This window comes from Gigantopelta aegis, chromosome 6 (assembly GCF_016097555.1).
Source record: "Gigantopelta aegis isolate Gae_Host chromosome 6, Gae_host_genome, whole genome shotgun sequence".
Classification (NCBI taxonomy): domain Eukaryota; kingdom Metazoa; phylum Mollusca; class Gastropoda; order Neomphalida; family Peltospiridae; genus Gigantopelta; species Gigantopelta aegis.
Window position 1 is genome coordinate 81,190,870 of NC_054704.1, and position 113,181 is coordinate 81,304,050.

Sequence of the window (113,181 nt, forward strand, 5' to 3'; positions counted from 1 at the left end):
GAACCTGTAGGCCTATCTCGAGTGACAGACGAAAGCATTTTATTTTAAGACTGCAGTCTGTGACATTCGTTTATTGTTTTGAAACAGGTGGTAACCGATCAACTTCCAATATTTCCCGTTTTCAAGCAGTTCACACAGCATAAAGAAAATGCTTATTTTTTACTAATTTAGTAAATAACTATTTATATCTCAGGCGCTTTGTCGTTCGTTCGCTAAGAACATGGTGAATAACTGGTGTTACGACACACCGGCCTCGGTGGTGTCGTGGTGAAGCCATCGGATATAAAGCTGGTAGGTACAGGGTTCGCAGCCCAGAACCGGCTGCCACTCAGAGCGAGTTTTAACGACTCAATGGGTAGGTGTAAGACCACTACACCCTCTTCTCTCTATATCACTAACCACTAACCATTAACAACTAACGTACTGTCCTGGACAGAAAGCCCAGATACAGCGTGCTTGAACCTTAATTGAATATAATGCAGGATTGGCATGTATATACACAAAACCAGTTTATTGTGTTACGTATTGATCGCATTGCGCGCTGTTTTAAAAGTAAACCATGTATCAAAATGCACAAAGTAATAAACTACTTTTGTGCAAAATATTAATTTTCTGCTATTCAACTTTAAAAATTGGAAGTTTTTTTGTTTGTTTTTTTTCAAATCACCCAATATATACTGAATTCCATTGAAAACGCACCAACCAAGTTGCAGTTGTTATCTACTGATGACACAGTCGACCATTGTTGGTAGTAAGTTCTCATTGGTGAAGCTTTTTTTTAACATTACGTACTGCATTGCGCGCCGTTTTAAAAATAAGCCATGTATCAAAATGCAAGAAGTGAGGTTGTTATAAAACGCACAATTACTCTAAACCTTGTATACAATTTTTGGGTTATTTATTGCCTACCACAATACATCCGGTTATACAAAGCTCAGTGATAAAGCGTTCACTTGATGCGCGGTCGGTCTGGGATCGATCCCTGTCGGTCTGGGATCGACCTCTGTCGGTGAGCCCATTGGGCTATTTCTCGCTCCAGCCAGTGCACCCGGACTGGTATATCCAAGGATGTGGTATGTGTTTTAATGGAGTCCAGTATATATTGCAATGTGCCTTTCAATAACGTTGATTGTATCCGAAGTTTAAACCTGTTGCCACTTCTAATTCATCATTTATTACAAAGGGACGGGCGGCTAAATGGTCAATAGTAGATCAATAATATTCACACGATATATGTAGCGCCATTTCTAGTTCGGTCAATAATAAGTATAATGAACGTTAAAACTGGAGACTCTCAAAATTGCCTAATGCATACTCCTGCCAAAATTATTGTATTAACTATTGCTTTGAAATGTAAACATTATTCTTTCAAATAATATATACCCGAAAAAAAACTAAAAAGTAATAATAAAAAATAATTTACTAGTAGAATTTTTTTTTTTTTTTAAGTATCTTTTTATTGGACAATCTTTAGAGGAACTTGGCGTTCAGTAGAGACAAACACACAGTAACGATACGCCAGGCAGATGTTGGTGACACGTTTGCTTTCTTTGTGCTACTGGTCTGTAACCGACAGCCCTATCTAGCTGCCAACAGAGTTTGTAGATACGCCGATTTTATAAGATTTTTAAAGAAGTGAATCAAATAAACGTAAAATTAGTTTGTGTGAAGTTATTCATAAAGAAAATTTACACACACACACACACACACACACACACACACACACACACACACATATATACATATATATATATAATAAAATTTCATGAAACGTCACCCCATAGGTCCAGCCGTAGCAACGCGAGTTTGTTCATTTCTCGATGAATGTAAACATTATGTCGTCAGGGAACGTCATACCTGATGACGTCATTTTATATTGGTAAGTTGTCTCAATGAGCGTTATTGTTTTAACCAAAAACTAATTTAAAATAAAATATGAGCTTTTAATGAATGAATGAATGAATGAATGCATAAAGACACCCCAGCACAAATGTACACATCGGTTATTGGGTGTCTCAAATGGTAAATATATGAAAATATTATACTATTATCAGTAAGTAAATTTCAAATTTAATTATAAGTATTGTCTTTTATTCCTTTTACATTCATCTGAGTATAATTCCAATCTCTAAAAAATCACTTTATTATAAACCCTTGGATTGGTCAAATTCGTATCATGTGATGATAAAAACTGGCATTCATAGCACCATGAATCTCAGTTTAGCACTATTTTTGGCTATATAGCCGGAACTACTTTATGAATTATGTCAACAAAGGAATCCCCGAGGAATTTCCTTGAGATTCTATTTTTAGACATCAAACAGTAATCGTCTGCTGTCAAACTTGTAAACATCTAAAAATCTTCACATATAAATTATACCATACAAAATAGGTCGCTTCAGACATTTTTATTAAAGGTTAAAAGTTATTGAAATTACTTACGTTACATGTTTATAGTGAATTCAAAATCCCTCAGCTAAAAATCTATTTTGTCGATCCAAAAAAAGTGTATAATTCCAATGGAATTTGGTCTTTTACAAAAGCGATTTCAAAAACAAAATTCAGTCAGTTCATGCCAACCATTAGCAGTAACGCGCATTCAACGGCATTGTAGTATGACGTACACAACACATAGCCACTGCGATCCAATCTTTAAACGAATCGGGGTTTTGAAACTAGGTATATCATGTACATGTCGGGACACAGGAACGAAGCTTCAATTCGAAGCTACAACAGAGAATGTTCCACTTTCCAAAAACGAAACATCAGCATGGCACTGTCAAATGTCACGAATACTTGTGTCGCACCACTTGAAGTCACACATGCCAAAACCATCCTGTGTTGCCACTTCCACAATTACAAGGCCAGTAAACACAGAAACTCGCGACACACCTGTTTCATCCATTTCCGGAAACATTGAAACCACTTTCTCCATGTCAAATCTATCAACACATGGAATTTTCACGCACTCAAACATTTTATAATTGTAATTTCAACGTCGTAATTGGTAAATCTGGACTAATCAAAAAATGGCGCCCATCCATAGTTCTTAGTTAAATATTCATACACCAACCGCTTCACATAAATTATACCATACAAAATAGATCGCTTCAGACATTTTTATTACAGGTTAAAAGTTATTAAAATTACTTACGTTATATGTTTCTAGTGAATTCAAAATGTTTCTAGTTGGTATTGATATTTAATGCAAAAAATTAATATGAATTGTATTAATGATTGTAACATTGCCATTCTCTCATTCGGCTATTGACGGAAAAAGCCGAAACCACCATAGGGATTCCGCTAATATTGAGTATGAATTTCGTGTTAATAAAATTGTAAATAGTTGGAAAATAGAGTTCACTTTTTATTTTAAAGAGGTTTACATTAATGACATGGTTATGTGTTTGGAATTATAAGAATTGAACGTGAATATTTTTGAGTTTCATGCTAGTATGAAACGCAAAACCGCTTTACACACTTTAGTATGAATGGCTTCGCGCTAACGCGCTACGCCATTCATACAGTGTGTAAAGCGGTTTTGCGTTTCATACTAGCATGAAACTAAAAAAATTTCACGTTCAATTCTTAAATGACAAAAAATCATCCGCAAACTTATGTGAGAAAGGCTTCGCCGATTCACACAGTGTGTGTGTGTGTGTGTGTGTGTGTGTGTGTGTGTGTGAGCGGGTGAGTGTATTTGTGTGTGTGTGTGTGTGTGTGTGTGTGCGTGCGTGTGTGAGTGTGTGAGTGAGTGTGTGAGTGAGTGTGTGTAGTTGTGTCTGTGTATATGTGTGTGTGTGTGTGTGTGTGTGTGTGTGTGTGTGTGTGTGTGTGTGTATCAGGACTATTATTATTTTTAATTTTTATTAATAATATTGTAGATAACCTAAACTGTGTAACGAGGCTATTTGCTGACGATACCAACATAACATCTTCATCTTAGATATGGTCTCATTGCTCTTTTAAAAAACTAAATATTTACTCTTTTTACCTACATATTAATTTTTAAAATTCCACTCAGACACAAAAATGTCTTAGTGTTTACCACTCTTTTCTCTATTTAATTTGGTATGTTATGCTGATATGCGTCAAGACTGGTTGTAATGTGATACCTCTCTGTGACAGTAGTTTTCTCAAAAAGCCTGGGCTTAAAATAGCCAGTACAAAGAACGTCTTCGTCACGTATTCATTGAAATAGCAGCCAGTTATTTGTCAACGTTAACATGCAAAAAAAGAGTAAAGTTTGTTTTGTTTAACGACACCACTAGAGCACATTGATTTTATTGATCATTGGCTATTGGATGTCAAACATTTGGTAATGTTTTTGACTCGTAGTCTTAGAGGAACACATTGGCAACAAGGGCTCTTTTATATGCACGTTCTCACAGACAGGACAGCACCTACCACGGCACTTGATATACCAGTCGTGGTGCACTGGTTTGGAAGTGAAAAAACACAATCAGAATATTGGTCATCTGAAGTGGTTCGATCCTACAATGCAAACACCTCGGGCGAGCGCTCTACCGACTGGGCTAAATCTCGACCCCATATTAATTATATATGAGTAAAAATAAATAAATAATAAACAAATAATAATATTAAAAAAATAAAAAATAAAAAAATCTTTTTCTCGTGAAGTGCAAAGATTATCCCTTGAATTACACGCCACATAAAAATTACACCCAAATAATTTCGTTTTCTATCAGTCAACCGTAATGGCTTTTGCAGTCATATTAGTTTTATAAGTAGTAGAAAATGGATTTTTTTTTTGTAGGCGTGAAAAATCAAGGAATAATCTTTGCATTTCACAATTTAAAAAAAAATGGACTATGCATTACGATATGAAATTCTGAGACTACCCCTTTAAATCATACGAACTATCAAGATTTAAAATAATTCAACTACTGATAACAGATGTGGGTTCAATAAACCATGACCATTTCTGACTAACGCTATCATTATATACACATTATACCGATCACGTGTGATAATGAAGTGTGTATAATATTCACATATACGCATGCTACAGAACAGATCACATGTGATAATGGTGTGTGTATAATATGCATATTATACTGACCTCCATTAAAAATGCAACAATCTATTTTCAGTTATTGCTATCACGTGTTTGAGGTTGTTGTATAACACAGAATACCCGTAACCCATGTATACAATTTATGTTTTGGTTTATGTATTACGTACCAGAATACATCCAGACATACGAAATCACTTAAATGTTTTTATTATTTCTTCTCATATTCTGTTTATAACCATAAATGTGACTGGTGCATTTTCGTTGGGGTTCTCTCCTTCCAAGTGACATACCAAGCCTAAATTAACAGGGAGGGGACTGAAAAAAGAATCAGGGTACTGTAATAATGGATCTTTTGGTAATATATATATAAAATTGAAATGTGACTTTTTCATATTTTTTAGACCAGCTACTGCCCTCGTTGCTCAAACCCACACCCACCCCACCCCCAATCCCATCTCTCTTTCTACCAAGTGTCAAAATATCCATATACTAGTAATTAAACTAGAAATCAAACACCCGTAGTTTAACTACCTACAACGGTCAAAACTATTTCAACATGCTTATATGCAATTAAGGTGAAAGCACACCCACCCTGGACACAACTTTTTAACATCGCCAGTGACCGAGTCCAAGTCACCTTAGGTTTAGAAAAAAAAATAAAAAATGCGCCGAGATATCATTAAATAAATATTTTTTCCTTTCTTTCTTTTGTTTCTTTGTTTGTTTGTTTGTTTGTTCGTCCTGGACATATAAATCCATAGAAGCGTGTTCTTGTTGAATTGACCGGCCTGGTTGCTAGGACTGCCGACACAATAAAGCCAATGGCCACTCCGACAGGTGAGTGGGACAGGTAAGCTGGAAAAACCAGTCAGGTGACTTTCCCCGGATTTCAATATCGGTGAGATACCAACCAGCAGCTGACCTAACGGGACAGGCCTGGCTGTCGATATAAGTATAGCTGTAATTGGGGACAGCACCGTCATCGACACAGCTGTTGTTTTACCTCGGTTTCAAAAGAAAAGAAAAAAACCCAACACAAAACCGTAACAGAACCTAGTGTTATCGCACACTCGCACAGGTGTGTGTGTGCCCGTGCTACCTATAGATCTGCGACAGACGTCGACACCGGCGGTGATACTGAGGATGGTGTCGAACAAGACCCTTTTTCTCGCCGTGTTGTTTGCGGCCTCGTTTCTCGTGTTTGCTCTCTTTACCTGGTCGGACAGCGTGCAAAGACAGCGGATAATATACACGGTTCAGGTGAGTGGGTCGTCTGCTACATCCATGTTTTATCTTTATTAGATGGCTTTAATAGATTTCCCGAGAGAATAAACTGGTTAATAATTTGGATGACATTTTCCAGTTTATTTAATGTTATTTATTTATTTATTTATTTATTTATTTATTGTTTTGTTTTGTCTTGTCTTGTCAGTTTGTTTGTTTATTTATTTTCTTTTATTTATTTATTTATATTTATATTTATATTTATATTTATATTTATTTATTTATTATTATTTTTAAAGATTATATTTTTTTTTATCTATTTAAAAGAACAAAGTAAACTGTGTAGTTCTTTAGTGGACAAGGACAGACTCCGTCCCTCACCCGTCCCGTCCCCGTCCCTCATCCGTCCCCGTCCCAGCCCCAGACACAGTCCACATATCATCTGTTCCTATAATCCGGTCCTATGGGTGTGCTACCGTCGTAATAAAATTATTGTCAAGAAATAAAAACAACCACACCGCAGTAGAACCATGTTATACGGACATCGTTAACAAAACACGAAGCCTGTTTATTGTGGAATGGGGTTGCCTCACGGAATATCGAACATGATTATAATTACGTTATCTACAAGTGGGAGTCGGTAGAACGAACTTTACTACAAATATTATATACTCAACGATATTAATTAAGGGCCGCTTGATATTTTTGACATTTGTCTTTAAATATGGTTTTAAAAAGATTCAGGTTCTTCTGTGCAACTTTTCGACGTTATTGCACGTTCTAAAACTTAATTATGATTTAAACAAAAATTTAGAGCGAAGAAAACGACAAATTCCGTTACGAACCAACATTTAATGAATCCACAAAGGCACGAAAACCCCACCGTTTAGAATACGTGTACGTGTATCACGTGTCAGATTTTACTGAAACTATTCCGAAGTCATCTGTGCTTAAAACTTGCTACAGATAATATGACAATAGAAAAGAATTATTCAACGTCTATTGGACCTGAATTAATTTTGTTGAGTACAATATGATAAGATATGATATATCATATGATATATGATATTATATGGCATGGTGAGTTGATATATATGATATATGATATGATACGATACGATACAATATGATATTATATGACATAATATCATATGATAAAATATTATATTCGGTACGATATGATACAATATATATGATACAATATATGATAATTATGGTATGGTATGATTTAATATGATAAAATAATATGTGTTTGGTGTGATATGAAAAGATAACAATCATGATATACCGGTATGCTTTATAATATGGCAAATAATATATTTTCATATAATATCTGATCACACAACACACACACAAGATCACACATACAACCCATCACACAACATACATAATGCAATGTAATGTACATTTGTAATATAATATAATTATAATATAATTATAATATAATATAATATAATATTTCATGGCTATGTATATAATATGTCTATATAATAATATACTTATTATTATATACATATATTATATACATAACCATGAAATATAATAGATCTACAGAAACCATAAAACTACGACTTAACTACCTTTACCTTGCATTTCCTAACCCACCTGGTGATTTCCCTCATCCTTTTCAAGCTTTTGTGGAGTAATAAAACTAACAGAATATAGAGAGCTGTAGCTTGTCGACCTGTGAAAGAAGAATGTTTTGGTATAGTGAATATTTTTTTCACACATAAAGACTAAAATCACGTGGATTAAATCAAATTTATGAATATTTCAAAAGAAAGCAAGTGGAAGTGTGCCATTTTGTTTTCATTGTACACAAACGTTTATCATCTTATGTGTTTTGGCTTTCTCTTTTTCTCTTGTGTTATCCAAAAATATAGTAAATGTTTTTTGGAAAGACTGTTTATTAGCTTTTAATCAGTCTACTCTTATAATTAAACCTCCGTCTTTTAATACATTTCTGACTGATCCCATTTTAAAAATATAATCCTCTAATTCTTGTTTGAAACAATTATATCTTTTAGCCCAGGTAGTTTCACAAGGGGGTGGGGTTGTCTCACAAGTTACAGATTTTGTTAATGCAGATAGAAACTTCTTAACTATATCAGAATTTTAGGAAAACTTTGATCTGAAAATATCTGTTCTACCCTATTATGGATTAATACAAATGTCATTTAAACAGTGTTTTAAAATTTAAATCTTAAGAAAGATTACCAGGCTCCATTTGACATGTTGGTAGAATACTTGGGTCGATCAGAAAGGGTTCCAACATTTATTGCAACATCCTTTCAGCAAAAAATACCACCATTAAGGCAGAATCTAAATGGGAAGAATTGTTCCATTCGTCCATTAATTGGAGAAATATTTGTGCCAAGCCTTTCACAACTACTCAAGACACAACACTTAGAGGGCTCCGACGCAGAATACTCCAGAAAGTTCTTACAAATTTGTTTTTATTAAAAAAAAAAAGGACTGAAAATAATTTCTATTCATTTTGCATTTAAAAAACATGACTAAAACCAATCTGTTCATTTTGCATTTAAAAAAACATGACTAAAACCAATCTATTCATTTTGCATTTAAAAAACCCAAAACATGACTGAAAATAATCTCTTTCAAGTTTGAATTTAAAAAATAGGACTAAAAATCTCTGTTCATTTTGCATTTATAAAACAGGACTGAAACTAATCTCTGTTAGTTTAAAAAAAAAAAAAAATCTCTGTTCATTTTGTAAACATGAGGCTGAAACAAATTTTATATTTCTTTTGTGAATATGTTTTGGTGAAGAAATTTTGAGGATGGTTTTCTTAAACTATTGATTGACAAATGTTCTCAGATTTATAATTTGTCCCTGGATCCAGATTTGATTCTTCTTACAGAACCCCCCCCCCCCCCCTCCCAAAACAAACAACAACAAAAAAACAACAAACGCAAACCTGATGGTGTTTTTCATCTCCTTTTATTACTTATAAAATTCTTTATATACAGATGTAAGTTATTAAATTAAAAACCGTCTTTTACACATTTCAAACTTATGCTGCATTCCAGATATTTTGTAAAAAGGAAGATGTTTTGAAGTAAACACTTAGTGAATTTGCCCAAAGTTAATCGGCTAGTAATCGAAATATATTTGCTTCTCAGCCAAATCCAAAATATACTTACTGTAATTTAGACATCCAGATAAAGTTTCATATCCTCTAGACTGTTGGATACATACTCTTATGTGTTTTGGTTTGTTTTATGGTGTTTGTTTCGTTAAAAAACAAAGCCACAGATCCTCCCTCTTTTATGTAATTGACCTTTGTACAAAATAGTGTGATAGTTTTGTTAAAAAAAAAAAGTATTTAATTTTAGCTTAATATCCATAATCTGTTCCACTCTTCATTGGGAGCATGTTCAGATATGTCTGTAAACAGGGTATCTGTGGGGGACAAAAGTAAAAAACAGAGAGCTATTTTCACTGTAAATGTAATATTTTTACAGTAACAGTAATATTTTCACTGAAATTAAACACAGTGAAAATATAGAAACGATATTTACATTTTTATTTACGAAAGTTCACGCTTCAATTACCTTGCCTTGTACATAGTTACACTCTAACTATTGAGATATTATCGGTTTTTTGTTTTTGTTCGATAATTACCGGTGCATCTGATCGTATTTAAAAAAAAAGTAATTTAAACAGTTTTACTTATTACAAATAGATATGAAGTACAATAACGGTCAAATGTGGACAACCGACTGCGTGTGAAGCTAAACATGCCATGTCGTTGGCTTAAAATCGATTTATGTTTTTGACAATCGAATCATCAGGTTAGTTTTCACATCAGTATTATTAAATAATTCAATCTAATTAAAATTAGCTCCACTATTACATGTGGATCTAACAGCAGCCAGTTGGAGCTCATGTCCACCAATCAAAACCTTACTTGCAGAATCATGCCATCGATTTAAAAGACATTCGTAATTCACATGAAAACATATCGTATACCCTCAGAATAATTCGGAATATTTTCAAATTATTTTCAAATCACTGGCATGATTCTGCAAGTAAGGTTTTGATTGGTGGACATGAGCTCCAACTGGCTGCTGTTAGATCCACATGTAATAGTGGAGCTAATTTTAATTAGATTGTAAATAATTATTAATGCAACTGTTATAAAATAAAGGTTAATTTTGATTCATATTTCTTTTATAAATTCCACTGTCAAGTAAATGTTTTGCAAAAAGTTCCTTCGTTCCACCAAAACATTGCATAAATATATATATTATGGCGTCAAGTGTTTTTATTCTTGAGTTGTTTGTTGTTACTGTAAAAACTTAGAAAATATGTATAATAAACAGACATTTTCATGGTGGATTGTTTCGAATACAATTTTTATGTCAAGTCTATGCAAATATGTTTTCATTGACATACAAATCGTATTAATAAACGCCATGAAATAGACAGTACAGGACAGTAATGCAATGTAAACTGCATTATATGGACTTTAGGAACTAAGGTATCTGTAGAGATAGCAAGGAAGTAAATCATAATACATTGTCCACTATATTAACATAAAATCAAGACAGTGGAGAACAAACAATTTCCTAGATAAATCACGCACACATAGTGATAATAACCAGTCTACATTTTGTGCTTCAAAGGTTTTTGAACCAGGTGTTATCAACCTAAATATGGAAAAAAGGTTTCACTTTTGAAGGCACTCCTAATTTGCCTTTGTCACTACACCCCAGGCTTGCATTCATACTCGGTACACACAAATAAGTGATGGAAAATAGTATATGATTTAAACAAATCCACGTGAACAACACACATAGGTGTCATCCTGCCAAATATCAAATTTCTTACTTATTTGCCAACCACTGAAATATGTTTTTGAAACATTGGCGGTATTTACCATGTAAATCGTGTGTAACGCACCGCTGAGTGGTCAGTTTACTTCCCTGTCACCCAGATGACACCTTTTGTTTTTCATTAGGTTCTTTTGAATGAGTTGTTATATAAATATCATAATTATGTTTGACGTATTAATAGCCACCGATTACGTACTTTTAATCTGGCTTCCGTTGACTAATGCTATATATGGTTCGGCCTGTTTAGTCATACGTGCAGCTTTCAGACATAATTTTGCAACCTAGCAACTGGCCATGGGATACACGTTTTAATCACAGAGTTAATTGGAGATATCAGGACACGATTGACAGCTTATCCACCGGAGCGGTCAACGGTGACCACGTCCGAGGTATTAATGTTGTTAGTACGAAAATAGTAATTTTGTCGATAAAGCTGAATGATTAAATACGAAAATAGTAAGGTAATTATGTGGCCGAAATGGCCTTAGATTAAAAATCTCTCCATTCAAGTTACGTTGCTCTTTTTGACATACCCTAATTCCCCTAATTTCTAATTTTAATGACCCCCCCCCCCCCCCCCCAAAAAAAGAAGAAGAGAGAAGTTTTGTTTTGTTTAACGACAGTACTGGGGCACATTGATTTATTAATCATCGGCTATTGGATATCAAACATTTGGTAATTTTGACACAGTCTTAGAGAGGAAACCCGCTACATTTTTCCATAACTAGCAAGGGATATTTTATATGAACCATCGCACAGACAGGATAATACATACCGCGGCCTTTGATATATCAGACGTGGTGCACTGGCTGGAAAGAGAAATAGCCCAATGGGCCCACCGACGGGGATCGATCCCAGACCGACCGCGTATCAAGCGAGCGCTTTAGTACTGGGCTACACGCCGCCCCGAATGGCAACCAATACACGTTTCAATCATAATAGTTACTTACTAAGTACCTGGCACGCTAGTTATTAGTCCCCTACCGGTGCAGGGTGTTTGTCCGTCTGTCTGTCTGTCCGTCCGTCTGTCCCACAGAAGGCTTTGAGATACTGAGCTGAAATTTTATGTGTAGCCTCATCATGTACTCTTACAGGCTTAACTTTCATAGCGATTTACCTATTTGTGAGGGAGTTATGACCCTTGAACTTAGGAGATATGAAAATGTGTTTTCTGGACTTTCGTTTTACAACGCCTGAAGATATACTTAATCCCTTTAGTGCTAAGAAGCACATAACCAGAGATCGTCACTGTTGTCTGTCTTTTGTCAGCTTCGCCAGCAGCCCTCAGCTCAGACTGCCCTGTCGAATTTCCTTCTCTACTGTCCTCCTCCATGTATTTTTTCGGTCTTCCTCGTTTCCTTTTTTCAGGAGGGGTCCATCGGAGTGCCACTCTTGGTAGGGCTGTTTGAGGCATTCCGATGGCATGACCAATCCAGCGCCATGTTCGGCGCTTGATCTCCGATACCAATGAAGATACTGAGATGAAATTTTGTATATATCTTTATCATGTACTGTTACAGATCACGTTTAACTCCTATGGTGATTTACCCTTTTTTCACAGAATTATGACCCTTGAAGTTTGGATATACTCAAAAGTGTTGGGTCCAGTAGGTGACATGTATTGCTTTAGCATGAAACAACAATTTTTGACACACGGTGAGCCATGCTACATAGCTCACACATAACAGGTATTACATTCATATTTAATGCACTGTTTATATATTAATGTCTAGGAAATTGGACCTTTGACCCGGTGAGAGCTACTTACTACAGTGTCGGCTGTATCCAGACACATACCAATCTTTACATTTCACAAGAAAACTGAGTAAATGTTGTAGGTCATTGTTGTGACTGTGAGACCGCCCCTTTAAGACTTGGCCTGTGTCGGAACGCGTTAAATTTATCATGAACACGATCATCTTGATAAAAGCTATGTTATTGTGTATAACAGTCAATAACACAGCTGCAGTGTCCGTTGTAATGGTTTAAGGGCTTAATGACTATACATTTCAAGACGAAAAGGAGAGATGTAATTGTTTAATAGGGTACCACGTATATACTAATCCGCCAGAGGTCGCCATTAAATAAACAGGTCCAATAGCCTGATCGTGCTTACACACAACTATAAATCTTTTAGACACGGTAAGCAAATTGGACTTGTTACGTCATGTCACAGACTCAGTGTGTGCTATATATAGAATAATACATGACTGGCCTTTAGATACCATATATATATATATATATATATATATATATATATATATATATATATATAGATAGGTGTAACAGGTTCGGACAGACTGGGGAAAAGCTCTTCACAAAGAAAATATAATGTTTCTTTTGTCATTCGAAAATGTTTAACCTATTTATCATTATCAAAAGTTTCCTATGCAATGTATTTTCACCAGTCATGAGATCGTTCCTTCATAAAAAAAAGAGAAAAAAAAAGAGCTAATTCAAGAACAAGACCTGCGCTAAAGTAATATTGAAAATCTTCCCTCTTCTATCACTAGGTAGAGTACTTATGTCGGATGTTGTTAACCAAAGTAAATATACTTTTGCTCATGGGAGTATTTATAATCCATACGCCGTGGTATGTGCTATCCTGTCTGTGGGATGGTGCATATAAAAGATCCCTTGCTACTAATGAAAAAATTTAGCAGATTTCCTCTCTATGGCTGTGTCAAAAGGACCATATATTTGACATCCAATAGCCGATGATTAATAAATCAATGTGCTCTAGTGGCGTCGTTAAACAAAACAATATAACCCATACGCAAATATACTTACATGAGTAAATTTCTGCATGAGAACAGGGCAATTATGGAAATGTAAAGTTTGTTTGTCCTCTGTATAGAAAAATAATAAATCTTGCTTGTTTCCCCCCTGAATAGAGACTGTCCCCTCCACTAGAGATTTTGCCCCCCCCCCCATTTCAGATATCGTTTCTACGATGTTGATATCAATATAAATATACTTTTCCTTGATTTTTATTTTAAAGCATGTCCGTATATTGCATTTAAGCCCTCTTTATATGCCAGAAATTAGCCATAGGCATTACTGCATACATCATAATATATATATATATATATATATATATATATATATATATATGTGTATATATATGTATATGTATATGTATATGTATATGTATATGTATATGTATATGTATATGTATATGTATATGTATATGTATATGTATATGTATGTGTATATATATATATATATATATATATATATATATACACCATATATATATATATATAAAATATATAAATAAAAATATATTGCTAAGGGTTCACACGGGGGGAAAAGTCTTTTGCAGCAAGACAAAAACAAAAACAATAAGAAAAAAAAAGATTTTTTTTTCAAAAGAACTTTTTCGTATATTTTTTCTGAACCCTCACCCCGACTAGGCCCTGGATTCGTTATTAGTACAACAGTACATACAGCGCTATCAATATCCAAGTTCAAGTTCTTTTGTTGCATTAACTTATCAGCATTATAACAATGAAAAAAATCAATATATACAATAGTGCGGAACAGTGGTGGAGGCAAATACATACAAAGAACTAATATAAGAATCATTATGTATGTACAAGTAATTGTTCTCTAAATCGGTTCGCCTATCATGAGAATTAGCCAAGATTGTTTATCTTCTTATTGTTTTCAGTTGTCAAGAGTTGTATCAGTTTGGGGTGGTTGAAATTGTAATTTTTAATAAAACAAATTCGTAATATTTCATATCGTGGACACATTCTCAATCTCATTAATGTTAGCTACATAATGTACATATCATTTGTGTTCTCTCGATATTTTTGCCCAGTGTCTTCGACGGAGCTGGCAGTAGTCAGAACCTGCGCCTATGACAGGCGTGTACTATATATAGATTGGAGTCCCTATACCAAATAAAATCCCATGGTTAACAGTGTTAAGATATACTAAACCACTTCGAACTTTGACCCAGCCGAGATGCTATTTGGTATAGAGTACTACCGTAACAGACTGCGCAGAACGTGCACGTTAAAACACTGGACTCGATTTGACATCAGGTTGTCATGACTACAGATAGGAATGTTTGTTTTAACCAAACCCCAAGTATAATTGTTAAATAATTCCATGGTTACTGTGTACCTTTTGCGTACAGATAAATCGGAGTTACGCAGTCATTTAGAAAATGTTGACTTAAAGACAGGTGGTTCGTTAATACAGGTCAAACTCTGATGGTTTAGATCTGTGATATGTCCTCACAATACTGCTAAACAAAAGGTAACATGGCCGCTTGAATAAGTTTTTGTTTGACACCCAATATTCAATGCATTCTTTGTGCTGAGGTGTCGTTAAACATTAAACATTAATTAATTAATTAATTCATTCATTCATTTATTCGTTCATTCATAAATTATTTAATTCTTTCCTTTCTTTAATTAAATAATTAATTAATTCATTCATTCATTCTAGGTTTATCTATATATGGATTTTTATGGACATACCTTTCGCCGACAAAGCGTTAATCCTGGGTTCTATAATAAAACATACACCGAATGCTACTCAAAAGAATTTAAGGGTCAAAAATTTATAACCAAATAAGTTTCAGAGTGTATTAGATTGATGATGTAAACTACACCAAAAATTTAATTTATTGTTCCATATTTACAAAAAAACACAAATAAACGTCACTGTATACAAGAAAGTCACATGACATGCTGTCAAAGTTGAAGGTTGTCAAACATGGATTTTACACATTAGAACATTCGTTTAATAGTGTGTGAATCCACCCCTGGCGCGAATACACTCGACACATCGTTGCCTCATGCTGTTGATCAGACGTCTGAAGAACTCTTGGGGAATGGCCTGCCACTCTGCCATAAGAAGTTGACCCAGATCATGAAGGTGGCCGGAGGGGCATGGTTATCCCGAACTCTCCTGCCTAATTCGTCCCAGGCGTTCTCTATTGGGGCCAAGTCAGGCGAATATGCTGGCCAATCCATCCTGGCGATACCTGTTTGTCTGAGAAAGTCCGTTACCACCCTGGCACGGTGGGGTCTGGCATTGTCATCCTGCAGAACTGCCCCGCCGCCAATCTGCTGAAGGCCTGGGAGAACCAACGGCGGATAATCTCATTCAGATAGCGGATTCCATTCAGATTGCCATCCACCACATAGAGGGGGGTCCTGTGGTGGATAGAGATGCCGCCCCACACCATGACGCTGCCACCACCGAACCGGTGACGTTGTCTAACGTTAACGTCAGCGAAGCGCTCCCCAGGACGTCTGTAGACACGAACCCGACCGTCGTTGAACTGGAGACTAAACCTGGACTCATCAGTGAACATCACTCGACCCCACTGAACACGTTGCCACCGCAGATGAAGTGTGCACCAGTGACGTCTGGCCGTTCTGTGACGTGGTAGGAGTGGTGGTCGAACAGCCTGGCGACGGCAGCGTAGATTATTGGCTCTCAGACGATTGCGTATGGTTTGATCAGACACTCGAGTTCCAGTCGCAGTCCGCAGATTGTCACGTAATCGGCGAGCAGTGGTTGTGCGTTGACGTAGAGCCATATTGGTGATGTAGCGGTCCTCTCTATTTGTAATGCTTCGGGGTCTTCCCGAACGTGGACGATTTCAAACAGAATTCGTTGCTTGGTACCGTTGCCACAGTCGGCCAACGACACTCTGACTGACACCAAGTCTCAGAGCAACATTTCTTTGCGTATTGCCATCCTGAAGCCAAGCAATAGCCCTTCCTCGATCTTCGATAGTCAGTTGACGTCGTACCATTGTCGAATTTGGAGTGTGCACCGTACACGAACGCAAGCTCCAATTATACGGAAATTCAGCATTGGGAACATGGAATACACATGCAAAGCGTGAAAATGAAGCGCTTTGTGAAAAAGCAAGTTATGGGCACTTAGCAGACCTTTCGCTTTCGCCCTAATTTAAGTGCAAATGTAAGCATGTTTTCGCCATTAGAACTAGTCGACAGTGTCAATGACAGTGGATTTTAATTCATTTATGGGTTGCTTAGACCCACTTTCGTCAAAATGGAACAATACCATGCGTGACATTATGGTCTAGCTAATATAATTGACATTCAGAAAATAATGTCGAAAATATCGTCTGACCCTTAAATTCTTTTGAGTAGTATATATATTACTGGACATTAAACAACTTCCCAGACACAGTAGTAAAGTCCCCTTATTCCGAGGTGACCGTGTTAGACAGGTGGGTGCTTAATGCAGGTATCAATTTATATTAAGCAGATTTCACTGTCCCGGGAACGTGATACTAGTAATTAATACCAGACAATGTTTCACACCTGTTGCCTTTTGTTTGCAGTGCTTGCGTGTGTTCTGTTCACAAACACTGAACTCTCGGTTAGTAGCCTGATCTAGGCTTTGTATTCAGATATCGTTTCAACAGGTGTGGGAAAGTACATATAAAAGATCCCTTGCTGCTAGTCTCTCTAGGAGTAACCCACATGGAGACTGCGGCTTTTCTCTCACATTCTCTAGAATGTCAAATGTCGCGTTTAATGACGATTTTGACGGAATCAATGAATTATCATATGAAAACGCCTGATGACAATTTGTGTGTGTTTGTAAGACGAAACTGGAATGACAATCTGGTTTTTCGATAAAACAAGGTTGGAATGAAATATATTTAATGGCAGAATTAATTCCATGCTGTTGGAATCACATTTTGTTAACGCTACCATATGGATTTATATTGTATATGTTATGAATTTATATTGTATATGTTATGAAGTTATATTGTATATGTTATGAATTTATATTGTATACATTGCTTTTTACCCTTAAATTGGTAAAACGCCCTGTCTTAGTAAGTGAATCGTCATGAAAACAGCCATGTCGTGCAGTAAAGTGCGTTCTTAAATACACACACTAATTAAAATATTAACTTCTTAAAATAATAAATTATTAAAAAATCGTAAAGAATATCATGTCATCAATACTATGTACGTGTATTTTATTATAAAGTAAACTAATATAAATATATATCGAACCAATTACTTACAATTAAATTAAACACGCCCATTTGTATGACGTCAGTCATAGAATTACTAAGTCAGCTGACACTATTGACAAACATAAATAGAACGAGCGAGCGAGATATAGAGGGGAGACAGACAAGCAGACATACATACACACACACAGAGAGAGAGAGAGAGAGAGAGAGAGAGAGAGAGAGAGAGAGAGAGAGAGAGAGAGGAGAGGAATGGGGTCGAGAAGGGAAGGGAGACGAGAGAGATGAGAGAGAGAGAGAGAGTGAGTGAGTGAGTGAGAGAGAGAGAGAGAGAGAGAGGAGAGAGAGAGAGAGGAGAGAGAGAGAGAGAGACAGAGAGAGAGAGAGAGAGAGAGAGAGAGAGAGAGAGAGAGAGAGAGAGAGAGAGTGAGAGAGAGAGGAGATATAGAGGGGAGACAGACAAGCAGGCATACATACACACACACACACAGAGAGAGAGAGAGAGAGAGAGAGAGAGAGAGAGAGAGAGAGAGAGAGAGAGAGAGAGAGAGAGAGAGAGAGAGAGGAGAGAGAGAGAGAGAGGAGAGAGGAGAGAGAGAGAGAGAGAGAGAGAGAGAGAGAGAGAGAGAGAGAGACAGAGAGAGAGAGAGAGAGAGAGAGAGAGAGAGAGAGAGAGAGAGAGAGAGAGAGAGAGAGAGAGAGACAGAGAGAGAGTGAGTGAGTGAGAGAGAGAGAGACAGAGAGAGAGAGAGAGAGAGAGAGAGAGAGAGAGAGAGAGAGAGAGAGTGAGTGAGAGAGAGAGAGGCGATCTAGCTCAGTCGGTAAAGCACTTGCCTGATGCGCTTTGGTCGTAGGATCGAATCCCTTGTGTGGACCCATTCTGTGATTGTTTTTTTCCCCGTCACAGCCAGTACCCCACAACGGGTATATCAAATATCATGGTATGTGCTATCCTACCTGTGTGAAAATACATATAAAAACAACCCTTACTGTTAATGTGGAAAATGTGGCGGGGTTCCTCTAAGAATATGTCATATTTACTAAATGTCTCACATACAGTTACCGATAATTAATAAATCGATGTGCTCTAGCAGTATAGTACTAAGTATATATAGATATTAAAAAAGAAAGTTTAACAAATGTTCAATGTGTTGCTGAGGGCCCGGTGGAAGATTAGTTTGTGCTAAACCTGTCACCCTCATTAAATAAAGTTGTTAATATTAAAATTTATATTAATATTACTTTTCATTTCCAGAACAGTGGGTTAGTTGTTAGATGTTAGTGAGAGAAAAGAGGGTGTAGTTTTCTTACACGTACCCATTGCGTCATTAAAACTCGCTCTGGGTGGGAGCCGGTACCGGGCTGCGAACCCTGTACCTACCAACCTTATATCCGATGGCTTTTAACCACGACACCACCGAGGCCGGTGTCAACGTTTTACTGCAATGTTAACGTGACCCATCCAGAATCACCGCAGCGTGACAAACTCGTGCGTTTACCAGCACATGTTGCAGTGTCCTCGTCAAGGCATGTTCACATTAATATTGTAGGTGTGTAACCTGCCTCGAGGCAGTTTCAGGTTACACTACTGCGGTGACATTTTCAGACAGATTTCGTAGGTATGCGAAGTAGCGGACATGCAGTCAAGCAATGCGTTTATGTCAGTTGCGTTCAGTGTAGTGGATTTTTGCCGCGAACATCAACGGTACTAACGGTTTGATTGGTCACCTTCATGTCATTACTCATTTATCTTTAAGCGGAAAACGAGTCGAGCATGCGTGTCTTTATTATTATTATTATTATTATTATTATTATTATATTATTTTTTATTATTATTATTTTTGTGCTGGGATGTTGTCAAACATTCGTTCATTCATTCATTCATTCGTTCATTCGTTCGTTCGTTCGTTCGTTCGTTTGTTCGTTCGTTCAAAACAGATATGTTGTAGATCAATTTTCGATTATAATCGATCATTGATTCATCATTAGTTTTTTCTCGTCCCAACCAGGGGCCAATTTGACTAAACATCGTAAGTTTACGTTTGCGACTAGCAGTTATACCAGACATACGTTTACACATGTGGTCTCAGACCACAGTTAATTTTGCTATATGTTTCTATATAGCCTTAGTGGCTATAACATTTTTATTAATATCAGCAGGCCCGTGAAGTTTTGTATGTTTCTTTGCCTACATGGGGGACACATGCCCTGAAAAGGACAACCCCTGTTGTCCAGCTCTTTCTCCCAGCATATTGGTTTAAATAGACACACCCTCTAAACCAGGCCGGAGTACACCCATTTTACACAAAAAGCACTACTTTTGCATGGGCCGGAATTACCACAAACAAGTCTTCAATGTCAACAAGTTACACATGTTTACAAACTACATGCTATCCCCTGTCTCTTCAGTCAAACAGTTGCCACTTCATAGCTGTCTGCCATGAAATAATCACAGTCAAACAGCAGACTACTTGCGCGGTCAAATGTCCGGATTTTGGACAACAAAATGGGAAGATAACTGTAATCTGAGGCCATGTTTGACATCTATTTCACACAGAAAATTACATCATTACGGGAGAAAATGAAATATGTGTATTTCTAACTCTATTTGTTGTACTATAATAGTAATAAGAATCGTGGTCGAATCGTAAACTAGGCTTACGATCTTTTGTGAAATTGGACCCAGTTCCCCATGACTGGTATATCAATGTATGTGCTGTCCTGTCATTTGGAAAGTGCATATAAAAGACGCCTTACTGTGGTGAGCACTTTCCTCCTGCCTTGAACGCAGGAGGTGCGGGACGTAACCCAGTGGTAAAACGCTCGCCTGATCCGCGGTCGATCTAGGATCGATCCCCGTCGGTGGGCCCATTGGACTATTTCTCGTTCCAGCCAGTGCACCACGACTGGTATATCAAAGGCCGTGGTATGTGCTATACTGTATGTGGGATGGTGCATATAAAAAGTCCCTAGCTTTTAATGGAAAAATATAGTGGGTTTACTCTCTAAGACTATATGTCAAAATTACCAAATGTTTGACATTCAATAGCCGATGATTAATAAATCAATGTGCTCTAGTGGTGTCGTTAAACAAAACAAACAAACAAAATGGACGCAGGGACGTGCTATAACAGCTTGCTCTGAATGTGTACCTTAAAATATTTCCTAGCCCTTATTATTATTAGTGTGTGTCAGAATTACCAAACGCATGCAATAGCCGGTGGTTAATAAATTAATGTGTTCTAGTGGTGTCGTTAAACAAAACAACGTTTAATCCAGGGCCCGATAACACAAAGCACTCGTAACACTTACGTGAGACGTACACCATACATTATGTATGGTACACCATACATTATGTATGGTGTACGTCTCACGTAAGTGTTACGATTACTCTATGATACCGGGCCCTGGGCCCCGTTCCAAGAAAAGATAATATCACCTTAAGTGTATAACTAACCTGTGCACTTAAGGTGATCTTAGCGGTAAGATTGCTTCGTGAAACGGGAACCAGGAATGCGAGCGATTACAAACGTTCGCGAGCGCTCGACCTCCTGAACACGTCTCGGGTCCAGCTGAAACTCGACCAGTGTTATTCTTCGCTATTATCGTGCAATCTAATTTAGAACGAATTTGGTTTAAACACTATTTATTACCTTCAAATACAATCTAAGTGCTTTGAACATCGGGGAAATACCTAGATATTAAAGTCTGTATTGAACAAATAAGGTGACAGAATTGTAATAACTTATAAAACAAAAGACGGATGAAAGGAAAGGAAATGGTTTATTTAACGACGCGCTCAACACATTTTATTTACGGTTATATGGCGTCGGACATATTACTAAGGACCACACAGATACTGAGGTAGGAAACCCGTTGTCGCCACTTCATGGTCTACTCTTTTCGATTAGCAGCAAGGGATCTTTTATATGCACCATCCCATAGACAGAATAGCACATACCACGGCCTCTGATGTACCAGTCGTGGTGCACCGCCTGGAGCGAGAAATAGCCCAATGGGCCCACTGACGGGGATCGATCCCAAACCGACTGCGCCTCAAGCGAGCGCTTTACCAGTGGGCTACATCTTACTCCAAAGACGGATGAGTTAACTAGTTTGTTTGATGGAAAAGGTGGCTATAGAAGACGCTCAGAAAGAAAGCTGTTTTTCTATAGGATCGAGTGTAAGATTTTGTTAAAAAAAACGTTACTGAATATACATTATAACCTAGAGACTGTGATATCTTGTTTTTGCAAAATAACCAAAGGAATGCTCTTCTAAGATCAGGTTAAGTATAATCTATTGCTTACTAATATGTGAAAATAGCCATTGCGATCACAACCCAAGTCCTAGACCCAAGCTACACTCGATGACTATATTAGCATGGTATACGGTGTAACAATGAACTGCTAATTCAATCTATTTCATGTAAACAAAACGTCACGGTGTTCGTGGTATTTTTTTTTTTTACGATTAAATACAGTGTTCAGTGAATGAGAATCATGTCGTATCGTGTTAATCCAAAACGTAACCTTTCATCTAGTGATTCGAACTTCGCAATAAGTTCAAGTCAAAGACAGCATGTTCATAAACCCGAAACAAAAAAAGCACGACAAAATCAAGTCAAACAAAACGAAGAAGCAAGAGATATAACAAAAATAACTGAAAATACTGAACCCGAACAATCAATAGAACTAGATTCAAAACAAATCTTGACTCAGCTTGCTCTTATTCAAACAAAGGATGATTTGAAAACTGAATTAAAAACTGAATTGGAAATACTTACAAAATTACATTTTGTTGAAAATTAACGAAAGCTTGAAGAAACTAGAATTTAGGGTGTTTACCCTTGAAGTAGAGAAAGATCGGTTACAAAAGGAAAATAGAGAATTGAAAAAGCTTGAATGTGATGTTAACTCCTAAATTTTCCAATAGTTATAATTTTATTATATATTAATTTTCATTTTTTACGATCCCCCTCCAAACCTCCCCCAAAGTTGCCTTGGCATTCCACCTCATGTCACTGTTCCCCAAATGGATTTTCTGGATCCGCCACTGATCGCGCATCGTGTTGGCAAGTTTGAAGAAGGAAAACGTAGACCTATCATCGCCAAGTTTGTTTCCAGGCTACATAAACACCGATCTCTACAACACAGAAGGAAATTAAAAAGGTACCGGAATTGGCATATCGAGGATTTAACAGCAAAGGCATTTCCTATTTGAAGAAACTGAAGGAACATGAAAATGTGATGGCAGCCTGGACTAAAGATACAAAGTTCTAAGTAAAATGAACGTGTCACACATGTAGATGCGTTCCTGAACGAGCACCATTGCGACTCGGACGCAGACACGGACGAAAAATAATCTTAAATAAATAGTTTCAAGCATCGATACGCTGATGCAATAGCCTCATGAACATGCAATGTTTGTAGTGATAATGAATGAATGAATGAATGAATATTTAACGACACCTCAGCACGAAAAACACATAGGCTATTGGGTGTCAAACTATGGTAATGCAAACAAAGTGATGATCAACATTAATATATGAATTCAGGATTTAAATAAAAACAGTGTAAAGAACTGTACAAAAATACAAATATCACAGATAGATACTGACTTTTACTCAAAATTTAAAATTTGTGCTGTATTGGCCATTCTCAAAGAGAATGTTACACCCCTGCACCACGGTGAGGTTACAGCACGGGCAGAGGTGTAGTTATAAAGTACATGACCTGTGTGTGTGTATGTGTGTGCATGCGTGTGCGTACTAGCCCATATATTATATATATATATATATATATATATATATATATATATATATATATATATATATTATATATATATAATACATATATACATATACATATACATATACGTACATACACATACATACATACATATATATATATATATATATATATATATATATATATATATATATATATACATATATATAACACATACACACATATACATATACACATACACATATACACATACACACACACACCACACACACACACACACACACACACACACATACACAAGGACCTGTATGAAAATAATATTTTTATCGATAGCAGTGATACTTTTATTAATTAATTAATTTATTTATTTACTTGATTTCTTTCTTTTATTTTTTTGTCTCTATATATTATTTATTTATTTGTTCGTCTGTTTGTTTAATAATTAATTAATTAATTTATGTATGTATACATTACTATTTTATTTATTTATTTATTTATTTAATAATATTGCCATGTATCAGTCTATATATTTGTTTATCTGTTTTACCCAATCAAATACCTAGCTATTTACCTATATATATTATATTTATATTAATATATTTATTTATCTACCGTCTTATGTACTTACTTTTTGAACTACCAATATATTTGTTTGCTATAAATATTTTATATATTTTATATTTATATGTATTATTCATTCTCCATTTATTTATCTACTGAGTACACAAATATACAATATAATTATTAGTAGTAATGGTATTGGTATTGGTGAATAGATAAATTGCAGCCACCAAGCTTCAGTTGTGATATTGATGCACGTCCAAGAATATATATAGATCTCTAAGAATTCTTACGACGTGATAACACAATAATCTCTCTCTCCCTCCCCCTCTCTCTCTCTCTCTCTCTCTCTCTCTCTCTCTCTCTCTCTCTCTCTCTCTCTCTCTCTCTGTCCCTCCCCCCTCTCTCTCTCTCTCTTTTTCTCTCACTCACTCTATCCCTTTCTCTTTGTCTCTGTCTGTCTGTCTCTTTCTCTGTTTGTCTCTCTGTTTGTGTGTGTGTGTGTGTCTCTGTCTCTCTCTCTCTGTCTCTCTCTCTCTCTCTCTGTCTCTGTCTCTCTCTCTCTCTCTCTCTCTCTCTCTCTCTCTCTCTCTCTCTCTCTCTCTTTGTGTCTGTCTGTCTCTTTCTCCCTCCAAAACTCTCACTCTCCCTCACTCCACTTCCCTTCACTCCTCTCTCTTTATCCTTCAATCCCTCCCCTCTTTCTCCCTCCTTCCTCTCCCCCTTTTCCTCCCTCTATCCCTTCATCTCTTTCATAGAAACAAACAAACACACACACACACACACACACACATACACACACACACACACGCACACACACACACACACACACACGCACGCACGCACACAACATACCACAAACAAATGGCTATTAATATTTTGTTCTGCACAGTCGGCCGAAACACTGGAGATTTGACAATAGCACGCATAGAAATAAAAAAACACACCGAACCCAGAATACCAGGGCAACAATCAATTATGAACAAGCAAAATCTGGTATTGCGTGATCAGATTTCCTTGTACTTCTATAAGTCTGGCTTATCATACTATTGATAGTTTCAAACTGGAAAAAATAGGCCGAACGACAAGGACAATCACTTACGTTCGTGGCCATGGTTACATGTCGATTTGTAAAACATACTAAATACTATAATCCGAATTAACACAGCGACGTATTTGTGGAATTCATTTTGGTACTCAGTATTTAGCATGATGTGTGTACGTTAGTCGACTGTATCTGCGTGCAAAATGATCCTTGCGAAGTGCGGTACAAATAAGGAAGTCGGCAGTGCAGATCAAAAGGGAAACTGGTTAAAAATGCCTTGAGTATTATAATATATTACTGATAATTTTCAGCCAAAAACAACATACATAAAATAGGTAAAATGTCAAATCCAACCAGTCAACATTTGAAGTGATTTGTTTAAGCCATGAACTAGCAATACAAGAATGCCAATTATTCATTCTGAAAATAAAATTGACAAAAAGCTATTTTTGTTTGGTAGTTCAATTTACTTTACAAATTTATATGAAGTATTCTGCTGTATATATAGATCTCAGAATGCAAGCGTAAACAAGTACGGAATAATTATGTCTCAAATTTTATTTGTACCTCGTGGTACACGTGTGAATGTTTCTACTTCATCGCAGCTGCGACTCAATAGTTTCAAGTTCAAGCAATACTATGGATTAGTTTGACCTTATTAAGGGCTAACATCCATAATTGGTTATGTCCACAGTCGTGGTGAGTTTTAAGTTCAAGCAATACTTTCGATTAGTTTGACCCCATCAAGGGCTAACTCCCACAACTGGTTATGTTCAAAGTCGTGGTTTTCAGAAGAAAAAAATACCCAAGTTTAATCTTAAAGCAATTATAAATGGAAGCAGTTTTATTTATTTATTTATTTATTTATTTATTTATTTATTTATTATCTATAGTCCTTTTCACAGGGAACGCCACTTTATTACTATGGTATTTACTAAAAGTTATTTATTTCTGAGCCAATTGTTTTCTAAATTTCACACACAAATACAGTAGTGCGGGACTTTTACTTTTCTCCTTACGTCAAATCAAACTGAAATTATTTTGAAAAAAAACCTCCACCCCAACACAATGTTCATGGAGGTTGGAAAGAACTATATTTACTTTAGATCAACAAAGCTTTGCGATCAATAAAGTGTTGTAGAAATCGCGAACGAATAATGATCGCAATACTTTATTCACGCAATGATATGGTGAATTTGCTACACTGTAGTACCTGTGGTAAAACAGCAACCCAGAAAATATATACGTATGTTACTTTATTGCATTATTACCTTGTTATTCAGTAACATTCCCGGAAATGGATTCATCGTGAGATATCGCATTGAGATACATGTAACTATTATCCTGTTCAATTATTTAGACCCAAAGTTTTTTGCAAATGTTACGTTTATTTCGTATTCGATATTTGTTTTCTTTGCATTTACATGAAAACAAACCCAAACCCCGACAGGTTTTATATAAAAATCATCATATAAAATGCACGAAGTTGACTTAATTCCACTGTTTAAAAATCTCTGTGTCTTTTGAATGCACGTTATTTCTCCGTTATATATATATAATTCATTATATGTTTTTATGTTAAAATGAATTTGGAAAATAGACTGTCAAAATCGGCTTAAAATAACATTAAAAACATTGAATACTAAAATAAATTAATTTGATTTAAGAAAAACAAAAAACATTCGCGTTTCTTTCTTCTATTGCTCAATATTATCACATTATCATATTATCATTATGTTATTATTGACAGTGTCTTATTATCTCCTGAAGCCCGTCTGTCCACTGTAAAATATTGTTACTGTATGTTCCTCATATGCCTTTGTGTAACGACCTGAGCGTAATACAATTCTGTTCTGTTCTGTTCTATCACGATTCGCTACGCTTGTTTCAGAGATCGCTACTCAATTTTTAAATGTTAAAAAATACTTGCTAATCAATTTGCAATTGACTAGAAATATCGCTAATGAAAATTTGAAAACAAAATGTTCCCTGGTTAACTGGTTAAATGAAAATGACATTGACCTTTATTCTCATAAACCGTAAGCTTAGTGTAGAGAAGAATGAAATATATATACATGTACAAATGAAACACGCATTAAAAAGAAAAAAAAAGAACAAAGAACAAGAAGAAGAAGAACAAACATGTTCACGTTTCTTTTGTTTAACGACACCACTAGAACACATTGGTTTATTAATCACCGGCTATTGTATGTCAAACATGTGATAATTTGAACTCGTAGTTTTTAGAGGAAACCCGTTACATTTTCCGTTAGCAGCGAGGGATCTTTTATATGTTCTTTCTCACAGACAACACGATGACATACCACAGCTTTTATATGGTCTTTCTCACAGAGAACACGATCACATACCACGGCTTTTGGTACACCAGTCGTAAGACACTGGTTGGAACAAGAACAAGAAAGAAAGAAAAGAAAAAACGAAGTAGTGGACTACTTTTATTTGTGCAAAGATTGGCCTTTGTAAAGCTTTGTAAAGAGGTAAAACGCTCGCTTGATGCGTGGTCTGTTTAGGATCGATCCCCGTCGGTGGACCCATTGGGCTATTTCCAGTCCTAGCTAGTGCACTACGACTAGTAATCAAAAGCCGTGGTATATGCTATCCTGTCTGTGGGATTGTGCTTATAAAAGATCCCTTGCTACTAATGGAAAAATGTAGTGGGTTTCCTCTCTAAGATTATGTGTCAAATTGCTAAATGTTAGACATCCAGTAGCCGATGACTAATAAATCAATGTGGTCTAGTGGTGTCGTTAAACAAAACAAACTTATTAAATGTATTCAAGGTATGTTTTTCATTCCTCAATATGTTGTAGTCGGTCTCGGCGGCGGATCCAGATGGGTGCGATTGATCATGTTGTGCGCCTCTTTATTTTTGTAGAATATTTGAGAAGGGATGTGTGTATGGGATATTTTAAAGGCGCCACAAACCTTTCCTAAACCCGTCAACCAGTCAGTCTGCACGGAAGTTTTGTGCTTGCTAATATGTATCTAACCCGAGAGCTTACCTTGTGCTACATCAACCAACCAACCAAGCTACCTACCTACCTACCATCCAACCAACCAACCAACCAACCAACCAATGATGATAATATCCATTGAAGGTTGAAGCCTCTGAAACCCCCCGACACACACACACATACAGACAAAAACGAATAAATAAACAATAACAATAAATTAAAACATTAAGTGGGTTTTTTAAATAGTTTTTTTATTATGTCAAGATTGAGGAGCCATGAATCATTGTCTTGGTAATACATATTTTAAGAGTGTATCATGATACAAGTTGATACAAGATTTTCTTTAATATAAAACATACTCTGCTGTAGAGGAAGTGAAGTGCATCGCATGTGTTTGAACGTTTTCATTTTTCTAAGGTTATTATGGTGGTGAAATGTTTCATTGTGTTTCTTCTTCTATCCTAAAAGAGAATACCTGTTCTAAATCCATTGATTTTTATGCACTTTGCTTTACTCTGGTGAACACTAGTTCATGCATGCTGTTGCTCGCACATTTTCCACCACTGATAAAGACAATTGAAGGTTTAGTTACCCGTTTTATTACTTTTCTATAACCTTTTCTATAACTCTTTATCAATAATAAATATAATGACCATCAAGGCCACGGTTCAAGGTTGACAGGGCGAGATCTCACCGTTTAAAGGGAGATTATCACTCTCGCTCCCCTTCTCTTCCCTGAGACCAGTTCAAGGAGAGTAATCTTTAGCTCCCTTAGAAAGTGAATTTATATTCAATAGCTTCTCATAATCTAAGCTAGGGGAGCCATTAATCACTACCCTCATTTTTGTTTTCCACGGGGTAGTCTGCAGGGCCGTCACTGTTGTTTCTTTCGTGGAAGAGGGTATTCGCTCCCACCACATGTGTTACTACTTTAGGAAGACTTTGGTATACTGATCAGCAGTCGAGCAATGGGTAAACTGAACGGGATCGATCGTACGACCTCACGTGCCTGAGGCCAATACTCTGTGGAGCGCTGTGACATGTTGGGCGGATAATGTATTCAACAATCTGCCTGTCATTTCCATCGTTCCATCCATTCATCTAAAACGACCCATCCAAGCATCCATCAATCCAGTCCACCCGACGATCGATCGATCAATCGATCCATCCACTATCCGACCATATGTCTGTCTATCCGTCCTTCCTTCCGTATGTAGGCTCGTCCGTTCATCCATCCAGACATTCATCCATCCATCCATCCATTCATCAATTCAATCCACCCGACGATCGATCGATCAATCCATCCATCCACCCACCATCCGTCCGTCTGTCTGTCTGTTTGTCGTTCCTTCCGTATGTAGGCTCGTCCGTTCATCCATCCAAACATTCATCCATCCATCCATCCATCAATTCAATCCACCCGACGAGTGATCGATCAATCCATCCATCCACCATCCGTCCGTCCGTCCGTCTGTCTGTCCGTCCTTCCTTCTGTATGTAGGCTCGTCCCTTCATCCATCCAGACATTCATCCATCCATCCATCCATCAATTCAATCCACCCGACGATCGATTGATCAATCCATCCATCCACCATCCGTCCGTCCGTCTGTCTGTTTGTCGTTCCTTCCGTATGTAGGCTCGTCCGTCGTTCATCAATCCAGACATTTATCCATCCATCCATCCACTCATCTATCAATCCAATTCATCTGTCGACTGATCGATCAATCCATCCATCCACCATCCGTCCGTCCGTCTGTTCGTCTTCCGCCTGTAGGTTCGTCCGTTCATCCAGCCGTCCATTTATGCACCTACCTACCCATCCATCCCCCACCCATCCAATTATTCATCCATCCATCCATCCATGTATCAATCCATCCATCAATTTATCTAACAAACCATCTACACATCCTTCCATCCATCTATCCATTGACATACCCACGCATGCTTCAAATGTAATTAATTTCTATTGCAGAAATGCGACTGTGATAAGAAACGGGTGCCATCACGTGATGTAGCAGACAATCGAAATGCAACTACAACAAAGCGTGTAACCACGCAAAAAGTGACAACGCAAAGAGTGACAACGCAAAAAGTGACAACGCAAAGAGTGACAACGCAAAAAGTAACAATGAATCCCAGACTAGTCACGGAGCAGACATGGGCAAAGATTGCGATGGAATACCACACGTGAGTAACAGACTGTGCAATATGATTAAAATTAGCTCTACTGGTATATACCAGTAGATCTAACTGCATTGCGTGGACTCCCATGTCCAGGTGACATTTCATCTATAAATAACAATTTAAATATCGACCAATTACACTTCGCCTTTTATAGCGTTATTCGGGAGTATACAAATTCAAAAAATATCGGGCGAGACTATTTATGCAATAGGCGAACTTGTTGGTCTATTTCAACACTGAAAAAAACAGGTGGAAAAGTGCAGTAATAAACTCTGGATTGTATACTAGTATAAACAGATTTTATGGCTATACCATCATGGGGTTTTATTCGTCTTGAAACGAATTTTATATAAAATTTTATATTGAAATTAGTTTCCGGCATACTTCGTAATTCACCCGAATCATTTCGTATACCCTCGGCATAATCCCGAATGTTTTTAAATTCTTTTCAAATCACCGACCGGCCTCGGTGGCGCAGTGGTTAAGCCATCGGACTACAGGCTGGTATGTACAGGGTTCGCAGCCCGGTACAGGCTCCAACCCAGAGCGAGTACTTAAGGGCTTAATGGATAGGTGTAAGGCCACTATACCCTCTTCTCTCTCACTAACAACTAACCAACTAACAACTAATCCACTGTCCTGGACATACAGCCCAGATAGCTGAGATGTGTACCCAGGACAGCGTGCTTGAACCTTAATTGGATATAAGCACGAAAGTAAGTTGAAATCAATCAAATCACTGGCATGATTTTGCAAGTAAGGTTTTGATTGGTCGAATGAAAGGTCAACTGGACATGAACTCCAACGGGCTGCTGTTAGATCCACATGTAATAGTGGAGATAATTTTAATTAGATTGCAGACTGTGTAACATGGGTTGAAACTGAAGGGAATCGACCGTAGGACGTCTCGAATATCAAGCAGTCGCTCAGCCAGCGATCTTCATGTCGTCTGTAAGCATCTACACTCAAAACTTAAAATCCATCATCGCTTTTAAAACTGTGTACACACACACACACACACACACCACACACCACACACACACACACACAACAAGACACGAGGAGGTATTCGTTTTATCATTCTCTGCATTTGCAATGTCAGTAATGTGGGTTAAATATTACTATATTTGGCAGCGGTAAACTCTTTAACAAGCAGAACAACAGTGGCGTGACGTCACTAATGATAGTTTAGTGCGCATAACAGTGACGTAACAAAAGAAGCGATATCTCCTAGGAGAATATCGCAGCCTTTAATAGATGATAATTCTTCTTATCCCCCCCCCCCCTCTCTCTCTCTCTCTCTCTCTCTCTCTTTCTTCCTTCCTTTCCCTCTTTCCCTCCCTCTCTCCCCATCTCTTTCAGACACACGCACGCACACACACATATGACAGACAATTAGCTATTAATATATTTTGTCTGTCTGTATCTCTGTCTCTGTCTGTCTGTCTGTCTGTCTGTCTCTCTCTCTCTCTCTCTCTCTCTCTCTCTCTCTCTCTCTCTCTCTCTCTCTCTCTCTCTCTCTCTCTCTCTCTCTCTCTCTCTCTCTCTCTATTCTCTTCATATTGTATTATTGTTTTGTTTGGGGTTTTTCCATTTTGACTCATTTCTTTTCTTCTTATTATTGTTCAGCTTTTCCCTCTTATTCGTAATGTTATTCTTCTTTTCATCCTCCCCATTATTTTTCTTTTGTTGTTGTTATCGTTGCCAATGTTCGTATTCTCTTTGCCTTTTTTTAATCTTCTTCGTTATTTTGTTGTTGTTGTTATTGATGATGAGTACCTTCTCAATATTGTTTTTTTCTTGTTCCTCTTGTTCTTATCTAGTTTTCCTTTTCTGTTTTTTCTTTTTCTCTTTTCCGTCATTTGTTTTCATCTCCCCGCTCCTTCTCCTACATCTCTCCTCTACACTCCTCCTCCTTCACTCCTCTTCCTACACTCGTTCCCATCACTACTTCCCATCACTCCTCCTTCACTCCTCTTCCTACACTCCTCCCCATCACTCTTCCACATCACTCCTCCGTCACTCCTTCTACATTCCTCCTACACTCCTCCTACACTCTTCCTCCTTCACTCCTCTTCATACACTCCTCCCCATCACTCCTCTTACACTCTTCCTCCTTTACTCCTCTTCTTACACTCCTCCCCATCACTCCTCTCCATAACTCCTCCGTCACTCCTTCTACACTTCTACACTCCTCCCCATCACTCCCCTCCATTACTCCTACACCCCTCCTCCTACACACTTGTCCTATATTCCTCCTACACTCCTTATCTACATTCCTCCCCTACACTCCTTCCCTACACTCCTACACTCTTTCCCTACACTCATATACCCCCAACACTCCTACCCTACACTCCTCCTTCACTCCTGCCCTACACTCCTGCCCTACACTCCTCCTTCTCTCCTCCCCATCACTCCTTTTTTGCCACCGTCATCATGATGTTGTTAATTTGCAGCTACGTGAACACCATTCAAACAAAGTGCGACACAATCGTTAGAATGGGCAGCCACGGCGACGGCGGCTGGGATGTCTGCGACGACGAACAATACAGACCAAAACAGCCATGTTTGATATATTCTTTCGGGTGAGTGCAACCGTTTCGTACATTATTAAAAATAAGCTATTGGATACCGTAGATGAAAGTATCACTTGAAAAATCTTTCTACATAAAAAAGTAAATAAAATAATGCAAAGATGAATGGATGGTTTGCTTGAAGGATAGGCAAACGAATGGGTACATGTACCTACCCACCTACCTACCAACATGCATGCATGTACGCATGCATACATACATGCATACATACATACATACATTCATGCATACATGCGTACATGCGTACACGCGTACATACATACATACATACAAACATACAAACATACTAGCCAGTGCCAGATTCATGCACGTAAGCGGGATCGACCGCATAGATTGTAGACCCCATGCATGTGGTTGAGTTAAAGAGCATCCTTTTTATGGATGCCTCAATAGCTCAGAGCGCATCGTGTTTAGTCTTGCAATTTGCGGGCGATTCGGTGCCACAGGTTCGAGTCCCAGCAACGGCATGGGCAATTTGTGAGGCCAGAAAGGATTTAATTATCCCCTGCGCCAGTGCGTTAATATATATGTATGTAACAGTCAACCTCGACATACATACAATATATAGATATTGATACATCAATACATACTTACATACATACATGCATGCATGCATACATACATACATACAGTACATGGATGCCTCAATAGCTCAGAAGGTATCGTGGCAAGTCTGCAATTTGCGAGCGATTCGGTGTCATAGGTTCGAGTACCAGCAACGGTATGGGACAATTTGTGAAGCCAGAAAGAATATTATTACTTACATTGCTTAAATGTTTTTACTGTTGTCCACGTACATAAATTATTTGCTTACACAATCTGGCATTTTAGCTAGTCGTGGCCTTGGGCTTACATTTAATGATGTTTCTTTTCAGTATTAATAATGATTGGACGTTTGACGACGATGTATCAAAGAAATATGGATGTCAGGTGCATGCTTTTGATCCCAGGTGGGTAGTTGAAAGAGAGGTTTCGTGGTCTACGTCTGACAACTGGCGTCCTGGTTTAAAACAGTGTTAGCGTCTAGAGCCGGTTGTTCAAATGTTAGGCCCAAAACACACTGAATCTGGGACTGGACCTGGCGAGTATGGTACCAGTCGGACATAATTAAACGCACTGAATCGAATGTGACGAAACACACCGCGCCTGAGTTTGTGCGAACTTCAGATCTGGCAACAGACGATATAGAGCATGCGCTATATTTTCACACTGCCAGACTGACAACTACAGCCTGGATTTTTATATATATATATATATATATATATATATATATATATATATATATATATATATATATATATATATAGGGTGTTTATAGAAGAAAATATATCTAAAGATATAAACGCAGTTAATATGACCTCATTTCACCTTAGTCTGCGCGGCACAAAAGTCTGCGCAAAATAATGACGTTACATTACGTCTTGAAACAAGTGTCGGGGTATGTTTGTAAACAAACAAACAACGTTAATTTAACTCACAAAACCGTTGTTAAAACAACACATCTTGATTGTGAATATATGTATAAAACTGGTCGATAACACTTTTATTGAAAAAAAACCCTCTGAATTAATGCACTAAAAGTATACTTTTGCCAGCCTCGATCAACGTGTTTTTCTATCACCTGTCAACACGTGTCTGTCAACGTTGTAATGATCAACCTTGCATATCAACTGACGTAAATTTACATAGAAGCTTCAATACATACCTTATTGTAATTTATGAATCGATAAATGAAATGAATATCTTATTTTATCTGTTGACGTAAACATCCAAGCATACTTTGAATTTCCCTCCGAGTGACACAATGCAAAATGGCTGCACACAGACTTTGAAGATTGCACTTACAGCATGGTCTATTTTAGCTATAGTTTGTTTCAAAATTATCATTGATTGTCCTATATGTCTAACGGACACTGTTTGTGCTCATTTACATAGTTAATAACAGACAACTTTTGTTGAATAATTATCAAATATTTTTACATTGACTTTTTTTTAATAGTTATTTTGTGTTGTCCAAACTAAGGAGCATGGGACACCATTTATATTTATCTCATTTGCACAATCTAAATGTTTCTGAAACAGGCTATAACAGGAAGTGTTTGTTATTTAAAACTTACAAAAAGTCGGATCCATTGTTTGTTGCCGTTTTATGTAAACATTAGCGACAGAAGTGTTGTTTTAATGTTTGCTGCGCAGACTTATGTGCCGTCATGCAGGCCAGTAAATGCAGGAGGGTCCCACTAAAAATGTGCTCATTACTTGAGTTTAAAAAACATTAAAATTAAAATAACTTTAGTTGTAACACGTTTATTGTTCCATTGTACTGTGGCGGTGAAACAAATATTTTTAAAGAAATATTTTAACTTTTAAATATAACACAAATGCTTAGGTGCGCAGACGTAGGTACCACCAGTGTATATTGAAAACACGTAACAGGTACAGACCCAGACGTCAAACTACACTAGACATGGTAATTTAGTCAGCTTAACCAGCTGTTGAAAGAAGTTTTCAAAACCAAGGACTGAATCAATATATATATACTAACTTTTTTTATGTTGACATTTGATTTATAACAACCAAAGGTATCCACACATAATCAAATCTAAAGGTTATTTTGTATTTGTGCAAAAAGAAAGAGGAAAAGATCAGACTAACCCAGGGTTAATTTAACTGGGGCCAGTTAGTCAAATGTTAGTTAGCTTAACCAGTGGTTAAGAGAAATTATCAAAGCAAGATATTAAATGACAACAAAGCGCAACAATTATTTCGAAAAGGTCTTTTGAAAAGATGTCATGTAGCTCATGAAGTGGCGACAGCAGGTGTCCTCTGTCAATATATGTGTGGTCCTTAACCATATGTCAGACGCCATGTAACCGTAAATAAAATGTGTTGAGTGCGTCGTTAAATAAAACATTTTCTTCCTTCTGATTGTACATTTTCCCATAGACAGGACAACACATACCAATCGTTATATATATATATACACTAGTCGTGGGGCACTAGTTGGAGCGGGAGAAAACCACAATTTAACAATGGGTCCACCGAGGGGACTCGATCCTATGAGTAAAGCGTCTCAGACGAGTGCTCAAACTACTAAGCTAGATCAAAATGTGTGGTACAACTATCATTGGTCGTGGTTAGAGAGACAAGGACTGGGATGTGGAGGTGGGCCTGAACCCCTGTTTAACTGATATCTTATATCTTGTAACCTATCTGATTAAAATTAGCTCCACTGGTTAATAACTATTACCAGTAGAGCTAATTTTAATCAGATTGATCTTGTAACCTAGAACAGTTCCATATTGTCAAGTCCACTGGGTTTGTTTTTTCAGTATGAAGGTGAACGATCACGACAGATCAGCACTGGTCCACTTCCACAGACTGGGAATAGCTGACAGACAATATACAAACTCCCAGGGTTGGCGTTTAAATACACTGGCTGGAATTAGACAAGAACTCGGACACTCTCAGGTAAAACCATTAGATCAGTTCACGGTTACTGACGCAACTTTCAAAGTTCGCTTTTTTCTTCTTTTTTTTGTTGTTGTCAATTTGTGTTTGTTTGTGTCTATTTGTTTGTTACGGTTTTTGTTTTGTTTTGTTTGTTGCTGTTTTGGGGTGTTTTTTTTTTAATTCAGATAAATATAGCGTCAGCCATTGTCAATCAAATAGTCATCTAAAACTACTTAATGATTATACTCTATTTTTTATTTAGTAGTTTTTGGTAATCTGAAATGAACCTAACAGCAAAAATTCCGATATTTTATATTAAAAACTGGCTTTCAATCTCATTAGAGGTTTCAGTCTTTTTTTTTTTCTTTTTTTTTATCAAGGTCAAGTTCTTTATTTGTCTTGAGTTTTTACTTACTCATCAGCTGAATACATAACACAAATGATACCACATAGTTATCACAAAATTCACACATGCAAAACAATGCTGGGTGATGTAAGTTACATTTAACACATTTACTTGTATTAATTGATCTCTAATTTTATGCGCCTTCACTAAATATTTTTCTAGGTTATCCAGTCCTTTGTCTAGTCTCCAAAGCTTTATTCGTTCCAGCCGGTGCTCCACAACTGGTGTACTATCCTGTCTGTGGGATGGTACATATAAAATATCTTTTGCTGCTAATCGAAAAGAGTAGCCCATGAAGTGGCGACAGCGCGTTTCCTCTTTCAATATCTGCGTGGTCCTTAACCATATGTCTGACGTCATATAACCGTAATTAAAATGTGCTGATTGCGTTGTACAACATTTCCTTCCTTCCAAAGCTTTATAGAACAATCTAATCTAGGGTATAAACCTATTGACCTGCAGTTAGCAGCGAGCTTTATCACCAAGACCGCCACACGTTCTCACTAATGGCTGATAATCATATACTGAACGAAAAACAAAACGAAAATCAGTCATGGCTACATTGTAATTGGTATTAGAATAAAACAGAAATGTTTTATTTAACGACGCACTCAACACATTTTATTTACGGTTATATGGCGTCAGACATACGGTTAAGGACCACACAGATATTGAGAGAGGAAACCCGCTCTCGCCACTTCATGGGCTACTCTTTTCGACTAGCAGCAAGGGATTTTTTATATGCACCATCCCACAGACAGGGTAGTACATACCACGGTCTTTGATATACCAGTCGTGGTGCACTGGCTGGAACGAGAAATAGCCCAATGGGCCCACCAACGGGGATCGATCCCAGACAGACCGCGCATCGAGCGAGCGCCTTACCACTGGGCTACGTCCCGCCCGGTTTTAGAATAAGTTTATTTGATTACAAACGATCAGTTCTGTGGAATGATAAACAGGATATCAACCTGTAATTCTCCTCAATAGCAATATGTTTTACTTCCTCCCTAAAAAGCTAAATTTAATTTCATGTCAACTTATTTTCGTGCTTATAATCCAATTAAGATTCAAGCACGCTGTTCTGGGCACACACCTCAGCTATCTGGGCTGTCTGTCCAGGTCAGTGGGTTAGTTGTTAGTTGGTTAGTGGTTAGTGAGAGAGAAGAAGGTGTAGTGGCCTTACACCTACCTATGGAGTCGTTAAAACTCGCTGTGGGTGGGAGCCGGCAGCAGGCTGCGAACCATGTACCAACCAGCATTATGTCCGATGGCTTAACCACGACGCCACTGAGGCCGGTCAAATTTAATGTTACAGTTGAGAATTATATTCGCGTATCTTTTGATGTTCAGGATAGATATAACCATGTGCTTTTTAGTGTCTCTATATTTCTTTTCTTTTCTTCTTTTTTGTTTTGTTTTGCCAAGGTCGTTTGTTGACCTTTATTTTGTATAAAGATCTCGTTACTTCAATGCAATTCTTTTGTATACAATTTTAAGTTAATACTAAATAATATAACACAACTTGTCTTCTTTTTTCGTTACGGGTGTTACATTGGTCGGGCTACATATTTATGGTCAAATTAAAAACCCCGTAAATTACTGACATTAATAAAATGTTCTCATGATAAAGTATCAACAATAACCATTCTTTAATGGTATAAAATAAAAATGTCAGGCTTCATTAGAATCTCATGGATAAGGTAAGAAGTTTGGCTCTTTTTCACGTGTTTAGAAGTGTTGTATACCAAACATGTAAATGAAACTCAGCAATATTTTATTAGGTTTACATCCCCCAGAAATACTTCCTTCCAATGCCAGAAAAAGTTTGATTATATACGACCATTTTAAAAATGGTCCTATGGGAATAGTTACATGGATTTGACCATATACATGTACATATATATTGGTTATGCTCTTGTTTTTTCAGACTAAACTTCATATCTTAAAAATGGATACCGAAAAAGCCGAATTATCGTCTATACCAGACATGATAAAAAGTGGGGCATTGAATGACGTCACGCAGTTTGTTTTCGAAATTCACTTACGGATGAACGCACGTGACGAACCGGAACCAGACATAGCAAAATACGAGATGGGACTAAAGCTACTTCGACAAATATATGACGCTGGTTTTAGAATATTTAAAACTCACCAAAATGAATTTTCAAAATACAATTCTAAATTTGGCCCGCGTCGGGCTGGGTGCCATGAGCTGAACTTGGTACGGGTGCGTGTTTAGTATATAATGAAAGACATAAGAAAATCACATACTTTTGAAATCATATTATTTACGTGCCCATATTAAGATAAAGCACGTTCATGGGGGAGCAAGAGATCACCGATCTCATAACTCTAAAAATAATGCATCCCCACAGTTGAAAATTAAATTAATAATATATAAGAAACCCCCCCCCCCCCCCCCCCCCGTTAATGTTGTCCAGGATATGCAACTCAGCTGCTCTAACAGGATTTTAGGTGAGAGGTGACCGATTGCAGAATATTACAAAGCCAAACACATTTAGTGGGGAGAGTGGGGCAGTAAAAAAGAATCATGATTGAGCAATATAATCTTCATTAGCTAGACAAACAAAGGAGTTTTAAACTAAAAGAAACACTTTCAATATTTCTCTTGAGTGGGAAGGAGTTGGGTGGGGGGAGGGAAGGGGGACTTCCCCTATCTCCTGTCCAACTAGGTACAGTCGTAGATTAGTAAAGAAAAGCGTCCTTGGCAGGATACCACATACCGTTGCTTTTAACATACTCCAGCATTGGAGGGTCCATCATTCATCATTGACAACACTAGTGGCTGTCACCCATCCAAGTATTAAACCAGGCCAAGGTTCCGTAACTCCAGTATTAAAGAGACACAATCTTTAAGCGTTGTATTAGCTCTGAAACTAGTACACCTAGGTTCTAAGACTTATGCCACTGAAGTTGTGTAACAGGAAGTTGTAACAAAGGAAGTGGTTGAACCATCGGACATAAGGCTGGTAGGGTAGGTGTAAGACCACTACACCCTCTTCTCTCTCATTAACCACTAACAACTAACTCACTGTCCTGGGCAGACAACCCAGATAGCTGAGGTGTGTGCCCAGGTCAGCGTGCTTGAACCTTAATTGGATATAAGCACGAAAATAAGTTAAAGAAAAAGGAGAAAGAAAATGGTGCCATAGGAAGTAATGTCATAGGAAGTGACGTCACAGGAAGTGGTATTACAGGATCTTGTCACAAGCTATTTGCGATATATTCAGTTCAGTATTTTGCTTTGTTGAATATTTGATGTTCACCTCATAATTGTTTAGTAATAGAGATATTTTACATCCCGACGTATTCGAATACGATTATTGATTTTGTGTACTACGTCACAAGTTTGTGTACATGAACGCTGACGACGCTCAATCATTCGTCTTTTACGAATAAACAGGCTGCGATAACCGTAATTAAAATGACCATATAAAGATTGTAAACTATACATATAAAAAATCAAGAATCAGAAAAAAAGAAACCATAAATGTGTTTTGTAACAAATATGGCTGCAGTGAGGCTTTTAAGAGGATCTCGAGGGTGTAGTGATTACAGCAGCTAAAGTTTGTTCTGTTTAACGACACCACTAGAGTATACTGATTTATTAATCATCGGCTATTGGATGTCATACATTTGGTAATTAGAGAGGAAACCCGCTACATTTTTCCATTACTAGCAAGGGATCTTTTATATGCACTATCCCACAGACATGATAGCACATACCACGGCCTTTGATATACCAGTCGTGGTGCACTGGCTGGAATAAGAAATAGCCCAATGGGCCCACCGACTGGGATTGATCCTAGACCGACCGCGCATCAAGCGAATTCTTTACCACTCGATTATGTCCCGCCCGTTTAGTGATTAAGCCGTCAGACTTGAGGCCGGTAGGTACTGGGTTCGTAACCAATGACCAGGTCTTAGACCACTAAACCGATTTGTCTCTAAAAAACTAGCAACTAACAACTAACCATTAACCTACTGTCCTGTACAGACAACCCAGGCCACTGAAGTGTGTGCCCAGGACAGCGTGCTTGAACTTAATTGAATATAAGCAGGAATAGTCGATCCACTGATTAACTGCCTGCAGTAAACAGTTAACGTTTGTTTGTATATATGCAGTATGAAATGATATTCATTCATAAATGGTTTTGTTTTTGCGAGATATGGTTCCTATGGTAACTAAACTAGTAAATGGTAAGCAAACATACAAAACAGTGTTCCTCTCACATAATATTTGTATTTATTTATTTTAACACTGAACATACAAACTAATTATGCAATATATTTTCTATATTCAGTTGTTTGGTTCATTATTTTCATTCATTTGATGTGTGCGTGCGTGCGTGCGTGCGTGTGTGTGTGTGTGTGTGTCTAGATATCAAAATTCCCGGGGGAGGGGGGATACCCCCGGATCTCCTAATGCTCGTCCGTTCCAAGAATTCATCTCCCCCTCCTAGTTACGGCCCTGGTGTGTGTGTGTGTGTGTGTGTGTGTGTGTGTGTGTGTGTGTGTGTGTGTGTGTGTGCGTGCGTGCGTGTGTGTGTGTGTGTGTGTGTGTGTAACTCCAATACAATTCGTAGCACGGTCAATGTCATGTTTGGTTAAGGTTTAATAGCACATTGTAAATTAATACTTCATTTTCACACTTCATTGGTTGTTACTATACATAATATGTATGTATGTATGTATGTATGTATGTATGTATGTATGTATATTATGTATATATAGACATAATGCATAATACGTTTATCAATTATGTGTTCTCTAAGTCATGTATTCATGGGATTCTTTTCCTAAACCCAATAACGATGAATTATTTTGTGTACGTATTGTGGACCGTTTTAGAGTATATGACCAAGTTTATATGCGTTTATATGCGTTTCGTCCAAGTTTTAAAAACCACAATTTACAATTGTATATATATTTTATGGTACTAACTTCTATAGACGCGTAAGTCGGATAACTTGTGCTCAATCCTTTTGTATATATACATTATATGCAATAAAATGTTTTCAGTGCCCGCGGTAGACATTAGAGCAGAGATCAGCCAAACTGACAATGGAAAAAGCTCGTAGCACATTAAACCTAATGACCATATAGAAAACTATAGTCCGTCCCATCCTCCTACAATTTTGACGTAAGAAGAAAAAGTAAAATGTTTTGGTAATAACAAAAAACCCATTATTTTTGTGTGCAAGTTAAAAAACAATCGGCTCAGAAATAAATAACGTGTAGTAAATTCTGTAGTATGAAAAAGGCGTTCTCTGTGGAAAAGAGTATAGTCAAGTCGTTTGCGACGTCAACGTAGTTAGCTGTCGCTGAACGGAGTCCATGTCCTATCTTCAAATCTGGAAAGATCGCCACAAGCGTATTGGAAGCATGGTATTAGGTGGGGTCGGGTGAGGTGGGGGTGGGTGGGTGGGTGGGTGGTGGTGGTGGGAAGAAGCAAACTGTATCTCTTCCTTATCAGTTTCTTCTGATTACGATTATTATATTGACTAAATGGTTGAGTTATTTACCAGACTGCCGTTCGACGAAGCGATCTTAGCGCAAAGATCACCTTAAGAGCATAGCTACCGTATACACTTATGCGATCTTAGCGCTATGATAACCGTAAGTGCATATCTACCTTATACACGTGTGTGATCGTCGCGCTAAGATCATCGTAATTGCATATCTACCTTAAAGTTTGTTTTTGTTTTTGTTTAACGACACCACTGGAGCACATCGGCTATTGGATGTCAAACATTTGGTAATTTTGACTCATAGTCATCAGATGAAACTCGCTACATTTTTCCTAATGCAGCAAGGGATCTTTCATATGCACCCTCCCACAGACAGGATAGCACATACCACGGCCTTTGATATACCAGTCGTGGCGCACTGGCTGGAACGAGAAATAGCCCAATGGGCCCACCGACGGGGATGGATCCCAAACGGACCGCGCATCAAGCGAGCGCTTTACCAATGAGCGCATATCTCCCGTAGGCAGTTATGTGATCTTAGCGCTATAATGATCTTAAGGACATAGCTGACCTCAGGCAGTTATGTGATCTTTGCGCTAAGATTGCTTCGTGGAACGGAGCCCTGTGCAGACCTAGAGGTACATAAAGAAGAAATGTTATGTCTTGTGGGTACACTGGAATACCCAGATAAAGAACATATTTTTTGTTTTGTCTTTATTTGTTTGTTTGTTTGTTTGTCCATTCGTTGTTTGTTGTTGCTAGCGTTTTGGGTTTTTTCAAGTGACAGACCCTAGTTTTTAAATTCTACGACATTGTGTTTTTCTTCACAATCTAGGCCATTTTTGATAATTGAAATCAGACGTAAGGTTATCTTATTTAGAACCTCTAGTCCCATGGACACCAGCTGTGCTTCTCGCCCATGTGTATGAATAAGAATTTCCGACTAAAAGTTTTACCCTTACTTTCCGCTGTGTTCATGAATATCAATAATAGCCGGATTATCGACTACCTTCCATTGATTTACCCATAAGAGAAAGAAGAAATAAAATAAACATCTGGAGGTTTTAAATCAGTTTCATACCTCCATTTATGCACAACGATTCAAAACGACACTGGTCCCAAAACTGAGGGTGGGGGTGGGGGTGGGGGTGGGGGCAGAACGTAGCCTGATGCGCGATCGATCTAGAATCGATTCCCGTCGGTAGGCCCATTGAGCTATATCTCGTTCCAGCCAGTGCTCCACAACTGGTGTACCAAAGGCCGTGGCATGTACTATCTCGTCTGTGGGATGGTGCATATAAAATATCCCTTGCTGCTAATTGAAAAGAGTAGCCCATGAAGTGGCGATAGCGGATTTCCTCTCTCAATATCTGTGTGGTCCTTAACCATACGAGGTGTGGCAAAAAAGAAATGAGACTAATCGCTTAGCTTTGGCACTACCCACTATATGATCAAACTGTTTTTATGTTGTTTTATTACGGTCTTTCATGGTTCCAAGAAGTGCTCAAGTGCTTGTTTCGGGTAAATATTAATTGTGTTACGTTCATTTTGATAAGACGTGTGTCATCGCCCTTGTCAGAAAATGAGCGAAAGAAATTTGGAACAGCGCATTAACAACATTAAATTTTTATCTAAATCTAACAAAACTGCGACTGAAACATACAGTATGTTAAAAAAAGTTTATGGTGATCAAACAATGTCTCATGCTCGGGTATTTCAGTGGCATAAAAGATTTTTGGATAGTCGAGAAGATGTGCACGATGACCAAAAATCAGGTCGACCAAAAACCACCAAAATTGATGAAAACATTAGAAAAGTTCAAAAGCTAGTTCGTAGTGATCGCCGTTTAACAATTAGAATGATGGCTGAAATGCTTAGCAGTAACAAGGAATTGATTCGGAAGATTTTAATTGAAGATTTGTCCATGAGAAAGGTATGTGCAAAGATGGTGCCAAAACGTCTGACGGATGAACAAAAACAGAAAAGAGTGGACATTTGCACTGATCTTGAGCGAATTGGACAAGAGGCAAACCTTCTAGACAGTGTTATCACAGGGGATTAGTCATGGGTGTCCCAGTATGACCCGAGAACTAAAAGACAAAGCCTCCAGTGGACAACGATAACATCTCCTCGACAACGGCAAGAATGTCCCGATCCAAAGTGAAGACGATGTTAATTGTGTTTTTTGACATTAAAGGTATTGTGCACCATGAATATCTTCCACCAGGGAAAACGGTCAACCAGCACTTTTACAGAGATGTTCTAGGGCGTTTAAGGAAAAAGGTTCGCCGAAAAAGACCAAATCTGTGGTCCAACACGTGGATTCTTCATCACGACAATGCTCCTTCTCATTCGGCGCTATCGGTGAAACAGTTTTTGGCACAGAAGCAAATCACAACAATGGAGCACCCACCCTATTCGCCAGATCTTGCCCCATGTGACTTTTTTCTGTTCCCAAAACTCAACGTTTCATGAAAGGAACCCATTTTGACAATGTGGAAGCCATAAAGAGACGTACGACAGAACAGCTAAAGGGCATACCAGAAGAGGATTTCCAAAAATGTTTTGCTGCATGGAAGTAAAGAATGGAAAAGTGCGTAACAGCCAATGGAGATTATTTTGAAGGAGATAATCTTTGATTTCTTCAGTTTTTAAATAATAAATGATTTATTGACATAGTCTCGTTTCTTTTTTGCCATACCTCGTATGTCCGACGCTATATAACCTTAAATAAAATGTGTTGAGTGCGTCGTTAAATAAAATATTTCCTTCCTTCCTTCCTTCCTTCCTTCCTTCCAAACTAAGGTGTATGTCAAAAGGGATTACTTAAACTTTCCAAAATTCTATTTTTCATTGATGTCGATCAATATACCTTTTGTTCAATCTTTTGGTGTTTGCATATCACAACATCTAAGATACCTTAGGTCAAGCTCATTGTATACAGATTTCAAACGCCATATAACCTGGAACAGATGTTGTTCTACATGTGACTCCTGAGGGCATTCAACACGTGTTATGACATACACATTGGAGGCTTTATCTACTGCACGCGATGAATCACTGACCACAATGGTAGTTGATTTTATTCCATGGCCCAATTTCATAAAACATCGTAAACCTAGTTTTGCACTTAAGCTTAAATTTACAACTACACCACACTTCTTATTGCTATTATAGTTCAAGAAATATAGTTTGAAGAACACATATTTCATCTTCTTTTGTCTTTAATATACTCCAGCTTCCGTAATGGTGTAACTTTCTGCGTGAAACTGATGCCAAACACATGTAAACGCACAATCGGTATAACTGCTAGTAGCAGACGTAAACTTACGATTTTGAGCCATATTTTGAACTTGTATGGACCTTTTCGTCTCTTTGGCTCATATTTCATGAACACCTAATATCATCACTGTTTTGACAGTGATTCACGGGTGCATATCATCACATCAGTACTTGTTCCAATGAGCTCTGTCCTATGCTAGTTTTGAGTTAATAAATTGGTCTTGGAGTGGCTGTTTTCTTGCGGTAAAACTGATGTATTGTCCAGTAAAGGATCTCTTCGGGAGTGGCTGTCCTCCTGTAGACGAGGCACTAGATAGGGATTCGTGGAATCAATCACACCTTTGCCCATTCGACTCTGCGTTGTGCAGAGATACAGTTTTGATAGCGGTTTTTTAGTTTTTCAGAAGGAATATCATACCCCCTCCCTTCTCCTTCTCTCCCTGTCTCTCTCTCGCTGTCTAGACAAACGTTTTAATTTTGTAATGGCCATAGTCTCTTGGTGGACCTATTGCTTTGTAGGGGCGCGATTTAGCTCAGTCAGTTGAGTGCTCGCTTGAGGTGCTTACGTCGCAGGATCTAACCACATCAGTGGATCCATTCAACACTGATCAAAGGTCGTGGTATGTGTTTTTACTGTCTGTGGAAAAAGTACACATAAAAGATCTCTTGCTGCATTAGGAAAACTCTAGCGGGTTTTCTCTGATGACTACGTGTCAGAATTACCAAATATTTGACATCCAATAGCCGATGATTAATTAATCAATGTGCTCTAGTGGTGTAGTTAAATAAAACAATCAATCTTGTAAATATGGATTTGAATGACCCCCCCCCCCCCCCCTGACAGTTCACAAGAATTTAGCTGAGACGTGTGTGTATATGTATTTTTTTTATTTTATTATTTTACTGCACCCCCCTCCCCCCTCATCCTCCTCCATACACACACACACCACTCCGAGCCCAGTTGCCGGCATCTTCCGGCGCCATTGATTAAGGGTCGTTTTTCATGTGCAATTATCACAATGTAGACCTTTTTAAGGTGTCAAATTGCCACATACTAAATATTCATTATTTCCTTTAGACGTGTAGTGATACAACCTCCAATAATAATTTTTGAGCACGTCAGAATAATCGTATACATTTGCACTTTGTATGGCATTGTCATAACATTAAAGTTTTAAGACATTGAGTCTGAACATTAATAGATTAATAAGCACCGGGCCTGAACCATCTTTTCTGCACTTCTCGATAAGATGACATTAGTTAACTCCCCTCTAGTTTGTTATCAAGGAAGGAAATGTTTTATTTAACGACGCACTCAACACATTTTTATCTACGGTTATATGGCGTCGGACATATGGTTAAGGACCACACAGATATTGAGAGAGGAAACCCGCTGTCGCCACTTTATGGGCTACTCTTTTCGATTAGTAGCAAGGGATCTTTTATATGTACCATCTCACAGACAAGATAGCACATACCACGGCCTTTAATATACCAGTCGTGGTGAGTTTGTTAACAAATTTACAAAGAAAGAAAATACTTGGTTTCTTTAACGACACCCCTGCGCATGCTATAACCTCGCCGTGGTGCAGGGGTGTAACATTCTCTTTGAGAATGGCCAATTCAGCACACAATTGACGTTTTGAGTCAGTATCTATCTGTGATATTTGTAGTTTTGCACAATCCTTTACACTGTGTTTTTGTTTAGATCTTGAATTTTTATATTGATGTTGATCATCACTTTATTTGTTTGCATTACCATAGTTTGACACCCAATAGCCGATGTATTTTTCGTGCTGGGGTGTCGTTAAACATTTATTCATTCATTCTTTGAGGCGGGACGTAACCCAGTGGTAAAGCGCTCGCTTTATACGCGGTCGGTCTGGGATCGATTTCCGTCAGTGGGCCCAATGGGCTATTTCTCATTCCAGCCAGTGCACCATGACTGGTATATCAAAGGCCGTGGTATGTGCTATCCTGTCTTTGGGATGTTGCATAAAAAAAGATCCCTTGCCACGAATGGAAAACTGCATGTCGAAATTACCAAATATTTGACATAGCCTATGGTTAAACAAATGTATGTGCTCTAGTGGTGTAGTTAAATAAAGACAAACTTTAACGACGCACTTGACACCTTTTAACGACGCTTATATGTAGTGGGACACATGGTTAAGGATTTCATAGATAATTAGAGAGGAAACCCGCTGCCGCCACTCCATGGGCTGTTCTTTCTGATTAGCAGCAAGGCATCCTTTATATGCATCATCCCATAGATCGGATAATACATACCACGACCTTATTATATCAACTGTTGAACATTGGTCACAACAAGAAATAGCCTAATGGGTCCACCGACGGGGATTGATCCTAGACCGACCGCGCGTCAGCTAAACGCTTTACCACTGAGCTACGTCCCACTCCAAATTTGAAAAAGAATAGGGCTTAATAAGAAGGAAGGAAGGAATGAAATGTTTTATTTAACGACGCACTCAACACATTTTATTTACGGTTATGTGGCGTCGGACATATGGTTAAGGACCATACAGATATTGAGAGGAAACCTGCTGTCGCCACTTCATGGGCTACTCTTTTCTATTAGTAGCAAGGGATCTTTTATATGCATCATCCGACAGAAAGGACAGCACATACCACGGCCTTTGTTATACCAGTCGCTGTGCACTGGCTGGAACGAGAAATAGCCCAATGGGCCCACCGACGGGGATCGATCCCAGACCGACCGCGCATCAAACGAGCGCTGTACGACTGAGCTACGTCCCGCCCCAGGGCTTAATAAGGACACTCGGGCCAGTTCTTTCTTAGAATTTAATTTAGTACACATCCAATGTGGGTTTTGTTTCGTCCTATTGTTTAGGAATTAATGATTGATTGTTTGACGAAACCCCAGCAGATGGAATCCAACGGCTATTGGATGTCAGACAGAGGTAAGTATACGAACAAAATAATGATAAAATCAATATAAATAATCAAAAGTTATGTTAAAATACGTGTTCAATTATAAATATCGCAGATAAGTAAATTAAAACTTGAAGTAGTATTCAGTATTTCAAATATTTCAAACCCTAACCCTCACCCCCAGTGCTGGAGCATATTTTTGCATTCGGGCAAAAACGATGGATAGACGTTCGGCAAAATGATCCTGCCTAAAATCTGTTCACTATGTATAACCATCATTCTACACATACGGTGCTGTACATCTATTACATGATGTTTTAGTCCTATGCATATAGCTTTGTGCTCCACTAATTCCATTATTCTCACAGCTGTCTGAGCTGTTTATTACCTTTTGATACAGACCATGGGTCATATAGATTTGAACCGAGTGTAACATTAATCGGCAGATTAAAATCAATAACTCAGCCATTGCACCACGACAGATGGTGTATATAAAAGATTCCTCGTTATTAATGGAAACATGTAGCAGGTTTCCTCTCTATGACAATACGTCAACATTACCAAGTGTTTGACATCCAATAGCTGATCATTAATAAATCAGTGTGTTCTAGTGTTGTTAAACAAAACAAACTTTAATTGAAATCAATAAAATCTGCATCCCATTGCAATTAAACCTGTGGATTATATATCTGTTACGGGGCTGGAAATGTTATGGAAATATATTATTTATTATATAACATTAGTGAAATAACTTAAAATATCAGTGAAATACAAGTGTTGTTAGTCACTCAGTGATGATAACATATTATAGAGTGAAAATGTCACTATTTCACTCTAAAATGTGTTATCATCACTGTAGAAAGTGTTATCTTCACTGTAAGAAAGTCGGAACTATTTTGCTGCTGCCATTTTAAAAATAAAGGTAAATTGCCAAAAGTTATATAATAAATAGAAAATTACATAGTTTGCAGTCATATCACACTCGTCGTGCAAGCGCGACTCGTGAGATATGATTGCAAACTTCACTCAATGAGATATAAATCATATTTGACAAAACACTTGAAATATCCTCTATGTATTTAACGACTCCTCAGCATATTTGAACCTATGTAGCTATGTTTGGTGTCTAGCTTACGGATATTTCGACATTTAGAGAGGAAGAGAGGAAACTCGTTTCCGCCACAAATGCTACACCCACCAATAAAGCATCAAGAAGTTTTTTTAATATGCACAAGGCAGTACGTACCACGAATTGGGGTGTACTAGGATAGGGCAAAAGACCGTCATCCACAGAAGTAGATCGGTCCTGCGTTGCATCCCATCTCATGCGAGCACTCTACCACTGAGCTACATACCCCCCCCCCCCCCCCCCCCCCCCATGTCACAGGGCCGGTGTAACGTAGAATTGTGACTGTCATAGGATATTAATCGAATATCAGGGTGGGTTGTTTGTTTCCGCAATATTGATCGTTTATTTCCGCAATATTGATCGTTTGTTTCCGCAATATTGATCTGTATTCCATAGAACAAAAGGCCTTTTATTGAAGAACTTTGACCGCCTCAGTGGAGTTACTGTATTACACTTTAGGGGGCGGGATTTAGCTCAGTCGGTTGAGTGCTCGCGTAAGGTGCTTGCGTCACAGGATCGAACCATCTCGGTGGATTCATTCAGCTGATTGGTTTTTTCCCCGTTCAAACCAGTGCACCACAACTGGACAAAGGACGTGGTATGTGCTTTCCTGTCTATGGAAAAGTGCATAGAAAAGATCCCTTGCTGCATTAGGAAAAATGTAGCGGCATTCCTCTGATGACTACGAGTCATAATTACCAAATGTAATCCAATAGCCGATGATTAATTAATCAATGTGCTCTAGTGGTGTCATTAAACAAAACAAACTTTTGCATTACACATTAGCGGCACAATACCCCTATAAAACAGAAATATATCTAGCCTATAAAAGCTAGAAGGGAAAGGATAGTAAAATGGATCAAAAAGAAAAGAAGAGAGAAGCAATATAGGGTATTATGCGGCTGTGAGGGTCGGGCCGTTGATAGCCCAGTGGTAAAGCGTTCGCTTGATGCGCTGTCGGTTTGAGGTCGATCCCAGTCGGTGGGCCCATTGGGCTATTTCTCGTTCCAACCTGTGCACCACTGGTACATCAAAAGCCGTGGTATGTGCTATCTTGTCTGTGGGATAGTGCATATAAAAGATCCTTTGCTACTTGAAAAATGTAGCGGGATTATTCTACGATTGTGTCAAAATTACGAAATGTTTGACATCCAATAACCGATGATCATTAAATCAATGCGCTCCAGTGGTGTCGTGAAACAAAACACACTTTTTCAGTGGGGTTATCATAACACCATAAATTGTAAAAACAATTTTGTTGTAATTTTTGCTTAGATTTACGGGACTAATATGAAATACCCTACGATAACTGGAGTTAAAGTAGCTTTGTACTTAAACTACAATGTATGATAATTCTGGCTAAAACTTCTTAAAATATTGATTTCTTCACGGACAGACAGAAAGATAGTTTATTAAAGACTCACCTCATTACAATATAATACAATGTTGGTATGGCAGTAAGGATTACCGTTAAAGGGAAATTCCTGAGTTTCCTGCATTGTAAGATGTTTCCAACTAATAAAACATTTCTACGATTAAACTTACATATTAAATATATTTTCGTGTTTAAAATATCAGTATCTGTATATTCAATATGTTTCTGATCGTCTTAATATTTGTAAGAAACTCAAACTGGATTTTGTCTTCAAATAATTTTGTACGTACAAAAAAATAACACTTTAGGAAATAGAATTAAATTTAACCTACTACAAATATTCAAACGATCAGAAACACATTTAATATGCAGCCACTATGCAGAAAAATATATTTGATATGCAATTACAATCGTTAAAAAGTCTCTGTTAGTCGATAACATCTTTAAAATTGCAGCAAACTCAGGAATGTCTCTTAAACCCCAATCACCTTTTGAACGTATGTAATATGTTGCATCTTTAGTTTGTGTCTCTATGTATCTATGTACAGCACTCGCCCGTGGGTCCATTGGGCTATTTTTCGTTCCAGCCAGCTCCACAACTGGTGTAACAGAGGCCGTGGTATGTACTATCCTGTCTGTGGGATGATGCATATAAAAGATCCCTTACTGCTAAAAGAGTAGTTCATGAAGTGGCGACAGAAGGTTGCCTATCAATATCTTTGTGGTCCTTAACCATATGTCCGACGCCATATAACCGTAAATAAAGTGTGTTGAGTACGTCGTTAAATAAACCATTTCCTTCCTTCCACAACTTTTTCACAATGGCTATAATAAGATAATTGTCTATTTGATCTCTCAAAGTATATTCAGTTGGTCGACATTCTTCTTTTGGCAGTATTGTTCCTGTATTTGGTTACAATAGTTGTTGCCACCACACATCAAGTAAGCTGCGTGCACTCTTTTGATCAGTTTGTGCCTGGGAGGGTGGGACTATTTGATTGATACAAGGCAGCTTTGAGACTATACCTATGATACTCCAAACACTGCAACAAGGATTGGAATGCACACGACAGCACCTCTCTATCCCTTTATTGATTGGCCTGCTAATCCTGTGTCATGTGCACTGGTGTAGAGCAGGATTTTATGGGGGTGGGGTATATTACCGCAACAAAACAACACATAAAAATATAACAACATAAATAAAAACATGATCAGCCCCTGTTTCTAGGTAGGGTCGGGATCCTGTAAACACATTTGTTTTTATCCCTAAGTAATACATTGAAACCCCTGCTTGTCTTTGGGAAAAAAATATTTAGTGGAAGCTGGTTCAGTTAGTACATATACAATTTGGACCTAGCTCAGTAAAGCACTTGACTGTGGTGCTTGCGTCATAGGATCGAATCGCGTCAGTGGACCCAACCAAATCACTAACTGGGTTGTGGTATGTGCTGCTCTGTCTGTGGGAAAGTGGGAGCACTGGCTGGAACGAGAAATCGCACAATGAGCCCACCGCCTTGGATCGAACCTAGACTGACCACGCATCATTTGAGCACTTTACGACAGCCTCGCATGCCTCAGTAAATGCAGTATGGTCCGGACAAAGTATTTGTTTAATGAAAAATAGGTTGCAGTGACCTGTAGTCCTTCCCACAGGGAACGCGTTTATTTCGAAGCCGATTGTTTTCTAAATTGCACATAAAAATAGTATTTGTAATTTTACTTTTCTTCTTACATCAAACCAAACTGAAATTATTTACAAAAAAAAAAAAAATTGTAGGAGGATGGGACGGACGCACCGCCATCCCAAGATATATTTAATAATCCTGTGAATTGACAAGCAACATATGCGCCAGTCAAATTTTGTTTAACTGACTGATCGACAATACCATACCATAATACGGGCATATAAAACACACATTATTGTATTTTTGTCCACCCTCTCCCCCCCCCCCCCCCACCCCCCACCCCCCATCCCCACCACGGACTAGGTATGGCCTTGACAGCTGCAGATGTCACATGTTCCCTTTATTAGCATCGATATTGCGACATACCACGTCTCAATTTTTGTTTTTTAGACAATATTTATTAATTTAAAATAAATGAAATGGATCGGCAAACAGGCTGTAGACCTATGTAAATGCCTCTCCACTCAATTACAAGCTTTACCACTGAGATACGCCCCACTGACTCCGTTGTACACAGTGTTAAATTACTTACCCGAACGAGTATACAAGACAAGGCTTTGTCAACTCATAGAGAGGGTCCATACAAACGTCCCATCCATCATTACGTCCCTGGCGAACAATGTTATTACATAGTGAGTGGCTTGAGTCCAAATCTGGACGATATTGTGACACGTTGGCCCAAAGCACCAAATTTGGCACAGTTGTACTTTAGGACTATACAACTGTTTTGAGAGAGGGGATACTAGATTTTAGAGGTCAAGGTAAGAGAGCAATTTTGTGTTAGTAACAACAGTGTTTCGCTGTATCCTGGTATAGGGGAGAACGCAATATAATATGCCAATCTAATTAAAATTAGCTCCACTATTACATGTGAACCTAACAGCAGCCAGTTGGAGCTCATGTCCACCAATCAAAACCTTACTTGCAAAATCATGCCAGTGATTTGAAAATAATTGTTTCATGTGAATTACGAATGCCTTATTTAGACCAGTAGAACTAATTTTAATCAGATTGCTAACAACACTGCGTAGACTCCAATGTCCAGTCCAGTCAAATAGTTCGCGAACGTTAGCAAAACGTTCGCTGGCTGAACGTAGCCCTGGGCTATGTCCCGCTCCAAACAAAAGAAAGATGGCTAGACCGGAACGACCACATCGGGTTACCAGTGAAATCGTTACCAACGCAACCAGTTACGTGCTGTTGAAGTCCTACACCACCACAAATTACTCCATGTAGTTGAAAAAAGAGAGAAAGAAATGTTTTATTTAACGACGCACTCAACACATTTTATTTACTGTTATATGGCGTCAGACATATGATTAAGAACCACACCGATTTTGAGAGGAAACCCGCTGTCGCCACTACATGGGCTACTCTTTCCGATTAGCAGCAAGGGATCTTTTATTTGCGCTTCCCACAAGCAGGATAGCACAAACCATGGCCTTTGTTGAACCTGTTATGGATCACTGGTCGGTGCAAGTGGTTTACACCTACCCATTGAGCCTTGCGGAGCACTCACTCAGGGTTTGGAGTCGGTATCTGGATTAAAAATCCTATGCCTCGACTGGGATCCGAACCCATTACCTACCAGCCTGTAGACCGATGGCCTAACAACGACGCCACCGAGGCCGGTCCATGTAGTTGAATACAATTTCTTTGTCAGAATAATTTTGTGAAAAATACAACACTACTGAGAGGGTCTAGTCACTGTTAATTTTAGGAAGTGCTTTCAGCTGTCAAAGTACTGACTGCGAATAATGTTTACATGCTCGTATACCACTAGAGTTTCGAGCATGTCCGTCCCGGGGCCTGTCTCTGGATAGCCAGTGACTTGCTCCGGGACAGAAAAAATTTACATCCAAAAATTAAATAGTGGGCCTTTAAAATTTTGATGCGCATCTCTAATTAATATAATTAATTAAAAAAATTATACTCATTAAATTTGGTCGCTAGATTAGATCGGGCGGTCAAAAAGAAATTAGATAGATAGATGTCAAAGTACTGTGTAAAAAATCAACATAGGTCGACCACGAAATGTTTCAGTCAGCCACCGCGTGTTACTGTTACTGTTATACAAATGGCACTATGCCACTTGCATAGTTATTATCAGTTAGCAGGGCCGTACCCTCCGGGGGGGTAATCTCACTTTTTTCTTCTTTTTTTAATCCAAAAAATAGCTTACACATCTCAGGGTTTAATTTGTATAGTGTTTCGTTTGTTTATAAAAAGTAGTGCCCCCCCCCCCCCCCCCCCCCGGATTTTGATCATGGTACGGCCCTGGTTCAGTCTAATTAAAATTAGCTCCACTATTACATGTAGATCTAACAGCAGCCAGTTGGAGCTTACTTGCAGAATCATGCCAGTGATTTAAAAATAATTTGAACACATTCCGAATTATCCTGAGGGTATACATGTTTCGCGTGAGTTATGAATACCTTAAAACATGTTTATTTTATAAAATAAATAATTTGTAATGTAAAACTGAAGACTGATTTATTTTTTTAGTTTTTTTTTAATAAATAAATAATTTGTAATGTAAAACTGAAGACTGATAACCCATCTCGTACGTATTGGTATGGTTCGCTGTACTGCGGCTACTAAAATAGACTCGCCCGATAATTTTAGAATTTGTATGCTCCCAAATAACGTTATAAAAGGCGAAGTGTGATTGGTCAATATTTAAATTATTATTTACAGACGAAATGTTACCTGGATATTGGAGTCTACGCAGTGTTGTTAGCAATCTGATTAAAATTAGTTCTACTGGTCTAAATAAGGCATTCGTAATTCACATGTATACCCTCAGGATAATTTGGAATGTTTTCAAATTATCTTCAAATCAATGGCATGATTCTGCAAGTAAGGTTTTGATTGGTGGACATGAGCTCCAACTGGCTGCTGTTAGATCCACATGTAATAGTGTAGCTAATTTTAACCAATGGTTATTTAAATACTAGTACTACAGAGGTCAACCTACTTATAATCACAAAAGAAAGATTTCAAAAGGCATATCAGAATTTTGTAGTATTTGTTTAAATAAGGAACTATTTCCTAAACCGGACTATATATTAAGCTGCTACAACAAGTAACAAGACGACAAGAGGCGATAAATTCAGGTTTGGTCGTGTAGGACACAAGTTGCTATGTGCGCTGACTGCGCTCTCTGGTTTCGGCTGCCCTGGCCTGTTACCTGTGCCGCGGGCCTGTAGGAACCACTTAATGACAGATAAGTCTATCTTGACTCCACCATAAGAAAAAAAAGAAGAGAAACTGTGTTTTGTTTAACGACACCACTAGAACACATTGATTTATTAATCATCGGCTATTGGATGTCAAACATATGGTCATTTTGACACAGTCATAGTAGAGGAAACCCGCTACATTGTTCCATTAATAGCAAGGGATCTTTTATGAATGAATGAATGTTTAACGACACCTCAGCACGAAAAAAGGATCTTTTATATGCACCATCCCACAGACAGGATAGCACATACCACGGCCTTTGATATACCAGTGACTCGTGGTGCACTGGCTGGAACGAGAAATAGCTCAATGGGCCCACCGACGGGGATCGATCCTAGACCGACCGCGCATCAGGCGTGCACTTTATCACTGGGCTACGTCCCTCCCCCACCATATGAAGACGGTGAGAGTTAGTGTCTCCATCCATATTTTCCTTTTAAATACATGTAGTTGATCTTCGCTCTAGTACAAGGTGCACATTAAGTGAACATTCCACACAATTTCCACGTCCGATTCGGAATGATGTTTGCTCGTTCTGGGTGAATTTTGAAGCAGAAATGTCTAAATTTCGATTTTTGGGTTGGTGTTTGTTTTCATGTGTACACAAAGAGAAATATATATCAAATAGTGATTAAAGGTAAAATTGGCTATTAGTTGGGTACAGATCCCGAGGAACATGATAACAGGTGCATGGTTCTTATACTTCAATTACTTTTTATGTTCATATAGTTCTAACCGATGGTTTAATCGAAAGTTGATCGGTTGGTGTCAACCGATTATAACCGATGATCGATGATGAAATTCCAACCGATTTGCAACACTACGTTTTGACTATTGGAGCCGTTTGTTGATAATTGACATGTAGGACTGCTGTATTATTATATTGCACATACTGTAACTATGTGCTCATGTATCACTTGTTATGTGATCTGAGTGTAAAGATGGGTTCCGTGTTCTGTTCTGTGACATTACTTAGAAAGAAAGAAAGAAAGAAATGTTTTATTTAACGACACACTCAACACATTTTATTTACGGTTATATGGCGTCAGACATATGGTTAAGGACCACACAGATATTGAGAGAGGAAACCCGCTGTCGCCACTACATGGCCTACTCTTTCCGATTAGCAGCAAGGTATCTTTTATTTGCGCTTCCCACAAGCAGGATAGCACAAACCATGGCCTTTGTTAAACCAGTTATGGATCACTGGTCGGTGCAAGTGGTTTACCTACCCATTGAGCCTTGCGGAGCACTCACTCACTCTTTTTTTCGATTAGCAGCAAGGGATCTTTTATATGCACCATTCTACAAACAGGGTGGTACATACCACGGCCTTTGATACCGTGGTACATACCACGGCGAGCGCTGTATCACTGAGCTACGTCCCTCCACCCCCACCCCACCCCACCCCACCCTGTGCAGACGGAGTTTATATAATTGAAGAAAAAACCCCACGTGTATAGTGGTGGACATGTTTGGACCAATATTGTGAAATTATAACCTGGTGATATATGAACTGTATACACATTTGGACTAATATTGTGTAATCATAGTCTGGTGTCAGTGGTAAACTATACACTGGTTACACTTTTTGTTTTAATTCCGTTACAATGTAATTTTAGTATGGCATGAACTGCAGTGTGACATGAAAGGCAGCAGTTTATACAGTATACGCTCCACAAATCTAATCCACGATATTTTAACATCGGCGTTGGGTAGATACGTAAAAAGTAAATGCTTTTTCTTTAATTCATTTGAGATATTTTCGAAGTAAGGTGCATTTTTGGGGAACAATATCGTGCCTGTTTGGTTCAGAATATGTGTCGACACCAGCTTTGGAAACGATTTCCGTCTCTACCAATCAATTTGTCATTTTTACACAGTCTAAGACGGGATTCGAACCCCAACAGCTCAACTGTCAGTGGCGACTCCTTCTGCGTCGCCGCCCCTTGCCCGACCTAAATAGGTGAAGAGTACCGAGTCATCCAAGCCTGCCAGGACCAAGTCCCCAGCAGTGGATCTTAACTTCGCGATTTTGGAAACGCTTGCTACTCCAGCTCCAGCTTCGACCCAAACGACTCCGGCGGTTCCACCTTCCCCACGAGAGGTGACCCCGATTGAGTCTGGGAATATTTAGGATATGGATTATCTAAACAATAAAATGTAAGTAATTTATGATTTCAATGATCAAAATCGGCTAGGACAGTGAACATATACCGTAGTGTTTAAAAACTAGAGTCTGCCACTTTAAAACATTTGATTTTAAAAACTGAAAAACTATGCATAAAGGTGCTATGTCATAGTTACAAGAGCGATATTTGGCTATTTTTTCATTTATTTGATATAAATACTTACATAATAATCGTCCTCACATATTATCTTTACATAGATAACTCGTAAGTATCGCAGTTGTAATGTGGTTGCACGCCATATGGACAGTCGAGTTTAGTACAAATGGGAGAGAGATTTAGCTCAGTCGGTTGAGTGCTCGCTTGAGGTCCTTGCGTCGCAGGATCGAACCACCTCGGTGGATCCATTTAGCTGATTGTTTTTTCTCTCTCGTTCCAACCAATGTACTACAACTGGTCAAATGCTGTGGTAGGTGTTTTCCTGTCTGTGGAAAACTGCATATAAGAGATCCCTTGCTGCATTAGAAAACATTTAGCGGATTTTCTCTGATGACTATGAGTCAGAATTACCAAATGTTTGACATCCAATAGCCGATGATTAATTAATCAATGTGCTCCAGTGGTGTATTTAAACAAAACAAACTTTATAACATTTTTTTGTACGAATAGGTTCCTGTCTTTTAACGTCGTAACACATTTTATGAAGAATCCACAAAATCCGGCATGTCGACTGTTAGGAATTACATAGGGCCGTCAGAGAGAGATGAGTTGCACAAAGATAGCGAACTTGCCGCCAACGCAGCCATTTGACTGGTCTCTCACGTGATCATCGGTGGGCCAATTAGGAACCCACACTATCTGTGACGGTACATGCTCTTAATCTCTTTTCGCCTGTGGCGATATTAATTGTTTTAGAAGGCCGTGTGCAGTTCCAAATGCACTTAGGCAGGTGGGCAACTTGTTACGTGATACCTTTGCGCGACGGTCGTCTAATACACACCCATCCAGGTGCGGAGGCCATGTGGCCAGTAGTTACGTAATACCTCCGCGCGACCATGGAATCTCTAGCGAACTGGCGACATTAAGTCTGACGATCTGAGAAAAAAAATACTGCCTGGTCGCGGTGGAAATAGCACTTGTAGGGATTCGGTGCCGCGATGTACCCCCAGGCGATATTCGCTGTCTCTGAGAGTTTTGAATAAATAGTTAGGATTTAGAGATATCGAGGAGAACCAAAAAGGAAGGCTTCCCGGGAACGTTAGTCCGTTTGGACTTTGGTAAATATATTATTTCTGCTCTGTTGTATAACCTTGATGTGATTGATGTGACTTTAAATATTTTAATACTGTATTATACCAATATTCTTTAGACAGTGTCTTCGGTCATCTGACGAAGTAAATCGTAGACTTATTGTTCTAACATTATACGAGTATTTGGTAATATAAAGCTTAGCCAGTCATCCTAGAGGACCTAGGTAAACTGTAGGTTATTGTCTTTATTGTGATAGGTACCAGTATTAATTCTGTGTTTACAAGGTTACTGAATGAGTAGTTTAGGTTAATTAAAAATTAATCAGTTAGGAATAGTGTTGTAATTCCTTTATTAATTAAGTTCCCCTGGAAGCGTTTCTCCATTATCGCACGTGTGTGTGTTAGCGTTTCTCAATTATCACACGTGTGGGTGTTGTGTCACGGTGAAGTGATTAGCATATTGTGTAAACTAGACACCTAGAGATTAACTAATTAAGTGATCAGTTCTGGGTTGTTATTATTGTTGTTATTAATTAACTACTGCGGCAGTACATTTGTCAGCGTAGGTTAATACAGATTCCAAAGTGTATTGTGTTTTTGTTGTGTTTTCTAGTGAACTAAACGTGCTATAATCATATATACTTTATATAAGATCGTATCTCTGATCATACCTAGAGACGAGCCACAGCGGGTATAACTGCCTGTTACAGAGAGATCTAATAGATATACAGTTAGGAGAGATATTTGGACAATCGTGTTTCATTCAGTTACGGGTATTATAGAATCCCCGTGACACTATCTTATAATATTAGGGGTTATGGGGTGATTTTATCAAATTTAATACAGTTTATTTTTATACAGATTTGATTGAGTGGATGGGGTCATTGCCCCCCCCCCCCCCCCCCCCCCCCCCCCCCCCCAAATCATCATCATTTTAACAATCGCCGAAAACTCAGGATATTCCCTTTAAAACATATCTGTGACGTGACACTGTTCTTCTGACTGTAAATTATTTTTCTATAATCTACAGCTGTCAGTGGCGGGACGTAGCACATTGGTAAAACGCCCCACTTGATGCGCTCCCACCCTCCCCTATCCCAGCTCAAAGCAATTTTTTTTTCTCAATATATTTTACCTTCTCTGCTCTATATTTCCACGTAGCTTAGTGGTACGACGCTCGACTGATGCGCGATCGATCTAGGATCGATTCCCGTCGGTGCACCCATTGGGATATTTGAGAGATGGTGCATATAAAAGATCCCTTGCTGCTGATCGAAAAGAGCAGCCCATGAAGTAGAGACAGCAGGTTTCCTCTCTCAATATATGTGTCGTCATTAACCACGTCCGACGCCATATAACCGTAAATAAAATATGTTAAGTGTGTCGTTAAATAAAACATTTCCTTTCTATATTTTCAGGTCAACAAATTCTGCATTAAACGAAATTGAAAGCTAAATAGTTGTTCGCGTCCTTCTACCCCTGCAGACTCCACGGATATACAACAACAACGACAACAAGAGGAGAAGATAAAACTCCATATTGAGCAGAGGATATACAATAACAACAACAAGAGGAGAAGATATATTATATTATATATGGTGGTATTTCACGCCAACTGAACTACATTGTATATGTTAATTAAATCCTGAATTTATTATTATATAGGTGACAGTTCATGTCAGCTCAACTGTATGTCTATGTGTTCATTAGATCCTGAATTTATTATTATATAGGTGACAGTTCACGTCAGCTCAGCTGTATGTCTATGTGTTCATTACATCCTGAATTTATTAGTATATAGGTGACAGTTCACGTCAGCTCAACTATATGTCTATATGTTCATTAGATCCTGAATTTATCGTATATGGGTGACAGTTCACGTCAGATCAACTGTATGTCTGTATGTTCATTAGATCCTGAATTTATCGTATGTGGGTGACAGTTCACATCAGCTCAACTGTATGTCTATATGTTCATTGGATCCCGAATTTATGAAGTTCATGCCAACTGAACTATATGTCTATATGTTCATGAGATCCTGAATTTATCATTATATGGGTGGTAGTTCACGCCAGGTAAACTGTGTCTGTAGATTCAGTAGATCTTGGATATATTGGTACCGACCTCGGTGGTGTGGTAAAACCACCGGACAAAAGGCTGTTAAATTATGGAATAATATAACGTCCGATATTAGGAATTCTTCATCGTTAAATAGATTTAAATCTGAATTAAATAAATCAGACCCAATTGTACCGTGCTACTTTTACGATGGTGATAGAAGGCAACAGATATTACATAGTCGACTCCGCTTGGGAACTAGCGATCTAAATGGTCATAAATTTGCAAGACACGTAAGTGACAGTCCATTTTGTACTTGTGGACATCTTATTGAAGATGCAGAACATTGTTTATGTTATTGTCCACTATATAATGTAATTCGTAAAACTCACCTGTCAAAATATCACAATCTTAATTGCAAGACTTTATTATTTGGTGACCCAAATTTTAGTACCCACGAAAATAGTGTTATATTTAAATCTGTTCAAGACTTTATAATTAATAGCAAACGTTTCGATAACTAACCATTCATTATTCCTCCTTCTCCCTTCCCAACTGTGACTAAATAATATCATATCAACTATCTATTTTTATTTTTCCTTTCTTCTCTCTCTCTTCCATTCTTCTCATCTTAGCTAATTTGAATTTATTTAAATTATTATACTATTTCTGTCATCTTGATGTATCAAACTTGTATTTATAAATGTAAGGAGGCCTTAATATAGGCTCTTGCCTGTTGGCCAATCCCAAACCGCATTTTGACGGCAATAAATATTGTTTAAACTAAAAGGCTGGTAGGTACAGGGTTCGCAGCCCGGTTCCAGCTCCCACCCAGACCAAGTTTTAGCGACTCGATGGGTAAGTGAAAGACCACTACACCCTCTCCTCTCTCATTAACAACTAACAACTAACTTGAACTCAATTGGATAGAAGCACGAACATAAGTTGAAATGAATGAATGAATGAATATTTCCTATATGGTTGGTAGTACACTTCAACGGTATTGTTCATTTGTATAGGTACATTCGGACCATATTCGTTTTCTGATCCTGAATGTATCCAGTATGACTGGGAGTTCACTTCAGCTATAGTGTACGTATATACTATAGGTATATTAGAGCCAAAAATGGACGATATTTCAAAATCACAGGTAATCGAAAATCTATTCACCTGATTTCCCCCTAGGTAACCATTTTTGTTTTAGTTACATGAATTTTTATTAACGTCAGCACTGAATTGCCTAATCACGTACCTGACACTGGCATTGAGCAGTATTCACTAAGTAACCGGTTTCGCGGTTCACATGAATTTAAAGTTGCGTAACAGACATGCGAACGGAACGACGGTTCGCGTGAAATGTTGTGCCCTCGAACCATGTTCCTTTCCTGGTCCTGTAAGATTTGGTGGATAGAGGGATTTAAATGCAATTTATATAGAGGGTATTTCATGTTTTTTTGTCAAATATCATTTATATATCATCGAGTAAAGTTTGCAACCATATCTTACGAGTCGCACTTGCGCGACGAGTGTGATATGATTGCAAACTTCATGAGATGAGATAAATCATATTTGACAAAAAAACCCACCAAAAAACATGAAATTTTCTATTTATTATGTAACATTTGGCAATTTACCTTTATTTTTAAAATGCCAGCAGCAAAATAGTTCCGGCTTTCTTACAGTGAAGATAACACTTTCTACTGAGTGACTGCTAATACTTTTATTTCACGGATATTTAAAGATATTTCACAAAATGTTATATAATACAGATTGGTCTCCGACGGTTAGAGAGCGTGATGACTGTCCAAATGTCCGTCTAGCTCTCTTACCGTCAGAGTACTCGGCTTTTGTACTACCATGACTAGAGATAGACAAGCTGACCTGGGACCCGTTTTACGAAACAATCTTAGTCCTACTATCACCTACTTATGTACTTAAGGTGATCTTAGCGCCAAGATCGCTTCGTAAAACGAGACCGGTCTCGGTGGCGTCGTGGTTAGGCCATCGGTCAACAGGCTGGTAGTTACTGGGTTCGGATCCCAGTCGAGGCATGGGATTTTTAATCCAGTTACCGACTCCAAACCCTGAGTGAGTGCACCGCAAGGCTCAATGGGTAGGTGTAAACCACTTGCAGCGACCAGTGATCACTAACTGGTTCAACAAAGGCCATGGTTTGTGCTATCCTGCCTGTGGGAAGAGCAAATAAAAGATCCCTTGCTGCTAATCGGAAAGAGTAGCCCATAAAGTGGCAACAGCGGGTTTCCTCCCAAAATCTGACGCGTAAATATAACCGTAAATAAAATGTGTTGAGTGCGTCGTTAAATAAAACATTTCTTTCGTAAAACGACGCCCCGGCTGACGTGCGATGTGAGCGACGCGAGCGACGCGATAATATTAATATCCAAACCAGACCCGACAATAATGACAGTCTTCATTTTGAAGTTGTTATCGACAGCTGACGCCGGCAAATAAAACTTGTCTGATTGATTAATATATCATATTATGTTTTGTCGCTGTGTCACGCGAGAAACATAGAAACAATTCCTATCAGAAACAAATGGTCCGCTTTCAGAACTAAAACATACAGGTTTATACATATGGAGTTTCTGGTGGTACAAAAACAAAATAGAAAAGGTCCACTTGGTTCATATTCGAACCACCCCAGGTCCAGCGCCGTACGCGTGCGGTTAGGATACAGCTTTATTGCAATGTATGGATTTTCTAGTGCAGCGAGCACAAAGCAGATTTTTGCCCGTTTTGAGGCTTTACATCCACGCAGCATGCAATCCGGGTCCTTACTGCTTGACTAATTATTAAAATACCTGCACTTGTTCACTTTGATTCTTCTTTTATTATTGCTGTTGCCTCGGTGGCGTCGTGGTTAAACCGTCGGACTACAGGCTGGTAGGTACAAGAAACGCAGCTGTCTCACTAACCAACTAACCCACTGTCCTGGACAGACAGCCCAGATAGCTGAGGTGTGTGCCCAGGACAGTGTGCTTGAACCTTAATTGAATATAAGCACGAAAATAAGATGAAATAAAATAAAATGCAAGATAAATCGCATTAACCTTGCAATTAATTACCTTTTTTTTTTTTTAATTCACTTTAACAGTATGAACGGGATGATCGTGTCGGTGGTGGCCGTGTGTAAACGTGGCCTCATTGTGTTGTGGTAGAAAATAAAATCATTATTAGTGTTTGCTGTGCTTTATTATGTTGTGGTAGAAACTAAAATCATTATTAGTGTTTGCTGTACTTTATTGTGTTGTGGTAGAAACTAAAATCATTATTAGTGTTTGCTGTGCTTTATTGTGTTGTTGTAGAAACTAAAATCATTATTAGTGTTTGCTGTGCTTTATTGTGTTGTGGTAGAAACTAAAATCATTATTAGTGTTTGCTGTGCTTTATTGTGTTGTGGTAGAAAATAAAATCATTATTAGTGTTTGCGGTGCTTTATTGTGTTGTGGTTTGGATTTGTATTGATATCCCTTGGACTATTGTCTTGTGCCGAGATACCCAGTGGGTCACTCACATGACCTGACGTTAAAATTAATACACCGGGTACAGGCCTATTATTACTTCAAAGTTTGGTTGTTCATAAAGATGGAAATAAAGCCATTCCGTTATCTAAAGTAATATGACTGTTGTGAATCGCAAAACAGGTATAAAATTTAACAGAGTACAATGCTGTAGCTAGGATTGTGTGTGTGTGTGTGTGTGTGTGTGTGTGCGTGTGTGTGTGTGTGTGCGTGCGCGCGCGCGCGCGTGTGTGTGGAAGATGAGGGGAGATGAATTCTTGGAACGAACGGGTATGAAAGGCACAAAACACTAGGGGGTCCTAGGGCAAGCCTCTCCCCTGAAGCTCTGAAATACCATTTTGTAGTCATTTCAGTTTTAAAAGGTTGGGGAGGAGAACTGCCCACTTGATCCCTGCTGTTAATCGAAAAGAGTAGCCCACGAAGTGGCGACAGTGGGTTTCCTCTCTTAGTTTTCGTGTGGTCCTTAACCATATGTCCGACGCCATATAACGGTACATAAAATGTGTTGAGTGCGTCGTTAAATAAAACATTTCCTTCCTTCCATCACAATTCAGCCACGCCCATTATTATTTTTTTCTAGATCCACCACCGACATTCAGAGCAGGTAGGTGTAATCACAAACCTTCGCAAGTTTACGATGGAAGGAAACAACTCTGTAAGGCCTGGCATACAGAAAACATTGGGATGTTACGCACAAGCATTCAGAGGTCATGTTTAAAAATAAAGTGTGTGTGTGTGCGTGTGTGTGTGTGTGTGTTGCCGTGGAATTGCCCATTATTGGACAGATATTATTGCTTACAAACCAAGTACCTGTAAACTTTTTACTTCTATTATAAACAAAAGATTGCTAGATTACGACTCCGATAATGATATCATTACTGACGCCCAACTAGGATTCAGAAACCAAATGTCTACTATAGATGCCATTTTTATCTTACAACATTTAATACATAGAGCACTAAAGAATCGAACACGTTTATATTGTTGCTTTGTAGATTACAAAAAAGCTTTTGATTTTATTAATAGACAAAACTTGTGGTTCAAACTAATTCAACAAGGTATCGAAGGAAGAATGTTAGCTATTATACGGTCTTTATATAATGATGTTAAATGTTGTGTAAAATACAATAATGAACTTTCTGATTTTTTTTATGTGCAAGAACGGTTTATTTCAGGGTGAAGTTTTGTCACCAATATTATTTTCTATGTATGTTAACGATTGCGAAATGCACCTACTATCAGATAATTGTCCAAATGTTGATATACAAATTTTAAATATATTTCTAATAATGTATGCCGATGATATGGTGCTTCTAGCTGAAATGCCCGAAGGATTGCAAGAAATGCTTGATTCAAATTCTAATTATACAAGTAAATGGGATTTAACAGTAAATACAACGAAGACCCAAATTATTGTTTTTAGAAATGGAGGCAAACTTCGAGATAATGAGAAGTGGTTTTATAATGGTTGTCAACTAGAGGTTGTCAATGAATTTAATTACCTTGGTATTTTATTTTATTATAACGGAAAATTTAGGACACAAAAAAGAGCAGCGGAACAAGGTCGTAAAGCTTTATTCTCAATTCATAACGTATGTAAAAATAATTATTTTAATATTGAAACAATGCTATCTGTATTTGATACCTATGTCAACAGTGTTCTTAGTTATGGATCGGAAGTATGGGGTTTCCACCCTGGCCAAGACGTTGAAAAGATTCATTTAAAATTTTGTAAAAAGCTACTGGGTGTACGGAAAGGGACATGCAATGGTTTTGTATATAGTGAATTAGGAAGATTTCCATTGTATATTATTAGAAAACTAAGAATTTTTAAATACTGGATCAAACTACGTAATACTAATAACTGCATATTAATGGCTATATATGAGGAAATGGATCAGCTTGATAATAATTGGTTAATGGATGTTAAACAGGATCTAAATGCACTTGGTTTAAATTATATATAGAGTCTAACGGAAGTTGATAATAATACTTAGTGTAATTAAGCAAAGATTGTGTGATGAGTTCAAGCAACAATCTTACAATAGAATAACAGCAACGTCAAAAGGTAATTTGTATAAATATTTATTAACTGAATTTAAATTGCAAAGTTATCTTAGAAAACCGTTGGACGTTACACAATTGAAAGAAATTACAAAATTTAGACTCTACGCCCATAAATTAAATATAGAATTTGGTAGATACAGAAACATTGAAAGATCAGAAAGATTATGTACAATATGTAATACAAATGAAGTAGAAAATGAGTACCATTTCATTCTACAATGTCCAAGATACAATGATATAAGAACACAATTTATAAAACAATATTATTATAAACGTCCAAGTGTTTTCAAGCTTATACAACTTTTAAGAACTGACAATAATAAAGATCTTAATAACTTTGGGAAATATTTACAACGGGCAAATAAGGTAAGAAATGAACTAGTGGAATAAAGACGTAATGCTAATAGTGATGTACAATGTAGTGCATCATACATGTGTATCCCGGTAGCACCTCAAGTATTTAACATTTTCTTTTATGTAATAACGACCTATATCTTTATGTGATATAAGTCAGCAGTACTGTGATACTTTGTATTATATATGTCTATAATGTTAAATCACTCTCCACCATTATCCTGTACATTATTGCGTACATATCTGTAAAATATATGCCATATTGTTTGTATGATGCTGATGAGTTGTAAAACTTAAGGCAATAAAAGGAACTTGAACTTGTACTAAATATAAGTCATCACGACTTGGCAAACAGAAAAATATGTCACTAAGTTTAAAGAGTTTGTATTTGCGCCACTCTATTTTCATTTTTAAATTTTGTAATAAAATGTTATTTTAATGCAGTTCACTATATATATATTTTTTAGCAGAATAAATATAACTTTTTTTTTTAAATTATCTATAATATACAAACTTATAGAAATACTCATAACTGTGTAAATCGGTTTAGATCGCTTTTATATAGCCTTTAGATTTAAACAAATATAGATCAGGTAATAAACAAAACAAAAAACCCAACTCGGTACCAATTAATATCAAATTTATGTGACACATAAACATTATTTCACTCAGGATATAAATTTGATAACAACTGGTAACTCATTTATTACCAAGCACGAATAACATCCGACTAGATCTATGGATGATAAATGTTTAGACGTTTTGGAAACAAAGCTACAATACATATGAATCACGAAAAAGTACCTATCTATCACCTTGACATATGCCTACCTACATGCATATACATACATACATACATACATACAGCCATGTATTCACACATAAGACTCGGTGGCCCAGTGGTTATTACGCTGGTGGTCTGAGACACAATTTGTGAGGCCAAAAAGTAGTTTTATCTCCTGTCTATATCTTTGTATAAACAAGTAAAATCCGACATACATACACACCCTGTGTGTGTGTCTCTGTGGTGTGTGTGTGTATGAGAGAGAGAGAGAGAGAGAGAGAGAGAGAGAGAGAGAGAGAGAGAGAGAGAGAGTGAAAATATATATCTTTCTATGAACAAGTAAAACCCGACATACATACGATAATATATATATATATATATATATATATATATATATGTATATATATATATGTATATATATGTATATATATAGGTCGAGCCAACGAGATTATAGTGTGTGCGTGTGTATATATTCATACATTCATCTATATATGCATACATACATCAATACATACATACATACATACATATATACATACATACATACATGCGTGCGTACGCAAACATATTAGAATGTAAGAAAAGTAACATTTTGTCTTCGGTGTATTATTAATACAAATAGTATGGATAACAAAATATGTACATCTGTGCTTTAATGTATTATTAATGATCTGAAACAGGTCGATCATTCTACTACCAGACACATACATTCATTCATTATGCAGTGCATCTGAGCAATGTTTTAAATCATGGCGGATCGATAATTTCAATCGGGTCCATCTTAAACCCTGAAAATTAATCAAATAATGGAACACAAAAACAGTTTTCTTTTAAATATTCATCAGAAAATAATATGACAATAATATGGCAACATGTTTCAACAAAAAATATCATAGGTGAGTCCATTTCGGCATTAAGGTGTGTTAATCTCTGAGGAAGTAATATATTATTTTAAATATAAATAACGGGTTTTCATTACACCCCTTTTTAAATTTAAAAGTGGAATGCATGTTCATCTTCTTCGCGGAAAGCAAGCAGGGGATGCACATATAAATTTTAAAATGTTTTTATTTTTTTATTATGAACATAAAACGAAAATACAAATGTGCATGAACCTACTTTCCCCGCACCTTGCAGCACCGTATGTAGCGAGGCAGTCCTGAGGCAAATGGGCTGATACCACCACAACAAAAATGAAGTAGTGCCCTTTGTAGTGTACAAGTGTCATTTTTAGTGTACAGGTGCCCTTTTTATTCTACAAGTGTCCATTTTTAGTTTACAATAGAATAGAATAGATGTTTAACGACATCACACTTTTAGTTTACAAGTACCCCCTTTTTAATTAATAAGTGCCCTTTTTTCTTTACAAGTGCCAATTTCAGTTTATAAGCGATTTGGGTTTATAAGTACCCCATTTTAGTTTATAAATGCCCTTTTTAGTTTATAAATACCCTTTTTAGTTTATAAATGCCCCTTTTTAATGTTTAATTCCCCTAATTGTGCATCTACAGAATAATATATTACTGTCATATGAATATTCCTTTACTGCTCTCTATGTCATGGATCATTCCCCATCTACTAACAGACGCATCTGCAGGAGGGGGGGCGGGGGGGGGGGGGCGGTGAGTTGGTTGGGTCGAATCCCCTCTGCTCCAAGCAAATTTGTTTTGTTAATGTTTTTTTCCGGGGGGTATGACCCGAACCCCAGCCCTCCCTAACCCCCTAAAAATCGGTCACCACAGTGTACACACCCCGGCACAATTTCCTGCACACGCGTCTGGCTTATTAACAAGTTTACAAAGCAAAGCTGTTTGAACTGCTAGGAAGACACTTTAACCATATACACTTCATGACACGACCAGCGTTCGGGTCCGAACTGCGATTTGTACCGACACCACGGGTTGCCGTGAGATTTGAATATCCGGAATCCCAAGTTGTACAAGTTTTTAAACAGGAGCAGACCACTGTGGTACCTCCAGGGGTCGGGGTCTCTGACTGGGGTGGGCAGGAAGAAGTGAATCTCAAAACAGAACTGCTTCACTCTGTTAAGACTGTTGCTGAGCACCATGTCCGGGAAGGCACTCCATTCAGATTCTTCTATGTCAATTTTTATCAGGTCAATCGTCGACTAGAAAAAAAAAAGTACAAATAAATTTGTTTAAAGTTGCAGTCTCCCCTCAGTGTTATAGTATCATTTTACTAATGCAAAATACAAACACACCTACTATTTTAGTAAAGTCAAACTCTCGCCTCAACGTGTTATAATACCATATTATTAAATTTACACATTTAGCTAACAAAGGGGTTATGATCAGCATGAAAAATCACAACATTGTCATATGCAGATGGGATCTCTCTCTCTCTCTCTCTCTCTCTCTCTCTCTCTCTCTCTCTCTCTCTCTCTCTCTCTCTCTCTCTCTCTCTCTCTCTCTCTCTCTCTCTCAAATTGTTAAAGTTTAAAACGATGTTTTCTGAAGGTGCGGGCAAGAATAAATAAAATATGAACTTAATGCATTCATTTCGATATTATGTGTGTGCAGACAGTATAATTTATTCATTTCTGTGTATAGGCCATGGCCATTGGGGGGGGTAACCGGCGGTGATTGATCCTAGACTGACCTTGGTTTGAGTTAAATAAGTGTCCTCGAAAGTTGTTATTATACAGAGCGTGGATACAATAGAACAAGCAACTCTAACACCAATCATGCATTACCATTCAGCAAAGGACAGGAATGTTTGTTTAACGACACTCTAGTGCAAGGACGGACCCAGAAAATAAGACATATTTGAGGGAGGGGCCCAAGAGTAAAAGGGTCCATCGACTCACTGCCGAAAAGGGCATTTAAATTGTAAACTGCTTAAAAAGGGGTCAGTTGAATTTCCTTCCCCAGTGTGTGTGTGTGTGTGTGTGTGTGTGTGTGTTGAAGTCCCCCTTGTCCCACTCTCTTAGATCAACCCTTGCATTGCACTGCTTAATCAGCTGGTACTGGTTATAAAATGCGATAGTTATACATGCTTGCGCTAAAACAATTCCACTGATGACGCATAAGTTATTGTTAGGAAGATAATATTTCTGAAGAAAATAAAAAAACACTTATTTCTTCAAATTTGTACCCCCTTGATTTTAATGACCTCTGCTGACCCCTCACACACACATACACACACACACACACACACACACACACACACACTTTTCATAGTTGACCTCCACTGGAATATGATGCAGCACATCATCCATCCTACGTGGCATTATAAATGGTGTTACCATGGTGGTCGTTTTGCTCTCTCGGGTACAACGAATGAATGAATGTTTAACGACACCCCAGCACGAAAAATACATCGGCTATTGGGTGTCGAACTATGGTAATGCAAACAAATAAAGTGATGATCAACATCAATATAGATATTCAAGATTTAAATAAAAACACAGTGTAAAGAACTGTGCAAAAATACAAATATCACAGATAAATACTGACTTTTATTCAAAATTTTAATTGTATCCCGAAGAAAACAAGGGGATTTGTGCTGTATTGGCCAATCTCAAAGAGAATGTTACACCCCTGCACCACGGTGAGGTTACAGCACGCACAGGGGCGGGTACAACGAAATCCTAAAAATTTGGACTCTGCCTCGAGACTATTACTCTTTCCAGCCAGCAGCAACGAGGTTGCTTTTACATGCATTTTCATACAAACAAGACATGCAAGAGAACAAGAGAAGTTTGTTTTGTTTAACTACACCACTAGAGCACATTGATTTATTAATTATAGGATATTGGATGTCAAAAATTTGGCAATTCCGACATACAGTCTCAAAAAGAAAACCAGCTACATTTTTCCTTTAGTAGCAAAGGATCTTTTCTATGCACCATTTCACAGACAAGATAGCAAATACCACGGCCTTTGATATATCAGTCGTGGTGCACTGTCTGAAACGAAAAACAGCACAATAGGCCGACCGGCGAGGATCAATCCTAGATCAGCCGCGAATCAAGCGAGCGCTTCACCACTGGGCTATATCTCGTCCCGGAGAGAGAGAGAGAGAGAGAGAGAGAGAGAGAGAGAGAGAGAGAGAGGGGAGAGAGAGAGAGAGAGAGAGAGAGAGAGAGAGAGAGAGAGAGAGAGAGAGAGAATGGGAAGAGGGGGAAAAAAGAGAGAGAGAGAATGGGAGAGAAGGAAAAGAGAGAGAGAGAGGGAGGGAGGGAAAAAGATAGGGGAGAGAGAGAGAGAGAGAGAGAGAGAGAGAGAGAGAGAGAGAGAGAGAGAGAGAGAGAGGAGAGAGAGAGAGAGAGAGGAGGGGAGGGGATGGTAGAGTGTGTGGGAGAGAGTGTGGGAGAGAGAAAAAAATGGGGAGAGAATGGGAGAGAATGGGAGAGAAGGAAAAAGAGAGAGAAAAGAGAGAAAGGGAGGGAGGGAGGGAAAAAAGGGAGGGGTAGAAAAAGGGAGGGGAGAGAGAGAGAGAGAGAGAGAGAGAGAGAGAGAGAGAGAAGAGAGAGAGAGAGAGAGAAAAATGGGGAGAGAAAGAGGAAAAAGAAGAGAGAGAGAGGGAGGGGAGGGAAAAAAGATAGGGGAGAGAGAGAGAGAGAGAGAGAGAGGGGAGGGAGAGAGAGGGAAAGGAGAGAGAGAGAGGGGGGAGAGAGAGAGAGGGGGATGGAGAGAGGGGGAAATGGGGGGGGAGAGAGAGAGAGAGAGAGAGGAGGAGAAAGAGAGAGGAGAGAGATAAAAAAGAAGAAAAAGAGAAAATGAAACAGCAAGATAGAGACATCTTCCCCCATAAACCCAATCGATGCTACACAATTATTCTTAGTCATTTGAAAAACATTTTTGTTTTGTTTTTACATTCGTATGTCCGAGTTTCTTTATGATCGTTTGCAGTCTCCCCATCTTCCAGGTTGGGTGGTTTTGGCTCTTGGCATCACTCCCGTCCAAACCAGTGGCATGGAAATAGATTGATGGCTGCCTAAAATGGTCGTTCACGTTCATACTGCAATGGTGAGGAAAATAAACAAACAAATAAACACAAGCAATAAATAAGCAAGCAAACATGCATATAAATACAGATACATAAACACACATGCATGCATACATGCATATACTCACGCATGTAGATCTATACATGCATACACGGGTACAGATACACGCATGCACGCTCGCTTACATGCATACACACACGCATATACGCATACATACATCCAGGCAGGCCGACTGAGAAGCATAAATAAAGCAATGGGTATTTCACTGATACTTTCCTATAGAAAGGTTATATCATATATATTAACCATGCGGACAAATGTGATATTGTAACAACTGTAACTGAGAGAAGATATTGTTCAATTCGGAAAGCAACTGGAATAAAATGCGTTTGAAACAAATAAAAAGACTTTTTCAGCATTACTTATCATGGCATGTTAAAAATTTCAACAAACGCTAAAAACGGTTGCTTTTATAGGGATACGAGTGCAGGCAACACACGTGCAATAACATTATCAAATGCAATGATGTGGTGTTGCAAGAAACACAAAGTTCTGGGGGTTTTGTTTGCTTCAAACGCATTTTTTTTTTCTAATTTGAGCTGAAACTACTTTAGCTTAACAAATTTTACCAAGGTATCGTTTGTCCGCCGCATGCTTAATATAATTATATGATATAACATTTCTATAAAAAGATATTCAGTGAAATACCCATTACGTTATTTTTGCATTTCAGTATACATAACATGCATAATGCACACACAACTATACACATTATGCATCCATGCACCTCTGAAGAAAGAAATATGTTGGTTTTGTTTAGCGACACCACTAGAGCACATTGATTTATTAATCATCGGCTATTTGATGTGAAACATTTGGTACTTTGAACTCATAGTCATCAGAGGAAACGTCCTTTAATATACAAATCGTGATGCACTGGCTAGAACAAGAAACAGCCCAATCAGCCTCATCGACGGGGATCGATCCTAAACCGACCGCGCATCAAGCGAGCGCTTTTACCACTGGGCTACGTCCCGTCCTATTTAACGACGCACTCAACACATTTTATTGACGGTTATATGGCGTCGGTCTCTGAAGAAAGAACAGCAAGTCTCACTGGTTCCCAGTATGAGTCTACAACACGTGCTCACCTGGGGTCGAAGGCGTGGATTTCACAGCCAATATTCCGTGACACTGCGTCGTCAAAACTCCAGTCATTGTTAATACTGAAAACAAAAATGGCACAATGTCTGTTAGCAAGGTTACATGATTTTCCTCATGATTAGAAGAAAGAGTTTATTAATAATAATGGGAGAGAAAAATCTACTAGCCGCCATGCGCCAGTAAGGGATCTTTTAATAGCTGACAGGTCATCGTAAAATAACTAAGGGGGCAAGCGCGTGTGCGGGGGACGTTAGATGGTTGAAACTTCAAGATTTTTTTTTCTCCTTGCTATATATACTAGCGGAAAAAAGTAACTGTGTATGGTTATCATGTTGATAAAAACATAATTTCAAGACATAAAACGATGAAACGATCAGATAGCATGGTTAATAGGCAAATCTGCAAAACTTCAATTCATTTAAAATGTCACAGCATCCGTCGTTTCATTGGTATTGGGGATGAAAGACACGAGGGTAAAAAATCAGTTCACAAAGTTAATAGCGCGTATGGCCATGGTTTGCGTCGATGCAGGCCTGGTACCGTCGCCTCATAGAGCCTACCAAATTGTTGAAGAATGCCTGGGGAATGCCGTTCCAGATCTGGACTAACGTCTGACCCAGCGCTGCCAACGTCACCGGCTGGTTAGGCAGCGCACGTACACGACGTTGCATCTCATCCCAGACATGCTCGATTGGTGCAAGATCGGGTGAGACTGCAGGCCACTGCAACACATCGGTATTCTGCTGAGCTAGAAATCCCTTACCACCCGGGCGACGTGAGGTCTAGCGTTGTCTTGCTGAAGCGTGATGTGACGTTGCTTGTCTTTGCACAAATGGGATGACGTGAGCCTGGATAATGTCGTCACGGTAGCCCTACGGCGTTCAAATTGCCATCGATGAACCACAATAGGTGTTCGTCCAGTTGACGTGATACCACCCCAAACCATGACACTGCCTCCGCCAAAAGCACGTCGCTCCACAATACAGGCGTCACTAAAACGTTTCTCTAACACGACGATAGACTCTTGAACGGCCGTCGCTGCTGTCTAAGTGAAACCTGGACTCGTCTGTAAACAGAATACCCGCCCAGTGTCGGCGATTAAAGCGCAAGTGTCTTCTACACCAAGCCTGACGTGCTACACGATGGCGTCTTAGCAAAACTGAACGGACAGCCGGACGTCGCGAACAAATACGCTGTTCACGTAATCGATTCCGTACAGTTCTGGGGCTGATGGCACGCAATCCAGGAATGGTCCCGCGCTGTCAGACTTTCCGTTTGGAAGTGATTCCTGAGGTGCACGAGTCGGGTATGATTGTCCTGCTGTCGTGACGTCACGCGTGGACGACCTGCACGTGGTCGGTCTCTGACATTACCAAATTGTTGAAAACGTCGCGACAAAGCCTGAATAGTGTTTATGTTGACACCAAATTGCGTAGCAACAGCGCAATGGAGCATTTCAGCCTGGATCATACCAATTGCGCGAAGGCGGTCATTTACATTTAGCCTGGGCATTGCTCTACGACCACTTTCAACCGAAAAAACCTGCTTTTCTGTACCACCGGTTGCCAAACAATGACCCGACAGTAGCAAAGTCGACAAAAGCTGGAGCAGTAAAATGTTGGGCGGAAAAACCTTGAAAAACAGACCCATGTCCAAGAAGCGAAACGGCACGTGCCAATACGGAATTGACCCTCGCGATTGTGTGGCGGTGCGTTCACTGGTCAATATTTTCCGCAGGATCATGACTTATGAATATCAGTGGTGCACTGAGTCGCCCCCCCCCCCCCCCCCCCCCCCCACACACTATACACTTCGTTTGTCCCAGTCTAGACTATTCTATTCACACACTGGTGTAGCTAGGATTTTATATCGGAGGGGGTGGTGGGCATATTGGTGGAGACAACCCACACTATGTATGTATGTATGTACGTATGTATGGATATTATGGGGCATGTCCCCGTGCTCCCCCCCCCCCCCCCCCCCGTTGTCTACGCCACTACATGTGCCGGGATGTAGGAGGTGTAGTGGACAAAGAAATAGGAAGAAGTTTTAAATGCTATTAAATGTCTTCATAATGACAAAGCTATGGGCAATGATATCCCACGTTGTACATGTTTAATGCTACTGTGTGAATGAATGAGGAAGGAAGAAAGAAATGAAGGAAGGAAGGATGGAAGGAAATGTTTTATTTAACGACGCATTCAGCACATTGTATTTGCGGTTATATGGCGTCAAACATATGGTTAAGGGCCACACAGATATAAAGAGTCGCTACTTCATGGGCTACTATTTTCGATTAGCAGCAAAGGATCTTTTATATGCACCATTCCACATACAGGATAGTACATACCACGGCGTTTGTTACACCAGTTGTGGAGCACTGGCTGGAACAAGAAATAGCCCAATAGGCCCACCGACGGGGATTGATCCTAAACCGACCGCGCATCCAGCGAGCGCTTTACCACTGGGGTACGTCCCGCACCTGAATGAATGAGGAAGATATGCTCCAGATAATTATTCACGTTCTTGTCTAGTAAACTGGTCACAGTGACCTCGTAATGGAATGCGACATAATCCCATCCCAGTTGTTACTGCATGGGACGCTTAATGGTCTTGCATGCATTAGTTACAGTCAAAGTTTGTTTTGTTTAACGACACCACTAGAGCACATTGCTTTTATTAATCATCGGCTCGTGGATGTGAAACATTTGGTAATTTTGACAGTTAAAGTTTGTTTTGTTTAACGACACCACTAGAGCACATTCATTTATTAATCATAGGCTATTGGATGTGAAACATTTGGAAATTCTGACACATAGTCGTAGTGAGAAAACTATAATTTTTTTCCATTAGCAGCAAAGGATCTTTTCTAGTAGTAGCAAGGAATTTGACAAACAGAATAGCACATACCATGGCCTTTTATATACAATTCGTGGTGCACTGGCTCGAATAAGAAATAGCCCATAGGGACCACCAACGGGGATCGATCCTAGACCAACCGCGCACCAGGCGGACGCTTTACCACTAGGTCCCCCCCCCCCCCCCCCCCGCCCCGCATGGTATGCGACAAACCACCATTCCAAGGTTTGATGATCCTATATGGATTGACAAGGAAGATATGTACCTGGACGAAAAAAGTTAACTGGACAAATGGTATTTTTGTCCCACCCCTACACACACACACCTCAGGTATGGACTTGACAGAATATGCCACATTTTCTCTTAATGAGCATCGATCATGCGACATAACACGTCTCAAGTGCAAGCTTTACCACTGAGATACGCCCCACTGACTCCGTTTTACACAGTGTTAAATTACTTACCCGAACGAGTATACAAGACAAGGCTTTTTCAACTCATAGGGAGGGTCCATACAAACATCCCATCCACCGTCACCATTGCGTCCCTGGCGAACAATGTTATTACACTTCACTTGGACTTTATTTATATAGCTGGAAAAAAAATGTAAGCTAAAAGTAAAGTAGCAGATTTAGAATGGTGCCATGATTAGTCACATTCGGCGAAGCCACCCCCCCCCCCCCAAACAAAAAACAAACAAAACAAAAATACAAACCAACAACAAAAATAAACAAAACAAAAAATATCTTAGAATACTTGTAAAAAAGACGAAATGAGTAATGTTTTCTTTAGTTGAATTGGGAGAGAGACCAACCTCACCTAGATCTGCCAGAACTACACTGAAATATAACCTTTAAAGGCGCAGACCAGAGTTTCATCCCGTGAAACTGGACACCAAGTTAGGTTAATCTACACACACATAACACATTTTGATAAAGTTACAATACAGTGAAACAAGATTCTGTGAGGTCTAAAACACGTAAATACCGTTAAAAAGTAGACAAGAGCTCGTTTCCATAACCGTTACCTCTCAGAGAGACGTGCGTTTTTAAAAATAAGAAAAATGAATTTCGTGGTATTAGAAAACACCAAGATGACCCGAAACACTTCGGATGTTAGAAATGGTCAATATAAACAATGAAATCTCTAAGTAATGGTTGATTTCACTTATCAAAAAGGGCTTTAATAGTGAACAATACGTCGTAGTGTTTAAACACTAGGGTCTGTCACTTTAAGGTAAGAATAAATTAGATCGTTTGAATGCTGTTAGCAAAGCAAAAGAACTAAAACGGCAAACCCGTGATGACTCGCACAACAATGTCATGTTGAATGGTGAAGATATAGATTAATCAAAATAACTACCAAACAGATGTTTTTCAAGTAGGTATGATCAATACCAAATGCCATTAACATTTTGTAATACATTCCACATTCCCATTTATTCAGAGCATATTACATAATTACAATATTTCCCTTAATAGCTGAAAACTTTCTAACATTTAAGGTTTCTAAAATTATTTGTTAAATGTTTTTTTTATCCATTTCTCTGTTATCACATTTATGAACACAGAGATGTGCACTTTAAACAATATCAAATGGCTGAACATGTATACCAACTATTAAAGCAATCCATGAAAAGATTCGAAAGTTATATGCAGTTCAACAAAGTTTAAAATGACCTTGACCTTACATTCGGGTTAAATACATTGGCTTGAGAGGTGTTTTGTTGAAAGATTTCTTTACGGGACAGTCCCATGCACTTCGGTTTCAGATGCACTTGAAATATGTAAAAAGATATTCCTCAGCCATTTACATGAACAAATCTAAAATTTAGCTCTGTATTCCAAGTAGTTTGTGAGAAATGGTAATTTTGCTAAACATGGTAGATGTTAAAGTTAGCTTGAAAATTACTGCCATCATCAATGTCCCATTATTCCAGCAAATAATGTACATAAAAACCTGAAATTGTGGCATTGGGACTAACAAGGTTATAAAGATCTGATATATAGTTCATTGGAACTTTTCAGTAATTAAACCGAATGCTTAGAAACAACTGAAAAATAACTAAAATTATATTTAATCTTACGAACTGTCATTTTTGAGACACTAAAACAGTTTTATTTACACATTTAAATTTTTCTCTCTACCAAATCCGTACCCACTGCTGTATAAATCTTAAATATTACAACTATCTGATGATTAATTATGGAACAACATCTTTCTGAAATAGGAAAGAAGTCGTTTTGGGGCCATTTTCAGTGGGGGAAAAAACGCATGTGGATACATACTAGTCACAAGAATTTAAGAGCCACACAGACACTGCTGTGCCAGTGGTATGGCAACTTCCTTGCCGCTAAAGGATGACGGAATAGCTCATTTGCAGACATCTCGCTACTTATCTCATAGATATGCTTATCATTCAGACTCGACCAAAGCCCAGAATGCTCAGTTTACGTTTTGGTGGCACAGTTATCCGAGCCAGATTGCAAAGAATTTATAGAAATATATACCCTCCCAACACTAATCAAACATGGAAAGTGTTAACATAAAAAGGGAGTTTAACGTGCTCCATACAGTTTTCAGACAGGTGTCCTGCCTAATCAGAAAAAAAGTTTTAAAACGTTTTGGATTTATTTTAAGCATTTGCCATACGCTTTCTATTGGCAACCAAAAAATCTGTGAGTAAAAGATTCATGTTCATGCAATCTGAAATGCTTTATTCAAGTCTGTAGCCTACTTTTCATTACCGCCCCTGATTATGTTTTTTTCAATTTTATAAAACGTGTGGTAAAATTTGTTACTAGCCCTCAACTTGTTGTGAGTAGTTTACTTTAAATATCCCAAACTAGTCTCATTTTAATGGTATGTAGTTTATATGTATCTAATTTCATTATTTATATATAAGTCCATCTTATGTTTCAATTATGCAGAGAGAGAGAGAGAGAGAGAGAGAGAGAGAGAGAGAGAGAGAGAGAGAGATATGGAAGAATGTCCTAGAAGGAAATATACAGGAATGAGTGAGTTGTGAATTTACGTAAGCTTTTTAATTAGATAAGAGAGGTCCACAGTTCAGCCAGCAAACGTTTCGTTAACGTTCGCGAACTATTTGTTTGCTTAACGACGTGGCTATTTAGTTCTCCGTGAAGCCCATAATATCAGCCTATCGGACATTTTTTCTGTTCGGTCTGGCTGAACTAAGCCATGCTGTATTGAGCGTTAGGGCGATGTGACATATTTTGCCACAAGGAAGAAATTCTAGGTACAAATACATCTATTACAGGTTCCATTAGACCAAATCAATTCCTATTGCCGATAATGTTAACGTTTACTAATAAAACTGATATAAGCAGCGTTTCAACACACCCAGGAAGTACATCAATAGAAAGTGTGGCACCTCACATCTAATCTAGCTGCAAGAAAATGGGGGGTCACGTATCATTTAAGAGATTTAATTTATGTTTTTAATAGCAACCGTCATTTTTGCTGGAAATTGCAGTTCCATTTTTGGGGGTACCCCGCATTAGTTTCAACCTCTGGTATATACTGCATAACAACTGTATAACAAATAAAAGTGTATTTATTTATTGTCAATGGATAATAGTATTTGCACAAATAATCAATGTCACATATTACTACCAATCACACCCACAGCTGCTTTTACTCCGTAAATATTTGACGGTGCACGTCGAACCTTGACACGGTACTCTCTTCTTTGGTACTATGCAACCTATATCAAAAAAATATATTTTTCAAAAAGTGTCCAATTGGGTGTTTTCATGACTATCAGGATCTTCTGTGTTCTGATATGATGTGACAACATAATTGAAAGTGTTGTTCCTACAGTGCAACCTGATTTAATGTACACCTCAGGAAGCATCAGTGTTATGCAAAGTTGTATATACAAATGCAATATATCATATTTAAAAAAACAAAACAAAAAACAATACTACTCTTGAAGATACATACTATGGGTTGGTTGTGTATGCTTAGTTGTATATGTAGTGTGTGCATGCATAGTCAGAGTCTCTCATTTCCAATAAATAATTACCTTAAAACTCATTTATTGCAGTGACCCTGTGTTTTGAAAGACTTTAATGGGCATATGATAAGAACTTCACTAGAAAAAAAGCATATTACATGTGGTATCTGAAATGAAGACCACTGCATCCACAAATAGTAGTAAATTAATGTGGTACACATCATAGTGGGGTAAACACCCAAGGTATGGACTATGCTTGGATGTCAAGTCACTGAATGCAATATTTTCAAACCCATCAGCCTAGTTGGTTTTTATATATGCATTATTAAATCCACTGACAGCTACCAATATATCTGTTGATATTTTATTAATAATCTCCAGTGATTGGTGCTTACAGACATGTATCATAGCTAGAGTTATCATTAGGGTTTTACATCTTTATTTTTTATTTGTCATAAAAAAAGCACATTCAATCCATCAAAAGAGAGCGAAAGTCATTTTTCTTTAATTATTTTCTGTTTTAACTGAATATAATATTTATATCGTATGCATTACTACAATCTGTAATGTAACACATCATTTACATAGTAATATTGGAAAATATAGCTTTACAAGTGTGGTGATAGTGGAAGATAATACTAACACACTCCTAGGTAGGTTAACAAATGTGTCAAAATTGCTCTTGTACTTGGTATATACTTCAAATACCCTTTACTATAGAAAACTCACTGAATATATGGACAAGATTTAATGAACTGACCTAAAGCTATCATTACCAAGCTTATATATGTGTACAAATAAAGAAGAGAATGCAAAATGGCTACACAGAACCCACTTCTGTAGATTTTAATGTTTTTGCCAAACTCACAAAAACAATTGTAAAAACTCCCATATTTGCCTAAAACATAATTCACCAACCTAAAAAGTATGTTAAAATTACAGCAGAAATCAGGTTATTTAAATATAGTCATTCCAGAGCCAATTGCATTCAAATACACATTGTTAATGGAGATCTAAAAGCTTAACCTAATATTAGCTAACATTATTTTTTAACTAAAAATTAATTATTACTAACAGCTTATTTCATCTTGCCTAGACTTATTATCCTAAATAAGATTAGTGTTATATGACATGTCCATCACCTTGGATAAATAAGCTTTAAAATATTTTAAGTAAAAAATATGGACCAAAATCTCCCATTGGTCAGCACAGACTTTTTTTCAAACTCTATTCTCAGCAGTTCACAGTAAATTAATGCCAAGGTCAAGGTCATTATGAACTCCCATGCCTGAGTGTAACCTAATTAAGCAATTATGACTGTCAAATAACAGTAAATGGCACACAATATAAAATAATGATAATATAGTGAATATATGCTATAGGTTCCATTAGACCAAATCAATTCCTATTGCCGATAATGTTAACGAGTACTAATAAAACTGATATAAGCAGCGTTTCAACACACCCAGGAAGTACATCAATAGAAAGTGTGGCACCTCACATCTAATCTAGCTGCAAGAAAATAGGGGGTCACGTATCATTTAAGAGATTTAATTTATGTTTTTAATAGCAACCGTCATTTTTGCTGGAAATTGCAGTTCCATTTTTGGGGGTACCCCGCATTAGTTTCAACCTCTGGTATATACTGCATAACAACTGTATAACAAATAAAAGTGTATTTATTTATTGTCAATGGATAATAGTATTTGCACAAATAATCAATGTCACATATTACTACCAATCACACCCACAGCTGCTTTTACTCCGTAAATATTTGACGGTGCACGTTGAACCTTGACACGGTACTCTCTTCTTTGGTACTATACAACCTATAGGGGCGCTATTCACCAGACGTTATCAAAATAATTTATCATCCACACATTAATTTATATAATTCAGCTTGGTACACAACAAAAGCCTTCTAAGCTTTTGCCCCTGCGCGTGCTGTAACCTCACCGTGGTGCAGGGGTGTAACATTCTCTTTGAGAATGGCCAATACAGCACACATTGAAGTTTAGAGTAAAAGTCAGTATCTCTCTGTGATATTTGTATTTTGCACAGTTCTTTACACTGTTTTTATTTATATCTTGAATTTTTCTGTTGATGTTGATCATCACCTTATTTGTTTCCATTACCATAGTTTGACACCCAATAGCCGATGTATTTTTCGTACTGGGGTGTCGTTAAACATTCATTCATTCATTCTAAGCTTTTGATAAACCAGTCACATTTTGCAGGTTGAAACGAATAATGAACTAGTGAGTTCACCATGGGTTGACGAGGGGAGGGGTGGGATCCTGACAAGTATTTTAATTAATGAGGTGCATTAACCGTTACTTACGTGTGGTATATTCTGGCTAACTCTTCGTGAGATGTCGCTAAGGTGATATTTTGGAATTCTGGAGGTCCTATAAAATTCTGAAAAGGAATATTAAAATAAATAAATACAAACAAGTGTGTATCTTTCTACTTCACAAGATTATTAAATAACTCACTACTTCAAATTGGTTATTACAGAAATGATTATGGAATTTTAAAAAAATTTAAATAATGGACCACTAAAACATAGTCTGATGTAATCACCACCAAACACAAACTACATTTATAGGATACGCCGCCTTTCCTCTCCACCCAATAGAAAACCAGGATTATAATTGTACCTTGCATTAAAATAACTATAACAACTATAATATAACACTGCTACCACCACCACCATACTACTTACAATAATAAAATACAATACTAAAAATTAACATGTTTAAGACAAAGTAGCTATAGGAGTATAACTTTCTCTGTACGTCGGTCCATCTGATCATCTCTGTCTGTCTGTCTCTCTCTCTCTCTCTCTCTGTCTCTCTCTCTCTCTCTCTCTCTCTCTCTCTCTCTGTCTATTCCTCTCTTTCATTTGAATCCCTGTATGTTTGTTTGTCTCTTTATCTTCAATTCCTCATTCTCTCTCCCTCTCCACTTCTCTCTCTCTTTCTATATCTCTCTCCCTTTGTATTCCTCTCTCTCAATCTCTGTATGTTTATCTTTGTGTCTAGCTTTCATTCCTCATTATCTCTCTATTTCTCTCTCAATCCTTGTATGTTTTTCTATCTTATATTTTTCACTCTCTCCATTTATCCCCTTCTGTTTCATCCTCTGTCTGTCAGTCTGTCTGTCTGTCCCTCCCTCCTTCCGGCCCTCTTTCCTTCCGTCCCTCTCTCCAAAACCTCCCTCTCCAAACCCTCCCTCCCCCCTCTCTCTCCCTCTCTCCAAACCTCCCTCCCCCTCTCTCTCTCTCTCCCCCCCTCTCTCTCTCTCTCTCTCTCTCTCTCTCTCTCTCTCTCTCTCTCCCTCCCTCTCTCTCCCCCCCCCTCTCGTTTTTCTTTTGCTCTATCTATCTCACCATTATTTGTTGAGGTGGTAGTACTAGTGTTGGTCCTCTCTTAGACTCTGTTTCACTAACGTCTTTGATTTTCTCAATCACTTTGTACGTCGTCACCGACGTCGACCACTTGTAAATCACTGCACCGAACATGCCACATGTCAACAGGAACAGTATGGTCTGTACTTTTGACATAAAAATCTTCATTTTGAAGACGACACCTTGTCAGTAGACAGTGCGCGAATTGAAAATGGCACTGGGCAAACTTGGAATTATGTCCGTATTTAAAGATATTTCTGAAAGAAAGAAAAATATATAGAAACGTTAAAACTGCTACCCGTAGGCTAGTGATTAGACCGTAACCGTAACATTTCGACATTTTTACCCGCCAACTTATACATTACTTTTTTGTACTTACTTGTACAATGTTTTGATTAAATTATCAAGGCATATGCCTGCAATTGTCATAATAATGTTTACTCGTAGAATGCAGGAAATTGAATTTCAAGACATTTAGTTTTTAAAAAATGCTGTGGAATTTTCTACCGTCAAACCCATCTATAGTCCGTCGCACAGAGAACGCCCTTTTTCATACTATGAAATTTACTACAAGTTATTTATTTCTGAGACGACTGATTTGTAATTTGGACACAAAAATAGTAAAAACAATTTATTTCCAAAACACTTTTACTTTTCTTCAAACGTCAAACCAAACTGAAATTATTTATAAAACAAACAGCATTTTTATACAACGATTGGACGGACTATAACATTGACATAAACGCATTACCAAACGAGTTAAACCAGATCAGTGGAGGTGAAAGAATGAAATACTGTCCTACATAGTCACTTGAAAATAATACAAAGCAAAACAACCAAAAAACCCAGAAGACCCAGAATTGTAATTATAACGAATTATCTGACTGCATCGTACAGTTATTCCTTGTAAGTAATTTTTTCATGATTTTATCCAATAATTTGGTACACATCTGGGCCCCGTTCCACGAACGAATTGTAGCTAAGGTTAATTGTAGTGATTTAAGGCGAGTTTTACAACTGGCACCGTAAACTTTACAGCCGTTCCACAAAGCAACCTTACGGTAGTCGTAAGTGCTCCTTTAATTATTAATAAATTCTTTGCAAAGAAGTGCTAATTAGTTAAATAATAAATTGTTTTTACCGACTTTTCGGAACATGTTGGATGTATTCATTGGCATGGGAAAAACATGAATTAACTGTGTCAATTTATTCGGTAAGCGATAATTGCCGAATGTATAAGACATGAGAGTTATCTCCCTTATTTTCGTGTGAAGGTCGTTAGGCCTAGACTGTTTTTCATCGATCACAGAGTTTCATAAAAGGTATTTGGTATATATTAGATCCATTTTTACACAAAGAGTTAGTATCCTTCTTCAAAAAATATCAAATAATCATCTAACTGCCATTTGACATCTACGTTAGTGGCTTACAACTGCCTCGTACCAATTGTAAATTTTCACTATAACTTACGACGATAGTAAGTTACGCCGTGTCGTGGAACGGGCTGACGATCGTAGAAAAAAATTAAGGTCTCGATGGTAGGTATTTACGACAATAGTAGGGCTAAGATCGCTTAGTGGAACGGGGCCCAGGTGATTATAATATATTATACATTCAGCGTTTACACACACACACACACACACACACATACACACACACACATACACACACACATATATATATATATATATATATATATATATATATATATATATATATATATATATATGTATGTATGTATGTATATATGTATACAAAACATATTCGTCGTGAAAAATACTTCTAGGCCTAAACGGTTTTCCATTCACCAGCATGTTATGATGCAAATGCAAAAAAATTGCATTTCAAAACATCTAGTTTTCTAAATTACACTTGCCTAAAAAAGGTCAATATTTGACAATATACACCTACAACCCCCTCCTCACCACCTCCCCGTCCTCTTTCAGTGGCTTCAGCTAGCGGCGCGCAGTGTCGGGCTTAACCTATATGCCACCCACTCGTCCAACTCTACGTACTTCCCTACACACGCACCTGTATTATTAAAGGGACAGACGCTAGTTTTTAAACACTACGGCATACTGTTCACTATTAGAGCCGTTTATGATCAGTGAAATCAAACATTACTTATATTTTATTCTTTAGAGAATCCATTTCCAAACAACCGAAGTGTTTCTGGTCATCCTGGTTGTTTCTAAAACCACAAAATGCATTTTTCATATTTTTAAACACACACGTGCGTCTGAGAAATAACAGTTATGGAGTCGAGTTTTAGTCTATTTTAACGATATTTCACCGTTTCAACGTCAAAGACTTTCTTGTAACTTTATTCAAATGTGTTACATGTTTGTAACTTAACCAAACTTAGTGTCCATGTTTACGGGTTGAAACTAATTTCTGCGTCTTTAATACCATCGATTATCGTTTAACTTTAATATTCAACTAACAACATGAAGTGGTGATTCAGTCGTTGGAAAACTCCGTGGGAGGCTGGATGGGCTGAAGAAATGACGACAGAGCAGAGAGGGGTGCTGGAAAATGTCGATAAACAGGTTCTTAAATTAGTTCTCACACAGTATAATAAGTCTCACCTTCCTAATGTAAACGTTCAATTCTAGAAACAATGCACAGCACTGCCGTGTTTTCAACATCAGCGGCCATCAATTTAATATTCTGTACAGCTAAACAAAATTAAAGTACAAAATTAATGCACAGTACGTTAATCTGGTTTTGCGTAACCCATATTTCGTTCGCGCATTATATATAGTACATCATTTATTTAGAATGAGTTATGCACAAACAAAATGGGTTACTTGATGGGGGGGAGAGAGAAAGAGAGAGAGAGATAGAGAAGAGAGAGGGATGGAGGGAGGGAGAGAAGAAGAAGAAGAAGAGAGAGAGAGAGAGAGAGAGAGAGAGAGAGAGAGGAAGGGAGGGAGAGATAGATATTGAGAGAGGGTACTCGCTGTCGCCACTTCATGTGCTACTCTTTTTGATTAGCAGCAAGAGATCTTTCATATGCACCATCCCACAGACGGGATAGTACATACCACGGCCTTTGATATGCCAGTTGTTGCTTAATAGTGCAGAACTGATGTCGCCCTGCGTTTTTTGTTATTGTCCCTACTATAAATAGTATATTGTGTCAATGAGTTGACACAGGGCTTTGTTGTCGAACCCCCGCTAGTGTTCATCCATGAGCTTAGCAGGTTAGTTCTACAATGAACACAGCTGGTACACTGACGGTCTATTCTGCCGTTCATTTTATCAAGCCCAAACAAACAAAATAATAGTTGTGGTTCCGATGACCCGACCGTCCCAAGAAAACCGTGCGACATCTTTAAAGGAATGCTTGGGCAAGGCTTTTTTGACTGGTAGGCACATTCAACGATATTTAATACACATTATAGCTTAATATCAACAAGTATACTGGTATAGTGAATTAATAAAACGGTACATAAAAAAAAAAGCCCCACCCTTACCGATCAAATCTAAATTGATATCAAGAACAAGCGGATTTAAAAAAAAAACTTTTGCACAATATTCAACAGAGATTAAATAGCGTTCGGTTCGCTCTCTTGCTATACATAAAATTTCAGTCTTTATAAAATGCCTACCTACACCAAATAGTTTGCCTAAAAAAAAAATAATAATAATTAAAAAAAAAAAAAAAAAAAAAATAGAAGAAGAAAAAAAGAAGATTTGAAACTACATACCTTAATTTGTCTGGTTTATGTAATTGGAATTACAAATATTATTCTGTTTGGCCTAACTGGTAGTGTAACATTTTTAACACCAAAGGTTATGCAGGTTAATAGATTAATCTTTGAAGTTCCTGTACCGTCATTAGTGGAATGTTTGATGAAAGTGCGATAGTTTTCCATTTCCAATAATCCCTCACAACTGATATTTACTGAAGGCCGTAGCATGTGTTCTCTTGGCTGTGGGAAAGTCCATATATAAATTATTCATTGCTGCTGCTCGTCAGTAGCAAATACACCTACCTCACGATACGAAACGTATCACGATACACCTACCTCACGATACGATACGTATCACAATACACCTACCTCACGATACTAAACGTATAACGATACACCTACCTCACGACAGGAAACGTATCACAATACACGTACCTCACTGTACGATACGTATCACGATACACCTACCTCACGATACTAAACGTATAACGATACACCTACCTCACGATACGATACATACCCCAATACACCTACCTCACGGTACGATACGTGTCACGATACACCTACCTCACGATAGGAAACGTATCACAATACACTTATCTCACGATAGGAAACGTATCACAATACACCTACCTCACGATATGATACGTATAACAATACACCTACCTCACAATACGATACGTATAACGATACGATACATATCACGATACACGGTAATTTACTATGTTTTCCCCGTTAAACAAGAAGTTGAAGTTTGGGTGAAGTGATTTAAAAATAAGAAATAAACATGATGAAAGTAAAATACTGATACACTAAGTTTTAATACAGAAAGTTAAAGTTAAAGTATATTTTGTTCAACACCACCACTAGAGCACATTGATTTAATAATCATCGGCTATTGGATGTCAAACATATGATCATTTTGACACAGTCATAGAGAGGAAACCCGCTATATTTTTCCATTAATAACCAGGGATTTTTTTCAGGATTACCAAATGTTTGACATCCAATAGCCGATGATTAATTAATCATTGAGCTCTAGTGGTGTCGTTAAATAAAACAAACTTTATCTTTAAAGGCATATTGTCACAGACCACTGACCTATGTACTGGTCTAATAAAGTATTACCTGAACAAAATGTACTTTATTCAACCATCTTCATAACCACCATACTCCATTTATTAATGACATTTTGTAAAAATAATTGAATTATGGCAATGGTCCATAATTCAAAAACTAAAATTACCGAGAGGGATGACATGGATTTCACTCCATCATGGTTCAGTTAAGGTGATGCAATAGCTAGATTTGGTTTCCAACAATTTTTTTTTATTATTCATTGTTAGAGAAATAAGGTCCTTAAATCTGTGACAGTATGCCTTTAACTACCTATAAAATGTAATGTATTTTGCAGCGCACTGTATGACTGCACGAAACACACTTGTAGTACGAACTATCCAGCATTTTAACAAACGCCGTCGCTATGACAACGTGTAATCGGACCGTAGAGCTAGAACTGGATATTATGATAACGTTTTGAGTCACGATATATCGCGACATGTTTGCTGTATCACGATACGTATCATAGCATATTAATGATAGCAGCGTGTTTTAATGAAAAGTTTGTTTTGTTTAACGACACCACTGGAGCACATTTATTAATTAATCATCGGCTATTGCATGTCAAACATTTGGTAATTCGTAGTCATCAGAGGAAACCCGCTACATTTTTCTTAATGCAGCCGTAGATCTTTTATATGCATTTTCCCACAGACAGGACAGCACATACCACAGTCTTTGTCCAGTTGTGATATGCAATGGTTGGAACGAGAAAAAACCCCAGTCAGCTGAATGGATGAACCGAGGTGGTTCGATTCTGCGACGCAAACACCTGAAGCGAGCACTCAACCGATTGAAGTAAATTGCCCCCCCCCCCCCCCCCCCCCCCCCCCCCCGGTTTTAATGAAGGCTTCTAGCAGATTTTTTTATTATTTTTTTAATACAAGTTGAACTTCATTATAATATTTCTTACACACACGCCCGTTGGTGAGAAGATCATTCGTTATTTTTGATAACACATACTTGTTTACACATGTACGTGTGCTAACAATTGCAAGACATATGACTGGCTGCTCTTAGGTGATGACCAGACCACCAATGCCATGTATCCAATGAAAAAACGGCACGGTCGAAATCGATTACACTGTGACGTATACAATCATTTGTCTGTGGCACGTAAATTAGCTTTAAGGGCAAAGGCTGTAAATAACTTTCAGTCGAAAAAGATGATAAAATTTACTTAAAACATGGTTTTTGAGGATATGTAAGAAATATAATAATACATTCATGTCCGACAGATACCATTTATGTTACAACTCGTTGTTTAAAAACGTATGAAACTCGCTTTCGCTCGTTATATACCTTTTAAAGCAACTCGTTGTAAGATAAATGGTATCTAACGGCCGCTCATGTATTATTCTCTATTTAAAACATGAATATGGATCACTTCAGTATATTAAGGTTTATTTAATAACGTGAAAGCTTTCCGGTTGACACCCGATGATTAATAAATCAATGTGCTCTAGTGGTGCCGATAAAAAAAAAGAAAAAACCTTTTAGCTTTCCGTTTTTTCAAATCTATCAACAGATTGTAGCAGGATGTAGCCCAGTGGTAAAACGTTCGGTTGACGCGCTGTCGGTCTGTCGCCGTTTCATGGGCTACTCTTTATGATCAGCAGCAAGGGGTCATTCATATGCACCATCACACAGGCAGGATAGCACATACCACGGCCTTTGATATACCAGGCGTGGTTCACTGGATGGAACGAGAAATAGCCCAATGGCCCCACTGACGGGGATCGATCCCAAACCGACCTCGCATCAAGCGAACGCTTTATCACTGGGATACGCCCCCCCCCCCCCCCCCCCCCCCCCTCCCACCACCATTTGAATGATAATAATCTAATAGTATACAGATAATACTGTGTATCCCGACCTAAAGTACTGTCGGAAATAGAATCAAAATTATTTTCGTCGATTATTTCTTACATATTAAACAGACAAGTAAATATTATGTAAATATCTATTTAATGATAGTCTACCTAATTTAGCATTTACTTGTTTGGGCTCTCATTGATGTACAAGGTGGTGTTTACTCTTGAAATTAAAAGATATGTCAGTAAACAGGTGATTTTGTGCACTTTATTGGAACAGACTATAACAAATGTTGGTCAACGTGTGTCAATTTCATTGCTGTTACAATATTGGAGGGACTGTTTCTGATGACAGTTTACCCCTATTCGCCTTCGAAACAAATTATTTGTAGACTTTTGAGCAAAACTGTCACGGACCATTTTGAGTTTGTGATCTATTATACCGGTGTTAAAGGTCCTATCTCAGTTGCATAATGACAGCTATTGCAAATCATGTTTTTATTAAATTATGCTTCAACATTTAAAGACTACACCTTTAACTATATGCCCTTAAATGATTATAGGAAATAATTTTATCTACTAGTAGAAAATACATTTTTATATAGAGAATCTTTATCACAAACAGATGCTCACATAGAACTAGGATATAGCACCTTTAAGCGGTTACAAGATTGTATAAATTTCTAATGTACTTATATTGAATTTATACTCACTAAATATGTTGGTCATAATTAATAATTTATGCTGCAATTCAAAATACTCAGTTAACTTGCAGTTTTAAATTAAAAGTTTATTTTAGGGTAAATGAAATTGACGCATATCGTCAAAATGTGTTATAGCCTGTTCCAATAAAGGTCACAAATCTCCTGTTTACTGACATCTTTATTTTAATTTCAAGAGTAAACAACATCAGTGAGAGCCAAAACAAGTAAATGCTAAAGTAGGTAGAAAGTAAAGTTTCTTTTATTTAACGACGCCACTAGAGCACATTGATTTTTTTATCTTATCATCGGCTATTGGACGTCAAACATATGATCATTCTGACACTGTTTTTTTTAGAGGAAACCCGCTGTCGCCACATATGCTACTCTTTTTACGACAGGCAGCAAGGGATCTTTTATTTGCACTTCCCATAGGCAGGATAACACAAACCATGGCCTTTGTTGAACCAGTTATGGATCACTGGTCGGTGTAAGTGGTTTACACCTACCCATTGAGCCTTGCGGAGCACTCACTCAGGGTTTGGATTCGGTATCTGGATTAAAAATCCCATGCCTCGAGAGAGGGGGGAGAGGGGGGGGGGGGGGTTCGGACGAATCCCCCCCCTCACCCGCTGAAGCAAATGGTCCGCTTTCAGAACTAAAACATACAGGTTTATACATATGGAGTTTCTGGTGGTGCAAAAACAAAATAGAAAAAGGTCCACTTGGTTGATATTTGAACCCCCCCCCCCCCCCCCCCCCCAGGTCCAGATCACGCTACGCCCCTGCCTTCCTTCTGGAGCTCGTAACGACGTACGATAAACTTGGTTTCTTCCTTCCGTGCCTAACGTAACAAGTGGAGGTAGTATTTCAACCGAATATTCGAATATTCGCTCTTCATTTCAATCGAATACCGAACACAAATGCCTGTCATATTTGGACGATTATTCACTATAATTTACACCTGGAAAGTAATTAAAGGGACATTCCTGAGTTTGCTGCATTGTAAGATGCTTCCGATTAATAAAATATTTCTACGATTAAGCTTACATATTAAATATATTTTCTTGTTTAGAATATCAGTATCTGTATATTCAATGTGTTTCTGGTCGTCTTAATATTTGTAAGAAACCCAAACTGGATTTTGTCTTCAAATAATTTCGTACGTACGAAATTTTTTATTTAAAGAAATGAAATGAAATTTAACATAGTACAAATATTAGAACGATCAGAAACACGTTTAATATATAGCCACTAATATTTTATGCAGAAAAATATACTTGATATGTAATTACCACCGTTAAAAAGTTTCTGTTAGTCGATAACATCTTAAAAATTGCAGCAAAGTCAGGAATGTCCCTTTAAGCACCACGTAGTTTTCACCATGCCACTTCGCAAGTAAGCGTGACCACTTGATATCAAACACTGAAATTAATGTTCTGTGTATACTGATGATATTGAAAGAGACCGACGGCATCAATATTTAATGTTCTAGGGTAAAACACAGATACTGTAGATATGCATGAAGATGTATTTTCATTTCGTTTAATTTCAACATATTTTCGTGCTTATATACAATTAAGGTTCAAGCACGATGTCATGGGCACACACCTCAACTAGCTGGGCTGTCTGTCCAGGACAGAAGGTTAGTTATTAGTTGGTCAGTGGTTAGTGAGAGAGAAGAGGGTGTAGCGGCCTTAAACCTACCAACTGAGCCTTTAAGAACTCGTTCTGGGTTGGAGCTGGTACCGGGCCCGGTTGCGAACCCTGTACCTACCAGCCTGTAGTCCGATGGCTTAACCACTGCGCCACTGAGGCCGGTTGAAGATGTATACAGTAATTAACTACGGAGCTGGAATCACACTGCTGTGCTTCTCATAAATAATGAATTGATGCAATCTCGGTAACTACTCGTTTTATTTAACGACGCACTCAACACATTTTATTTACGGATATATGGCGTCGGACATATGGTTAAGAACCACTCAGATATTGAGAGAGGAAATCCGCTGTCGCCACTTCATGGCCTACTCTTTTCGATTAGCAGCAAGGGATCTTTTATATGCACCATCCCATATACAGGATAACACATACCACGACATTTGATATACCAGTCGTGGTGCACTGGCTAGAGCAAGAAATAGCACAATGGGCCCACCGACGGGGATCGATCCCAAACCGATCGTACATCAAGCGAACGCTTTACCACTGGGCTACGTCCCGCCCATCATAGAAAAGGAATACTGTTAAAACTCTCAATATCCGGTTTAAACCATGTAGGCACGAACAACTACTTGTAGGCTCCTTTTTGGATGAAATACAATTCAGGTGGTGTTTAATTAATATCCAGGTGTATATTGATTATACTTTTACCTTAAACAACATACAGTTTATATAGTGAATACTCTCCATACCTTCCCCTCCATCCCACCCCTCGGCAAGTTTCCTTATTTTCATCCCTCTATTATAAAAAATATATATAACATTAGGGTTGATGAATATAACGAATATTAATAAGGGGGAGGGGTTTCGGAACTCTTTCCCACCCCTCCCCTCCAATTCTACACAACACATTTTGTGATCAATTGGTGCAGGGTTTAGGGTTTGGGTCAACATTAGGGTTAGATTACGGTTAGGACCAAGGTAACGAAGGTTATATCTGAACATGTTTCTATCGGAGTCCAGCCGATCCGAAGCTGCACGTTGAGTCGAAGGTAACTCAAGCTCAAGCTGGATCGAAGGATATCAAATTTGTATTTTATTTATTGATGTTTCAAACGACTGGCAAAGAAAACCCGTATCAGCCTATTCACTAATATGACAGTGTAAGTCAGCACCACGCCCGAGTAATGGGCCATGCTGCAACGAATATCACCAACTAAGAACATGTTAAAGCACTTACCTTGCGGAGCAGACGTACCCAGGCCAAAATGGCCGTGTGACGACAAGGTCAATAAACCTGTCGTTGAATTCTGCCGCTTTGTTCAGGTAATCCGATGGGGCGCTAAAGGCTGTCCTTGGAACATGGACCGAGTCTGCTATTTTCCCACGACAGAGCGTGCATGTACTAACAGTTGGCTTTGTTTTAACGACACCACTAAAGCACATTGATTTATTAACCATCGGCTGTTATAATGTGTCAAACATTTGGGTCATTGTGATAAGCAGTGGGAGGATTCGAAAACCTGCAAAATGTTTGCATTAGCAGCAAGGAGTCTTTTATATGTACTTTCCAACAAACAAGACAGCATAATATACCACAGGTTTACATATCCAGTCGTGTACAAGGGTGGATCCAGCAACTTTTGTTCATGTGGTGGGGGGGAGGGAACCAGTGGGAAAAGGGTATATATACTACTCAAAAGAATTTAAGGGTCAAAAATTTATAACCAAATAAGTTTCAGAGTGTATTAGATTGATGATGTAAACTACACCAAAAATTTAATTTATTGTTCCATATTTACAAAAAAATCACAAATAAACGTCACTGTATACAAGAAAGTCACATGGCATGCTGTCAAAGTTGAAGGTTGTCAAACATGGATTTTACACAGAACATTCGTTTAATAGTGTGTGAATCCACCCCTGGCGCGAATACACTCGACACATCGTTGCCTCATGCTGTTGATCAGACGTCTGAAGAACTCTTGGGGAATGGACTGCCACTCTGCCATAAGAAGTTGACCCAGGCATGAAGGTTGGCCGGAGGGGCATGGTTATCCCGAACTCTCCTGCCTAATTCGTCACAGGCGTTCTCTATTGGGGCCAAGTCAGGCGAATATGCTGGCCAATCCATCAAGGCGATACCTTGTTGTCTGAGAAAGTCCGTTACCACCCTGGCGCGGTGGGGTCTGGCATTGTCATCCTGCAGAACTGCCCCGCCGCCAATCTGCTTAAGGCCTGGGAGAACCAACGGCCGGATAATCTCATTCAGATAGCGGATTCCATTCAGATAGAGATGCCGCCCCACACCATGACGCTGCCACCACCGAACCGGTGACGTTGTCTAACGTTAACGTCAGCGAAGCGCTCCCCAGGACGTCTGTAGACACGAACCCGACCGTCGTTGAACTGGAGACTAAACTTGGAATCATCAGTGAACCTCACTCGACCCCACTGAACACGTTGCCACCGCAGATGAAGTGTGCACCAGTGACGTCTGGCCGTTCTGTGACGTGGTAGGAGTGGTGGTCGAACAGCCTGGCGACAGCAGCGTAAATTATTGGCTCTCAGATGATTGCGTATGGTTTGATCAGACACTCGAGTTCCAGTCGCAGTCCGCAGATTGCACGCCGATTACGCGTGCAGTGGTTGTGCGTTGACGTAGAGCCATATTGGTGATGTAGCGGTCCTCTCTATTTGTAGTGCTTCGGGGTCTTCCCGAACGTGGACGATTTCGAACAGAATTCGTTGCTTGGTACCATTGCCACAGTCGGCCAACGACACTCTGACTGACACCAAGTCTCAGAGCAACATTTCTTTGCGTATTGCCACCCTGAAGCCAAGCAATAGCCCTTCCTCGATCTTCGATAGTCAGTTGACGTCGTACCATTGTCGAATTTGGAGTGTGCACCGTACACGAACGCAAGCTCCAATTATACGGAAATTCAGCATTGGGAACATGGAATACACATGCAAAGCGTGCAAATGAAGCGCTTTGTGAAAAAGCAAGTTATGGGCACTTAGCAGACCTTTCGCTTTCGCCCTAATTTACGTGCAAATGTAAGCATGTTTTCGCCATTAGAACTAGTCGACAGTGTCAATGACAGTGGATTTTAATTCATTTATGGGTTGCTTAGACCCACTTTCGTCAAAATGGAACAATACCATGCGTGACATTATGGTCTAGCTAATATAATTGACATTCAGAAAATAATGTCGAAAATATCGTATGACCCTTGAATTCTTTTGAGTAGTATATATAGATCAACTTGTAAAAGGACTTCCCAATGATTTTGTTTTTAAAAGCAAAACAAAAGAAGAAAAGAGACGAGAGAGAGAGAGAGAGAGAGAGAGAGAGAGAGAGAGAGAGAGAGAGAGAGAGAGAGAGAGAGAGTTTGTGTGTGTGTGTGTGTGTGGTATACTTATGGATGTACAGTGTATGAGTGTGTGTGTGTGTGAGAGAGAGAGAGAGAGAGAGAGAGAGAGAGAGAGAGAGAGAGAGAGAGAGACGGACAGAGAATGAGTAATACTAGTAAGTGGATGAGCAGTATTGCTGTGCTTTATATCAGTAAATCGTGTGGGATTCAGCGTCGTATTGCCTTTGGGCAAACAACTGGACGGCAATCCATCTTAGCTGTCAGATTGAGGGTGCATACGGGTGAACTCGCAGCCCTGTTACTTGTTCTAATGTTAGGCTAAGTGAAAGAAGAATGAATGTTCTCGTCAGGACGACACGAAAAGAGATGAGGTAGATCCTTACGATAAATAAATACATAAATAAATAAATAAATAAGACCTATCTACGTCCGTCTACTTGTTAATTACCTTTCAACCAAGTTGAGGAAGTATGAACTCACTCACTCACTCACTCTCTCTCTCTCTCTCTCTCTCTCTCTCTCTCTCTCTCTCTCTCTCTGTGTGTGTGTATTTGTATGTATGTGTGTGTGTGTACTGTGTGTTTGTGTGTATGTGTGTGTGTACTGTGTGAGTGTGTGTATGTGTGTACTGTGTGAGGATGTGTGTATGTGTACTGTGTGTGCTGTGTGTGTATGTACTGTGTGTGTGAGTGTGTGTGTTTGTTTGTTTGTGTGTGTGTGTGTGTGTGTTTGTTTGTGTGTGTGTGTGTGTGTGTGTGTGTGTGTGTGTGTGTGTGTGAGAGAGAGAGAGAGAGAGGGAAGTCTTGTCAGCGCTAAAACTCTTGATAGACCCTTTAACGTGTTTTGCGTGAGACAGGCATAGATGGCAAGATCAACCTTATTTGGACATTTGGCACGTTTATGTCAATGTTGACGACGATAAATAATGTAATTTAATTTAATGAATAAAAACTAATTTTTACCATAAGTATGTGACGATCAATGTGCTCTAGTGATGTCGTTTAACAAAACAAACAAACAGTCTTATGTCAGGAGTGGGGGAAATTACAATAGTCTGGGTCCCACAGAAAAAACCCTGCATATTTTGAAGATTTTATGAAACTTTCAGGGATTGAAGGTAACATATGTGGCGTCAATCTCCGAAGGGATGCCCACTCATCCGGGCACTATTTTCAAGATGGCCGCCATTTTTCAAAATGGCCATCGTTTTTCGAGGTGTGAACACTAAAAATCATAGAAATAACCGATTTCAATGATCTTAGTGTCGATTCATATGTTTTTGACGACTCTAAAACTGAATATTGAGTTCGTAATTTCGAAAATCCAACATGGCGACTCGTAGCGGCCATTTTCCAAGATGGCCGCCATTATTTTTGAAAAAATTAATAATTAACCGAATTTCACAATCGTGGTGTCGATTTATATGTTTTTGACCATAGTAAAGACAGATTACAAGGTTTAAAATTTGGAAAATCGAATATTGTGATCAGTAACGGCCACTTTCCAAGGTGGCCACTGTGTTCCATGAAAGTAAAATTGGGCTTAGTTGTCGGAGGTAATCTCTGGTGTCAACTTACATATTTACTCCGAACATTCACCTTGGCAGTGGTAAAGAAGAGTGCATTTGAGTTGAGCTTTTCCGCAAGGTAAGTGCTTTAACATTTTCTTAGTTGGTGATATTCGTTGTAGCATGGCCCATCACTCGGGCGTGGTGCTGACTTATACTGTCTACAATGCAAATGTCACTGAGACAGTTGACAGTCTGAACCTAGCATTGGACAACCAACTGTCACGACGAAGTTGGCCAACTCGCCGATCTCTCGTCTCCAACGACTTTCTAGTTGCTAGTCTCCTAGGACCGATTACTAGTAGTTGTTAATCTGAGCGCACCTGTCGAAGTTGACGGAAGTGGGAGAAACAACAAGAACGCAACTGTCGAGTTGACCAACTCCGTCTTAACAGTTGATGGTTTGACATTAGCATCGGACCTGAAGTGGGCAGTTTCAGAGGAATGAAGCAAAATGGCTGCGCCCGTTAAATATAATATCGTTCACATTTTTACTGTTTTATTAAATTAATATATACTCAAAGGCAAACGTTACTGTGACATGGATTGTTTGGAGTAATACATTTGTGAATGGATTTATGGATGTAAACCAGAGACAATGTACAAGAAACAGCTCAAAGAAATGCAACCAAGCAGCTGTTGCAGCGATTGAATGCTTTGTGCAATAAACATGGAATATTCGGGAGAAATCCTGTTCAGTGTTCACCATAAAAGGCCAGACATTCAGTCGCAAATCATTGCCACTCTGTGCAACCTTCAGAAGTCCAGAAGTCAGAAAACACGATTAGTTAACTGTTTCAAGCAATTTCGTCATGCCACGCCTCAGTGAAAATGACAGATGGCGAATCATAGGGATGCTTGAATCTGGGACCTCGCAGCGTGACGTCGCACGTCAATTCAACGTCCACAGAAACACCATATGGCACTTATGGCAACGATATCAACAAAACAACCAGGTCAGGGACCGTCCCCGAAACGGCCGACCACCCGTGACAACCCATCGCCAAGACGCATGGATCCGAACCACGCTGATCCTTCCTCAGATCTAGAATGGCATTCCCAGGAACTTTCGCCAGCGTTTAGTGGCCTCAATGAGACGACGGAGTTAGGCCTGTATCAATGCTCAAGGTGGACACACTCGCTACTGACTGTGTGAACTTCGCTCTGGATCTCCTCTACTGATGTGGCTCATTTGCATATGGTAGGTGCGCCCTTTTTATGGACTATTGCTCGTTTCCACACTTTCAGATATTTTTCTTTCCATGTTATAACGTGTGTCACAATAACTTTTGGCTTTGAGTATACCAATACACTTGTTCATATTAAGCAATAATGTGCATTGAATATAGCAGAACCGGCCTCGGTGGCGTCATGGTAGGCCATCGGTCTACAGGTTGGTACATACTGGGTTCGGATCCCAGTCGAGGCATGGGATTTTTTTATCTAGATACCGACTCCAAACCCTGAGTGAGTGCTCCGCAAGGCTCAATGGGTAGGTGTAAACCACTTGCACCGACCAGTGATCCATAACTGGTTTAACAAAGGCCATGGTTTGTGCTATCCTGCCTGTGGGAAGCGCAAATAAAAGATCCCTTGCTGCTAATCGGAAAGAGTAGCCCATGTAGTGGCGACAGCAGGTTTCGTCTCAATATCTGTGTGGTCCTTAACCATATGTCTGACGCCATATAACCGTAAATAAAAATGTGTTAAGTGCGTCGTTAAATACAACATTTCTTTCTTTCTTTGAATATAGCCGAATATCTATAGCCCCAAAACCTTGCCCTACTTTCCCAGATGCCAGGATCGCATCTGAGTACCGGTGCAATGTAGTATGTTCACCCCCGAAGAATACTGACTGGGGGGGGGGGGGGGGGGGGGGAGTTTAGTACGGAGAATACTAATATGACTTTGTTTCTCGTAAAGGGGCCTTTAGCGTAGAATATTTTAATATCCGTGGGAATTGTTTTTCTTAATCTTGCTATATAATTTATTATGTTTACGGTTATTTAGTTGTAGCCTTGCGACTTTCATTACTGAGAAAATTCATCTACAAGTTTGTTTGTTTTGTTTAACGACACCACTAGAGCACATTGATTTACTAATCACCGGCTATTGAATGTCAAACATTTTGTAATTTTGAGGTCTAGTCTTAGAGCGATGCATTTTTTTTTATTAGTAGCAAGGGATCTTTTATATGCACCATCCCACAGGTAGGATAGCACATGCCACGGCCTTTGATATACCAGTCGTGGTGCACTGGCTGGAACGAGAAATAGCCCAATGGGACCACAACGGGGATCGATCCTAGACCGACCGCGCATCAAGCGAACGCTTTACCACTGAAAAAACAAAAAACAAAATAAATGAAAAAAATTAATTGACAATTGTGGATTGTAAAATCAACTACAAATTCGTCGGTTACTTCACAACTGAAAATTGTCAAACCCACCCGAAGACGAGTGAACGCTCATGTTAGTGATCACCTGAAGTGTTTGGAATTGTCAAACATCTTGGCGATTCAATGGGATGTGTTTAAGGACCTTGATATTTACAGAAAACCTACTACCTGGATGTGGGGAAAGTACACACAAAACGCGCATGCAAACAGTGATGTGAGCTGCACTCGTTTAACCCATTCACCCATATCTACCCTAAGATTCTTGAGTTTATTATCCATTTTGAAGGTTATCTGGACAAAAATGGTTTACAGGGCTAGGAAAGATGTATAGAGCCAGTAGAACTGGTTAATAGTTCAAGTTCTTTAATGAGTTCAGTTGATCACATTGTAACTAATTCCAGGGCTTGATTTCGTCTAAAACATATTAATAAATGTTTGTGAACAAAATAGCGTTCTATTCACAAATACTAATACGAATAACACAAATGGACAAATTACGGACACAATTTGTTTGTAATAATAATAGATCTCTAATTCTGTTTTCTTGTATTTGCCAAAGTTATTTTGACATTTGTCAGTTTAATTTTATATTCACTAAACATTAAAGGGACACACCCTAGTTACGGCTAGTTGTTAACCATTACGGCGTTGTTTTTCGCTATTAAACCCATTTTTTCACATATAAAATTGCACTTTACTTACCGTTTATTATTTAGAATATACATTTCCATTCACCTGAAGTGTTTTTTGGTAATCCTGGTAATCCTGGTTTTTGTAATACCACAAAATGCATTTTTCGTATTTCTTAAAAACGCACGCATCTTTGAGAAAAAACCGTTGAGCAGACAAGGTCTAATCTATTTTTAGACGGGATATTTCCATTTCAATGTCACAGACGTTGGTATACCACGTGCCCGTTATCATTTTGGTTCGGTTTGTTTTCTCGTGCACGGTTCGCGCAATCAACATCCGATTTGTTGTTGTTCATTTGTGAGATTTTTCTTCACAGTTCGTGAACATTTTCAGTAACAATAAAGTTCAGACAAGAAAGTGTCTCAATGCAAAACGTTACAAACCCTTAAAACCAATAATTTTGCTAAGTCTTACGATATCTGGAGAGGGGATACAACCAGGACAGAACAGTTGGAACATGTCCAGGAGAGGTGAAAAGAACGCACCCCAAGTCTGTGCGCACTCTGTGAAATTTGTCGTGACGTAGGCATTGTTGTACTTCGAGCGACATCTACCGGTGACATCAGAATACTAACTTTCAAAATTATTTCAAGCAATTGGGACATGGGGATTCCCATGGTATTTATCGATATAAAACCTGCTTTTTCACTCCATTTGATAAAAACATGATCTAAGTGTGTTACAGGTTTGTAGATTAACCAAATTATAATTTATTTTCGCTGGATGGAACTAGGGTGTGCGGCTTTAATGTTAATTAAGGGGCCATGTAAATATTACACGTGTAACGTTCGAGTGGGTCTATAGGGGTATGCCCAAACGTTATATGGCGTTACAGGGGGTGGGTGGCTATATTGAACAGCGTTAACTAACGCACTAATTTAAAAAAAACCCATCATAAACGCTGTCACGGCAACAATGTTTAAATGTAAAGTAGGTATGTAGTAATAGCTAGATGTAAATGTACAAGAATGATTTTAAATCGAGTTGAAATGCGAATAGATCTGCGCGTCTTCCAAATCACAAAACATTACGTTAAAATTATATTACACACATAGCATCACTTATTTGTGAATTGGGGGGTGGGGGTGGGGGGGTGGGGTGTGTGTCTTCAAGCGTTACGTTATATTTTAGGTGGTACATGGTCTAGCGTTACGGGGGTGGGGGTGGGGGGAGGGGTCTACTTTTGTCCAAAATAGCGTTATGTAATATTTGAATGGCTCCCAATTAGATGTGTATTCATGTAAATGTATTGTAATGTATTTATGTACGGAACACGCTGTGACATGATCGGCGAAGTGGCGACAGCGGGTTTGCTCTCTCAATAACTATGTGGTCCTTAACCATATGTCTGATGCCATATAAACATAAATACAATGCGTTGAATGCGTCATTAAATAAAACATTTCCTGATCGGCAATCCAAATAAACAAATTTGTATTCGTATTTACGTTCTTATTGTTTCCAGTTTATAATACCTGTATTAATTAGAAGGAAACTGGGGCTCTTAAAGCAATAATTTCAGTCCTACATTTAAGGTAACAAAACTTGCTCAAAATGAGGATGACCTATTTTGACCCTAAACCCTGAGTGAGTGCTCCGCAAGGCTCAATGGGTAGGTGTAAACCACTTGCACCGACCAGTGATCTATAACTGGTTCAACAAAGGCCATGGTTTGCGCTATCCCGCCTGTGGGAAGCGCAAATAAAAGATCGCTTGCTGTCTGTCGTAAAAGAGTAGCCTATGTGGGGACAGCGGGTTTCCTCTAAATAAAAAAAAGTGTCAGAATGACCATATGTTTGACGTCCAATAGCCGATGATAAGATTAAAAATCAATGTGCTCTAGTGGCGTCGTTAAATAAAACAAACTTTACTTTTTTTAATTTTGACCCCCAAGGAATGTTATCTGTTTATCCCGACTTTGTGTTTAGCTGGCTAGTGTTAGGATTATCATCAGTTGTGTTATATTTCCGTTAATGATTCTTTTTAAATAAATTTCTTTTGTATCGTGGACACAGAAGAATAAAATATTCGTTATTCAAGCACTGGCGTAGGAAACGGGGGGAAGGGGGGAATGTGCCCCCCCCCCCACTTTTTAGATATTTTGCTTTATAATAGTGTAAAAATGTGTAAATATTGCCCCCCCCCCCCCCCCCCCCCCCCCCCCCCCCCCCACCCCCCCCCCCCCCCCCCCCCCACCCCCCCCCCCCCCCCCCCCCCCCCCCCCCCCCCCCCCCCCCCACACACACACACTTTTTGGCACCTCCCTATGCCAGTGACCGTTCTTGTACTATAACACGTATGTCAAATATATCACATATTCTTTTTTTAATTATATTGTGAAAACTGGTATGACCATGGGTCGATTTCCATATATAACCTTTTAATAAGCCAAGCGTATCTAGACTTAATTATCTCCATACAAGTCCAGTTACTCACTGAAGCGAAGGCTGGATAATATGAATATGCTAGATGAAACAGAAGCCTTTCCGTGCGGGCCGATAATAGACAACCAGGTCGCTGTTATAATTTAAAGGGACTATATACGTATACATAGCGCTGCGAAATAAGTCGCAGTGGACAGTCTGCCTCCAACATTAAATTCTTGCTTAATAAAGAAGGAAATGTTTTATTTAACGGCGCACTCAACATATTTTATTTACGGTTATATGGCGTCGGACATAGGGTTAAGGACTACACAGATATTGAGAGAGGAAACCCGCTGTCGCCACTTCATGGGCTACTCTTTTCGATTAGCAGCAAGGGATCTATTATGTGCACCAGCCCACAGACAGGGTAGTACATATCACGACCTTTGATATACCAGTCGTGGTGCATAGGCAGGGACGAAGATATAGGGTCCACCGACGGGGATCGATCCCAGACCGAGGGACTATCCTGCGTGTGAAGCCATTGTAAGATGTTTTTGACTAACAAAGTATTTTTTGTGGACTAAAATTACATATAAAATATATTTTCTTCTTTAGAATACAGGGCCCCGTTCCACAAAGCGATCTTAGCGATAAGAAAAAAAAAGAGTAAAGTTTGTTTTATTTAACGACGCCACTAGAGCACATTGATTTTTAATCTTATCATCGGCTATTGGACGTCAAACATATGGTCATTCTGACACTGTTTTTAGAGGAAACCCGCTGTCGCCACATAGGCTACTCTTTTTTACGACAGGCAGCAAGGGATCTTTTATTTGCGCTTCCCACAGGCAGGATAGCACAAACCATGGCCTTTGTTGAACCAGTTATGGATCACTGGTCGGTGCAAGTGGTTTACACCTACCCATTGAGCCTTGCGGAGCAATCACTCAGGGTTTGGAGTCGGTATCTGGATTAAAAATCGCATGCCTCGACTGGGATCCAGTACCTACCAGCCTGTAGACCGATGGCCTGCCACGACGCCACCGAGGCCGGTATTAGCGATAAGATTACCTCAAGTGTATATGTTAGGTGTGCAGTTATGGTGATCTTAAGGCTAAGATCGCTTCGTAGAACGGGGCCCTGGTGTCTGCAAATGCAGTGTGTTTGCGGTCGCGTGCTAATGTTTATAGCAGTCATTGTTGATTTCTTCTTGATAAATCGTCTTCTGTGGGTTTTCGTATGTACAAAACTATTGCAAGGTAAGATCGGTCACGGCTACTGTAAACATAAGGGCGACAACAAACACATGTATCCCAGTGGTAAAACGCTTGCTTGATGCGCGGTCAGTCCATTGAGCTATTTCTCGTTCCATCCAGTGCACCATGACTGGTATATCAAAGGTCATGGTATGTGCCATCCTGTCTGTGGGATGGTGCATATAATAGATCACTTGCTACTAATGATAAAATGTAGCAGGTTCTCTCTCTAAAGACTATATGCCAAAATTACCAAATATTTGTCATCCAAATAGCCGATGATTAAAGCCACACACCCTAGTTCTATCCAGCGAAAATAAATTATAATTTGGTTAATCTACAAACCTGTCACTTAGATCACGTTTTTATCAAATGGAGTGAAACAGCAGGTTTTATATCGATAAATACTATGGGAATCCCCATGTCCCAATTGCTTGAAATAATTTTGAAAGTTAGTATTCTGATGTCACCGGTAGATGTCGCTCGAAGCACAACAATGCCTACGTCACGACAAATTTCACAGACTTGGGGTGCGTTCCTTTCACCTGTTCTGTCCTGGTTGTATCCCCTCTCCAGATATCGTAAGACTTAGCAAAATTATTGGTTTTAAGGGTTTTGTATTGAGACTCTTACTTGTCTGAACTTTATTGTTACTGAAAATGTTCACGAACTGTGAAGAAATATCTCACAAATGAACAACAAGCAAACAACAAATCGGATGTTGATTGCGCGAACCGTGCACGAGAAAACAAACCGAACCAAAATGATAACGGTCACGCGGTATACCACGTCTGTGACGTTTACACAGGAAGATTCCCTCTAAAAATAGATTGGACCTCGCTTGCTTAACGGTTTTTTCTCGAGTGCGCGCGGCATTTTAAGAAATACAAAAAATGCAGTGGTTTTACAAACATCAGGATTACCAGGATTACCAAAAAGCACTTCAGGTGAATGGAAATGTGTATTCTAAATAATAAAATGTAAGTAAAGTGCAATTTTATTTGTGAACAAATGGGTTTAACAGCGAAAAACAACGCCGTAATGGTTAACAATTAGCCGTAACTAGGACGTGTCCCTTTAATAAATCAATGTGCTCCAGTGGTGTTGTTAAACAAAACAAACAAACACCTTGCTTATACGACACTGATATTTTAAACAGGAAAATACCTCTAATGTGTGATCTGTTTGTGATAAATATGTTTCAATGGCAGCAAACTCGGGGACAGTCCCTTTAAATTACTCGATAAGCCTTTCTCTCACTGACCCAAGAAAATACCCCGAGAAAATGTTCAATTTTGGTTATTCAGATAGGATATATCCATCCTTGTAATTACAATAAGCGGGTACAACACCACCCTCACTCTTTTCGACCCGCCCCTGCTTACAATAAAACCATACCTGCTGATTATATAAAACAACTTACTCCACAGTGTACGTCACTTGATAACAGAAACTCGTGTTCAGTAATAAAATAATGTATCACATGTACGTATACTATAGTCCAGCTGACACACGTTGATAAGTATTGATCGGCAAGTAGATGTAGTATCCCTTTAGAAATCTAGAAATACTGATCTACATAATCTACGATTTGGAATGAGGTTAAGCCGCACAAACACACACACACACACACACACACACACACACACGCGCGCGCACTCACAATCTCTCTCTCTCTCTCTCTCCAGTGGTAAAGCGTTCGCTTGATGCGCGGTCGGTCTGGGATCGATCCCCGTCGGTGGGCTCATTGGGCTATTTGGCGTATCGGCCAGTACACCACGACTAGTATGTCAAATGCTGTGGTATGTACAATTCTGTCTGTGGGATGATGCATATAACAGATCCCTTGCTACTAATGGAACAATGCAGCGGGCTTCCTCTCTAAGACTATATGTCAAAATTATCAAATGTCTGACATCCAATACTCGATGATTAATAAATCAATGTGCTCCAGTGGTGTCGTTAAACAACACAAACTTAATTTTAACTTGTATTCATATGTCTGACGCCAGACAACCGCAATAAAAATGTGTTCAGTGTGTTGTTAAACAAAATATTACTTCCTTTCTGCTTTCTATATCTGGTCTGTCTTACAGGAAGTTATTAATAACGTGTAAATTATTTATCTGATGTGTCCACTGATATTGTTGGACTGATACGCTGATTAATAAAATATTAGCATGAACCTGTATTTGATAGGGGGGGGGGGGGGGGGGGGGGGAAGTATTTTGCAACATGCATCAGACTTAAGCTGGTAGGTACTGGGTTAATATCCCGGTCCTGCCCCCCCCCCCCCCCCCACACACACACACAGACCACAGACACACACTTATCAGAGAGGGGAAGGGGAGATATAGGAGAGAGAGAGAGAGAGAGAGAGAGAGAGAGGCCACTACACTGACGTCCATCCAAACCTTTAACCACTGTCCTGGACGTACACTCTTGACAGATGATACATATGTCCAGTACAGCGTGCTTGAACTGTACTTGTATGTAAGCAAGAAAACCCAAGTGACAGCGAAATGAAATAATAAATACCTCGTTCGTAAATCATTCATCTGTAGTCTCGTGTTACTCGTGTTACTCGTGTTCCTGGAATGGTATGCTACTTTCATGCTGATTAATAAAATATTAACGAGGACCAGATTAAACATTAAGATCCAAATGTACCTTGTGTTTGTTAGAGAAAAAAAAATCGATTTGGCAAAAACCAGAGAAAAATGTCTTGTCAAGAGTGTGATTAGACGACGCGTTGCATGGCAACCTATACTTTGTTTTTTAAAATTATAACAATACATCATAAAATACGATTTCTCTCATTATATGTATACAACAAAACATGCTTAAATATACCGACATTGATATTCTAAAGAAGAAACTGTATTTTAATTTAATACGCATTGACATAGCTAGCATTTAATATAAGAGACACCAACATTGGGTGTGGCGCGGGCACCGAAGCTGTCTGTGAATCGTGTTTTGGGAAGACACACGAAAAGTGTAAAAGGTTGTGGGTTAAAAAACAAGAAAGAGGAGGAGTGTCGGGGTGGGGGGGGGGGGGGGTGGCGGGAGTGGAGATGGGGCTGGCCCGCATTACATTGTTGCAGGCTACCAAAGTGTTACAACCATCCACTTCTCTGGACTCTACTGGAGTATGTTGGAACAGGTGTTTTCACTACTCTACTTCAACTTGAAGATACTCTCCCCGTTTCAGAAATTCCGTATAACATATTATAGCCTCTAGAATATTACCTGAGCGTGTGACATTCGAAATACACGGAATGAGACATATACTATAAAGATTAAACCCTGACATTTATATGCTATTTTCTTGAGTACATTTTAAAAAAAGAATTGAGTTTTCTCAGGGGAGCATCCAACAGCCGATGATTCATGTGCTCTAGTGGTGTCGTTAAACAAAACACACTCCAGAAGCAGACTCTCCCCACCAAGGTCCGTTTATTCCCCTTGCAATTTAGACATCGCCTTTTTCACCAAATAACATCTAGTTAAAGGGACATTCCTGAGTTTGCTGCATTGTAAGACGTTTCCGACTAATAAAATATTTCTACGATTAAACTTGCATATTAAATATATGTTCTTGTTTAGAATACCAGTATCTGTATATTCAATGTGTTTTTGGTTGTCTTAATATATGTAAGAAGCCCAAACTGGATTTTGTCTTAAATAATTTCGTACGTCTGGAGAAAAAAAAAGAGGAAAATAAAATTAAATTTAACCTAGTACAAATACTAGAACGATCAGAAACACGTTTAATATACAGCCACTAATATTTTATACAGAAAAATATATTTGATATATAATTACAATCGTTAAAAAGTCTCTGTTAGTCGATAACATCTTAAAAATTGCAGCAAACTCAGGAATGTCCCTTTAAACAAGTCTTTGACTTTAGACTCTACAGGAAGGTAGGTACTGGGTTCGGATCCCAGTCGAGGCACGGGATTTTTAATCCAGATACCGACTCCAAACCCTGAGTGAGTGCTCCGTAAGACTCAATGGGTAGGTGTAAACCACTTGCACCGACCAGTGATCCATAACTGGTTCAACAAAGGCCTTGGTTTGTGCTATCCTGCCTGTGGGAAGCGCAAATAAAAGATCCCTTGCTGCTAATCAGAAGAGTAGCCCATGTAGTGGCGACAGCGGGTTTCCTCTTAGAATCTGTGTGGTCCTTAACCATATGGCTGACGCCATATAACCGTAAATAAAATGTGTTGAGTGCGTCGTTAAATAAAACATTTCTTTCTTTAGACAGTTCTCTTTAACAAAGGCTTATTTCTAACATAGCAACTCAGTCCATATATCTAAAAACACAAGGCCGAATTTACGAAGCCTGTTTTTCTTAAAGGCAGGTGTTTAAGCATTGTAAATGTATGTAGTTACACGCGTGTGAGACATAAACAGGCGTTTAAGCATTGTAAATGTGTGTAGTTACACGCGTGTGAGACATAAACAGGTGTTTAAGCATTGTAAATGTGTGTAGTTACTCGCGTGAGACAAACAGGTGTTTAAGCATTGTAAATGTGTGTAGTTACACGCGTGTGAGACATAAACAGGTGTTTAATCATTGTAAATGTGTGTAGTTACACGCGTGTAAGACATAAACAGGTGTTTAATCATTGTAAATGTATGTAGTTACACGCGTGTAAGACATTAACAGGTGTTTAATCATTGTAAATGTTTGTAGTTACACGCGTGTAAGACATAAACAGGTGTTTAATCATTGTATTCGGCCTTGACTTGTCTGATACCAGTTAGTCAGGCACTACAGGTGTGCTGCTACAAGAAAATAACATAATTAAATGTGTATGAACACTTACACTGCTTTCCTATATCGAAGGGTTGCACGTAGCCCAGTGCTTAAAACTACATTCCCTGGAATATTTTTATTATTTAAGCATATAGAACAGAAAATCCAATTACGTTTGGTGCATATATGACGCCGCACTCCGCATTGGTTTCACTACGCTGGCTTATTCAGGTCAAAAACAAAGCCATGAGTTTGAAAGTGGAACACTTTTGACGGGCTCGTACCGATCTCGGTTTTCATTGGTTTATCACAAGTATAGAATTCCCCAACAAGAGATCACGTGAGATTTCGCAATTTTTGAACAAATTTAACTGTCTTGATTAGGGGTCGTCTCATATCCATAGAGGTATGGTACAACGCCTTTCCACGGGTCGGTGAGTGGGGGATTTGTCTTGAAATTTTGACAGTGGCCAGCTGTTGGCATATGCGTTACATGGGTGTTACTAATTACGTAACGCTCTAGGGGTAGAGGAAGAGGGTACTGTGTTCGATTTACGTAACATTTTTCAAGACTATATGCTATTTTTATTCATTACTTAGACCTAAAAAGGTGTTTTTTGGAAATGCGCGGTCAGCCTACGATAGATCCCCATCGGCGGGTATACAAAAAGACCATGGTATGTGATATACTGTCTCTGGGATGGTACATATAAACAGTCCCTTGCTAAAAAAAAATGTAGCGGGTTTCCAAGGCGCGCGTGCAGGGATTTCAGCGAGGTTGGGGTTATAGACTGTGTTAAGCGAAGTTTATATGGGGCCATGCTCCCCCCCAAAATACATTTCAATTTTTTTTAAGCTTGGGTATTGGGTTTCGGCCTCCAATACCCTCCCCCTGCACATGTACCCGATTCCTCTCTAAGATTATATGTCAAAATTATCAAATGTTAGACACCCAACAGCAGATGGAAGGAAGGATAGGATTTGTTTTATTTAACGACGCACTCAACACATTTTATTTACAGTTGTATGGGGTCGGATGATTATTAATTCAATATGCTTTATCTTTGATGCCGTTAAACTCCCCCCCCCCCCCCCCCCCCAATTTTCCCTTTCCAAACGAAATAATATGTATTTGAATTTGTCGATTTTAACACGTAAACTTAAGAAGTGAAAATGTTCATTTGTCTACTTTAGTATATTTTATTTTTAAAATATATACATGATTAATGTGTTACTAGTATACAAACTAAACTTTGAAAGTTCTACTAACACTATAAAATTCAGTGGTGCACAAATGTGAAATTGTGATAGTTGCCCGCATACAGTATTTCATAAAAGGTTTTATGAATATAATTTTGAACTGTCTTTAAAATGAAACTGAAATTTAAAATGTTTTTATTATGATTACTTATCAGTTTAGTTTTATTTCTTTTTTAACATTATTTATCTACAGCTCATCTTCGCTTAGGCTGAAAAAAAGTTTGTTTTGTTTAACGACACCACTGGAGCACATTGATTAATTAATCATCGGCTATTGGGTGTGAAACATTTGGTAATTCTGACTCGTAGTCATCAGAGGAAACCCGCTACATTTTTCCTAATGCAGCAAGGGATCTTTTATATGCACTTTCCCACAGACAGGAAGGCACATACCACAGCCTTTGTCCTGTTGTTGTGCAGTGGTTGGAACGAGAAAAAACCCAATCAGCTGAATAGATCCACAGAGGCGGTTCGATCTCGCGTGGGCTGTCACAGTCATAATACTTTGATGAACTCAGGGCTCATCCAGGATTAAAAATACCTGTAGCCAAAAAAATTGCCAAATGGGATTTTTATTTGCCATAATGAAAATATTTTAGCCAAAATTGTTTTGTGTAGTACTGTATAGAGAATTTTATATGAATATGAAAATGCATCTTTTTCAGCTAATTATGTACAAACTGGAATACATCTGAATAACAAAATTACCCCCTGATCAAAATCAAAGACAGCAATGGGGGTAGGGTCAGTTAATATATTACGTTGATTTTTCAGTGGGTGAGGGGAGATATGCAAAGTTGGAAGCCAATGCTCCTGCAAACACACCCCAAAGTCTAAGGCATATGGCATAAATAAAAATCTGAGAGCCAATACTCTTCTTTTTTTAAACAGTGCTAATTATTTCTGTAAAATAGCAATCTTTATTTTGGTTTGAACTGCTTTTAATTGTATTTAAAAGTAACCCATCTATTCCATACCCCAACAATTTCGTAATTTGCGCCATTGTGTTGATTGCCGCGTCGTGTTAAATGCTTGTTGTTGATTTCAGCTTGTAAAATACGTAGCCTAAGAATGCCGACTTCACGTTATGATAACTATCCATTTACGTCAAAAGGTTTTGATTAAAAAGATAATGAATTCAAATTTTACGGTCTTTTTAGATGTCACCTCACAGTCAACAAATTTATATTAAATTTTATCTAACAAATATCATGATTATTTTTAACTAGCCTAATTGTATTCAGTGTACATTTAACCGCAATTTGTATAAATACTGCATGTTCCTTTCCCGTGATTGCAAAATGCACGAGTGCGAAATTAACAAAGACAACGGAAATAAACAAACGAAACAGCAACGGTAGAGTAAACTCAAACAAGAGATTTATGTGTTAGAAAGATACATACCCGGACGACCAACACATACTGACACTTTAACAAATGAAAAAAGCGTAATTTTAGAGTTAATAAAAAAACATGATTATTCCTGCTAACTGGGGGCAGCCATTTTGTTTCGTTTTTGTGACGTCCGGTGGTATAGCTTGGGGCGAAGTGACGTCAGCTCCGTCCATCTCCTCTATGCACAGTGTAAACAAACGCTCTAATTTACGACAAAGCGCTTCGCTTTCATCAAACTGACTTGTAAAACAACATAAATGACTTGATAGTATAATAAACTATTTAACTAAATATATATTCAATTTGCATCAATAGAAGTGATAATTTTCTTTT

The 113,181-nt window shown here is 38.5% G+C and overlaps 3 protein-coding genes and 1 long non-coding RNA gene across 5 annotated transcripts; 3 read left to right on the forward strand and 1 right to left on the reverse strand.

The window, feature by feature from the left end:
• The first annotated feature begins 5,903 nt into the window (after positions 1-5,903).
• On the forward strand, positions 5,904-40,790 carry LOC121374208 (methyltransferase-like protein 24). The gene is made up of 6 exons (XM_041501198.1): positions 5,904-6,298; positions 30,415-30,629; positions 33,083-33,211; positions 34,096-34,170; positions 36,553-36,691; positions 39,010-40,790. Exons 1-6 carry the CDS (start codon positions 6,182-6,184, stop codon positions 39,319-39,321), a joined length of 987 nt encoding a protein of 328 aa, XP_041357132.1. The 5' UTR covers positions 5,904-6,181; the 3' UTR covers positions 39,322-40,790.
• A 3,480-nt stretch (positions 40,791-44,270) lies between these two features.
• LOC121374749 (protein GVQW3-like) lies at positions 44,271-44,636 on the forward strand. The gene has a single exon (XM_041501856.1). The coding sequence runs from the start codon at positions 44,271-44,273 to the stop codon at positions 44,634-44,636; it is 366 nt and encodes a 121-aa protein (XP_041357790.1).
• Positions 44,637-53,552: 8,916 nt separating this feature from the next.
• On the forward strand, positions 53,553-62,322 carry LOC121375940. Its single transcript, XR_005958374.1, has 3 exons — positions 53,553-53,719; positions 58,085-58,364; positions 60,999-62,322. It is a non-coding gene; the product is annotated as an uncharacterized LOC121375940 (long non-coding RNA).
• Positions 62,323-68,810: 6,488 nt separating this feature from the next.
• LOC121375178 (methyltransferase-like protein 24) lies at positions 68,811-95,197 on the reverse strand. Of its 2 annotated transcripts, XM_041502466.1 has the most exons (8): positions 95,003-95,197; positions 87,357-87,446; positions 84,751-85,025; positions 83,701-83,777; positions 77,845-77,973; positions 74,509-74,583; positions 73,224-73,368; positions 68,811-70,513 (listed from the first exon to the last, which is right to left on the reverse strand). In XM_041502466.1, the coding sequence occupies exons 3-8, from the start codon at positions 84,934-84,936 to the stop codon at positions 70,205-70,207; spliced, it is 921 nt and encodes a 306-aa protein (XP_041358400.1). In that variant the 5' UTR covers positions 84,937-85,025; positions 87,357-87,446; positions 95,003-95,197; the 3' UTR covers positions 68,811-70,204. The 2 variants fall into 2 exon arrangements, with proteins under 2 accessions (XP_041358400.1, XP_041358401.1); XM_041502467.1 differs by lacking the exon at positions 87,357-87,446 and having other exon boundaries at positions 95,003-95,196.
• Between the last annotated feature and the right edge of the window lie 17,984 nt (positions 95,198-113,181).

What these genes read in the sequence shown, in the direction of transcription:
- LOC121375178 (XM_041502466.1), bottom strand. Translation starts at nt 84,936, where the DNA reads ATGAAGATTTTTATGTCAAAAGTACAGACCATACTGTTCCTGTTGACA. An exon ending in TGTCTTGTATACTCGTTCGG is followed by an intron (nt 74,584 to 77,844) that starts GTAAGTAATTTA and finishes TTTTGTTTTCAG; the next exon opens with TATTAACAATGACTGGAGTT. An exon ending in ATCCACGCCTTCGACCCCAG is followed by an intron (nt 73,369 to 74,508) that starts GTGAGCACGTGT and finishes TCACCATTGCAG; the next exon opens with TATGAACGTGAACGACCATT.
- LOC121374749 (XM_041501856.1), top strand. Translation starts at nt 44,271, where the DNA reads ATGTCTCATGCTCGGGTATTTCAGTGGCATAAAAGATTTTTGGATAGT.
- LOC121374208 (XM_041501198.1), top strand. Translation starts at nt 6,182, where the DNA reads ATGGTGTCGAACAAGACCCTTTTTCTCGCCGTGTTGTTTGCGGCCTCG. An exon ending in TGTTTGATATATTCTTTCGG is followed by an intron (nt 33,212 to 34,095) that starts GTGAGTGCAACC and finishes GTTTCTTTTCAG; the next exon opens with TATTAATAATGATTGGACGT. An exon ending in AAGAACTCGGACACTCTCAG is followed by an intron (nt 36,692 to 39,009) that starts GTAAAACCATTA and finishes TTGTTTTTTCAG; the next exon opens with ACTAAACTTCATATCTTAAA.